The sequence below is a fragment of the Hakea prostrata genome, chromosome 1 (assembly GCF_041222555.1).
Source record: "Hakea prostrata isolate BN-2017 chromosome 1, UWA_Hpros_2, whole genome shotgun sequence".
In the NCBI taxonomy this organism is placed as follows: Eukaryota; Viridiplantae; Streptophyta; class Magnoliopsida; order Proteales; family Proteaceae; genus Hakea; species Hakea prostrata.
Window position 1 is genome coordinate 2,324,131 of NC_142600.1, and position 139,547 is coordinate 2,463,677.

Below are 139,547 nucleotides of genomic sequence, written 5' to 3' on the forward strand. Positions count from 1 at the left end.
TAAACTTTGACCAAAACTGAATTCTTTTATTTGTTTTTTTACATAGACAAAATAGAGAATAAAAATTAATATTTTAAAAAATTAAAAAGTCCTATTCCTCTCATGTGTTCATGCACATGCATCTCACTTGAAATCTTTTACACCAAGGTTTCAAGGCATAAAATGAGGCACGCTACCTTCTTTTAATATAGTGGACTCGCAGATCAAAGTCTTTCTTCTTCTTCAAAATAATATAAATCGTGTTACTCGTGTTGTGTAGGATCTTTAAACAGGAAAAATTAGGCCCCAAAAAAAAAAAATTCCGATCGTGTTGATGGCAAATTGATAACTAGACTTGCAATCAAAACCGTGGGAGTGAGTCAGCACAGGCTATCATTAGTCATTAGTCGTTAGTGGTAATAACTAATAATAAGGTAATTAAGAAGCATCTTCAGCTTCAATTCCAGAAAAAGAAACAAGTAGGTGAACCTGCAATTTCTTGTTTATCTATCCTTGTTTCAATCTCGTCTTTCTTTCTTGCAGTGCTGATCGGGAAATGGCAGAAACCCCAGTTCGATTCGGCATTCTGGGCTGTGCATGGATAGCGGAGAAGCTATCGAAAGCCATATCCCTCTCTCCCAACTCCACCCTCTACGCCGTCGGCAGCCGTTCCTTGGAAAAAGCCAAGAAATTTGCTGCTGAGAATGGATTTCCACCATCGGCGAAGATCTATGGAAGCTACGAAGCCGTCCTCGACGACCCAGACGTTGATGTGGTGTATTTGCCACTTCCCACTAGCCTGCATTTGCAGTGGGCTGTGTTAGCTGCGAAGAAGAAGAAACACCTGCTGCTGGAGAAGCCCGTGGCCTTGAACGCTTCTGAGTTCGATCAGATTGTGGAAGCTTGCCAGGCTAATGGCGTGCAGTTCATGGATGGAACTATGTGGATGCACCACCCTCGCACTGCCAAGATGACCGAGTTCCTCTCCGATTCCCAGCGTTTCGGTGATCTTAAAACGGCAAGTAGTCTTTCTTGATTTCCTCCTTTATAAGACTTTACCATGCCAGTTTTAGTATAAGTTAAAGGAAGGGAATTTTGATGACTGACCCCTCATGTGATGGCTGCAGATCCGCAGCTACTTTTCATATGCTGTTGATGACAATTTTCTCAAGAATAATATTAGGGTAAAACCAGGTCTTGATGGTCTTGGAGCACTGGGTGATGTTGGGTGGTACTGTATCAGATCAATACTATGGGCTACCAAATATGAACTACCCAAGACAGTGATTGCCCACCATGGCCCTGTGATCAATGAAGCAGGAGTGATCTTGGCCTGTGGGAGCTTCTTTACAGTGGGAAGATGGCAAGAGAGCATCTTTTGATTGTTCTTTCTTTGCCAATTTGACAATGGATATGACTGTAGTTGGAAACAAAGGAACTCTACATGTTCACGATTTTGCTATCCCTTTTGAGGAGAAATCTGCTTCATTTTCTACCACTTCTCAGATGCAATTTGCTGAGGGTGCGTTGCCTTGTCAACATGTGATAACAACTGATCTTCCTCAGGAGACCTGCATGGTAACGGAGTTTTCAAGGTTGGTTAAAAGTATAAAAGAAGGTGGTTCTCAACCAGAAAGCAAGTGGCCCAGCATCAGCAGGAAGACCCAACTGGTTCTTGATGCAGTCAAGGCATCCATTGACAAAGGTTTCGAGCTCGTTCAGGTGGGGGCTTAAGCCTTAAGGGGAACTATATATGTATCTATCTTCCTAAAATGTTATTCAAGTTTTTTTAATTTTCGACGAAGTTCATCTTACAAGATTCTTCATCCTTGTGTTGTTCATTTGCTATCCCCAACCCACCCAACCCTCATCCCATCCCAATAGTGGCCCCGGATGATCGACCAGGTGGAATTGGGATTGTGTGATTCTGTATTGAATCGATTTATAACTTCACTCGTTACCGATCCACGGATTCCGATTCCTGTAGCCAAAGGTCTCAGCTTTAGTCTCGATTTAGTGTAGTATCTTCCCTTCTCTCTCTGCCCACCTTGGTGAGCAATCTGCAAGAAAATTAGATTCCTATCAGAAACACCCAATTATTCAAACGACAACAAAACCTGGGTTGGATTAATGGAATTGAAACGTAATGTGGAGTTATGTTGGATCAGTTGAAACACTTCATTAATTTAGTTGGAATAAATCATTATTGCCCTCCCCAATTAATCGCGTCCAAATTTTGGATGAGTATTACTATTGAATCGAACTGAAATAAAAATTATATAGTCTAATGCGAGACACATCCGAAATACACATTTCAATTAATCATGTATCTCCTTATACCTTCCTGCTTTGATGGAACTTTTTTATCAATTTATTTTCTTTCACCGAACTGGATTATCAATATTGTTAATTAATAATGCATGATTTCATACGTTACATAATAATGATATGTCCTGGGGGTGTTTTCTCTCCATACGATTGAGGGTTTTTTTATTCCTCCCTCTGGATGAATCTGTACGTTTCTCAACAATATAAGATTTCACAATAAAAAAATGTTAATAATGATGTAAAAACTAAAAGTCAATTGTGAAATCAACACTTAATTACTATTCTATAAGTATTGAGTAAAGTCGTAAAGATGTGATTTATCCATATAAAACTTTCATAAGTAGTATAAATGTAATTGAAATAACTCAAGACCTTTAGATATATGATTTGCAAACTTCAAGGATTTATATACATAATTTATTATAGTTTTTCCATAACGTAATTTACTAAAATAATTAAAAATAAAGTTTATTACGTGCACCACCTTCGAAGGTAAACTATATCCTATGCAACTTACCATATGATGGTTATAATTAAAAAAATTAAAAAAATATATATAATTTTTTGGTCCCATTGTTTCAATTATTAGTAGCTTCTCATGTTGTATTGGTCTTCCTTTGATCTAAGGATCAGTCCAAATATAAGAGGGTCTCTTTCCCTTCCTTCAATAGAATCTGAGTATTTGGCCTGAGTAATCACGTGTCTTTAATGTGCATCGGAGAGTATAAGAACAAATATTTGGTTGTTCCATACTCCATATAGATCCATTATCTTTGAATCATCTATGTTTAATAAAATTCGGCCAGCACCTATTAGTGTTGGTTGCTAGTGTCCAAATTAACATGCTTCATTAAGAAATGCCTGGTTCCACCCACTCCCTTAATCTTTTGAGATCCGAGTCCACCTTCTATCTTGGAGCAGCAGATTTAATTTGAATTGGGTGACCTTTAATGCCACATGGCACAATTGTAGTAGGAAATTGCAGGAATTAGAGAGACCATGTGGATCAACAAATGACTTTTGATGAAATGATTTGATTTTTAAAATTTTGCCGAGCAAAATAAGAAAAGACGACTTGAAAAGTCTAATCCTCATCATGGATTAGAAAAAGACGACTTGGAAGGCAAGCCCTCAGTCTCCTGATCTTAACCTGGAACTAATGGCCTATGGATCGATCAGCCGTTGGATGGTATGGCCTTACTCCGTTTCCTGGGCTCCTTCGAACTTGTATAAAGGATCGACGCCTCCCCTCGACTTCTTATGCTTAATTAAAATTCATCAGGCACTCGCTCATCTTCCTGTCTTTGCGATGATCAGCTCCAAGGTTCAAGACAGGCACGGGGAAGAGAGGTTTAATGATAATCGTACTCGCATGGAGAAACCCTTTCTAAGGTAACAAAAATCCATGTTTTCCCTCGTTTTCATCTCTCTAAATCTCTTTGCTTAATTTTTTAATTTCCTTCTTCTCACCGATCCAGGGGAGCAGCAGCAAGGATGGGATTAACAAAGTCCAGTTCAAACGTGATCGTTCCTCAAGTTCTTAGAAAAGATAATTACCAAGAGTGGAGGATTTTTATGAAGAGCTATCTATTAGGTCAAGGCTTATGGGACTTAGTGGTGGGAAATGAAACTGCTGAATCTACTAAACCTAAGGCCAAGAAATGGGCACAAAGAAATGCAAAGGCTCTACACGCCATTCTAATTTCATGTGGAGAAGAAGTGTTCTCTCGCATTAGGGACACGGACTCAGCCAAAGAAGCTTGGGATCTTTTGGCTTCTCAATTCCCACAAGACAACACTGATGAGGCGGCAGACAATAAGTATCCTTCAGAAGCAGAAACAAATTTTCGCCGAGATCAGTCTAGAAGGATGGACGAATTTCCTTCAAGCAGTTTTCGTCGGCGTAGAGGTGAATTTTCTTCAAGACCAGGGAGTCCTTTTTCAATTTCAGAAGGTATATATATATACTCTTAATAATTCTTCATTCTTGCATGTAAAACAACTATATATAAATGATTCATCAGTTCCCTCCTCTTCTTATCTTATGTATGCTAAATTTAGCAGAAGAAGAAGAGCCGGCGGCCGAGACAGACTTCACTAGAAGGACCATATATCAGGCGTTGCTGTTGGATGACCTGGACAAAATGGGAGATGAGTTATGGAAGAAACATGTGATGAGTACTGACATCGTTACTCCAAACGTTGGAACAATTCTTCATGTTGCAGTTTCAACTGGGAATTTGGAACTCGTGCAGGACTTGCTGGAGTCGATGAGCTCAGATGTCATAAACAGAAACACCAACACATTTCCTAATACTGCCCTTAATTTAGCCGCCATTAATGGACTGACCGAGATTGCAGAGGAACTGGTGAAGAAAAGTGGAGATTCTTTGTATATCTCCGACGAGTTTGGCTACATACCAGTCACTTCGGCGAGCTGCTATGGTCACAAGGACACCACCCGCTACCTCTATCGAGTAACCAGGAAGGAAGTCTTAATACAGGACGACAAACGGAGTGGTGCTACGCTTCTTAATACTGCAATCATGTATGATATGTATGGTACGTTACGTTACGTACGTACGTATACAAGATTACAAGCACAAGAAAAATACTACTTTTTTTTTTTTTTTTTTCCATATGTTAAAAGATGTCTGTTTGGTTTGCAGATATTGCTATTGATTTGCTGAGTCGATGCGGAGAGTTAGCTATAACTTATGATGGAACCGGTTCGACGACGATTCAAGTGTTGGCAACAAAACCAGATGCATTTCCAAGCGGACTGGACTGTAAATGGCAGCGGTGGATATACTCATGTTAAGTAACCTTTCTTCTTATTTCTAGATTAATTAATAGATGATATATGAATACATTATTAGTTTATTTTAAACATAAATAATAAATTAGAGTATAACTTGTTCATGGTTGCAACCAGCTGTGCCCTACTTTGTTTATTTATTTTGTTATTTTTTTTTTACGGGTATCTTGATGATAGTGTAGCTCTTGATCCAAGACTTCAATTATTTAATAGATAAGTTGTACATTGTATTCATGTATATATTTTTAGGAATTTTAATGTAATTGCAGATCTCTTAGTCAAGAACACCATTTTGGTTTTGAGCTCGAAAGAAAACTAATTTCTATTGAGTGGTTGGTAGAACTACGTTCTCCTCACCTACCAACCTATTTGAATCACTTTGTTGTTTATCTAAAAAAAATTAATACTTTACGGGGATTGAATTAAAATACTGTTTTTCAATTTAAGTCTTCATTGGATTTTGTATTAAATTTTTTAAATTTTGTTAAGGTCATATTTTACCGCTGCCCATTTATCAAAGTCGTTCACGCGTAGACAAGGACAAACTAGTAAAGAGTATAGACACAGCATGTTACCCAGTAGCAGCGTGACAACCAAATTAAATGCTAATTTCTTTTTATTATTATTTGTATCACCAGTCCACTGCCAACGGCTTGGGGTTCATTAATTGGGAGAGGGAAAATATGTATAATGGAGAAAACTTGAACTTGAACCCAGTTTAGCTTTAATTAATATGCAGCCCTAGGTCATCTCAGATTTAAGGTGGTGTTCGAGATTTAAACTCGACCAGTAGTTTTGTCTTTTTTTTGTTTGTTTTTGGTTCTGTAGTTCTAAGAATAGACAAGAAAAGAAAAGAAAATCAAAACGGATGAATCTTAATCACCATAATTGATTTGGATCATAAGCAACTTAATGCACGTGCACACAGGGGCGGAGCCAGGATTGAAAATGGAGGGGGGCCGAATGTATGTGGGCCAATGTGGGACCCACTGGAGGTCCCATCTCAGAATATATTATTATATTTTAATGTATAGTCTCCATTAAAAATTAGGTAAATTAATAGAAAATTCGTTAGTGTGAGAGAGAGAAAGGAATAATTTGAGAAAGAGAGTGAATACGTGATGTGGAGAAGATTTAGGAAAATTCCAAAGTTTGCTAACTACTTCAATATTTTGTGAGACGTGTGAGAAAAAAAAGAAAAAAAATAGGAATAAAAGAGGAGATTCATGAGAAAATAAATAGAAATTAAAATAAGAGAGAATATATAAGGAGAAATTCAGGGATCGTGAGTTAGTTTTTAATTAGAATTTAACCTTTTATTCCTTAAAACTAGGGATTTAATGATAACCATTAGATAGAGACTATGAATGACATTTGTACCCATCATTTTTATCTTAAATTGTTATTTTTAATTTTTGGAGGGGGGCCAAATAGTGGTATTTCACATTTAAAGATAGAGAAATAAGGAAAAAAACAAGGATAGTTACAATTTCAAAAAATCCGGGGGGGGCCATGGCCCCCTCCGGTCCCAACGTGGCTCCGCCACTGCGTGCACAACACTAAAGCACAACTCCTTGAAACCTCTTTGACTTTACTATTTTACATAAAAGTTGTTCTTACCATGGTTCCTCGTGTCGTTGGGGGGTGTCGTGCACACCCCCCAATGACACGACTTATACACTAAGTCGACGAAATATCACTCTGTGTCGGCTTTATATCGCCGACAAGTCGATATATCGCCGAAAAATCGGCGATATATCGTTAAATTTGCCATATATAACAGCATTTCCTTTGTTTTTCGTTCGCTTTTTGCCAAGGTGACATAGGGCCTCTAAAAGCTCCGGGGGCGCTACCTCCATACCCTTGCTGGGGTGGCCTCCTCGGACCCCGCCCGCTCATCGGGGAGCGGGACCCAGTGTCCATCGGCAACAATATGTGAAGCATGAGCCATACTCAACATAATTGTATAATGAATTGTAAACTTTAGTACATCTCTTTACTACTTTTGTTTTTGTGTTCTCCTTGCATATTTACATTAGTTTATATGAATTTTCTAAACTTCCAATTTTGCCCGCATATGGCTGGACATGTGCCAATTATAAACTTTAGGTTAAGTGATGTTTTAGGTCAAAATAACACTCCCGTGTTTATTGGCCTCAAATTAGGTTACATGTCAAATTTCAAGTCAAAATGACTTGAAATATATATCCTTTGAAACAAGGATTCGATTTTTCATCAAACCCTTGCTAAAAGTTGGGCGACTTTTGAAGACATGTCGCCCGCGTCGCCGTGTCACCAGGGTCCGACATGGCAACATGAGTCGACATGTCGAACCTTGTTCCTACTGTGCAAAGATTACAATTATAAAAGTAATGTTAAAATCTAATGTGAATTTCAACTCTCTTCGTTCTAAAAACCAAAAAAATCTGTTGACAGGTCCGGACCTCATCTCCCACATTCACTGGTGTCGGCAACTGCCTGTCAACACATGGGCACACGGTTTGGTGTCATACTATTTATTTCTCCTTAAATAAGAAAATAAACACATGGGCACATGGGTTGGTGGCATAGTATTTATTTCTCCTTAAATAAGAAAATAAAAAATATAATCTGTTGTAGTTAATAGGTTTTAATCAACACAAAAAATGTTTTCTTTTTTTTCTTTCTAAGTTGAGGTTCATGTAAACCGGCTTGCGGGCACTTTGATTACATCCTTAGCAAAGAGACGTTGAGAGGGTCAAACCTATGATATCTCCACTGATAAGCATGGATCTTTACCACTATATCTTGATCAACACACATTTACCAAGTAAAAATACTAAATCACAAGTCATCCCACCCACAAAGAAGAAAAAAAAGAAGAAAATAGTTGAATTATCTGTGGTTTTGTATTTAAAATTCAAATTTAATTATTTGTCTTTTTTTTTTTTTAGGTAACCGATCTAATTATTTGTGTTTATGCACATGCATCTCACTTGAAAATTTTTACTAGCCTTTTTTTTTTGTTTTACTTGCCTTACTGTACAATTAAAGAGTTGATTTGTTAAAATGACCAATGATTTAGCAAAGAAGTCGGGATTTAATTCTTCATGGTGATATAGGTAATTTATATATAAAAATTATCTGGATATAGTCAATTTATGCCTAAGCTAGCCTAAATGAACCTCATATCAATGCTAGACTTACGGATCAAACACTTACTTCTTCAAATAAAATAATATTTGATAAAAAATTTAAAAATTAAAAAGTTTATAGAGTTAACGTTGTAATTATTGTTTGATTCACAGGTATTCCAATTTACAATCAAAGAGTTATAAACAGTGGTGATGTGGCGGGTGATACATATATGGATCAGAAGCATCATATTGTTGATTATGGTGTGTTTCTTTTTCTCTCTCTAAATTATATAAGAGGAACGAATAAATAGGAGGTGTCAAAAAAATCATTTAAAATGGAGAAAAGAAATAAATACATGAGGTGCTGACATAACTATCTCCGGCTATTTTCATGGTTTAATTATAGTCCCAGGTATCAGAAGTTTGTACAACAAGAAGAGAATCCATTGCCAAGCCCTTGAAGTACTCAAACGTGTTTGTTCCCAACTTTCAAGTTTGAATGAATCAGACCTTCAAGCATTCGGAGTGGAGAAGAGCATTTTTTGTGCCACCAAGTTGGGGATTGTTGAGATCGTAGCAGAGCTTATAAAGATTGAACCCAACTTATTATTCGCTTTGGATGAGGAAAATCGAAACATATTTTTTGTTGCTGTCAAATGCCGACAAGAAAAAATCTTTAATCTCATCTGTGGGATAAGGGGATCACTGGCTTTGGTTTCGACTTGTCAAGATAAATACAAGAACACTCTATTGCATTTGGCTGGAATTTGTCCACCTTTTTTCCGGCGAGGTAAGATGCCAGGTGATGCTTTGCAAATGCAACGGGAGCTCCAATGGTATCAGGTAATTAATTAATTGGTCATCTTGCTTAATTTCTCCATCTCCCTCTCTAAAATTAACAAGCTACTTAAGTTGATATGTTTACACCATTGTGTACAGGAGGTGGAGAAAATAACGCCATCACCAGCGAGAGAACATGAAAATTTAGATGGCTGGAGAGCCAGAAGATTGTTTACAGAGACCCACAAGAAATTAGTAAAAGATGGGGAGACATGGATGATAAATACTGCGCAATCATGCATGGTGCTTGCCACCTTAATTGCAACCATAACATTTGCAGCAGCCTTTACCGTTCCAGGAGGAAGCAACCAAGACTCAGGTTTTCCCATTTTCTTGAGGCGCAAGTTGTTCTTATTTTTTGTGGTATCAGATGCTCTATCACTATTCTCCTCTGCCACTTCACTGTTGGCATTTCTATCCATCTACACATCACATTATCCAGAAGAAGATTTCCTTGAGTCTTTGCCGAAACGACTGGTAATTGGTCTAACTAGCCTATTCTTCTCTATAGCCACCATGGTGGTGGCTTTCTGTGCAACTCTGTTTCTTGTACTGAGTAGACGACATATTTGGGTTGCCATACCCATCACTTTCCTTGCTGCTTGCCCAGTTATGTTGTTTATTAAGTTGCAGTTCCCCCTCTTTCTTGACATGGTTATTTCCACATATGGACCTGGGTTATTCAAAAAACCAAAAAGGGCCCTTGCATATTAATTTGTCCACTCTTTATTGACCACTCGATCGGGATCATTTATAATAAAGTTACATGCTTGCAAAAGTAATTCTTGTAAGAAAGTTGATATGCCGGCTGGCAGTATTAGCTAAATTGTTTTACTGTTGTTTTCTTTATTATAGAAAAGATACTATATATATATTGTCATAAACTTAAGACAAATTAATATGAAGAATTCATGCATGGTAGCATCGAGGAGGTTCTTTCTGTTTGAGATTTTCTTTTTGTTTTCTTGGTTCTTATTCTTCAGTACAGGGTTTCATCGCCATGACTTCTGCATCCTCTGATTTTTCGAATATTTCTGCTGCTTCTCCATCGTCGTCTTCCTTATCCTTTTCCAACATTCATCATTTCTTATCCATCAAACGTTCTTCTTCCAATTAAACTATTTTAAGAGATTAGAGGAAACCAAGAAATAACTAAACTATTTAGTAAAAGAAGGGCACACATAGATGAATACTACTGCAAATTCTTGTACGGTGGTGCCACGCTAATTGCAACGGTAACATTTGCAGTAGAGTTTACTCTTTCAAGAAGACTCATGCATGCTTTCCCATTTTCTTGAGGCTCAAATTATTCTCTTGTTGTTTGTACTATCAAATGCTCCATCATTATTTTCCTCTGCCACTTCACTGTTGGTATTTCTATCCATTTACACTTTACACATTACATTATCCAGAAGAAGATATCCTTGAGTCTTTGCCAAGGGACTGATATACAGTATTGCTAGCTTGTTCTTCTCTATAGTGATGATGGAAGTGATTTTATGTGTAATCTTGTTTATTATACTAAATAAACATCGCATTTGAGTTGCCATACCCATCACTTTCCTTGCTACTTACCCAATTATGTTGTTCACTAAGTTGCACTTGTTCCTCTTTCTTGACATGTTTCTTTCCACATATGAACCTGGGTTATCCGAAAAACCCAAAAAGCCCTCGCAGACTAATTATTGCACATGTTCAGTCTTAACTTAATTGGCAACAAATGACAAAAGAAATGACAAATGGTCACTCAAAAATCATTTATAGTAAGGTTAATTGCATGATATCGTTGTTAAAATCCGAGATTTCTCATTAAATACATTGCAACTTTTTATGCGGCCCAATATAATCATCAAACTAACCCACAAGTGGGGTGTTGAACTTGAACCCTTCGGCCTTGGAAGGGGGTAAGGGAGCACCACAAGCAAAGCAAGCAATACCCAAATAAACAAATCCAATATCAAGGAAAACAGTCCAAACTCCAGAACCTCCATCTTATCATATATTGCCAGCAGCTTATAATCTCATCACTTGTCAGTTTGTACAGTAGTCTGTGTCTCTTGTCCCTTCTCAATTCTTTATGTCATTTCTTCATCAATCTTATCGTATAACTAGTCTATGGATGAAAGAGTCCTGTAAAAGAATATTTTAAGTGTAATTTGGTCGGTTACAATAGCATTATAACTCAGTTCTTGTTTTTTTTTGTTTTTTTTTTTTTTTTTTGGGTGAAGCATTATTACTCAATTCTAAAAGCAAATTCTCAACTTCAAAAGTATAAACTTGTGGTAGAGAATAACATAAAAAAGCAATCCGTGGGGTTCATATCTGATAAATGGTCTTGGTTGCATGCCAGAAAAGAATCGATTACATTTGATTTTTGATTGCAGATTCACTTTGTAATTCAAAGTGGGATCCAAACCTTACAACCAAACAACTTTAGTAATTCTTTCTCTTCTCAAGCAAAACCATCCCTTATTACTTCCTCTTTTCTGTCACCAATCCCAAGCAACATTCCTACTCCACAAGGGTTTTATTAAAAAATCATTCAACTGAGGATCAGTCACCACTCACCACTCTCCAGTATTTATTTAGACAAAATCATACATGTCTGAGGATGATTCTGCTTCTGTGGATTGTTTTGAACTAAAAAAGTTTATTATTTGAAGAAAATTTAGGATAGAATGACACACATGCTGGAAAAATTTTACATAGCCAGCTAGCTTCCCATAAATGGAGCACAGGAATGCCACAAAAAGAAGTTAAAAAATACCAATTAACATTTTGGCCCATGGAATGAAGACGATAGGTTAGACTTTGGAAATATTTTTAACCAGTTGGTTACAACCCAGAACAACTGTTCAGCAATTCAAATTACTGTGTGAAACAAATCAGACAAACAAACCGCAAATTTCATTCTCAGTTAGTTTCAATAAGCTCGAGCGTCTGACAGACATGGCTGAAACGCCAATCCGATTTGGTATTCTGAGTTGCGAAGGCGTATCGCTGAAGCTGACGAAGAAGCTATCCAGAGCCATATGCCTCTCTCCCAACTCCACCCTTCACGCCGTTGGCAGCAATACCATCGACGAGGCCAAGAAAATCGCGGAAGAGAATGGATTTCCTCCGTCCGTGAAGATCTACGGCACCTACGAAGGTGTCCTTGATGATCCCGACGTAGATGCAGTGTACCTGCCACTTCCGCCAGGTCTGCATGCGCAGTGGGCGGTGCTGGCTGCGGAGAAGAAGAAACACCTGTTGCTGGAGAAGCCCGTGGCCTTGAACGTAGCTGAGTTCGATCAGATCGTCGAGGCTTGCGAAGCCAATGGCGTTCAATTCATGGACGGAACCTTGTGGATGCACCACCCACGGACTTCCAAAATGAAGGAATTTCTCTCTGATCCGCAGCTTTTCGGTCTCCTCAGAACGGCAAGTTTCTTTGATCTATATCTATAGTTTATCCATGAATCTATTATATTAGCTAGCAAAAAGGGTAAATGATGGGTTCTTCGATCGGGTTATAAAAGAATAAAGGTTTTGGGAGTTTGGGATTTGGGATTTGGGAATGGGAATTCTAAATCTAGTGTTTGTTCAACTCTAGTCTTTAGGCTGCAGCATCCATTTTGACAGTCCCTAGAAGGAATTGGGTTGATTAAAAATAACCACCAACTCTGAGGGAGAAAGAGAGAGATTAATCACGGAGCTAACGAGATATTTTCAGGAATTTCCACTCTGTTTTCATGTTAGCTTATATTTCATACGAAAGAAGAAAAAAATTACTTCTGGAGCATTGGTGAAGTGTTGTTGAAATATGTTCTTGGGGACATTGGTGCTGTGGCAGGTTCAGAGCTGCTTTTCGGTTGCTGTGAGTGATGATTTTCTCAAGAATGACATTCGGGTAAACTCAGAACTTGATGGTCTTGGGGCCCTGGGTGATGCTGGGTGGTATTGCATCAGGTCGATATTATGGACTTGTGACTATGAACTGCCCAAGACAGTGATTGCCCTTCCTGGGTCTGTACTGAATGAAGCTGGAGTGATCTTGGCTTGTGGAGCTTCTTTGCAGTGGGAGGATGGGAAAACTGCAACTTTCCATTGTTCATATATAGCCAATCTGACCATGGATATTACTGCAATTGGAAGTAAAGGGACTCTACGAGTTAATGATTTTATCATCCCTTACGAAGAGAAATCTGCTGCATTTTCAGTGGCTTCTGAAACTAGATTCACAGAGCAGGTCACTGGTCATGGTCCATTGCCTTTTCAGCAAGTGATCACAACAGATTTCCCTCAGGAGATATACATGGTAAGGGAGTTCTCAAAGTTGGCCAAAAGTATTAAGGAGGCCGGTTCTAAACCAGATGGTAAGTGGCTCAGCATTAGCAGGAAGACACAACTGGTTTTGGATGCAGTCAAGGCATCTATCGAGAAAGGTTTTGAGTCCATCCAATTAGTTGCAGGGTAAGGTGGGATCCTTTGGGGCTGCAGTCCTTTGTTCATCTTTGTTCCAATAAAATGAAATGTTGATTGAGGGTTATCCTCATAAACTTTCAAAATTTATGTTTCTCCATGGGAATATATAGCTTAATAAGATGAATCATTCCAGAGAGACAAAACCGCAATGAACATGCATGCAGATCAATTTGTTTGAGATTTATCATAACTGAACCGCGCGCGGCAGAGAAAATTTGCAGCCCTTGGAAATTGGGATCACCAATATCTCATGCGACCAAACAATTGAACCCCACAAACCTCCAAAATCTTCCTTGCGAACCTCAATTAATTTCAGCACAGTATAATCCCTTCTGATTATCGTCGGCTCTCTGTTCCCACAGCAAACACAATCTCCCCCCAAAATTCACCATCTTACTAAACCATAAGAATTTTGGTACATATATCATTCTGCACCCATTTCAATTTCTTCCTTAATCCTTCCTTGAGGTTGAAACCCATGATTTTCCTCCCCAAATTAAAGCAATACATAATCCCATCAACCAAACAAACTGCCCTTCCCCTGTGGTATTCCCAAACCTTGTTGAAGCCTAGTCGGCATTACCCCCCAGAGGAAGCCTCACAAGGATCAAATTAACACAAACCCATTTTGTTGAGCCACGGCCTAAATTTTGTCCTCCATCACGGCACTTCTATACAACCATTTCTCCCTAACCTGAATAGGACTGGGAAAAGGAGACCAAAACCCAAGCTCAGGTCGAATACTTCGGCCCAATTAGAAGAACCCATAGAGCAACTGCCAATGACATAAAATTTTCCATTCACAATAGTGGCCTAAGGTCGGGATTTTGACTATTTCACATTTCAGGTTTCTTTAAAATTGAGAAATCAACAAGTTTGATCTGCGAGAGAAAAATGCTAGGTTTGCTGGCTTGAATTGGTCTACCCATCAATGGTGCCTTGCTGATTTGGGTTGGGATCCTGTTACATGTCTAGTTCGTGATTCCATTCAGATTGATTAAAGAAAAACATCTCTATCGTAGTTCTCTCCAGTCCAAGAGAGTGTTTTGACTATACTTCTTCTCAATGTTGAAATGATCATGTGGAGTATTCTCCCATTTAAGTGAAAGAAATCATGGATGAACCCAAGTTGAATCGAACCCCTTATATTGAATCAAGAACTGTTGCTGAATCGAACCACTTGTATATACATATATAGTTAGGTTCTTGTTCAAAAAAAAAAATATATAGTTAGGTTCTGAAAATAAGTTGTAAAAATAAAATTCAAATGTATATTAAGCATTATATGGCTTTACAGAAAAAAAGTTGGAGTGGGTCTTTTGCAGAGCTTCATCTTAATCTCTCGAAAAGATAAACTTAGACATATCTCTGCAAGGTGGTCCTTTGTCTGCAACTAAGTTGGCAAATAAAGTGAAAATCCACCACTATATGCTTAGTGCGGACTTTGCTTGGGTCCTGAGCATTTAATGCTCATGACCGCCAAGCTAGCCGTTGGATCAGAATTTCGGTCGAAATTTCGATCTCAATCAATGAAATTCAACGGGTGAGATTCAATTTCGACAGAAATTTCGGATCCAACAGCCCGAATTCTCGACTTGAAGGTTAATGTGCATGACCGAAGCAAAATTAGCTTAGTGCTGTGCGTGAAACAATGGATTGAGACTTAAATATGTCGCCCATTGTCATGCAGAACCCACTGGCGGTGGTTGAGCCAGGTCTGACTTTGAATTGGGTTTTCAAAACCAGGCCCATGAATTTGGCCCAGTTTGGTGAAAAAATGGGGCTTGGTTTTGATGGGCCTGATAAGATTTGAAAATAATTAAGAATAAAAGGCTATATTTGGGTTCCTTGTTCCCACTTTCTTCGCGGCCCAATCCATGTGGTTATGGGCTTTGGCTTGGTCTTATCCCCACTGATTAACATGGAAAATCTTTTGCATGGCACCAATTATATTGTGAAATACCATTATAATTATTGAGAGATCCATTGTTACAATATAAGATTATGTCGCCGGGGTGGTCTAATGGTTCCAAGCTCACTCTCAAGCGGTTTAGTAGCCCTAATGTCCAGATTTGAATTTGGTTTTCTATTTCTCACAATATAAGATTATGTCACAATTGTGTGCTTTTTGACATGGGCATGAGGTGCGCAACATCGTCACTATTGCATCCTTAATTTCTTTGAAAAAAATAAAAATAAATGAAACCAAACTAGCTAGACACGGTCAGCTTATGAATTTTCTTCCAATAATAACTTAATTATAACTTGTGATATTTTATTAATACATTTCCTTTTTGGTCATTAAAAACTAAGTTCAGATTCAATGAATCTGTTGGGGATCTTAGGTGATTCTCCCACTAATTTTCTATTTTCTTTTCAATAATGTAAGAGAACATCATGTGGACACGTAGTGTTATACAATAAATTAATTATAAGGACTACTACATTTAATTTAAGAACCGTTTGGTGCTCGAAATTCCATGCTTCTAATCAATCTAGGAAACAAAAAGCTTCAGATGAACAAGTAACTGTTTGGCTTTCAAGGTCCAATCACTTTAGAGTGAATTTAATTAATTTTAAAGAACATGTGGGAATAGAGTACTTGGGATGGTAGGGTCCGAGACAGGTGGGTGGGTCACCCACCCGTATCTTTTCTCCATTTCTTCCCTCTGAAATGAAATTACCGGGTCTAAAGGCTTATGTTTTGTTTCTTTATCCTTATCCAGCAACAAACATACCCCATGAGTTTAATTGAATTGAAAATAGAAGTTTTTTAAAAAGAAATTATAAATCAACCACAACAAGCAATTAATGAATAAAATAAAGCTTTAAATTTTATTTTCTTTCTTCTTCCTCTATTTATCATTTTATAAGATATAGAATAATACAATTAAGGGTATATCCATCATTTCTTCTAGTCAATTAATGAATCTAACAGAGAGGGACAAGTACCAATCTAGCATAGTTTTATAGTGTTCTTAAAACTTTCTCATTAATTTTTTTCTAATAAAAAAATTAATTTGAAATTTTTTTTCATTGAACGGCCAACAGCCGACCAAGACACCAGATGGGGTTTCCTTTTTGGGTCTCCATCGTTAGTTAGGGTGGAAAACTAGTTAGACACAGCTTGCTTTGGGAACAGTTGGTTTGACTACAAGATCTCCATAATTAAATGCGTAATTAGTCATCTAATCTGAGTATTACTATAAACAATTGATGCTTAATACCTTATGCTTTTCCTCCTTTGATTTTAATAATAAAATGTATATGTGTTTTTTTCATATCCAATTCCAAATTGTGGCTTTAAAATTACTAACAAGGTTTGAACTCGTGATTCTTGGAACTTGTTATAGAAATCTCATGGACACAAGTAATCTAAGCGATACATTGCGTTGGGTCTGGATCTTAGAGATTGAATTTGTATGAAGAGAAAACTCCGGGTGGGGAGTTGACTTCGTCAATAAATTCTAATCATCTATCTTACTAATATTTAAAATCCAATAATCTATCCAATCAATATTTTAATTAAGCTTAAAGGGTTTTAATAACAAGAGGTAATCTTAGTGGCCCATTGGTGTTTTAATTTTTTCGGTTGAAGTGGGCTATTGTTTTTTGAGTGTACATATTTCAGATATTGGGTCGCGTGAATCAATGAAGAATATCCCTGATGGGTTAGTTGGTTTATTAATCTTTCTTTAGTAGTCTAATTACTTAATTAATGGGTAAGTGTCCTTAATCTTTAATAATCTATTTATCATTGTTCAATGATCGATAGATGAATAATGGGATTCAGTTTGGTTGTTTCAGTCTGAACATCAATTTTCAATAGGGAGGTATAGTCCTGACTCCTGATCCATATCCAGAATAATTTTCCATACGCGATTTAGTTCATTGAATCAAGAATTCAAATTGACGAGGATATATATATATATAGAAGAAACATGAAAGTGCAATCTATGATATGATGTAAGAAGGCAAAACAATCACACAATTGCATCAGGAAGATTTACAAGATTTAGTAAGATTGCCTAAGTTGACTAACATTGAAGAATATTGTGAGATCCCTCCTTGGAAGTTGGAACCATCATTCTATTTCTATTTGTTGAAATCTAATAATCAATCACAATCGTAGTCAGATGAAATCTACATATACCTTAGATTTTTGGAAGAAAATCGATCAGAAAGATCATCCAGGCTGAGTATTTCAATTTTCAACCCATGGAATTTGAATTTTGATTTGATCTGATTTGATTTGATTGTTAGATCTCATTGTACATTTTTTAATTGAGAAAAAGAAATGGGAACTATTACATACACCGTCAAGAAGAATGGAATCTTAACATCTTCATTGAGAGGTCTCAGTCAAGTTCGAATCACCTCCCTTGACGAGGAATACAATGCATGTGCTCCTCGGATGCTTTATGACCACAATAATTGGGGGAGGGATGGGGGGCAACATGGGCACACTGTGGGTCCCGCCTCTAATATTTTATTTTATAATTTTTTACGTTCATGCATGATTTCCATACCAAAGTTGGCATGGTTGATATATGATATCAGTGCATGCAAGTGTTAATTATAGGACCTTGATTGTGAATTACGGATTGGTTGAAATTGGAACCGTTTAGATTGATAACTATGGTGCTAGTATCTAAAGCAGTAAACCAGATACCCAATCATAGGCCAAGTAGTCACGAAGAAATGTAAAGAACAAGAATTGTTGAAACTAGCATATTAGGAGAACAATCAGCTAAACTAACCATGAACATCTTAGATATTATAGGTTTCATTAGCAGATTCATTTTCAATGGTTTCCTTGATCAAACTTGAAGTTAGTAAAGAACCATGCATAACACTAAACAGCAAACCACCAACTCCACCAACTACACTTAACATGTAAAATGGATGCCTAGGGATGTTGTGCTCAGTTTGGAATACAATCATAATGTCGAAAGTATCAAAAATTCTTAAGCACTATCATTAAAAGAGTTGTTTTTGATCGTGTGGATTCCCTTATTTTTATGGTCACAAAGTGTCATCTTCCCGCCAGGAAAGGTGATCTAAAGTCGCCTTAGTCATTGTCAAGTGAGGCAATGTTTGATGGTAATCTTGTTGGATGTAATTTTTATGATTTAATTTTACAGAAATCCAAGCTGGTAGGGTCAAGGTCAAATAGATTAAGTTGACCTGGCCAGGCCACCTGAAGCTACAACATTATATATATACTCAATGGCCGCGTAGATACACGAGGGGCCTGGTGGCCGGTGAGGGAGAAGTAGGAAGAGTTGGATAATGGGTCGCAATCTCGTGGACTGAGGACTTCATGTCTCTTAATTTGCATTCATTCATATATATATATATAAATTTTTTATTCTCAATTCCCGAATTCATATATTATTCATCACCATCACCATCATCATAATAAAACCCTTAATTAGGTTGAGTGCTTGACTCGGTTTCAATCTTTCTCAAGTCCATCTTTCTTTCCTGTATAAATAATAAAAGAATTCTCTGCTGCAACTTTGGTTAGATACAATTAAGTGGTTCACAAAGCAAGCAGCTGATCATGGCATTTGAAGCAAATCCATTGAATTAGAATACCTTCCAGCCAGGTATGGATCAACATTATCCATTATTTTATATTCTCTCATCACATGACCAATCTATCGATCTATATATAGGATTTATTTATTTATTTATTTTTAAAAGAATTATTATTATTATTATTTCTTTTTAAATGACCATTAGAACATGATATTTTAACAAAGCTATGTGACCCTTCAATTAACATACAAGGGTGATGATGTTAGAGCCTTGCAATTTTGGTTATTTCACATGTTCACACAAAGACGATGACCATACTACAAACATGATTTAATTTCACTTAAATAGTTTTAAGAGCAGATGATGAAATCAAAGGGTAGATTTTTCTTGTCCAATTCGCACCATCAGAGTGAATGGCAGCACAAGTAGCGCAATACGCTTAAATTGTTTGATTAGAAAGACATGCTTGAGTAGATCATTGATGCTAAGAAAAAGGTTAGGTCGCACTTTCTTATTCGTCATTTTAGTGCCACTAACCTTGAAACTGAGGAAGAAAAATAAATAAAATTTAAAATCTATATTAAGTTTAAAAATTAGTTGTTACATTTTTTTTATTTTTTTTTATTTTAGTTATTTTGTTAGTGTGTGAGACCTAAGAGGTAAGAGTGATAATGAGGCACCCATGAGGAAAGGAGGCCCTTCATGACTTTGGTTATGAGGCTTTTCATGACATTAGTCATTGGTTTTAAAGGTCTTGATCATGGTGATGAGATGAACTTACTTGTAAGAATTGTTGACTTTCAATTCTTATTTCAACTTCATGACCATTCATGGCCATTACTATGAGTGGAATTAAAGTTATTGAATATATTAAATTCAATTCATACAAAATAGGTGAATATGAGAGTTAATTCTTTAAATAGTGGGGATGTTAGGTCTAGGTGGTTTATTATCATTAGTGGAGAAGGGACAAGCCCATTGATTTTTCATTAGTAGAGAATTGATTCTTCACCTTATGAGAAGGTGAGTCATTGTGATTCAATGACCCAATTCATTGCCTTGAGAATCTCAAGGGATGTAAAGTATGGTTTGAGTTTATATAAACTCATGCAATCCTTCCTTGCATGTGGTGTGTAATAGAGATACTCCTCACACTTACATTATTTGCTACTTATTTTAAATATTTCTTCATTTGAGTTTGTCTAAGTGTTGTGTTTTAGTTTTCGACTTTTTGAAGGGATTAAAAGAATCACCTCATCTTCTAGTTGAAGGTTGCTTTATCTTAGAGGTAGTGGTGCGAACCAACGGGGGTTGGTCCAAGTGGTAAGCAGCTTGGTTCGCTTAAGCAAGGTTCCAGTATCGAATCCTTGTGGATGTAAAAAATTCCCGCAAGAAGACTCACCCACCACAGTCAAGTGTGTGACGCGGGTCGAACCACCGGTTTATAAACTAGGGTAAACAAACCAAATTGATATGAATAATAAATTGCTCTTAATTTCTAATCCTCCTCAGTTATTCTTCCACATGACCAATTATAATAATTTATGAGTTGGTCTGCAACAAAATTCTTAGCTAGTCAAGGAGAAAAAAGAAACACGTCTACTCTCAATAAATAATTATGGATAATTTATTTTAAAATCGACGGTAGGTCATCTCAATCTCAGGCAAAACCGGCAAAATAGGTGGTGATGCAGAATGAAGGGAGACACAAAACGGTTGGCAATCTTGTGAAAAGATGCCTCAGCTGGACTGCTGAGCAACAAAGAAGCAAGAAATATAATTAAATATATGAAAAACAAATAGTGTGAAAACTGTGATTTCGCAATCTTATGATAATTAATTCCTCCTATGCACTAAAAAAACAAATTTTGAAAGTCATCCATTAATTCCTCCCCCAGCCTCTCCCAGAATTAGAGAAACCCACGAGTTTCTATAACAGACCTTTTATAAATCTGAATCGAATTAATATTTTTTGTTTCAGAAAAATATTAAAAATAGTTAGAATGTCTCTTCATGATGTTAAAATGAATTATTAGAAATTTTGATCAGACAATCTATGGTGCAACTCTTGCATTCTTCATACATTATTATGAGTCATATTATTATTATCATCATTATTGGATCAAAAGATTGTCATCCAATGCGTGGTCACGTGTTTGTGCAAATCAATGAAAGTGTGATCAAAGATATTAAATAGATTTTTTATTTTTATTTTTATTTTTATTTAAAGAGGTAATCTTATTTACTCTTATGATTAGAGCTATGATACACATACAAATGTTCGATTTCTCATTATTTTCATTACATCATCGAGTTCCATATAAAGTTTCAATTGTACGAGTATTGTTTCATGTTTTCTTTTTTAGTATTTTTTCATTATTATTAAACTCATAAACTCTAGAAGAATTTTCATTTGAGACTCCATAGAAATTGACTGAATTAGTCAAATTTTTGTTAGACATATTTTTCAGACGATCATGCTATTTTTAAAAATAACTTATTATTAGAGGTACTTTAAATAAAGAACAATTTTTTTTGTGTGTGGATACAACCAGATCAAAGTCATCTCCAAAAATCAACACTATTAGGAAATTCAAATACAAAATCACTACAAGATAATATGGTGAAGAATAAAGCTTGGAACAATCATCTTTATTCTGCATTTATTATTGAAACTTTATGCAAACATTTTATTTTCATAAACAACAAATACATAGGACTTCCAATAACACTGGCATGGAGTCCTTAATTACATAATTTGCATCTTTTATTGTTGGACATCTATACTTCTTATCCAACTATACTTACACTATTTCATACATATAAATCACCAATTTGATGATTAGAAGAGTCTAAATAAACTATTTTAGCTTCAAATACGGTTACATGATGACATGTGTCGATCTTATTTTATAGATTTTTTTTTATATGCTATGATAAATACATGTCATCACCTAACTATATATATATGAAGGAAGGGTGTATGACGACGACCTAGGTCAAGATAAATAAAAGGTGAAACCCACCCCTTAACTCAAGGACCAAAAAAAAAGGAAAAAAAATTTATTTACTTAGATACGTACAGACCAATCGCTAGACCCAAGGATAATGGACTCTTGCTTCAAGCTAGCTCTGTGAGTTGAAATTGAGTGTAGCTTAAACAGCAAGGAAGGAATGTTGTAAAGCCCTAGAATGAAGAAGGGCTTGGTGGCACAACATTCCTAGGAACAGCCACCACAGAGAGAGGGTTCTTCATCTCGCAAGACAACTTCAACACTTCACTCAAGTCAACTGGCTCGTCGGTGTGGGCGACCCAGTTGAAATTCTGAACCAGCTTCGCCACCCAAAGGCTCACCGTCACCAGACCCAGGTTCTTTCCCGGGCACACCCGACGACCCGCCCCAAATGGAGCAAGCCTGAGATCATTTCCCCTGACGTCAACATTCTCACCACCGGCTTTCTCCATGAACCTCTCCGGTTTGAAGACTGTGGGATCCTTCCATACTGTCGGGTCGTGGGTTATAGCCCACATGTTGACCATAGCCGTGGTGTGTGCAGGGATGAGCATTCCATTGCTTAGCTGGACATCTGATGTGGACAGCCTGGCCCACGAAAGGAGTGGGCCAGGTGGGTGGATTCGCAGAGTTTCTTTCAGCACTGACTGCAGATATGGTAGACTCATCAGGTCAGCATCCGTTAAACCCTTATTATTATTATTAATATTCTTGTCTCCGACCAGTACTCGGTCCAGCTCTTCTTGAAGCTTGGTTTGAACATCCGGGTTCAAAACCAACTCCGCCATTACCCACTCCGTCAGCAGTGCCGTAGTGTCGGTTCCTCGGAAGATCATTTCCTGCGACACAAGAAGAATGTTAGCATAACGTACCCTGCATTAAGGAAATAGAGTTCGATCCATAATTCTAAAGGGAGTATATATATATATAGATGTAGAAATTAATTAAGAAAGATCTAGAGTTTGGATATATCTATACGAACCCATAAGACTGCAACCATGTCATCCTCTTGAAGCTTTTCTTCACCATCGAGAGAGAGCAAGACATCGACGAAGTCTGCATTGTCGGATAGTTTGTCGCAGTGGCTGGGTCGGTGTTCTTCAATGATCCCGGAAACGAATCTCCTCACACGAGGAACAAGAGCGGCGCATCGTTGATTGATGTGGAAAGGGTCGTAAAAGTAACTCAGCCATGGAAGGTAATCCGACCAGTTGAATGCACCGAGAAGCTCGAACCCTTCTTTAACCATCTCTCGGAGTTCCTTCAATTCTTGGCTTTCTTCAGAACCCACTTGGTATCTCTTACCAAAAACGCTGCCCATGATGTTATTGAGCGAAGCTGCCTGAAGGTGTTTCCTCAAGACCACAAACCCAACGTTGGACTGTTCTTCGGCGATGGCACACAGCATGGTTGTGCAGTCTAGTTGACGACCGTGTTCGTGGGCTGCTATGCGCTTGGGGGCAAAAAGGTGAGAGGAAGCAATCCTCCTGAGGAGTCTCCAGTAAGTGCCGTTTGGGGCGAACCCAATGGCTCGCTGGAACATGAGCATTTTGGCTGAGTGTTTGACCGGACGATCAGCGAAATGAGGAGAGGTTAGAATCTCCCTGGCTGTGTGTGGGTCGGAAGAGATTACCACAGGTGTGGAGCCAAGGCTGATGGCCATGAGTTGCGGGGCACCATTAATGGCGGAAGCCATGGAGGCCAGGGTTCGGTGGGCCAACCCAAGACTGAGGCTGAACAAGCTACCAAACACAGGGAGACCACGAGGGCCTGGGATGGGAACAACACCCCTGTGGTTCCTGCCGTGCTTCCAAGCTAGCCCACCAGCAGTGAAAGCCCAGGTGAGAAGGCCAACCACTATGAAGGTGACAAGAATCGAAAACAGAATCCATTGGTCGAATAGATTTCTGGTCCCCAGAAGTGCTGGCAGTGTCAATACCCACCAGCTTGAATCCTTGCAAGGCACTCCCAAATCCATACTCGTTACTGTTTAATTGCTTATGCCTTTGAGAGTACTCACTGTATTTCGCAGAGAGAAACAGAGAGAGAGAGAAAGGTTAAGGGGGGGGGAAAGGGAGATCGAGAGAGCAAGCGAAGAGAGGAGAGCAAGGGACTAAGGGAGTAGAGAGTAGTGAGGATACGGGAGACAAGCTGGGTTTAAATAGGCAAGGGCGCGAAGGAAGAGTGTGTTATAAGAAGGAGAAACAGGAGACACAGAGAGAGAGAGAGAGAGAGAGGCGTTTCCGTGTAAAAAAATAAGGAAATTTAGGGAAGAAAAGGAGGTGGATCACGTTTGATGTGAATCTTGATTTTTCTAACTTTTTAAATTGATAGATTTGCAAAGTTCATACGCTGATTTTGAAAGCTTCTCAGAGATGAACAGTGAAGCCTATTATTATTATTATTATTATTATTATTTTGTAAAAAAAACTCCTTCAGAGAAAGCTTGTTCTTCAAGAAAGGCGCTGAGAAGTGTGACAGTATTTTGAAAGAAAGAAGAGAGAGAGAGAGAGAGAGAAATTTTAAATTTAAGGTTGAAAGGGCAACCTGAAAATATTGTAGAAAAAAAATCAATGTAAAGTACCTGAAGGCTGGAGTGGTGGAGGTTGGATTGGATGACTCAACCGCAACAAGTGGAGGTTTTCTAGTTTTCCTTTTTCATAATAATAATAATAGAAATTGTATCTTTATTTGAAATAAAAAAAATTGAAAAAAAAGAAAAAAAAAGAAAAGCTAAGGTTATGCAATGTGCTAACAAGCCCAAAGAAGACTCGGTATTTCAACATTTTGCTTGACCGTTGATCGATCCCTGGGTATAACAAATTAAAAGCATTTTCAAATAATTTTAACTTATATATTTTTTCTCCCAATTGATATTATATTAAATATGTGTGTATGTTCTTTTTTTTTTGGTAAAATATGTGTGTATGTTCACACGATATGAACAAGGGGTCAACCTGTGTAACAATTTTTAATTTTGAATGGTCAACCCTAAAATCTTGAGCGTGTTCATACCGTGTATCATCATTATCATCATACTAATTTTTTCTTCTTGTATAGAATCTTCAACATATTAATTACAGGAATCTATCTCAATGTAGTGATGCTTACTTATTTGAGATTCCCTTTCTAGAACTATTTCTATTTTCATACAAACAGATAAAAGTTATGAACGATAGCTAACTTAATCTTTACATGTATGAAAATTTTGAAACTTCATTTTGATGTGATTATAATTGATTTTTTTAATTATCACCTACCTTAACCATATAGTTTATCAAAGGTCACAACAAGTTTATTCCATCAAATTTTTTATAATTTCAAAATCAAACTTGAATATTGAAAATGTGTTCAAACTTGTTTCAATATTAAAGAAAAACAAAACCAATTCATTTCTAGCCCTAATCATAAGAAAGCCAATTAACATTGGCCCTGGCTAATTAGTCCTAATTATATAAAGGGAAGAGATATATAATGGTTGAGCTACGATGGGGTGAAAAGAATGCCTCGCCCAATGACCTTGTTTGACCTTGACTCAAGACCAAACAAACCGAACCATAACTCGATCAATTCTAATCCATCACAGGACCTTAGTCTTCTAGTCCATGCCATACTAATGCTTATGACAAACAAATTTATCACATCCGTACTTACCGAGCTGTTCAATATCTCTACTCATCGATTAACTTTTTGTGCATGTTTGAACACTGACCATCAAAATATCTAGAAGAAAGATATATATATATTTAAAATTTTTTTATATAAATAAATACATATAAAAAATTATTTAAAAACAAGTGGTATTAAAACTTTAAAAGTAGAATTGTAATAATGCGTAGGGAAATTGGGAGTGTATGTCCAAGCTCCTTTGTCAACAACTTGACTTAGTGATCCCTACCCAAGGCTCTACTCTTAATAAATGCATGAATCTTGCATTTCAATTAATGTCATTCAAATTAATTAAAGTCTTACAGTTCACATTAGTGATAATTATGGATACTATAATTATTATTATCATGGTTAGCCAACTAAATTGATGGTTTGTAGTTCTTCATGCACGTGAAGCTTCTTTTGCTTAGCCCTTGTGTTCACATTACGTGAGTTTAAATTTGAGCATTTGACCCGTATATGCCTAGACAATTATATAGTACAGACACATAATTCACTTATCAATTTGCATGAATTATGAGTTTTGACTCCAATTATGGCATCAAGCTTGATCTGAAGTTTAGTTCATCAGTCAAGATTTGATTAACTTCAGACCCAACGAGTGAATTTGACCTTACTTAATTGATATTTTGTTGGAGGTTAATTAAAAGTTGAGATGGTTGAACTATAATTTGAATTAAGAAAATCAATTAAATATACGTGTTGTTTCTGAATCACACAATAAGGGTGAGATTCATTCACGTATAATACATTTGGGTCCATCTTTGATCTAGTTTGTCGGTATTTCAGAGACAGATTCCATTCCTATTGTGTGATTGAGAAATGCTAATTAGGGGAACACATTGTTCTTCTTTGTGGGGGAGGCGTTCCAAACTCTTGGTGGTTGGAACTTGGGATGAGGGAGGTGATAACTTACTTAGGCATGGAGCTTATGCATAATTGCATATGATATAGTGTGGCACATATGCATCCTCAGTGGTTACAGGCTTGAAATCCTCCTAGATAGTTTAACTTTAGTTGATTAGATATTTGATTAGGGATATAAATTATTTTCTTATCAGTTAAAGAATCTCACTAATCCAGATGTTTATCCCTTCCAGCTAGCTAGGGTTATGAGGTCATGGATGATAGCAGAATTGAAGATGGCAGGTGCTTAATTGCGTGTGTCGTTGTACCTGTGTTAGGGTGGAAAGCGAGGTTGGATCACAATTCACACGGCCCAATTTTTGAGAGTATAATGTATGGTTGGTTGTCTTCTATGCACGCGATTACTGATCCCTTAATCCATTTGGATTAGTTGTTCTTAATATAAATTAGTGGTTGGGTATGCCATTTTAACCACCCACGTAATGAGTGATCTCACACGAATTCTTAACGGAAGCAGGGCGGCAGAACAAGATCGAGGCCGCATGAACGTGCAATCTCGAGTATTGGAGAGTTGAAAGAGTAGATCGAGCTTGAATTACATTTGAAGTCGAAGATATCTTCTTAACTCTTCAAAGTAATTAATTAATTAATTAAACTTGCATCAAGATTTCTACGCCTCCATGGGCCATGAGATGTCTCTGATGTTGAAATTGACAAATGTGTTATGGATTTTCGTAATACATCGATCTTTTGTGTTTACTGTCTATATCCGAGGTTCTTCGGGTGTTCACGTGAGATATCTCGAATGTAATTACAAACTCTCTGAGCTTGTATTAAGGCTTAAGCAAGTCTGATTATTACCCAAAACCAAAGCTAGCTGTCTACCTACTTTCCTTGCTCTAGCGGGAATAACAGCTCCTCCACCTAAACCTACCTATCTGCCTGAGAGAGTGAGTGAGAAATGTTAAAACCCCTAGGAGTGAATCTGTAGGTCGCTTTGGGTCGAACGGACAGGCGAAAAGCTCTCACCCTAGGAGATTGTTATTTCCTCATCCCTATTTCTCTCACTCCAACGAGGGTTTGAATCCCAAGTATTAAATCCTATCTTTTAAGGGTTATATAGATACAGAATTTTATGGTTTCAAGAAGAAACAACTCATTTCATCACAGGTGATGTTTCACACTTGGGTCTTTCTTTGGATGGGGATGAGCTGGGGCTGCGGGACAGCCCATTTGCACACTGTACATGTTGGCTATGACACTCACTTCTTTACACACACACACACACACTCTCTCTCTCTCTCTCTCTCTCTCTCTTCGATAATATCTCCGGCCCTCTAATCCCTAACTCAAGAAAAGAGAAGGGGAAAGATGACTTCGGTTTGCAGCTTTGTTTGATTCACACGGGGGCTTTAGTAAAATGGAATTGCATGTACCATAAGATATCCATCATTGCTTTACCTTCTCGTAAGGGAGTGACCTTTTTTTTCCCCCTAGACTTAGACTTGGCTTGACACTGTTAGCTAGCTAGGGTTACGATTACGATGACATGTATTACTATTACATTGATGTGTTATTCGGAAGGCTTCTTAAGAGGTCATAAGGGTTGAAGGTTTCGAGGCCTTGGGATAGTTTTCCTAGGGTTACTTCATGCAATTCCATGCAATTACGGTGTGCAATTGTGACATGTGTCGTCTAATTATTCAGCCATCATAATTAAATGTAAAACATTGATCACCACATCCTCTACAACTCATCTCTCTCCAATTTCCTGCAATTAGGGTTAGGATTGTGATATGTGACATCTACCTATCCAACAATCATAATTAAAACCTACTATTAGGAAACATTGATCTTCTCCTACAGTTTCTCGCCCATTTACTCTCCTAATTTTCACTGTTACTTCTCTTTCCACAATGTCTTTCCTCTTTTTTTTCAATTCAATTAGTATATTCTTATACATGCTCTCCATTCTCTTTTCATTCTCTCTCTTCAATTCAATTAATAATGTGAGTGATCTTGTCTTAACCTGTAAAAATGGAGTTTGTCATTAATAATGCAAATGACCTTGTCTTAAGATTTGTGAAAATGAGGATTTTGCTTTAAAGTGGCAGTTGCTCTTGTAGCCAACGGTTGGATGGGCGCCTTGTGGGCACCTTAAATATGAATCATTGGTTGTCAACAGCTTAGTTTAAAGTTTTTCTTCATTGTGCCCAACTAGCTGCTAGCTGCAAGATAAATAAACTTGTTGGTAATTAAATAAACCTGTTATACTAATAAAAATAGTTGATGGTAGTTTAACATTAGCAAGTTTATTTATGTTAATCTTGCTTAAAAAAATGATTGTGTTTTTTTAAATTGACACTTGGCAACCATCTACCCATATGGATTGGAATTAATTCCAATCCATGTGAGTGGAGGATCCAAGCTCAAGAGAATGAGGGAGAAATTGTGGGAGAAGATCAATATTTTCTTAATATTGGGTTTTATTTATGATAGTTGGATAATTAGATGCCATGTGTCACATCGGTCCCGCAATTCCCCCGCCCAGGGAGGCCAGGGGATTTAAGTAATCCAATGGTTATCCAATTTAAATTAAATTTGTATTTTATTTAAACTCACCCATAAATTTGAATTTTATTTAAACTCTAGTTTGTTGGGTAACCTTGGATCTTAATGCATGCCATCCTATGAGGGAATTGCTGGGAATTACCGGGAAATGAATTACCGAGGATGTGGATCCGTCACAATCCTAATCCTAATTACTGGGAATGTCACAAAGACGAATTGTAGGGTTTGTGGACCTGTATAAGTGGTTATTTATTTATTCACATAATTCTGTAAGGGATGGAAATAGGTGTGAAATGAGCGATTTTAACTCTATTATTCATTTATATTGATTTAAACCTTATCTCACTATAGCCGTACTAAATATTATTAATCCATTTGGGCATTGTGTGACATTCTTTTCTACAATATTTTTGGTTCTTTATACAGCCAACATTTCAATGATCCTTGCTTGGTATGGGCCAACTAAACTTAAAAATCAGAGTGAAGTACGGGAAAGAAAAAGAAGAAAAGAACAAACTATATGGTTGTACAGCAGGGGCGGACCTGCATTGGGGCCAGGGGGCATGGCCCCCCCTGGATTTTTTAAAATTTGTTATAAATTCCTTAATTTTTTGGTTTTTATGCTAATTCCTTTATTTTTCTTCAGCTTTTTCTCTTTCTACATGTGAAATGTCACTATTTGGCCCCCCCCAATATTGATAACCATTTTTAAAGGTAATATAATGGATATAAATGTCATTCCAAATTAAAAACTAGTTCCTCAATCCCTATTTATTCTCCTCTTTCTTCTCTCTCATGTTTTCTTTTTATTTATTCTCTTATCTTTTTATAAACGTGGGTTAAGGAAAGTTTTTGAAAAAAATCTTATTAGGTATTCAAAATTTCATTCCTAATTAAAAATTAACTCCTCAATCCGTATTTATTCTCTCCTCTCTCATATTCTCTTTCTATTTATTCTCTTCCCTTTCTATAAGTATGGGTTAAGGAAAAATTGGAAAAATTGGAAAAAAAATCTTCTCCACAATTAGGTATTCTTCTCTTTCTCAATTTATTGATCGTTTCTATTTTTATTTTTATTTGATTTTATACTATTTGTTTCTTTATTTCTTTTACAATTTTGTTATTTGATTTTATACGTGAATAAAATGTCTATAGTTAGTAAGGTAAAACTACCATTGGTTTGCATCTACTAACAAAGAAAATTTTGGTTGCGTATGACTTTCAGGGTTGAATTCATGTTTTTTTTGGGCTTTAATTTATCTATATTTGTCAAAAAAAAATTATTATCAATAATGGACCCTACAAAATAAGCATTAGTGCTTCCCGACGGGAAGGTTATCTGGATTTTTATTCTTCGCCCCACCCCCCACTTTTGAATCCTGGGTCCGCCCTTGGTTGTACATCATGTGCGGCTCTCACCCTGAAACAAAGTTGGTTCTTGGTTGTATGTCTAAGTATGGGAGACATTCTATTTCATCTTCATTTTAAGGAATTGTATTGCTATCAGGTTCGATTTTAAGTTACTCTTGTCATAGCTCAATTCAATTTCAACAATAGATACTAAGAAATCAAGTATTTCCAATATAAGGAGAAATGAAAATCTTATGCTAAGAAATTCTCTTTTGCACCCGAATTTTGAAGGAAATTCTCATCTGGAAAAATTCTTCAGCTTCAACAATCGGGCAAATCATCTGGAGGTGGAAGCATGCGAGCCTTAGGGCTCCGACCATCTTTCACTAAGAAAACTGTATCCATTCCCCACATTTGATGATTCTCTAAATGACAATGCATGAACCATATACCTGCAACAACCCAATTATTTAAAATGTTAACTTGCTATACCTGATGGTTAGGTATAAAACATGATTATAGTAAGACCCAAGTTGTAAAGCAAAAATAGAAGTATAAAGCTTACCAGGATTATCAGCTCTGAATCTAATGGCTACCCATCCATTCTGGGGAACTCCAACCGTGGTCTCCTTAGGTGGGTCAACGAGATTATACCTTAAAGGATCCTTGAGAGGATCGAAGTTACCAAAACCCCATCCCACAACATAAAAGCTATACCCATGTAGATGCATGGGATGATTATCACTGGCTGCTACATTGGTTCCCTGCAAAATGAGCTCAACACTAGAGTTGTAGTCCAAAACCTTCACCTTAGTGCCAAATTCTGGAGTCAAAAAATTCTCAGGCAAGTGATCTGCTGTGTAATTGAATCTCTCTGACGGCTCACTGGGAAAATCTTTTCTGAAAACGCCATGGATTTTGTAGTAGTAAGCTCGAAGCAGATCAATAGAAGGTGTTACAAAACTCATATTGTTCACACTGGCTGCGAATCTCTTGCCAAAGGGTCCCTTACAAGGTGTATTAGTACAATTCAGCAGGTTAACAGATATAGTGTAAAACAATCGAGTGTCTATATCCTTTGGGACATCAATTGGATGATCTTTACTTGCGAGGCTCCTTAGCTGCTTAGTGAAATTGGTAACTGCTTCTGTTTGATTGTGTGGTGGGAGATACGGTAAATCAGCACCAATTGGCGGATGCTTTGATGAACCATGGTATTTGAGAATAGCAGTAGTAGTAGTGTTATCGAAACCAGCCCCAAAAGCACTTGAATATGATCTAGCAGCCATGAAATAGTGACTAGCGAGTTGATCTGCTTTTATTAGGACATCCATGGTTTGGCCAGGTGTGATCATGATGTTGTCTGTTGTTACTGGTTTTGTGTAGTGTCCATCTGTTCCTACTAATGTCATCTGGTGTTTGGCAATAGCGAAGAAGAGTTCCTCGTTCATCACCGCGTTGATTATCCGAAGAAGATATGTTCTACCATGTTCGACCATCATTGTAAAGGTTCCTATAAAGAAATTACCGAGAAAAAAAAAAAAAATGCTCAACATTGTAACAAGCAAATATATGAAGGCATACAAGGTCTTAGCTAGGCTCTTGGCACTTTTTAATGTGAGATAGAAGCTAAACTAGATAGTTTCTACCTTGCTTTGAGCATGGATATAAGTACCCCGGTTGTCCATTTATGGTGTATGCATCTGAGAGTCTTGGTTCTCCTCCAGTTGCATTTGCTTCTTCCATTATCTTTGATAGATCTTGCGTCCACCACTCACCTATATATAATTTAGGTACAAAATCATTTTTTTATATTTATTTCTTAATATCATATACATACTAACATACATACAAATAGTTAAATGAAACGACTAAACAATTAATTCATCTTGTAATGTGCATATATAATAGATTCATCAGAGAAAGGAGAAAGGGAAAAAAAATGTACTTCAAAGAGAGTAAAGAGAAGGTGTAAGTTACCCAAAATGATAGGGATCTCTCCATGAGGCTTGGGAAAGGGATAGTGTGTGCCTTGTTTGGGATAAACAATAATTGCTCCATGAACTGTTCCTCTAGCCCAGCTACTATGTGCATGCCACCATACTGTCCCTTCCTCAACAGGGAACTCAAGCTTGTAAATAAATTTCTTCCCTGTTCTAATGGGACACTGTGTGATATATGCAGGGCCATCTGACCAGGGGTTCTTTAGTTGCCTTAATCCATGCCTGGGAAAGACAAGTCCATTCATGCATCACCACACATTTAAATAAATATGTATTCTTTTCTGGTAACAGTATATATTTTGTATACATACATAGTTTACGATGTACATGTAACCCCATCTACAAAAATATATTTATACATGACGACTTCACTTTTAATGTATTGGGTAAAGTGAAGACAGCTATTTACCAATGAAGTGTGATATTGTCCTTTGCCTTGTTAATAACTTCAATGATGGCCTTGTCGCCCTTATGAACATACAAGTTTGGCCCCGGAAATTGCCCATTTACTGTTAAGATTTTTTTTCTGCTACATAGTAGGGTGTAATGAGATGATTTTACCTGTGATTAACATGAATAAAAATAAAAGTTACGAGCCAATTAATACTGTAACTTAAATGAAACAATTAACCTCAGATAATTAAACCTATGTCCGAAAGTAGAATCCACATAAATGGGATCGATTATAGTGTGTGCTATATGTTTTTTTCACACGTTAAACCCTGACCAAATGCATTAACCGACTGGAATTCTTTATCCAAGTTTGACATAGGAAGCAAACCTAAACATGACTCCAAAATATAAAAATTAATGTATGAATAAAAACAATAAAACAATGCACAAAACTCTTTGTCATTGTGGAATATATATGTCATAACCTATGTAAGTATTAACTTGCTTTTGGCCACTGTATGCGATACAAAAAGATTAAAAAACAGTTTGTTAAAGAGGAGAAGAGCCAGAAAACTTACCACAAATTTATGATGGTGAATCCTCCCATTAACATTCTGAACCAAGAATAATACAATAAAGACAAGAATCACTAATACAGGAGTTTTGAAGCATATCTTCTCCATGAGGAGATGGATTTTTCTTCTTTCACTGCTTGCAGCCGCTTTTCTTCTGATTGCAGCCATTTTTGTCCACATTATAACATTAGTTCTCATCAGATATTTGGTGTATATCTTATATATTCACCGACAAAATAATTCTTGTATATTAATTTCACAAATAAATTTGATTTCTAAAAGGGATTTCGTATCTTAGATTAATTATCAAAATCTGCGACGATTCTTTTTCTTTCCTTTTTAATCCATTTTGAGTAGGAGAAAAAGTAAATACTTGACAAATGTGTGAAGGCATTTATGGATATTGAATCAATCAAGGCCCAAGGGGTAGTATTTTTCTTTTTTCGGCTTGGGCTGTGCGCTGGCGCAAGTTGGTAGAAGACAGGTGTATTCCTTTTTCCCTTTCATATTCTTTTCTAAAATATTGAATATTTGGTTCATTATATTAATACCACTCTTTCAAGATATACATTTACAACACCAATCATGTTACTCATCCATTTTTTCTTTATTTTCTTCTTCTTCTTCTTCTTCTTTATTTGTTTATTTATCATTGGGATACTTTTAGGTTTTAGCCATGCTTTAAAGACTAGCAAAACCCATCCGTTCTGAACCCACCCAATTAACAAACAGATGGATTGCTAACATGTTAAGCCCATATCCGTATTACCCAGCCCACTTGAACCCACGTTACGTGCAGTTGGGTCTGTCAAGGAAATAGAGGTGCTGAGATTGTGGGAAGCGTACCAAAAAAGGAATGATTCTGAGAATGATTGGTCGATAAGATTGCTTAGTAAAAATATCGTCAATACAGGATTGGAATAGTGGTAAGATCCATACTTCTCAGTGGAGAAGTCATAGGTTCGAAATGCATGCAAGCTGGCCTGGATGAACCTCAGATAAAAAAAAAATAATAAATAAATAAATAGACAAAACTATCCTTCCAAAATAAGGTGAAAAACTCATTTACGAAAAGAAAACTGAATGTGGACTTGGGCCTTTAAGAGCCCTTAACTATGTTCAGTGAGGGGTGGGGTCGTATGGAAGTGAACCTTGTAAGGGCTCCGGATGGGCTTGGGCTTTTCGCTGGGTTTGTCTAAGAATAATCCTTGTAAAGACTGCGGATACACGAAAGGTGTCAGTCAACTCATCATATTACGTGGTTGGGTGAAAAATTCTCTCCCCCATGAAGGTGGGTGACTGGGTGCATGGGGAAATCCTTCCGATTGGGTGGTTCTGTTTTGGATTAGCTGAACTGAAATCGAAATTTGTCGTAATTAGAAAGATGATATGAGCTTGTATAAATTAATGTCTGTAACCAATTTGATAATGAAAGTGTGTGTAAACAAAACATTCCCTCATATCCTACAAGATTCTCTTTGATTTAGAAAGGAGTTCTCTCATTTGCTTCAAACTACACTTCTCCGGTGTAACAACTCTCTGATCATGTTAACGGAAACCCACAGCTTTCCAACTTCTTCGTTGATTCGTTCAAAAAATCTTATAAATTCCACCACGATAGATCAGCCTTCTTCTCAGTGTATCTGGCCAGCACTGTCTTTCCTCTAGCTAAGCTATCTTCAGCTAGCTCTTCGTTCTTGAATTGTTTTGATCAGACGCGCGTCAATGGATCTTCTTCGTCTCATTGTTGGTTTACTTTCGGTAAGATCGATCCCATTCAAAATAGATAGATAGATAAATAGATCTATTATTAATTTCTGTCTTGTCATCTTAATATATATATTTTTTGACTAGCTAGCTACCATGCAGCGGATGATTGACAACTTAATTTCTGGATGCAGTTGGCCCTGGTAGGGATGACCAGCTCTGCAACTCTTAGTTTAGAAGACTACTGGCGATCAGTATTGCCAAACACGCAAATTCCGAAAGCAATCCAAGCAATACTTTTTCCACCAAAGTCTGTGGTGACCGGAGACACCATATTGCACCCAGACAATGACGTTACTCAAGAGTGGTGTACATCTAATGATCAGATCCTTTATAACCCAAATGTGACTTCATTCTTCCTCAAGGATGAGTTGCACCCTGGCAACACCGTGAAGCTCAACTTCACAATGACAAATCCTGCAGGGATAAGCAGCTTCTTGCCACGCAAGGAGGCAGAGACCATACCCTTCTCCTCTGACAGCTTTTCTAATGTCATGAAGCGATTCTCAGTCCTGCCTGGATCAGGTAATGAGCAGGTGATGAAGAAAACCATCGGAGATTGCGAGAGGCCAGCTTTGATTTTCGAGGAGAAGTATTGTGCTACTTCGTTGGAATCCATGATCGACTACAGTGTTTCACAGCTTGGGACTAATGTTCAGGCTTTGTCGACGGAGGTGGACAAGGAGGAGAAAGAGATTAATATTCATAAGGAGACACCATTACAGAAGATAATAATGGAGTAGTACACCATTACAGGAAATCCAGAGAAGATTGGAAGTGATGATGCTATTCTATGCCATAATTAAGAAGCCCTATTTGTATGCTGTATTCTACTGTCATGCAGCAATTGGTGGAACAAGTGTTTACAGGGTTCCATTGGTTGGTACTGATGGAATAAGAAAGGCTCTCGCTATTGCTGTTTGTCACATTGACACTTCCAAGTGGGAACCCAAATACTTTGGCCTCCTAGCGGTAAAGAAGACTAAGCCTGGGACTACTCCGATCTGTCACTTCGTCATGGAGGGTCATGTTACATGGGTTCGTACTTAATTCGTAACATGGAGGGCTAGCTGATCTAGTGATCTCCATAAGGACCATAACCCTAACCCCTTTTTCAGTTATGGGGCCGGATCGGAGTTGTCACACTTAGCTAAAAATAGACAAATAAAGCAATGTTGAATTTCCTATATTGTATGTAATATATAAATAAAAGAATGGGATTCCACCTTGGATATTTTTTTTAATCTTTCATGGCTGAGACAGAATCTTAGAGGGTATCTTCTGGCAATCTCACGTCCATGTATGGATGCACCACTAAGATTGTATCAGCTGGGATTCAAATAATCACACTAGAATGAAACACGTGCAGATTGAGAGATAACTTAAGTGAAATGAACCCTCTTAACTCGATCCAAATTGAACCATTACCGACTTATCTTGAACCAAATCAATTAAATTCATTCAAAAATCTTATAATGAAATTCTCTGCAACTTAGTTGGGAAAATTGCTAGTGTAAAAATAAACAAAGGGATGAGGGTAAAATTTGTATTGCAAGAAATACTTGAAAAAAGAAGAATAAAATTAATATTTCAAATATTTAGTTAGTGATACATTATCATCTCAACGGTAGAAGTGCATTTGTAATATATTTATTTTCAGGGTTAATAGATATTATTAATTGCAACTCAGGGGTAGGATACCGGTAGAACTGTCTTAATTTCCGTGTATTGATCAAAGTCTGACATATATGTATTTGATTGAAGGTTGATTTAATTTGTTGATTAATCAATTTGATTTTCATAGTATCTTTTTTATTTAAAAAATAATCACCATAAGTTTCTATCCTATCAATAGATAAATTATATACTTATCATGAACACATCCAGCCCAATCGGTGTATCATGTATGCATGTAACGTAGAGGAAGAGCGATAAACTTGTAGCACAGGCGAGAGAGTACCTTTCAAATAACGCAACACTCGCCTCGGTGCAAGCCAATGGGCCTCAGTTAGGGAGGATAAAAGTTGACAAAGATTGTTTACACTCAATCATATGGGCCCGCTGGAGAATATAAAATATGTATTTAGACATGAGAAGCCCATAGGGCGTTAAGTCAATACGCAAAAATGTATTGAGAAGAGAGAGAGATAGCTAGTATAGCTGGTTGCCTGGTTCAGAAGGACCAACCGACCAAGGACCAGAATGTCATCCATGTAAATGAGCAGAAAAATTGGGCTTTGTGCATCAGGGAGATAAAAGAATGGGCTTTGTGCATCTGTGTTGGACCATGAAAACCCAAGGTGTGGAGATGAGAACTCAATACAAGGCAAGCTTGGATGGATTTGATTGGGCCCCATACATTAGGGCTGGAAAAAAAATAAAACGGGCTAAAGTGTAGCGGACGTGTGAATATGTTAGATAAATAGCTGTTTGTTAAATTAAATTTGAATCGGCCAATAAAATACCAATTTTCCTCTCATTATTTATGGGTTGGTTTGGTTTAACCTAATATCACCGGTTGTGGATTCTTGTCGGCGGTAACGTCTTTTTTTTTTTCTTCCTCTGTTCATTCTTTATCTGCTTTACTAAAACCCTATGGTTTCAGAACTTCTTTTAGTGTCGTCTCAAAGAAATTTTTTTTTTTTGTTCCTCTGTTCATTCTCTATCTGCTTTACTAAAAACCCTATGGTTTCAGAACTTCTTTTGTTGTCGTCTCAAAGAAGTGAAAAAGAAATCCTGTTTCACAGGTACTTCCTTTTCTCTCATCTCACTCACAAACTATGTTTTTCACAACAATGATCGTTAGTTACTTTCCTGCTTGAGATTCTCAACTATCTTTGCTAAATTATTTCTCCATTATCACGCATCCATTATTCTCAAGAGAATTTTTTAAGTATTTTTCTATTCTTTTTTTTTTTCCTTCCCCATTTCTGGTTTTCTACGCTGAGGAAATGTGTTGTGAAAGAAATGTGTGGTGAAAAATATCTCATGTGAAGGAATTCTGATCTAGAGCCTTCTAGTGTGAAATTTGTAATTTTGTTATTTCGTATATACATATTAGATGTTTATACAATCAATTAGGAGAGTTGTTTCACTCGTTATAAGGAACAGAGGAAGAAGGAGACACGTTATTCTACCAACGTTTTTCTTCTTTTCTTTTTTAAATTTAACAAGTGATAATTAACGAGAGAGAAAATATGAATTTTATTGGACGATTCGGATTTAGTTAATAGATCTAATGGTAAATATTTAGAATTGTTTAGTTAACATATTCACACATACATTTAGCTACCACCATTCTAATAAAAAAAATAAATATTTATTATTATAAAATTATAAAATTATAAAATTAAAAATTAAAAAACACACACAAAAATTAGGATTAACATCCTCTGCGGCGCTCTAAGTAGCGGCCATCCAGCAGCCGCTACCCAATGAGCGCCACGTGGTCATCAATCAATCCTGATCATTAATTTTCAAGTATATGTTTTTAATTTGAACTGATAAAAATAAGGTGGTTCACCGGACCAACCCCCAACCACGATTAAAAAAAAACCTAATCGATTCTCTCTTCCCACGACGTCGCCGCCATTGTGATCACCGGCCGATGAAGATGTCGGAGATGAACTTGCCTATCTTGTTTTCCTTGGGAAGAGGAAGAAAAAAAATCTTGAACTTGACTCAGCCTCAAACAAGAGATGTTACACGGAAGATCCAAAGCTTGATTGTGAAAGTGCTCTCCTACTCCCACATCTTTGTTTACACATTAAGATTCTCCATTTTCAATTTATTTAACAAAGAAAGCTATTAATTTGAAGCGTCGAAGAGGATACAACATTCCAAACAAGGAAACAAAGAAACAATGTCCTACTCACGTTGCCTCTCTCTCGGCCGAGAACCTTGCGCATTTAATCTACATATAAATTAAGCCCGCAATGAAAAGACGGGTTAATTGTTTTAGAGGTTGGGATTTCAAATGGAATCTAACATGAACACGGCAACCGGGAATTGATCGATTCCTTCCTCAAAATTCAGGTCCCAAAAAGAAAAGAAAAAATGTTATATATTTGGATGATTCTTGAGTATCCCAGCGTGTTCAAAATCAAGAAGAACGGCACCCAAACATGCGCCCGCTCCCCTCTCTCAAGTCGATTCATCGTAAAATTTGGATGATTCAGCATTTCAAAACCAAATTGAAGCAGATAAGGCAATTGGAACTACAAGAGTATGTGGACCAAAGAGAGCAGAATCGATAAGGAGGAAGGAAATGGATTAGTAGGAAGCGAAGGTAGTAAAAAGGAAACAACCCGACGACGAAAGAGAGGGTATAGACGAGAGGCATATTGGGTTTCTTTTGATTTTTTTGAGTCATGATTCGGGGTTGGTGTGAACCGGCTTATTTTTATCAGTTTACAATTAAAAACATATATTTAAAAATTAATGATCAGGATCTATTGATGACCACGTGGCGCTCATTGGGTAGCGGCCGCTGGATGGCCGCCACTTAGAGCGCCGCAGAGGATGTTAACCCCAAAAGTTAGGGCTTATACATATATATAAGCAAATATTATTGGAGATGGCAAGGAACTCAAAATTAACACAAATACAAACTCCATTATACTAAGTCGTAAGGAATCACTGTTTCAGTCTTACCAAAAAAAAAAAACAGAAAAAAGAAAAGGAAATCACCGGTTCAATCACGCAAACAAAAATTTATATAAACTTAATAGACTAACGAGCCTTGTGTCCAACACCAACGTACGTCTAGCTACTGCTGCCACTAAAATGATAAAGAATCTCAGCAGGGAGGCATATGTCGAGGTTTCTTTCTCATACTCGTTTCTGTTGTGTTACCATTCTTCACTATCAGTACTGTGTCCATACCCCAGCTTGCATGCCGCTCCAGATGACAGTGCATGAACCACACTCCTGACAAGGTTAATTAATTAACTCGATCATCAGATTAGCAAAGAAATTAAGAATCCCGGCCACTAGACTTTGACAAATTAAGTTAAATAAATCAAACTTACCAGGATTGTCTGCTCGGAATCTGACAGCAGCCCACCCTTTCTTTGGGACTCCAACTGTGTTGATTTCAGGTGGATCAACCAAGTTATATGTTTTGGGATCCGAGGTCTTGTTGAAGTTTCCAAATCCCGATCCGACCCAGTAAAAGCTATACCCATGAAGATGCATTGGATGGTTTTCTCCTGTATTCAAGTTTGTCCCTTGGTATACAATCTCCACAGTTGAGTTGAAGTCTATCATCCTCACCCTAGTATCCACCGTGGGTGTTGAAAGATTAGACGGTATCTCATCTGCTGTGAAGTTGAAATAATAAGGTGGGTCATCAGGAAAAGTTGTATTATAAACATTCTCAATCTTCTTATAATAAGCCAGAAGTATGTTAATCGATGGTTCTCTGAAACTGATGTTGTTCATGCTACTAGAGAGTCTTGACCCATCAGGTCCATCACAGGAGTTATTGGCACAAGGCAATGTTTTAACAGATATGGTTGTGTATATTCTGACATCGAAAGATTGAGGAACATCAACTGGGTGCTTTTCACTGGCTAAGCTTCTGAGAAGTTTAGTGTAGTTGGTTGCTGCATCAGTGTCATTATTATACTCAGGAAGGGTTGGGAAGAAGGGAGTTGATGGAGGGGTATAGGTGCCATTGTACTGTATGATTGCTGTGGTGGAGGTGTTATCCTTAACAAGCTCGGCATAAGGTTTGGCTGCCATGTAATAGTGACTAAGCGTTTGGTTAGCTTCCAAGAGGCAATCCATGGTTTGACCTGGGGTTATCATCATATAATCTACTGTTACTGGTTTAAGGTAGCTTCCATCTGATCCAACCACCGTGAGAGAATGGTTAGCAACAGCGAAGAACATATTTTCATTCATCCCTGCATTTATTATGCGAAGAAGATAGGTTTTGCCTTTCTGCACCAGCATCTTAAAAGTTCCTGCAACCAAAATACAATGATTAAAGGTTATTAACATCATATTACATATTGCTTTGGGCCTCTTTTATCCTGTTTTCAAATATTAAAATTTTATTTTTACTCAGTAGACATGTACTCAAATCTACTTTAATTATGTGCTTTTCTTTTCTATCATTTTAAGATAGATTTTTTGGGTTCTTGAGTAAAATAAATAAATAAGTAAACATGTTCGCTTGAACCATACAATATGAGAATGACTCTTCCTAATATGTGGTGGAGAGGTCTAAGAGAAACTGATGCCAACTCTAGGTTAATTTTCTCCCCTTTCATCCACGATTTTAGAAGGTTATGTGTGGTTTAGCTTTTAATCTCCTAATTTTAAATTTATTCCATAAAATAATAACATGTGACTTGTGTCTAGAAGGAATTATATTCAGTTCACGAGACTCCTAATAAAGATAATGTGCAAGACAAGCTAAGAGGTTGAGGAGTATGATAATGTATAGTCTTACTTTCACTTTAAAATGAAGAATTTTTAAATAGTATTAAATTCCTACCGAAAGCAAATACTTAAATGGGTAAACGGGAATTTGTTCATCCATGCTGAATTATTTAGCATTCTTCGTTGACATAAGAGTGCGAAATCTCGTTTGATTTCGCCGGTTCGGTACTTGACAAACCAGGCAAACCGGTGAAATCTCGCCAAGATTTCACCAAATCACTATAATACAAAATGTCATTTGAATTTTGAAATGTTATATATGCAAGAGGTATGTAAAGGCTATAAAACGTCAATAGTCAATTCATGTACGTGCAGGTTGCAAAACGTCGATAGAAATATAAAAAAATAATAATAAAATAGAGAAAAGTAGCGAAAAATCGTCGAAAAATTGGTGATATCTCGCATACGTTGGTTTCGGGGTGGGATTCGTTTCGCTACTTGTCAATAGTACCAAAATTGGGCTATATTTCGCCAATAAGCTGTTCCTTGTATTTGTATATAAATCAAACATAACCTAACCTTTTTTTTTTTTGGTAAAAAACATAACCTAACCTTAGTTACTTCATTCATTCCACATTACCCGAAAAAGAAATTAGTTTGTTCATTCACATCCCCAATAATTCATATTTTCCTATTCTGGGTTTGAGTACAGACAGTCTTAATAGTTTGGGTCTTAACAGTTTGGGTTTTAATCTTTAGTCCATATGAATCCGTTTCAATAATGATAAATTTGGTTATATAGATTTTGGTTTGATCACCAGAGAAAATTCCTTGCCCAGTGTTTTTCTCATTGGAATCTCAGCACAGCCAAATATGCCACTATTGAAATATTGCAAAAGCCAAAGTTAGTTTGAAAAATGTCTCAAAACTCCGGCACGGTAAATTGTGAGTTACCTTGTTGACCAAAAAAAATTGTGAGTTACCTGCTTCGGAGGCTGTGTAGAGATCTCCTGGTTGTCCATTAATGGTATAAGCATCTGATGCGTTTGGTTCTCCTCCACCTGCAAGGGCTTCTTCAATGATCTCCATCACGTCCCCTTTGTACCAGTTTCCTGTAGATTTACCAGAAAATTAAAGGTATAATCAAGCTAGTCAGACATAATTAATTGGTCTTATTCTCGAGTACTGCATGTTTGTTCTTTAAATAATGACCATACCAAGAATAATGGGGACTTCAGAGTCCGGCTTGGTGAAAGGGTAGGAATCTCCAAGCTTGGGGTAAATGATAATAGGGCCATGGACTGTGGCTCTTGACCAGTCGCTGTGGGCGTGCCACCAAAGGGTTCCTTCTTCTGTGGTGAAGTTGATCTCATATGTGTAGTTCGCCCCAGCTTGGATTGGGCACTGTGTTATGTAATTTGGACCATCCGACCATGGATTCCTCGGCTGTTTCACTCCATGCCTGCCATGATCAGCCCAGCAATGTTAACCACCCATATATGTATAAGAAGCTGATAGGCATTAATTCTGATAATAATAAGCAAATTAAGAGTGAGAGCAGAGAAAGAGAAACATTACCAGTGAAGAGTGATATTATAGGTTTCGTGGTTGTTAACATTGATGTAAACTCTATCTCCTCTGTGAACATAAATAGCTGGTCCCGGAAATAGCCCATTCACGGTTAAAATCCTCTTGGTGCTGTTCAATCTGGTGTATGACGCATTAGTGATCTGTCACCATATCAAACACAAAACAAACATATGAACTTCGAGATCTTGGATTATAAACCTCAAAGGAAAACCACAAAAATCGTTCATGTTTAGTCTTCTTTTGTGTGTGTGAGAGAGAGAGAGAGAGAGAGAGAGAGAGTGGCTAGAAGCCTAAAACAGCATGCATGCATGAACCAGGGAGCCTGAGGATTAGAAGCTGAGATGAGCAATCATGAACTTACGTTCCAGTTGAAGTGGTAGGTTTCTCCCAGAGTCAGGGAGAAGAGTGCGAGCAACACAAGCCCCAAAAGCTCCAACATTAGACCCTTGTTTTTTGGTAGATCCATTTTGATCAGAAACTGAAGCTGCAGGCAAGAGCTAGCTCTCCTTTTTGGCTTTCCACCTCTGCTTTCTGAATCATCTTGTAGAATGGGATTTTATAGAGTTCTTCTCTTGGGTGACCGACGATTGCATTCCTACATGTGGAAAATGAAAAGCAATAATAAACCAACGTATAGATTTACAAAGAAAATAATAAAACCCAATTAGTTCTTGTCATTTTCACAAAGAGTGAAGCTTAAATGAACATTTAAATTCCATATTTTTCGCAATGTCTCTATGGCTTTCTTTTTTATGGTAAACATTTTCCATAGCTCCCAAAGCTGGTTGCTTATGGACTTAAGGCTCTCAATGACCATAAAAGTTTTCTTCAACGGGGATAACAAGTTGGTGATCCAGATCTTTTATCTGTAAGATGCTTTTTATATATTCTTTTATTAATGTTTGGTTAAAGGTGGATCATCGTGATGAAAGAATATGAAAGGAGTACAATTTTCCACCCTCGCGGAGAGAGCCTCCCAACTCCAACTCTTAATATTTTTTGAATTTTTATCAAAAAAAGATTGAATCATCTTTGAAGGTTCTTTTAATTAAACATTCATGTGTGAACTAAGATTGTCTCACTGTCGCCAACCATTGATTGCTTGAGTAGAAGCAAACTTTGACTAATGAACTAGTTTTGAAAAAAAATGAAGATTTCAAATCAAGCTCATTTAGATTTTTTGTTTGGGCAAAATCATCCGTGGTTACAGAAGAACAAAGATCCTACAACCAAAAAGAGGAAATATGACAAACAATAAAATCCGAAATAGACTATGATTTCTGAGGCTAAGAAACCTACTAGTGTATAAATATATCAATGACATCCTTGTTTCTTTATTTCATAATCAAATTAAATTATTTGCTTCATAAAATACTTTAACTTATGATAAAACTAACACCACCGATAGTCTAATATAATTTCACTTGATGTGGTGTGATCTACTACTATTGATCAGTTAACAGTTTACCTCAATTTTTTCCCCCAACAACAGAAATTAATTGAATTTTTCCCCCCCCAACAACAACAGAAATGAATTGATGGCCGATGCAAATAGAATGACAGATTGGAAAACATGCTTTTTCATCTACCAATCGGTAAACTTTCATCAAACATACAATTTCTTGCAAACTTGTATAATATTTTTGGCCAGGTCCAGTTCATCTGCCTTCGAACCATTCATCAATTCCTTCATGAATTTATTTATTTATTTTTTGATTGATTGATTCTAAAAGGATAAAAACCATTGGCATTCCTCCAAAAATCATATTAAAAAATATTATCAATAAGGAATTTTCATCACTTTGAGACAAAACACAAAAGAGAGAAAGAGTTTGTCGGTTACTTGAGGTGACACTACTAGACCCCACACACCACAATAATGGAAAATTTTGGGTAGCTGTTTCTGTATGACTTCACAGCTTTAATGTGAAGCCGCTTTATAAAAAACCCAACGTTTTAAACACGCACGAAAATCACTTAATTTACTGTACGTTAAGATCATTTGATGATTTTGAATGGAGATCGAAACAGATTAAATAACCAAAAGCACTGCAACTTTTTGGTTTTCAGTTTTAGTTTTTTCTTCTTTAACATGCAGCATGTGTAGAGGACTGAGTTTTTAGCTTTTTCTCATTAAATTAAACTATCTACGGTGCATGTTTTTGCTTTTGTTTTTTTTTTTTTTTTGTTTATGCAATATATATTATTTTTTTTAATTTTTTATGTAACATATTATTCAATTGCTTAGTAAGCAAAGCCGGAAGTTAAGGTTAAATAATTTTTTCCAATGATAAAATGGACCGAAACTTTTCCTCCCTGTTTTTCAAACGCTTTCGTTTGAAAAATTTTAAACCAAGATTTCAAACTGATCATTTCAACGGAAAATTTCAACCAAAAATTAAGCTACAACATATGTTTTACAATTAATAAAATTTGCATGTGCAAGACAGCAAGCAGAGGTGTTCTGGTCATGATGAAGCCTACGATTCATTTTTCTGGTAGGGACTAGACTAGTGGCTAGTAGCCACTGCAACACACTTTTCTTGACAAAATTGTACAATTATTAGAGTTTGCATGTGCAAGCACGACTGTTGAATTTTAATGGTTAAAGTGTTTTTTTTATTTTTATTTTTTTACCATAAAAAAAAAAATGGTTAAAGTGTTTTGTTTGATAGTACTACGGATAAAATGCCCAGAACTAAACCAAGGTCCCTGAACCAGTTGTTTTTCATGTTTTTAATTTAGAGAGGTCTTCTTATAAGTATTTTATGAATACAACATAAAATCTGACAGATTTTAACTTATTAGGATCCAATCAAAGACATTTTGGCATGGGTTTGTTCATTTGCAAACCGACATGTCATGGATAATAGTATTTTTTTCTATACTATTAATGGAATTGTTTTGTTTTGTTCCTGCTTAAAAGTTCGGCAAGTGATAACGGTAAGAAAAATACCACCAAACTTTTAAGTCCTCTCAAATGCGCAATTCATGTGCCTAAGGATAAGACCACGTGGAATTACTTCAATGAAGTGAAATATGATACTCAAGCAATCATGCAGTACATACTACTAATAAAAGCAACAGTAGACTCTGAACCGGTGCTATGCAACTCAGTGGTGGAAGGGGAAACTCTAGCTATGAGAGTTGGATTGATATTTGTTCTTTCAGAAGACTGTAATCATCTTCTGATAGAGTCTGATTGTAAAATACTGGTCCAATACATAAACAATGCTTTTAGCTCTCCTCCCATATGCTTAGCTCCTCTGGTGGAGAATATTAGGGAGTTAAGTTCATCTTTCCTCTCATGTTCCTTTTGTTTTATTCCAAAAGCGATAAACGCATTTGCGGATGCTTTTGCAAGGAAGGCCCTGTCGATCCCGTGTACGGCGTTTTAGGCTATTTCCATTCCTTGGCTTCAGGAGTTATACTCTCCAGTTGCCTAGGCTGTTTTGCGGGTTGTTTTTTCTTTCTTTCAATTAATAAAAATTTCTTACCAAAAAAATAATAATAATAATAATAAAAGCAACAGCAACATCAAGTGGAGAGGGATTCTCGCCTATAAAATAATAATGAAGAAGCAATATTATTACCAATAAAATCTATAATATGAACTACTCCCCAAACTAGTTAGTCACGTGAGATTCAGAAAGTTGCTCTCGAAATTTGCATGTCATATTATTTGCTTAAAAAAAAATTGGAAAAATCTTCCAATGGCATTTCACAACCTATTTTACTACCTTCAAGAAAACATTGAAAATTTATTTTAAAACCTATAAATTTTGCATTTGAAGTAATATTAATTCATAGATTGAGATAAGTGGAACCGACTTCAAAATTTTCATTTGATTCAAATGTACCTAATCACCTTATTCACTTTTTGCAAAAACAAACCAATATGAGTAGTTGGGTCAAGTGGATGAAGCAATTGGAATTCTGTAATTTAACAAACAAAGAATATGAAAGACAAAATTTGAAGGGAATGAAGAAGAATTCTTTTTTCTTATTTGGCTTGATAATTGACTCAAGTATACAGAAAATTGGAAAACCAAAGAAGCCTGATCATCTTCCTCTATACACAAAATTCCCAGTTCTTTCCAAAACTTGGGCTTGTGGAGAGGGCTCACTGTGCTAACTGTTTCTTTTTCTGTGTTCGTAAGATGGATATGTTCAGTAATTTTATCATTCATGGTCTTACACCCCAAAAAAAGAAATAATAATAATCTTTCATGGCTGAGACAGAATCTTAGAGGGTATCTTCTGGTGATCTCACCAAGGCTGGTGTGTCCTACATGGTGGATGCACTGTTAAGATTGCATCAGTGAGGATTCAAATAATTGTATTCCTTAGAATGAAACATGTGCAGATTGAGTAAAAGGAACCCGCTTAACTCGATCCAAACCGAACCATTACCGGCTTATCTTGAACCAAATCAATCAAATTCATTCAAAAACCTTGTAATGAAATTATCTGCAACTTAATTAGTAGGGAAAATTGGTACTCTAAAATAAAACAGGGTAAAATTTGTATGGTAAGAACTACCTGAAGAAAGAAGAATAAAATTAGTATTTCAAATATTTGTTTAGTTATACATTATCATCTTAACAGTAGAAGTACATTTGTAATAGATTTATTTTCAAGGATAATAGATATTATTAATTGCAATTCAGGAGTCTATATGTAATTTGCTCTAGATTTTTAACCACCATTCCAAATGTCCCACAAAAAGGATATATACCGGTAGAAACGGATGGACAAAGCCTTGTGTCCATCTCAACAGGGAGGCACATAGCGAGGTTTCCTTCGCATACTTGTTAGTCTTGTTTTACCATTCTTCACTATTAGTACCGTGTTCATACCCCAGCTTGTATGTCTTTCCAAATGACAGTGGATGAACCACACTCCTGAAAAGATTAACTCATCGAATTAGCACAAAAGTGAATGAATCACACTAGCTAGCTAGATTTAAGTCAATGGTGACAGAGTTATATAAATCAAACTTCAATTAATTAATTACCAGGGTTGTCTGCTAGGAATCTGATGGCAGCCCATCCATTCTTAGGAACTCCAACAGTATTGATTTCTGGGGGATTAACCAAGTTGTACGTTTTGGGATCCGTGGTCTTGTTAAAGTTTCCAAATCCCGATCCAACCCAATAGAAGCTATACCCATGAAGGTGCATTGGATGATTCTCTCCTGAATACAAGTTTGTCCCTTGGAACACAATCTCCACTGTTGAGTTGAACTTTACTACCTTCACCTTGGTACCCACCATGGGGGTTGAAAGATTAGATGGAAACTGGTCTGCTGTGAAGTTGTAATAGTTTGGTGGTTCATTAGGAAAATTAGTTTTATAAACACCTTTGATCCTCTTATAATACGCCTGAAGTATGTCGATGGATGGGTTTCTAAAACTGATGTTGTTCATGCTTGAAGAGAGTCGTGCCCCATTAGGTCCATCACAAGAGTTGTTGACACAAGGCAATGTGTTCATAGAGATGGTTGTGTAAACTCTGATATCATAAGATTTTGGGACATCAACTGGGTGGTCTTTACTGGCTAAGCTTCTAAGGCGACTTGTGTAGTTAGTTGCTGCATTAGTATCCTTAACATCAGGAAGATTTGGGGAGAAGGGGGTTGATGGAGGGTTGTAGGTGCCATTGTATTGTATGATTGCTGTGGCTGTGGAGTTATCATAGCCGACAAAATCTCCGCCAGAGTATGCCTTGGCGCCCATGTAATAATGACTAGGGATTTGGTCAGCTTTCAAGAGGCAATCCATGGTTTGGCCTGGGGTTATCATGATGTAGTCTGTTGTTATGGGCTTTAGATAACTTCCATCGGATCCAACCACTGTTAGCGAATGGTTAGCTACGCCAAAGAACATATCCTCATTCATCCCGGCATTGATTATGCGAAGAAGATAGGTTTTGCCTTTCTTCACCAGTATCTTGAAAGTTCCTGCAACCACCTCAGTTCCATCAATGATTTATTAAAAAGTGCGTGTGAATGTGTTCCCAATATTAAATAAGGGGGAAAATAAATTTGTTGGGTTAGTTGTTTTGGATGTGATGGAATAAAAATTATGGGTTTGTTTTTAATCCATTCCCAACGAGATAATATTTATATTGGCCACAGGAATACCGAATACATGGCCTGTGAACAGATTTGACTACATGGGTTTCCGAATTTTCATGGTTTATAAATTTATATATAATTTCTAGTGTGTATATATAAAGTTACCTGCTTTGGAGCTTGGCAGGAGATCTCCTGGTTGACCATTAATGGTATGAGCATCTGATTGATTTGGTTCTCCTCCAAGCAGAAGGGCTGTTTTAATTATCTCCATCACGTCCCCTTTGTACCAGTTTCCTGTAAATTTTCCCAACAGGCCAGCAACAGATATATAGGGTATTAAACTTGAACATTCGCGTCAAAGATATATATAATCATCTTATTCTAGTAATCTCTGTGTGTGCTCGATCTGAACATACCAAGAATAATGGGGACTTGAGAGTAGGGTTTGGTGAAAGGGTACGAAGCTCCACGCTTGGGATATATGAAGATGGCACCATGGACTGTTGCTCTTGACCAGTCGCTGTGGGCGTGCCACCAAAGGGTTCCTTCCTCGGTGGTGAAGTTTATCTCATATGTGAAGTTCGCCCCTACTTGAATTGGGCACTGCGTTACGTACTCTGGACCATCGGACCATGGATTCCTCGGCTGTTTCACTCCATGCCTGTCTTGCCATTCATTTCATGTTACTATTCCCATTTGGCATGTGAGACATGAATACAAATTTCTTCCAAATTAAGCAGAAGAGAGAGAGAGAGAGAGAGAGAAGCGTATATACCAATGTAGGGTGATGTTGTAGTTCCCATGGTTGACAACGTCTATGAACACTCTATCTCCTTTGCAGACATGCAAAGCTGGTCCTGGAAATAGGCCATTCACCGTCAATATTTCCTTTGAAGCATTCAGTCTGGTGTAGGAAGCTAAAGTGATCTACGACAACCACAACAATAGAGAAACAAAATGTAAGTTAATTAATACCTTAGAATAGCATATTAGGAACTGACAGCTTTAGCCTATTCAGATAATAGAATCTAACATGAGAACTGATAAACTTTTTTCTTCTTTTTTCTTTTCTAAGTTGAGAGAACTGATAAACTTACATTCCACTTATAATGGTAGGTTTCCCCTAGACACGGGCACAGGAGTTCCAACAACACAACCCCAAAAAGCTCCAAGATCAGACCCACCTTTCTTAGCTCCATATTGATCGAGCAATGAAGCATGCAAGGGATCTTGATCTTTGTTAGGGTTTTATAAGAGTGTAAGGTTAATCTAATCATTTGAAGCTAGCAACATTGAATATTGCAGGATCACTTGAGTCAAGTAGAAGGCCTATTATGTTGAAAAATATTCATATTGCAAATCATGTATATCAAGCCAAGCTACAACATGAATAATTGATGTGCCACCCTTGCTTGCTAGAAAGGTTTTCTAGCTATGACTTCAAATAATAGAAATAGTCGTTTATCCAAAAAAATAATAATAATAATAATAATAATAATAGAAATAGTATAAAATTTTTCAAAAGAAACAACTCTGATCGAATTCTCTTCCTTGCGTGCAAAAAATGATAATATAACTCAAATTATTAGAATTTTAAAGTACTTCAATTTGCATTTGATAGATACCCATTTTCGCAATTTCCAATGAATTGTTAGCAAATTGTTTTTTTTTAAATGCATGAAGCGTCTAATGTATAAATTTGACTCTCATGATTGTGTCACTGAAAATGTCTTAAATGGTTTTAAATGATAAAAAAAGAAGATAAAGATACAAAAACAATACCACCATAAAAACCGGAATTCTTTTTTTCTGTTCCTTTGGCGTAAATGAATGAGATAGCTAGAAAGTTTTGTTTATAAACAAGAAAAATGATTGACAAGCTGTCAGATTATGATTTTCATTTTATATATGTGTTTTTTTTTTTTTCCATTTAATTAAGCTGTGTGTTCTAAATGGTAGACTTTTATTAATTTTCCCTCATATTATAGTTTTATCACTAATCAAATTTCGTTCTTTGTGAAATTATTACTTGCCCCCTCACTTCTATCCATCCTAAGCAGCTGTTAAGATTGAATTTGTAATATCTATATTGTCCTCACTTATGAAATTAACATGTTATCAAAAACATGAAAGAACCATAATATCTTTATCTTAAAATAAGAAAAAAAGTACAATTCTACCCGCATATTCAATTTTCAAACAACTATACCACTGATTGAAGGAATTTCCCCTTCACCCTTCTTCCATCACATTGCTAGAAATCACTTACTGACTTACTGTCAGCAACCAAGAAAAACCACCAAAAAAAAAAAAAAAACCGTCGTACAAGACATTTATGTAAGCTTAATACATGAGCTTAAACATGATTGAACATTTAATGAGTATAAAAAGTAATTAGAATCACATCCTTATATAGTCAATGTCAGTTCTGTAAATTGTTCAAAACCAGGGTGAAGCTAAACCAGAGTGAAATAGAGGCGATGCTCTTAAGGGATATTGTTTTCCCATATAGGATTGGCAATTGATTAGCCTTTGCCAACTTCAAAAATCTAATCCTCGAGACATGATTTAATGTTGCAGTCGGTCAGGATTCATTATAACCCTGGAGGCCTGGAGATTTTGAATGAACTAATCAACTCTCAAGCCTTTCACATATAAGTTGGACCTGCATGGCTAGCTAGGCCTGATTTTGCTTGCGGACCTAAAGAAGAAAACCTGACACAATCTTTGGGAAAATAATGAAAATTCTTCTCCATTTTTATTTTGCACTAGATTCCACACCTTCGTCGATATATTGTTTTATTTTTATTTTTTTGTCAAGTGGTGGGTGGTTTTACGAGTGGGAGTGTGAGCGGTGGGTGATTTCTGTCAAGGAGTGGGAGTAAAATTATAATTTCAGATTTAGTGTTCAACTTTGAAAATAGAGTTTAAATTAAAGGATATTTCAGCCATCTTAATAAATAGGCAGTAATTATAAATCTTTTGAGAAAAATGGATTTAAGACTAATTTTTTTCTTCCCTATAGTTAACTAAGGGTAGTACTGTAATTGGATAATAGGATAAATAAGTAGAAAGACACTCTAGGAATATTTTAGGATTTTTTAAAAAAATTAAAGATTCCATGCCATGAATTATCTAACAAAACGGTGGGGGGAGGAATTTGTAATTATAGAAAAAATAAAAATTTTAATTAATAACTTTTAAAAATTATATTTAAACTATTATACAATAAAGCAGTAGTAATTATTTTTTTTTTCTAAAAAATATTACTACTGAATTACGTAGCTTCATTTCTATGCCAATGATTAACGGATAGAGACACATAATTTTCTAAGTAATAATAGAATATGACCAAAATTTCTAATGGCTTTTGTCTGTTTGCACATAATAATATATCACATAGAGGTAGTTGTGGTGGATGAAGTGTATCTCTCAATATATACTTATAGAGATATAGATCAAAGTTATTGATCGTGACAGGCTCTAGAACTGTCTTAATTTCCATCTATTGATCAAAGTCTGACATATGCGTATTTGATTGAACGTTGATTAATTTGTTTCTTAAATAATTGATTTTCGAAGTATTTTTTTATTTATAAAATAATCACCATGAGTTCTATCCGATCAATAGATAAATTATATACTTATCATGAACACACCAGCGACAAACTTGTAGCCCATGCGAGAGAGTACCTTTCAAATAAAGCCAATACTCGCGTCAGTGCAAGCCAATGGGCCTGAGTTAGGGAGGATAAAAATTGACAAAGCTTGTTTACACTCAGTCATATGGGCCCGCTGGAGAATATAAAAAATGTATTCAGACATGAGAAGCCCATTGGGCGTTAAGTCAATACCCAAAAATGTATTGAGAAGAGAGAGAGAGAGAGAGCTTGTATAGCTGGTGCAGAAGGACCAAGGACCAGAATGTCATCCATGTAGATGAGCAGAAAAATTGGGCTTTGTGCATCTGGGCGATAAAAGAGGGATGTATCTGTGTTGGCCGGACCCATGAAAGCCCAAGGTGTGGAGATGAGAACCCAATACATGGCAAGCTTGGATGGATTTGATTGGGCCCATTACATTAGGGTTGGAAAAAAATAAAAAAAATGCTAAAGTGTAGCTGAACGAACGTGTAAATAGGTTAGATGAACAACTCTAAATATTTACTGTCAGATTTGTAAAACTAAATTTAAATCCTTCAATAAAATATCATCCCCATATTTAGGGTAGTAGGAACCAATACCGGGGGAGGTAGAACGATTTCTTCTTCCTCGCCTTCTTTGGCTCTGAAAACCCTTTCACCTATGTTCATCAAGCTAGGAGATCACTGAAAACCCTATAATTCCAATACTTCTTTTTGTTGTCGTCTCGAAGAAGTGACAGGTACTTCCTTTTCTATCGTCTCATTCACAAACCCTCTCGATCATCCCATTATTCTAAAAGAGAATTCTTTAGGTATTTCTATGTTCTCTTATTTACTTCTTCTTTTTTTTTTTTTTTTTTTTTTTTCATTTCTGATTTTCTTTGGTGAGGGAATGTATGGTGAAAATATCTCAGTTGAAGAAATTATTATCTAGAGCCTTTTAGTGTGAAATTTGTGATTTCATTATTTCATATATTCATATTAGATGTTTATATGGTCAATTAAGAGAGTTTGTTTCACTCTATTATAAGGAATAGAGGGAGAAGAAAAGATGTTACTTAACAAGTGATAGAAGGTTAACTTAACTAACCCATAAATAATGAAAAAGAAAAATATGAATTTTATTGGACGATTCAAATTTTGTTAATAAATCTAATGGCATATATTTAGAACCGTTTAGTTAACATATTCACACGTCCATTCAGCTATCACATTTCCAATAAAAAAAATAAACACTTATCATTATAAAATTAAAAAACTTAAAAATAAAAAAACACACAAAAATTAGGACTTCTACATTTAAGCAAATATTTTTGGAGATGGCAAGAAACTCAAAATTAACACAAATACAAACTCCATTATACTAAGTTGTAAGGAATCACTGTTTCAATCTTACCGAAAAAAAAAAAAAAAAGAAAAGAAAGGGAATCACTGGTTCAATTAACCATTATCTGGCATGTCACGCAAACAAAAATTTATATGAACTTAATAGATTAACGAGCCTTGTGTCCAACACCGACGTACGTCTAGCTGCTGCTGCCACTAAAACGATAAAGAATCTCAGCAAGGAGGCATATGTCGAGGTTTCCTTCTCATACTCGTTAGTCTTGTTTTACCATTCTTCACTATCAGTACTGTGTTCATACCCCAGCTTGCATGCCGCTCCAAATGACAGTGCATGAACCACACTCCTGACAAGGTTAATTAATTAACTCGATCATCAGATTAGCAAAGAAATTAAGAATCCCGGCCACTAGACTTTGACAAATTAAGTTAAATAAATCAAACTTACCAGGATTGTCTGCTCGGAATCTGACAGCAGCCCACCCTTTTGTTGGAACTCCAACTGTGTTAATTTCAGGTGGATCAACCAAGTTATATGTTTTGGGATCCGAGGTCTTGTTGAAGTTTCCAAATCCCGATCCGACCCAATAAAAGCTATACCCATGAAGATGCATTGGATGGTTTTCTCCTGTATTCAAGTTTGTCCCTTGGAATACAATCTCAACAGTTGAGTTGAAGTCTATCATCTTCACCCTAGTACCCACCTTGGGTGTTGAAAGATTAGACGGTATCTCATCTGCTGTGAAGTTGAAATAGTAAGGTGGGTCATCAGGAAAAGTTGTATTATAAACATTCTCAATCTTTTTATAATAAGCCAGAAGTATGTTAATCGATGGTTCTCTGAAACTGATGTTGTTCATGCTACTAGAAAGTCTTGACCCATCAGGTCCATCACAGGAGTTATTGGCACAAGGCAATGTGTTAACAGATATGGTTGTGTATATTCTGACATCGAAAGATTGAGGAACATCAACTGGGTGCTTTTTACTTGCTAAGCTTCTGAGAAGTTTAGTGTAGTTGGTTGCTGCATCAGTGTCATTATTATATTCAGGAAGGATTGGGAAGAAGGGAGTTGATGGAGGGGTATAGGTGCCATTGTACTGTATGATTGCTGTGGTGGTGGTGTTATCATAACCAAGCTCGGCATAAGGTTTGGCTGCCATGTAATAGTGACTAAGCGTTTGGTTAGCTTTCAAGAGGCAATCCATGGTTTGACCTGGGGTTATCATCATATAATCTACTGTTACTGGTTTAAGGTAGCTTCCATCTGATCCAACCACTGTTAGAGAATGGTTAGCAACAGCGAAGAACATATCTTGATTCATCCCAGCATTTATTATACGAAGAAGATAGGTCTTGCCTTTCTGCACCAGCATCTTAAAAGTTCCTGCAACCACAATACAATGATTAAAGGTTATGAACACCATATTACATATTGCTTTGGGCCTCTTTTATCCTGTTTTCAAATATTAAAATTTTATTTTTAACCACTAAGCATGTACTCGAATCTACTTTAATTATATGTTTTTTCTTTCTATCATTTTAAGATAGATTTTTTGCCACTACACTTTATGGGTTTTTGAGTAAAATAAATGAATAAGTAATATGCCCCTTATGGTTTTGAATCACATAACAGTAAAACGGACTCTTCCTAATGTGTGGTAGAGAGGTACAAGAAAAGCAGATACCTCTACCTGATGCCAAACTCTAGATTAGTTTTTCCCCTTTCATCCACGATTTTAGAAGATTATGTTTGATTTAGCTTTTAATCTCCTCATTTTAAATTTATTCCATAAAATAACATGCTGTGGGGGCCTGTGGCTAGTGTCTAAAAAGAATTATATTCAGTTCACGAGACTCCTAATAAATATAAATTAAGTGCAAGACCACCTAAGAGGTTGAGGAGTATTATAATGTATGGTCTTACTTCCACTTTAAAATGAAGAATTTTTAAATAGTATTAAATTCCTAACTAAAGCAAATACTTAAATGGGTAAACAGGAATTTGTTCATCCATGCGGAATTATTGAGCTTTCTTCGTTGATGTATGAATCAAACAAAACCTAACCTTAATTAGTTTATTCATTTCACATTACCCGAAAAAGAAATTAGTTTATTCATTCCCATCCCCAATAATTCATATTTTCTTATTCTGGGTTTTGAGTTAAGACAGTCTTAACAGTTTGGGTTTTAGTCTTTAGTCCATATAAATCCGTTTCAATAATGATAAATTTGGTTATATAGATTTTGGTTTGATCACAAGAGAAAATTCCTTGCCCAGTGTTTTTCTCATTGGAATCTCTGCACAACCAAATATGCCACTATTGAAATATGGCAAAAGCCAAAGTTAGTTTTAAAAATATCTCTAAACTCCGGCACAGTTAATTGTGAGTTACCTGCTTCGGAGGCTGTGTAGAGATCTCCTGGTTGTCCATTAATGGTATAAGCATCTGATGCGTTTGGTTCTCCTCCGCCTGCAAGGGCTTCTTCAATTATCTCCATCACATCTCCTTTGTACCAGTTTCCTATTGATTTGCCAGAAAAAGATATAAACCAATTAAGCTACTAGTTAAGTCAGACATGATTAATTTGGTTTTATTCTCGTCTGTGTGTGTTTGTTCTTCAAATAATGAACATACCAAGAATAATGGGGACTTCAGAGTAAGGCTTGGTGAAAGGGTAGGAATCTCCACGCTTGGGGTAGATGAAAATAGGGCCATGGACTGTGGCTCTTGACCAGTCGCTGTGGGCGTGCCACCAAAGGGTTCCTTCTTCTGTGGTGAAGTTGATCTCATATGTGTAGTTCGCCCCAGCTTGGATTGGGCACTGTGTTATGTAATTTGGACCATCCGACCATGGATTCCTCGGCTGTTTCACTCCATGCCTGCCATGATCAGCCCAGCAATGTTAACCACCCATATATGTATAAGAAGCTGATAGGCAATTCTGATAATAATAATAAGCAAATTAAGAGTGAGTTAGCAGAGAAAGAGAAACATTACCAGTGAAGAGTGATATTATAGGTTTCGTGGTTGGCAACATTGATGTAAACTCTATCTCCTCTGCGAACATGAATAGCCGGGCCCGGAAATAGCCCATTCACGGTTAAAATCTTCTTTGTGCTGTTCAATCTGGTGTATGATGCATTAGTGATCTGTCACCATGTCAAACACAAAACAAACATATGAACTTTGAGATCTTGGATTATAAACCTCAAAGGAAAACCACAAAAATCGTTCATGTTTAGTCTTCTTTGTGTGTGTATGAGAGAGAGAGAGAGAGAGAGAGAGAGTGGCTAGAAGCCTAAAACAGCATGCATGCATGAACCAGGGAGCCTGAGGATTAGAAGCTGAGATGAGCAATCACGAACTTACGTTCCAGTTGAAGTGGTAGGTTTCTCCCAGAGTCAGGGAGAACAGTGCGAGCAACACAAGCCCCAAAAGCTCCAACATTAGACCCTTGTTTTTTGGTAGATCCATTTTGATCTGAAACTGAAGCTGCAGGCAAGAGCTAGCTCTCCTTTTTGGCTTTCCACCTATGCTTTCTGAATCAACTTGTAGAATGGGATTTTATAGAGTTCTTCTCTTGGGTGACCGACGTTTGCATTCTACATGTGGTAAGTGAGAAGCAATGATAAACCAACGTTTAGATTTACAAAGAAAATAATAAAACCTAATTAGTGCTTGTCCTTTTCAGAAAGAGTGAAACTTGAATGAACATTTAAATTCCATACTTTTCGCATTAATGTCTGTATGGCTATCTTTTTTGTGGTAAACATTTTCTATAGCTCCCAAAGCTGGTTGCTTATGGACTCAAGACTCTAAATGACCATAGAAGTTTTCTTTCAAGGCGATAACAAGTTGGTGATCTAGATCCCCTATTTGCAAAATACTTTTTATATATTCTTTTATTACACATTAACGAGGAGGTTTGTGTTTAAATGTTTGGTTTGAGGTAGATCACCTTCATAAATATGTGATGAAAGAATATGAAAGGAGTACTATCCTCCACCCTCGCGGGGAGAGTCTCCCAACTCTAGCTCTTAACGTTTTTTGAATTTTTATCAAAAAAAATTGAATCATCTTTGAAGGTTCTTTTAAATTAAACATTCATGTGTGAACTAAGATTGTCTCACTGTTGCCAGCCATTGATTGCGTGAGTAGAGACAAACTTTGACTAGTGAACCAGTTTTGACAAAAATGAAGATTTAAAATGAACTAATTCAGAATTTTTTTTAAGCAAAACCAGCCGAGGTTACAAAAGCGCAAATATCCTACAACCAGAGAGAGGAAATATGACAAACAATCAAATCCGAAATAGACTTTGCTTTCCGATCGAGGCTAAGAAATCTACTACTGCCTTAGACTTCCCAGACAAAATTGCAAGATATCAAACAGTAAGACTTCAAATCGACTTCTCTAACCCCCCCCCCCCCCCAAGCCATAAAAAAACCTTTAAATCGACTTCACTCAGTAAATTGCGTCTTTATCATCTCCTAAAATTTCCAAATCTTAAACTCACATGTAGACGATCAAATGAGGCTCAAATTTTGTACACATGCAGAAGACTAAAGCATGGAAACTAAGAAATACAGCTCTAGTCGAATAGGATTGATTTGAATGAATCTGATTCTGGACTTTTTCTAGGGTCTCAAGTGATTTGATTTCTCTTTTTTTCTTTCCCCCTCAAACAATGGCAAACAATGGCCTTAAGCCCTATTGACATCTCGAAGTTTCAACCCTTCGATGGTTCTTTGTTGCAAAATTCTTGAGCATTGAAAATTTGATTCATATTATTTTTCACATATCAAAGATAGTGAGAGAGCATGTAAAGGTGCCAGGATTCAATATTGGAGGGACCGAAGAATAGAAGTCTAGATTGGATAAGCACAAATGCTTTTTTGCCACATATATTGTGTGGGCCCTTATAAGATCCATTGGGGGTCCCACCTATGAACTATTTTATTATATTAATGAATAAGTCACATATATTTTGTGGGGCCTACACATATTTGATAAAAAAAAGATAAATTATTGATAATGATATTTTTTCCAACAAGATATATGTAAATTAAAACATCAGTACCACAAAAAAAACACATGACTTCAACCCTAAAAGTCAGATGCAAACCAAAAATTTTTTAGATAAGAGATGCAAACCAATGGTACTAAGTTACCTTATTAATTGTGGATGTTTTATTTACAATATAAAATCAAATAACAAAAATTGTAGAAGAAATAAAGAATGTAAAATCAAATAACGAATAATAAAAAAAAAATTTGAGAAAGAGAATAAGTACCTATTTGTGAAGAAGATTTTTTTCCCAAGTTTTCCTTAACCTGTGTTATAGAAAGGGAAGCATAAAAAGGAAGAAAGAAATGGAAGAGAATAAACAAGAAGATGAGAGGAGAGAGGAGAGATATGAGAGAATAAATAGAGATTGAAGAGTTAGTTTTTAATTAGAAATGACATTTTGAATATCTAATAAGATTTTTTTTTAAAAATTCCTTTAATCATTTTGAATATCTAATAAGAGTTTTATTTTTTTTTAATTTCCTTTAACCCACGTGGGCCACGTCTATAGAAAAAGAAGAGAATAAATAGAAATAAAAGATAAGAGAGAGAAGAGAAATGACATTTTGAATATCTAATAAGATTTTAACTAAGGATGACATTTATATCCATTATTTTACTTTTTAAAATTATTTTCAATATTGAGGAGGGCCAAAATAGTGATATTTCACATGTGAGAAGAGAAAAAAAAAATGAGAAAAACGATATAAAGTAATATAAAAAGTGAAAAATTAAAGGAATTATAAAAAAAAAATTTTAATTCGGGGGCCATGGCCTCCCGCCCCTTAGTGGGTCTGCTTGTAATATCAAAATCCCATAGACTCTCCCACAAAAAATATATATAAATGCATGCAACGTATGAGGTCAAAATTTCTACTATTAATATTAAAAAAATATTAAATATTAATTCAAAATTTACATTATTTTATTATAAAAATAAGATAAAATAAAAAGATCTTTCTTTTTCTTTTTTTCGGTTGCCAACCCCGGTTTTAAGGCTTTGCCCTAACTAATCCGGTGTTCGACCTCGGTCGCACACCTGACTATGGTGGGTAAGTCTCCCAGCGAGAATTTTTGCATCCACAAGGTTTCAATACCAAAACTTTGCTTAAACGAACCAAGTTGCTTACCACTTGGACCAATCCCTGTTGGTTAAATACAATGATTTTTCTATCTATTGCATTTGTTATTAAAAAAAAAATTCCAATGAGAAGTGGTAAGTGCTGGCATCTTACACATGAAAAGAGTGTTAAAAAAGTTTCTCTAGGAAAATTTAAAAATTTGGAAGAGTGTCATGCCTCCCTGAACCTAGGGAAGCCCGCGCTCACATGCGCCAACAGACAGTAAGCAATGACCTTGCTTTCCGAATTGAAAAGAGGAGCTTATGGGGATTTCTCACTCTAGCTATAAATATATGAATGACATCCTTGTTTCTTTATTTCATAATCAAATTAAATTATTTGCTTCATATGCAACTCTTTAGACTTATGATAAAACAACACCACCGATAGTTTAATATAATTTCACTTGATGTGGTGTTGTCATCTACTACTATTCAGTTAACAGTTTACCTTAATTTTTTTCCCAACAACAGAAATTAATTGAATTTTTTCCCCCCCCCCCAACAACAACAGAAATGAATTGATGGATGCAAATGGAATGACAGATTGGAAAACATGCTTTTTCATCTACCAATCGGTAAACTTTCATCAAACATACAATTGCTTGCAAACTTGTAAAATATTATTGGCCAAGCCCAGTTCATCTGCCTTCGAGCCATTCATCAATTCCTTCATGAATTTATTTATTTATTTATTTATTTATTTTGATTGATTGATTCTAAAAGCCATTGGCATTCCTCCAAAAATTCTGATCAGTAAAGAAATTTCATCACTTTGAGACAAAAGAGAGAGAAAGAGTTGGTGGGTTAGTTGAGGTGACACTGTGAGAAGTGAGAACCCAATTCACACCACAATAATCCAAACTTTGGCTAGCTGTATTATTCACTGCTTTAATGCGAAGCCGCATTAAAAAAAAAAACCCAATGTTTTAAACACGCACCAAAATCACTTAATTTACTGTACGTTAAGATCATTTTAGTGATTTTGAATGGAGATCGAAACAGATTAGATAACGAAAAGCACTGCAACTTTTTTGTTCTTTCACATGCATCCAGCATGTGTTGAGGACTGAATTCATAGCTTTTTCTCATTAAATTAAACTATCTTACAGTGCATGTTTTTGGTTTTGGTTTTTTTTTTTTATGCAATATATATTATTCAATTGCTTAGCAAGGAAAGCCGGATGTTAAGGTTAAATAATATTTTTCAAACGATAAAATGGACCCAACCTTCCCTCCCTCCCTCCCTTTCCAAACGCTTTCCTTTGAAAAATTATTGTATAACAACAACATTTCATCATCATTTGAACCAAAAATTAAGCTACACCATATGTTATGTTGTAAAGTCAATAAGGTTTGAATGTCCAAGCAGCTAGGGAATTAACTAACTGGACTAGTAGCCGCCAGTGCATGCAAGCTAGAGACTCTCATCTTAAAAATCTTAAACTAGTTAGTTGTTTTTCATGTTAGAGAGGACTTCTCATAGTTGTTTTATGAATACAACTTAAAATCTGGCGGATTTTGATTCATTCATTAGGATCAAATCAAAGACTTTCTGGCATGATATTTTTTGTTCCTTTGCAAACCGACATGTTGTGGACTTTAATGCAATTCTTTTATTTCGTTTCTGCTTACAAGTTACAAGTTCAACAATAACACATGGATCGAAGTGATAACGGTACTGAAGAAAACATATCACAAAAAACCTTTTAAGTCCTCTCATCAAATCCATTTAATGCGCAACTGATGTGGCTAAGGATAAGATAAGAATAAGACCGTGTGAAAGTACTATTGCTCGGCCTTCCTTCAATGAAGTAAACTATTACTTACCCAAGCAATTGCATTACCTACTAATTAATAAAAGCAACATAACTAGCTAGAGAGTGACATCTTGCATGCCTATAAAATAATAATAATGAATAAGCGCGCATTAATTACCTATCAAATCTATATATAATTTTCATGCTCACCATCATGGTCAAGTGCCTAGCTAGACATCCTTTTAAATATGAACTAGCTACTCCAGTCCCAAACTTACTTGCAAATCATATTTATTATTTGCTTATTAAAGGAAAAACATCGAAACAAAAAAAAAAAAAAACTTCCAATGACATTTCACAACTTATTTTACTACCTTCAAGAAAAACATTGAAAATTTATTTTAAAACTTAAAAATTTGCATTTGAAGTAATATTTCATAGATTGAGATTAGTGGAACCTACTTCAAAATTTTCATTTTATTTAAATGAAATCACCTTATTCACGTTTTGCAAAACAAACCAATATATGAGTACGTAATTGGGTCAAGTGGATGAAGCAATTGGAATGTTGATGAAAAAAAATAATAAATAAATAAGAAATCCCAATAAAACACTAAGATTTTGGGATTATTTTTTTCTCGGTAATAGCAATGGGATCATTCTTATCCCAAGTTGGTGTAGGAGATGTAAACTAATCTAGGGCTTATTAGTTTTTTATGCTTACTTGACTCACATTTAAATTTCATGTACCACATTGTTCTTGTGTCAGCAAAAACCAAGTTTAATTATGATTGGAAATACAGATGCTATAATTCTTAACACATACAACTTTCTAGTAATTAAAGAAAATATAATTTGAGTTACTTTTTGTCATCAACATCCAAGTTAGGTATGGATGTTTTACGTGGTCCAAAACAACGTTCTTAAACGGAAAATTCGGATGGACGTTCGTAGCATGTCTTTCTCAACAACACGTGGAAATTGGAAAAGATACATTGTGATTGATTATCAATATAATCATGATTCCTCAAAGATTTGGGAGAGAATAATCTCTAGCTTCTTTCTCCTTTTCTCTCTCTACCCATTTTTCAAATAATTTCTCGCAAATATGTTTTACGTTTGTTCCCCAGTACTTTTGGGCTTGGTAACAAGCCTAAGCATGCTTTTGTTTGTCTCCCAAGATTCTTGGGCATCTGTGAAGCGTAGGCCCATTAAACTCCCTTCGCTTTGTGCAGGCCATAGATGAAATTAGATTTAGTAGATCATATGAATCATGACGAGATCAAATGATCCACGATCTTCCGATTGGAATCATATGTTATTGTGATTCGTTTTTTGGTGAAGTTCTTTGGAAAAATTAAATGATTATCTGTTTTTAGGTTTTCCTTTAAAAAGTAGCCATTCAGCACGCCTTTGGTAACGTTTTCATTCCAAGAGACCAATTCTTATGCAATACCATTTTTTAGTGTTTCTGTGCTAAAATATTGTTCTTTGGTTGGAAAATGGGTGTTTGATAAACTCATTATAAAAATATTTATCAAAACACTATTAGAATAAATTGGTGTTTGTTAAACTCGTTTTAAGGTTTTAATGGGGACCAATTTTATCACTTTTGTTTTTGTTCTTTGGTAAAAATATATTTTTTATGTCCTGCAAAAGGTGTTCTTTATACCACTTTTCAAACCGGTCCGGTCTTAAAGAACAAAATAACAAACCATTTTAACAAATGTCTTTAACATGTTCTTCCCTTCCAAAGAACAGAAGAATGCTGAAAACTCTTTCTACAAAAGGTTAACAAATGCGCCTTCAATGTTTTACTTGACAAAACTAACTAAAATTGAGTTTGCATTTACAATACTAACAAAAAAATAGTGTTCAAGTTTCAACTCTTTTGGACATTTTTTACCCCCAAAACCAATCACATCGAACAGAAAGATCATTGTTTTGTTACTGTTTAACTTACATATAAAACAACAAAAGAGTTATGACATGAGATTCAAAACTTTGCTCTTCAAACTATTCGCTTCCCTAAAAAACTAAAGTTAAAAAAAAATGGAATGTCCTCCAAACAACATTTTTTAAAACGTATACTCTACTGACTTCAAGTAAACATTAAAAATTTATTTTGAAACGTAAAAGTTTTCACTTGAAGTTTAACATCTAATATTTTATACATGGAGATAAATGGAAGATGGAACCTACTTTAAAAATATTAAAAAAATCATCTAAATCATCTTTTCACTTTTTTGGAAAAACAAATTAATATGGAGCAGTTGGGCCAAGTGGATGAAGGAATTGGAATTCTGATGTCAAAAGAAATTTGGACCAATGGAATATTAAGCTTCAGGATCTCTTTTTATCCCAAGTTGGTGTTGGTGTGAGAGATATCGACTTGTCTAGTAGGTCTGATTAGTGTTTTTATGCCCACTTGACTCACATCCAGATTTCGTGTGCCACATTGTTATTAAGTTAATTAACATATCATGTTTGATTATCCCTAAAGATACATAAGCTATAGTTTTAAGACCCACCACTTCCCAGTAATTTAAATATAATATGAATAATTAGATACCCTTTTATCACCAACACTCAACTTAGGTACAAGGGTTAATGTATTCTGAAATACTATACGATAGTTCTCAATACGTATCCATATTTGACCCAACCGATATGATACATCTCGATACGTCTCTATATTAAATTACACTAAAATACATTAGCTAGAGCGATTTAATATTCGATATAGGACAATTAAAAAATACATCTCTTAAAATCAATGATCGATACGATACTCGATACCGATACTCTAAACCTTGCTTAGGTATGCATGTACTTGCATGTTCTTAAACATTAAGATAAATCCACCATGTAACAAGAAACAACATGAAAATTAGTTTATCCTTTTTCACATGGAAAAGGAATTCTATTGCTGTTTCTTTCATTTTTCATTGCTTATGGGGTTTATTGAATAAGCCTCTTTAAGAGGCATGTATGAATGTCTTTCTTTCTAGTAATCTATAAATGATATGAAATTAGAAAATATAAATGTAATTATTAATATAATCATAATTAGTGAAAGATTTGGGGGAGAATAATTGAGTCCAAATCGTCTCACCCGACAGACAGTTGTCAACCACTAATTACAGGGGTCTATAGGATTAGGATGATAGGGTTTTTTTTAATATTTTATAATTTTTACTTGTAGACCCCACATAATTGTGACTGTAATGTTGTCAAGAGAGCACAAGTCAGGGGAGATGATCCACACTCCGAATAATCTCTTCTTTCTCATTTCTTCTCTTTGTCCATTTCAAATAATTTGTCCTAAATAAGTTTTAGGTTTGTCCCCCAATTCTTTTGGGCTTGGTAAAGCTTAAGCATGTTTTCTTGGGCTTCTATGAAGCCTAGGCCCATTGAACTCTCTTCGCTTTGGGCAGCCCATAGATGAAATTGGATTTAGTAGATCATATTGCTAGTGACTAATCATGACGAGATCCAATGATCGATGATCATCCGATTGGAATAATCCGTTCTCATTGTCTTTTTTTTTTTCTTGGGTAAAATTCTTATGATCTTGATATTATATATGCCAATCTAACGGTTGACGACAAACAAGTGGCCTGTGAGTTTCGAGGGTTGACCTTATCGTCAATGTAACACTCACAAAAATCCACGCGACGCATTAGCGCCATAAAATCTGTAGGTGAACGTTATCTCTTTTCACCATTTGAAGGATTCATCATTCAAGTGAGCTACCTACTTGAGACTGCGAGAAACGCAGCAATGTCTGTTTCTGCTCTCTCCCTCGTCTCTCCAATAATAAGGGGTGGTGGTCTTTTCGCTAACAAATGTCATTGGAAGACCTCCACCAGCCAGAGAAAATGGCAAATTAAAGCCTCTTCTGCTGCTCCTGGAGTTGATCTTAAGAGTCTTGAAGCTGCAATTGCCAAGGTTCTGCTCTACCCTCTTGTCTCTCTTTTTCTTGGGTCCTCTTTCTTTTTCTCGATTCTACTGGGATGATGATATTGTTGTTGATTTTCATGAGAGAGAACAAATTTTGTTTTGAGTGTTCGGAGTATTTGTGATGGGGAAGAAATGAACAAATCAAACCACAATATAGACAATAACAGCGGAAACAATTTAATCTATCCTTCTGGAACAAATCTGTTAGATCTTTCTAAGTAAAACTAAAGGGAAACATGATTACCTTGCTAGCCTCAAATCATACGTATGTTTGCCATATATTGGATTGAATACCTGAAACTCTTACACTGCAGCTGATAATTCGCATGAGCTCTGCAATTGTTAATGAAATATTTCTCTGATGTGGTTTTTCTGGGTTGGTACCAGAATGATAGTGATGCTGTCAAAGTGGTGCTTGATCAGCTGAATGAAGTTGGTTGGGCCAAAAAGTGGAAATCTCAACCTTATGTATCACGCCGTATGGTCAGTCCTCCATTACAAGTGTGAAGTTCTCAGTTCTGGGCAAGTGCTACTCAAACATAAACACATCCATAAACTCATGCCCGTACATCAAAGACGTTTATCTGTTAACAACATTCACAATTTATTAGTTGTTTCATAGGTTTGCAGTAATATCATATGTTAAGAGTTGCAAACCATCAATGCAGACATCATTGCGGGAGCTTACTACTCTTGGAATAAAAAATGCAGAGAACCTTGCAATTCCAAGTGTTAGAAATGATGTAAGTAATATTAGAAACTTTGAAATATTTTGTGTCTTGCATTTGATTTGTTCTTGTTTAATTTTCCAATGATTAGATAACTAGTTTTCATGAATGAACTAGCCTCTGTTTGGTGTGAGTTTCTTCTCTGTGGAGACTACCGTGTCACTGGGTTGGTTTTTGGACCAACTGTTCACCAATTTGATATGTTCCAGTAATGCAGGCAGCTTTCCTATTCACAGTGGTGGGGACAACGGGATTCCTGGGTGTTCTCACCAGCCAACTTCCTGGGGTAATCTATTTTTCTCTTTTTTGTTTGTTTTACATTTCCTCATGTTCTATTCTCTTCTTTTTCCTTTTTTTTTTTTTTTTTTTTTTTTTTTTTTTTTTTTTGGGGGGGGGGGGATAAATAAAGAATTCTTTAACCAAAAGAGAGAAGGGGAGGAAGGGAGGATGGGGAGACATTAAAAAAGCAATTGGGCCAGAGCCCTACAAAGAATTCATTTCCTTATGTTCTAGTCTTTGTTGAAGATATTATCCAAAAAACAAATCCTTTGTTGAAGAAGTTTCTCCAATGACTTTACAGAGAATATTCTTGTGGAAAATCTTCTTTCTGATTATTTTCAGGGAGTTACATATTGTTTTCTGGGACTAAACTTGCATATTCCATATATTCTATCATTTTGTCCAACTTTGTATATCTTCCTTGTAAACCTGAAAGAGCTAGACCAAATAAAAGCTACATATTTCTCTTGTCTTTGTTCCTAAGGTGATAGCTTAATTTTCTTTATCAGCTAATGGTCCATAATCACCACTGAGCTTTGAATACTTTTATTTTCTCTCCTCTATTTGAGCTGTGGAAATAGTGCATCCCTGGTATTGTCTAATCACATTTTAAATCATTGCAGGACTGGGGATTTTTTGTGCCATATTTGATTGGGAGCATCTCTTTGATAGTTTTGGCTGTTGGCAGTATCAGTCCTGGGTATGTTTCAAAGTACAGTTTAGCCATTCTGATTCTCAAAATCTGCAGCCTAGAATGGGAGGGCGGGGAAGTAGTCATTACTTCCCTCTTTTTAGTACCTCAACTAGCCTGATGAATAGATGGGGAACCTGTCTGCAGAGGACCTTCTGATCTATCAAGTCCTTTAAGTCTGCTTGCACTTATAAATCAAGAATGTAGATGAAGCTACCTATAAATCTTAGAGACAAAATAATCTTATTCTTCTGCTTCCACCAATGATTTAAGGATTGATATTGGAGTATGAATCAACAGAAATCCATGGGCATGCAGCACCCAACTCAGCATTTTGAATCCAAAGTAGAAATTTCTATTGGGTACCCTGTGTCTGCCCTTTTCGCTGCCACTCCATTGAATCAATTGCTTGATTTACTGTTGTAGGCTTCTTCAGGCTGCCATCGGTGGGTTCTCGTCAGTTTTCCCCGACTACCAGGACAGAATTGCTACACATGAGGCAGCTCATTTTTTAGGTAATCAGCTGGTATGAAGACTATGATGCTGTACGATATATGATAAGTCACTCAGTTTGCAAATGTGAATCTGCATGAGATGTGCATGCATGGTGATATGACTTGAAAGATGGTTGAGGCCTAAGGATTGGAAGAAACATGTAACCAAGAGTTCTTATTTGAGAGATCAGAACCGTGCATGCATTAACGCATCCTGGTGCATCCAAGACATCTGTCTCAAAACAAAGGACCTTCTCCAGTCCTTGATAGCCTTGTTCAACTTAGTTGCCTTCAATAGTTCCTTCCTAATTAACTACCAAATTACCAAACCAGAAGGTTTAAGCATGTAGATTTCTTTCTTAACTATCTACAAAATATGCCCCATTATACATCAAAATGTTTGACTACTCATTTGAGTTCATCTCTCTAATCCATTCAACATATTATGCTGCCAGTCAATCAAATGTCTAAAGATTTTGGAATCAACAAAACTGATCCTTATCTTTTTCCTGCTTGGTTTTACCTAAGAATCGCAATGGTGGGACTCATTAGATAGTGGGTCCAACTTGAATGCATCTAGGACCATATACCAGTATGCCAAGCTAATAGTACAGTTAATGTACATGGGAGTGTACACGGTAATCTAATGAAATACAGTTATCGTCGAGTACCAGTTCAATTTTTCTGTCTGTTGTACTAAAATAATCTAATGAAATTTAGCTTTCCTCGAGTTTCAGTTGCTTACTTGCTTGGCCTCCCAATTCTGGGGTATTCGTTGGATATTGGAAAAGAGCATGTCAATTTGATTGATAAAAAGCTTGAAAAGCTCATATACAGTGGTCAACTTGATGCAAAGGAATTAGACAGGTATTTGCCTTATAGTTATACTTTATTTTTGAGTTCTCCCTTTTAAAATGCTAGAAAATGACCTCAACAGTAACATGTTTCTACCCAAAATTCTGAATGGCTTAGTAACTATGAAAGTGAACTACAAACAGCGGACATGATTTTCTCTTTTCCAGAATGAGATATGACCATTGTTGCTAACTAGAAGTTCTAAAGAAAATAAGAGTTCCTATATGCTATTTGTTGTACGCATTGGATAAATTTGTGGCTCATCCAAATCAAGGAATTAACTTCATCACCCTAGCCATATTTTGAGTCCAAGCTCTTCAATAAATCTGAAGCAGCATTTGGTTGGATTTGAACCTTCTATGGTTTACAGCATTGGGTGTTGTATTTGGCAAATTGTTCTAGTCTCTGCTATAGGTAGGACTGGCAAAAAACTTTTAGGAATGTTTCTCAGGTCAATAAAGTGAAATAGTCTACAATTGCCAATCCCATTAATTCATTGGGCAGGAACCCTGTTGAATTTTGGTGAGGAAGCAGAAGATGGCTTACCTTATAGTAGGAAACTTTACATTGGAAACATTTTGCATCTTCAGGTTGGCAGTGGTATCAATGGCTGGGTTGGCAGCCGAGGGTTTGAAATATGATAAAGTAATTGGTCAATCGGCTGATCTGTTCACTCTTCAGGTTTGTTAACTTTTCAAAGGCATCCTATATATGCTGTGAGGTGACCATGATCTCAGATAATTTTTGTCCTGATCTTTTCAGAGATTTATTAACAGAAGCAAGCCACAAATCAGCAAAGAACAGCAACAGAATCTCACTAGATGGGCTGTAAGTTCTTCATCGATCTCGTATATATAGCTACTCATTTGTATGATCAAAGTTGAATACTCATTAGTCAACTGACTTTTCTTGTTGCAAGAAGTCAATGATGGTGCTTTATATTAATACCTCAAGTACTTCTGGTAGTTCTTTACCAAATAAGGATCAGTTTTTAGAGTTCAAACTGATGCATCATTTACTCCTGGTTTTCCAGGCCATGAGTCAGTGTCCATGTTCTCTAGCTATGGTTTCTGTCCTCGGCTATCTATTCATTAAGTGTTCTCATAACATGACCTAGGAATGTTCCTATAAATGCTGACCATTGAAAATATAATGCAGGTTTTGTTTGCTGGATCCCTCTTAAAAAATAACAAGGCTACTCATGAAGCCCTAATATCAGCAATGTCGAAGAAGGCAACAGTATTAGAGTGCATTGAAGCAATCGAGAATGGTGTATAATCAAAATGTCTCTGTGGAGCACATTCAGAAAAATGCACCCTTACCATTCATTTGGATGGTCAAGAACAAGAATCATTCAAATATGGTTTCAAAATGTTGTGGTGAGTAGCACTTGAATCAGATGGTTCGAGAATCAACTGATCATTCTGATTTTTATTTGTATATTCTTTAAGATGTAACCTACTCATTTATAGGTCCCTGTTTTTACAAACATGAAGACAATTGATTTGGTTGTCAGAGTAAATACAAATGTGTAAGAACATTGATTATTTCCTATCAAAACAGGGCTGGTTTTCAGTTTTATTATATATTCACTCGGTAAGAAAACCAGCAGTTGACATCCTCAGTTGCTGCAGAAGTTCATCCATCATAGTGCAGACCTCTGCCATGCCTGGTTGTAATTACTAATTAGTATCCCACTTCGAAGTTGTGAATGACTTCATTCAAGTGAGGAAGACTAAAACCAGGAATATCTTTTAGCCGGCCTCTCTCTGTTAAATTACCAGTTCCTTCACCTTGGCAGCATCTTCCCACATGACCAGATGCAGCATGCAAGTTCAACAACAAGCAATATAGACATCGATTATAAAATGAGGCTTTACTTCAGCCAACTATTTTACAATGCTCTCCCATATGCACATCTCCTTGGAACCAACATATCCAAGCAACCCACTCAACATCAATGAATCTAGAGAATCCTCTCCATTGTTTTCTACTGGGATGGTGCACAATTTCTTCAGCCTCAATAAATATGTCAAATGCTAAAATAGAGATGAGCGATGCACCAGTAGCATGCAAAATTCTGTTTTATTCTATATACTTGGTCATGTTGTGGAGTAAGTCCCCCCCCCCCCCTCTGACAACAATCCAACATAAGCACATTAGATACCAACATAAGTAGCCTCATTTGGCATAACTCTTATGTCCTTCCATCCATGGTTCTTTGTCTCAATAGATTCACTTTGCTCGTCTTCTAAGTCCAACCTTAACACAATGCATGTCTACAAACAAATTCAGTCCTTCTTATGGACATCCATGAATGCAAAGTCCCAAGATCATAGCACTCCAGCAAACTAAATTCCTTCCCCCAGCATACATTCCATCGAACAATTTTCATGCATATTAATTCTACCTTTTGAAGTTTATAGTTCATAACTTCATATCAAAGCTGTGCCAGGAATCAAGCTCAATCCAAGTAAATTTCTGACGAGAAACCCATAAACAGACTTGCCTTCCTTCAACCTAAGAGCCCTGCCACTTGTAAGAACACTAACCATTGCTGTATCACTACCTCTCAATCCAATTTTCATGTTCTCCCTAAACAACTTTAAGCCATTTCCTGATTTCCCAGAATCCAAAAATCCAGATATGATAATGTTCCAAGAAACCACATTCCTCTCATAAATTTACACCAAACAGAACCTGGGCAGGGAGTGTAATGGTGTTTATTTGGTTAACATACTGCCCTGGTCGCTGGTGGTGTTCGACTGCAGCCTTAAAAACAGAATGTATCAGGCGAACTAATATGTCTAAAAATCACCATCGTATAATCGATATCCCCACAATGCGCAAAGAATTTCAGAACATCCATGGCAGCGAATGAGTCTCAGAAAAAGGACATAGGTGACAAACGGGCTTTGATTTGGTAGAGTTGCCTCATGTACTACAGTACTAGCAATCTTGAAAAGATTCAGGAATTCGGTTTCGTGCACTGGAAGATGCTGATGCTGATGCCGATGCCGATGATCAAAATGGAAACATTAAATACAGAGAGGACAGAGGGTGGAAGTTAAAACAACGTCTGACAATGTTGATCGAATAAAATCTCTGACGTTGGAGGCTCTGGCCACAATTCTATTTCAGCATCTCTGATCTTAGCAACCAAAACTAGCTTATTTGTATCGTTGCAAAACAATTCATTCACATTCTGTAACCTTTGAGAAGGCAATTGATTGCAAGTTTATACAAATCCATGAAATCTCTAGTGTTTTTTTTTTTTTTTTTTTGGTAATATGAAATCTCTAGTGTAAGTATCCATATTCTCTATTATTTGTGCAAAATTGTACATTTCGCAGATTATAGAGAGGAAAAACATAGACGAATAAAAACAACCCAAAAAGTATAGAGAAGTAAACAATTAAAAGAAATATATATATTCTTCGTTGTCTTCATTTGATACACCTAATTGAATACCTTAAGCCAGCCACCAACCACTTTTACAGTCTATTCTTTCTTCCCAAGAACACCTACGCTTTCTCTTTCGCTTAAGTAACCAATTAACACTGCTCTTTGGTCCTTTGATTCTTCTGCGAGAAATATCTTTCATGCATGCATGCATGATAATAATATCAACTCGACTTGAACTGGAATCCTCTACCCATATGGGTGCCACCCCATGCACATAGTGAGAACTAGCCCACCAAACAAATCAGCACCTATTTTATCACAGAAAGGATCAGAGAGGAATACACAGATTTGATATTTACAAAATATGCATGGCTTGGCACTCATATCCTGACGAAGAATATGCTGAGTTCAGGACTATTATCCCCTCCAGGACTCAACATGTAAAGGGTCTCTGCGTCCTTAGATCCCACAACACGTTCGAAATGGGCTCTCATATAAGCCAATTCACCATCAGGACCCTCAACCTCTGCGTTTCCTGGTAAAACACCAGCACCCATGGATACAGCCTTAAGGAGCTCCATTACGTTTAGATCTTCATCCGTGGCTTCTCTCTTTATCCCGTAGCCGCTCTTCTTGCCGTTGCAGTACATGGACCACATGGCTTCATCAATAATACTAGCTTTGTCCTTGTCTGATCTCTTGTCGCATTCCAGAGCAATCCTTACCATTCCTGAACTCATCTCCTTCTGTAACGCATTAGTTTGAATGGCTAGCTCCAGCACTAACGTGGGTAGACACTTAGGGTTTTCCTGCATGGAGAAGCTTACCCGGCCTTTACGGTATCCAAACATCGTACCGGTGATGCGAGTGGTAGAGGAAGGGCGAGTGCTATAATCTGGTAAGGCACCGGGGAGGGTAGGGAACTTGCAGACAGCAGGAGTCCAAATTGGGAAAGAACGAAAGACAGAACGAAAGACACGAACAACCTTGGTGGGCTTGTGTTTCTTCTTCTCCGAGGGTTTCACCAGAGACACCGGAGGACGAGGCGGTGGTGGAGGCTTTGGCACCTTTGCTTCTGGTTCGTTGCCGTTAGCTTTGGTAGAAGCATTTGGCTCCCCCATGAATGGGTCTTTGAGACCCAGAAATGGTGAGGTAGGCAAGAGTGGGAGAAAACAATTACTTGGTCACGACTCATGTTAGGTATAGCTTTGGGTGCGGCTGCTCTTTCGGACCCTTGAATCGTGGGTCCTTAATTTCATGGCGTCTCCAACATATTCATGAGATAATTGCTTTAACAGAACACCCTGGTATTTGATTAATTCATACGGTCCAGGTTTCAGCTCGCATTTTAGGCATTTAAAGCAAGAGATCCAGAGGGATTTTGATCCTTCCTTTGCTGTCTTACATTCTTTCTGTTTTGTTGTCCATCGTTGAAATGCTGTCATGATCCAACCTTCACCTGAACTTTATGAATCTGCGGATGCAACTTGAATTTAAAAACTAGGGTTGAGAATTTTATGCATTGATCAAAAATAGAAGATGCCGAAGAAGAGGTGGATCAAACCTTCCAGCGAAGCTTTCTGTTGGAAGACCGACGCCTAATTCCTAGCGTCTGTTGGGAAGAAGAACAATGCTCAGTTAATTACATATATTTTCAGAAAGAGAAAAGAAAAAAAAAATTTTATTTAACCGGTCTATAAAAAGGATGAGGACGGTTGGCTGGTATTGGCGACGGGCATCAGCGACTTGAGTTGCAGCGGCTGTGAACCACCCGAAGCCCAGGCAACTCCTTCAAGAGATGGCTTTCTATCATGTTGGTTGGTTCGATCGGGATAATTTTATCATCTTTTGGTTCACAAATATTCTCTTACGACACATATGATTGGGACAGCAAGACTCGAGTTTTGTCACTTATGTCTTTTGCCCATCGGCAGACAAATTAAGGGATAATGGTTTTGGAAATTTTCACCGCAACCAGCTGAGTTACCTCCAAAAATGTTATTAGGCTGACCTCTGGCTAACCTCCTCCCTCCCGAGTTATTCAATTTATCAGACAGACCGGATGTTCAAGCTGAATAGTTATGTTTCTCTTATGAGTGAAATTATTTACAGCCCATTCTAATACATATTGAATACAAGTTTTTGATCTATCTTGTCATGAGCATAACCTTGACTTTATGTGAGAAATTTATGACGATTTAGCAACTTTAACCAAAATGTTGGTGGAGATACAATCTATAAACAGATCAGATTCTGAAGTAAGATAATGGTAAAATACAATATTAGAATCTTAAATAATTATCAATAAGAATTTGAATACATATCTTTATCATAGTTTTCAGACTGAATCTGTGGATTCGAATGATAATATAATAATTATTTTGTTAGGTAGATTTTTCTAAATAGGCATGAATACAAGTTTGGACTACTCGTTGACATACCATTTTATTGTGGGGCTAGGTTTGAAATTTCAAACTTTAACCATAATTTTAGTAGAAAATCTAGAAAAATAGTCACATTTCTAAAGTAAAAAATTATTAAAATAAGAAAAATAAATCAAAATAAGTAACTTAATCGAATAATTTTATCGGACAGATAATAATCGGTAAGAAAGAGGCATATCATATCCACATCCTATTAGTAATGAGATAGATTCAAATATTGTTAAATGGATGAGGATGCGAATTTGAAGCAAATTTTGATTATCCATTTTACACCCCAAGGTGGAGAGGATCTAGATCCTCTTCCGTGAGCATTGCTTTGGAATAAATTGCTTTCGTACCCAAAAAAAAAATGTTAATCTCCAAGTGAATCAGAGATCTGCTAAAAACACATGTATCTTCCTATAAATTAGTGGAAGTAACTATAGCAACTTTTCTAGAGTTTCTAGTCCAGTAGATATAGATAGGTGGATACAAAAATGGCAAGAGTCCCATGGCTAGGAACAACAAGGTAGATGACACACGGTTTGTTAAAGAAAGAAAGTGATGCATTCCTGACGCCAAATCAACCACTGTAGAGATCCTATATTGGTGGGCTGAGATTTGAATATTACGCAGCACCGGCTGCCAAAGACTAAGACTAAGATTGAAATCTTAACTGTTGATAGCATAGAGCTGCACAACCAGTAATGAAGTTGATATTGGTGAGGATAGATAATTAGTTGTGTAGTTTACCTTAAAAATAATAATAATTAATTAGTGTGGTAGAAAGATATGAAGGCAACATAATCTTCTTCTAGCAGGTAGGTAGTCGACTTTTTTGTGGTCCTCCATTGATTGTTAACTTATTTTAAGTTCAGCACAGTAATGGGACCAGTGTTAGATCGAGGTAGACGTGCGTGACCCTTATTGCCCATGAAGGCAACACGGTAGGGTAGGGTTGGGTTTACATTTTGATTAAACCCTAAATCACTTCATGATCATATATATTCCACCGACGATTTTATCATGAAAATCTCATGTGATGCTAAAACCTGAAACCTAAAACCCTAAATACGAGAGGTTGGTAGCAGAAAGCCAATAGAGCCTTAACAGTTCACATGCATGTACACCATCACCCTAAAATGTTATAAAGCCAACCAACTGTGTTGGGCTCTCTCACTCCAGCTCAAGAAATCTTCTTCATTCTTAGTTTCACAGCACCCCCTGCCATGGCCCAAACCCCTCCTTACAAAACATGCTTTGTAGCCAAGAGCAGAAAAGAAGAAGAAGAAGAAGATGATGAGAAGATCTACAAGAGATACAGTGAAATTCTTGCAACACTTCCTACTTCAACACAAGGTTGGTCGGGCAAACCAATTTATCAGTACCAAGGCTTCTGGTACAACTCTGAAATGGTTGGTGTTGGACCTTTGATGGTTCAAGATTACTTCAGAGCACGACCCAGTGACATTCTTGTTGCCAGCATCCCCAAGTGTGGCACAACTTGGCTAAAATCTCTAACCTTTGCCGTCATCAATCGCAAATGTCACCCTCCTTCAGCTCCACAAGACCATCCTCTGAACCTGTTCAACTCCCATGATCTTGTTCCATTCTTGGAGATGTCACTGTATAACAGCTTCTACAATGGAAACCGGATTCCTGATCTCGATATTCTTCCGTCTCCCAGATTATTTGGTACACACATGCCTTACACATCATTACCACAATCTGTAATTCATTCAAGCTCTCGGATTCTCTATATTAGCAGGAACGCCAAGGATAATCTGATATCTTGGTGGCACTTTATCAACAAGCTAAGATCAAGAAATTTCTTAGAGCCCATGAAATTGGAAGAAACCTTCGATAGATTCTGTAAAGGGGTTACATCATTTGGGCCATTCTGGGAACATGTGTTGGGTTATTGGAAAGCCAGCTTAGAAAGGCCTCAAAATGTTCTCTTTCTCAACTACGATGAGGTGTTAGCTGAACCAGTTCTTCACTTGAGAAAGATTGCAGAGTTCATGGGGTGTCCCTTCTCCTCCATTGAAGAGAAGGAAGGTGTTGTTGGTCAAATCGTAAAACTCTGCAGTTTCGAGAATCTAAACAATTTGGCAGTGAATACAACAGAAAAAGTTAATGATCTTGGAATTCCCACGACTGCTTACTTTAGAAAAGGTAAAGTTGGAGATTCTGCTAATTACCTCTCACCAGAGATGATCGAGCAACTTGACCGCATCTCAGAGCAAAAGTTTCATGGCTTTGGTTTAAAACTCTAATTTTGATTATTATTATTATTATTATTATTGTTGTTTCTTCTTCGTTGGGCACTTGGGACTGCTGGGACTGGTAAAGTTTTCAGTTTTAGTTGAGTGTATCAACGTTGTTCCTCACTTTTATTTGGATTTATAAATAAAATTCAGGTTTAAATAAAATGTTTTTCTTGTTTTTCAACACGAAAGATATTTTAAATTTATGCAACCAAAATAATTTCGCTTTTTAAGTTAAACTTATTTATTAATTGATTTAAAATTAATATAAAATTGAGGTAGAAATCCGACAAAATCAAGCCTTAAATACACAAACATTCAAATCATATAAGCTAGGACTTGGCAATTCAATGATTATTCATGTATACTTGATACCTCTTTCTATTGAATTTTCATTTTATGCCATGAACACCTTTTTCAACTTAAATTTAGATTACTTGTATAAAAAAAATAAGGATAGTTCAAATTCCAAATTATGAAGTGAGAATAAAAATGAGGAATCTGGCTGAATTTAAATCTCTCCACTTTACAAACCCTTCATTCCCTTAATTGATCTTTTTTTTTTTTTCCTTTATAAGTTAAGAAATTACAATTGAACTTGTTAAACCATTAGATATTGAAATTTCATAAAATTGGAGGGTGGATGCAAATGAATAACAGGATAATCATATCTATAATGCCTTAGTGTACTCAAAAATAGGGAATATTAGACATTTTCAAGCAAAATTATGAGAATTTTTATCATTCTCCACAAAATAATATCATAAGACTTCATAAAATCTTCTTCAAGGAAGTTAATTTGTTTAACACACTGCTCGATATGTGTGGATTTTGAGTGAAAAATATACCTCAGTATTCGTGAGAAAAACTTAGTTGCTACATGAATATTGGGACATTTCCTACCACTAAGGCACACGAAAGAGCTAGATAAAAAAAAAAAACAAATATATATATACATACGAAATAGTATATATATATATACTATACATATATATGTATATAAGTTAGAAAATTTTCCAAAACACGTCACTTTATGTTGTTTTAAGACCTGTTTGGTTGCATGAATCCAGAGATTTCAAATCTCTGGATTCATGAATGCGAGATTTAATACCCATTTGGTTATGAAAATCTTTAGATTCATGAAATCTAGAGATTCATCTTTCTACACTAAAAACATAAATCTGTAGATTTATGGGTATAGGGTGAAATCTAGAGATTTCATCCCTATTATAAAAATGTTAAATATTTGCGCATTCACAAAAATCACAAATGAATCCACATATTTCATTCCATATATTTGGTTAACCAAACAGTTAACTTTATAAATTATGACTCCATAGATTTAAAATCTATAGATTTGAAATCTCTAGATGTTTGAAATCTTTAGACTCATGTAACCAAACAGGCCCTTAGGAAATCCTACAAGAGGAACTGACTTTTTTTTTTTGGTGGAAGGTGATTTTATTCAAAAGAGGGAAATGGAGGAACAACAGGGCCCGATTCAAGAGCAATCAAGTCTTGTAACCAGGGAGCGTTCACAGGGCCGAAACACCTGGAACCAAGTGAAATGCCACGATGGGCTAAACAGTCCGCTACAACATTGGAAGAGCGGGGAATATAAGAAAAGGCGATGCAGGCTGAAGATACAAGCTCTAAAATGTCATCCACCACAGGGGAGGCAGCCAAAGGAACAACAGCTTCAGCAGTAAGAGCTTGAACAGCAGTCAGACAATCTGATTCAAGAATAATTCTCTGAAAGCCAGCCTCTAGAGCCCACTTTAATCCTGCTTTGATTGCTTCTAGCTCTCCAAATAAACATGAATTCATCAGAATTTCCTCTGAGAACACAAAAGTAATGTCTCTGTTACTTAATCTTCCAATAATGCCAATGCCACCACAAGATTCAGATACTAAAAAAGCAAGCATCGAATTTATCTTCAGCCATCCCTCTTCAGGCGGAAACCACTCTGTAGTGGGTGAAGGTGTAGCCGGGAAGGAATTGGATCTCCACACCATTACGTATTCAGAGTAAGCATTGAAGGCTTTATCAATGATCTCTTGAGGAGTATTGTCCATGCCATTAAATATGAGACCATTTCGGGCTATCCAAATAGACCAAAGTAGGAATGAAGCTCGGCTAAAGAGATCAGCAGCAAGTCTTTTATCCTTCCTTTTGAGATCACCCCAAACATTAAGCCAATCTGCTAGATAAGAATCTGTGTTGGGATTCATCAGTGGCGATAAATGAGATCCGAACCAGATTGCCTTAGCATAAGAACATTGAAAGAATAGGTGATCTATTGATTCAGCAGCATTACCACATCTTGGACAGGTTCTATCAATTGGGATTTGTCTACGATGCAATGCAGTGAGTGTAGGAACACCATTAGCACACATTCGCCACATAAGGAATTTTATCTTTGGTAGTGTACTTGAATTCCATATCATTTTCCATATGGCAGCAGAAAACCTTTGATGAGAGTAATGGGCTGAAGTTGATGGCCTAGAGCTTAGCTGAATCTGCTGTTCTTTATGGAGCAGTTGGTACGTGCTTTTGACTGAATGAAATCCAGATGAAGATGGCCCCCAAATTTGAATATCATTACCTCTTCTTCTTGAAGGACGAATCGACGAATAGAGTGTACATCTCGTGCATTGAACAGCCCTTGAAGAAGAGGTATGTTCCATGTACCATCAGAACAGAGCAGCTGCTGCACCAAATTTATATTGCAGTCAGTTGGCTTTTCAGATGTAATACGGTATAATGGATTATCAGGAATCCAAGCATCGTCCCAGATTTGAATAGAAGCTCCGTCCCCCACATTCCATAATAAGCCTTTAGTCAACACTTCTCGACCAGCTAAAATACTCCTCCATATATGGGAAGGTTGATGCCCTATTACAGCATGAAGAAAAGATGATCTAGGGAAGTAAACTGCTTTCAGGATTTGCACCCACCACAATTCAGGTTCAGCCCATATTTTCCAGGCTAATTTTGATAAGAGGGCCTTGTTTTGAAGAGAAGATTCTTTAAACCCCAGACCACCATGGAACTTTGATTGACATAATCTCATCCAGGAAATCCATTGTATGTGGTTGCCAAGTTGATTAGAATCCCAGAAAAAATTTGCGGAAGCTTTCCGTACTTCTTGATGGTGCTTTTGGGGCAGCAGAAAGTGTAATCCAGCATAGTTAGAAATCGTGGATGTCACCGAGTTGATGAGAACCGCTTTTCCAGCATGATTAAGAAGCTTTCCTTTCCACCCTGCAATCCGTGAATGTACTCTATCCTGCATCTCTGCTATGAATTCATTTTTTTGTGATGCATAATCCATTGGAAGGCCGAGATACTTCTTTGGAATTGGACCCAGCTGCATTTTTAAAATTCTGGTAAACCATCTCCTCCATCTACTAGGTGTACTAGGACTGAAATAAAGGGATGATTTGGATCTATTGATTTGTTGTCCTGAGCCTTTGCAAAACAAATCTAGACATTCCTTCAATCCATGAATCGCCTGGATAGAAATTTCAGAGAAGAGAACTATGTCATCGGCAAACAATAAGTAAGAGAGTCTTGGTGCTCTATGTTTAATACTAATTCCCCGAAGCAACCCTTCACTGGAAGCTTTGTCAAATAAATGACATAAGGCCATCGAGCATAGTGAAAATATTGCTGGTGAGAGTGGATCCCCCTGCCTAATGCCTCTTGAGGGGCAAATACTTCCTTGAATAGTGCCATTAATAAGAAGAGAAAAGGAGACGGATCTTATACTTGCCATTATTAGATCCACCCAATTAGAATGGAAGCCTAAGCGAAGTAGCACCTGCTGAATAAATTGCCATTCTAGTCTGTCGTAGGCCTTCTTGATATCCACCTTGGCTGCCATGAAATGAGATTTACCTTTTCTCCTTTTTTTAATGTAATGATACATCTCATTAGCCACTATAATATTTTCAGATATTGATCTTCCTGAAGTAAATGCTGTTTGATGCGGATCAATAATAAAAGGAAGAATCTGAGCAAGTCTAAGTGCAATTACCTTGGAGAACACTTTGGAAGCAACCCCACATAGGCTGATTGGCCTAAACTCATCCATCGATTGAGGATTGTTGCTTTTGGGAATGAGACAAATGAATGTCTTATTGAAGTGTTTGGGGAAGGATCTGGATATAAAGATATCACTAACAAAGGCAAACAGATCATCCTTAATAATTTCCCAGAAACGTTGAAAGAATGCCGGAGGTAACCCATCCCAACCGGGAGATTTGTTTGGTTCCATGGCGAATAATGCAGCCTTAATTTCGTCCATAGATGGTAAAATGAGTAAGCGGTCATTCATCTCTTGGGAAACCACAGGCCGAATACAACTGAGCAGGTAATCAAAAGAATTAGGATCCATACCTTCAGTAGTATATCCTCTTTGGAAGAAAGATACAGCTTCCTTAATAATGTCGGCTGGAGAGTTGATCCAAGAACCATCTTGTTTCTTCAGTTTAAGGATTCGATTATTGCGCCTTCGCTGAAGCGTCGTTGCATGGAAGAAAGAGGTATTCAGGTCTCCACATTGCAACCACTGCAATCTAGACTTTTGTTGCCAGAATATTTCCTCTTTAGCAATTTCTTCTTCCAATTTTATTGAGAGAAGATTCATCCTTTCCTGAGAGTATACTGTGATGGATTCATTCATAAGTATAGCCATTTCTTCCTTTAGAGACTTAATATTGTCCTGAACTCTGCCAAAGACATCTTTGTTCCATTTTTGAAATACCACCTTGATGTTCCTCTGCTTTTTCTTGAGTTGGCTGCCAGCATTACCAGTTGCATTAATTGACCAAGCTTGATTTGCAATCTGTTGAACATCTGGATGCCTAAGCCACATGTTTTCAAAGCGAAATGGTCGAGGTCCTCTCATTTTGCTTCCATCAGTATCGATTAAAATCGGATAATGATCTGATGATTGATGAGGAGATACAAGAGTTGCTGAATCAGGGAATTGAGTTTGCCATATATGATTAATGAAAGCTCTGTCTAAGCGCACCCTTAGATTGTTAACTCCCATTCTGCGGTTAGTCCAGGTAAATCGAGGTCCTTGGAATCCCAGATCAAGAAGCGAGCAAGCATCAATAAGACTGCGGAAGCCTACTGAGTCATGCGAAGTCATTCTGGATCCCCCCAACCGCTCTCTCCAATGTAAGGTTGAATTAAAATCGCCCACCACCAGCCAATTATCCAACTTGTTAGGAACTAATTCCCTTAATTCAGCCCATACCGAACCTCTGTTTTCAGCTCTTGGAGCTCCATAGAACCCAGTGATATTGTACGTAATGTGGTTAGATGTCTTACATGTAAAGTCCAGCAAATTTTGGGAAGCTTTAAGAACATCAACTGAGAAGCCATTTGTCCACAATAATGCCAGCCCTCCTGCAGCACCTACCGCATCCACATTGAAATGACCTTCCATTCTAAGCCTTTGAGCCAAATTCCTGATTCGATTAGTATTGCATTTGCATTCCATAAGAAAGATAAGATCAGGCTTTAGCTTTCTGAGGAGGTTTTTCAGAGCTCGGAACTTAGAGGGTCCTCCCAAACCTCTAATGTTCCAACTAATTATCTTCATGGCTCCCCATGGGGCTGAGCTCCAGCACCCATGGGGTTGTTTGATAAAAAAGGAGGCTTGATGAGAGCAGTAGCAGGGTTTGCTGGATATGGTCGCATCCTTCTAGCCTTTTTATGATCAGGATAAGCATTGGTTACAGAGAGGGGAGGACCAGGCCTAGGACGAGGGGACTTGTTGGGTATGTGTGGGTGTGAGCTATCAGAATGAAGTGGGAGAGATGATTCTTGATTGGTTGGATTGAAATGAAGTTGAAGGTCGGGGCTCGGATAAGGGCCTTGAAGGAGAGAAGATTTGGTATTCATCCTTGTTAATGGGCCTGGAAGGAGAGAAGATTTGGTATTCATACTGAGGAATGGGCCTGCATGTATTGGGTCCAAGATAGATGCAAGTGGCAAGTGATTGGGAAAAGGTTCCTGAGTGGGCCAGGTTAAATGGTTGTGAAGAGGGTTAATGGTAATTTTTTTCATTGATGGAACCAATGCTGTGAAAGTGTTTGAATCGTGGGTTGTGGGATTTTCTTGTGTGGATTGAAGAGCCAATGAATGGTTGGGGTCAGAAGGCCAGGGGGATGTACCAGATGTTGCAGGCCGGAAAGCCATTGCGTGTTTCGTAGGGGGCACTACCTGCAATGGGACAGAGGTAGATATCTGCATATCAGAGTCCGTTATGGAGAGAGTATGAGGATGGAAGGAGAGGGACGGGTTAGGAGTGATGATTTCAGTGTCAGTCTGTTGTCGGGTAGTGGGGGTCGGATCAGTATGGTGCAGAACAGCATTACCTGTGTCAGTGACAGGAGTACGGATGGTCTGTTCGGGTGGTTGTGAAAAAGGAACCGCTTCATCTTCCTCATCTCCGGGGAACTGAGATTCCGGTGAGACATTGCTATTGGGGCTCGGATGACAGGTAAAGATATCATGAAAAGGATGAGGAGCATAGATGTGCATACCTTTACGAGCAACTTCTACCAAGCGATTAGGGGGTGGGAAGACTCGAATATCAATTGGGAGGGCCTGCCGAGATTGTGTAGCAGAAGTTGCAGGGGCAGATGGGCATCGAGCTTCTTCATGACCCAAAAATCCACATTGAAGGCATACCAAAGGCAATCGCTCATATCGCACCTGAAATATATTGACTGCACCACTTCTGCGGCTTACTTTAATGGATGATTTCAGTCGTTTATCAGCTTCCAGAATCACTCTTCCTCTCAAGAAATGATAATGACGACCGCCAGCAGAACCGTTTATGAGCATTACATGTTGGACTTTTCCAAGCTTCTTAAAAAACTGTTCACCCAATTTAACGTCTAGTAGCTCAAGATTGGAAGTGAATAGCTGAATCCAGATTGAGAAACGGTTAAAACTCCAGTGCTGGTTTTCGCTCCAAGGTTCAAGTAGAAGGAGATTTCCATTAACTGACCATGGCTCCTCCGTCAGAACATTAACCAAGTCTCTCTGGTTCTCAAATTTGAAAAGGTATCTGTGCTCTTCAAGTTGTGTAATCTGCACATCATCGCGTGGGTTCCAAGCTTGCTTTAGAGCAGTAGAAACCGCTTGGTTGCGGTATCGCCTTCCCACCAACACTCGACCAACCAGAGCCGCAGCCCACGCAGACGCCAGTCGATCTTCAGATGCTTCATCCAGGCAAACTATTTCATCACTATCAGAAGAATCATAAGCTGGAGAGTGAATGGGATCCGGTGTGAGAGTGGGGGGGTTCTCTGTGTGTGTAAGGAGTAAAGGTGGTTCCATTGAGCTTGAGAGAGACGAGGTTCAGGAGGGAGAGAGCGTTCACAGTTTGAGACTGGAGGTAGTACTGGTGAAGAAATCACAGCAGGAGCTGGAGGTTCATGTCAATCCTTGTTTTTTGGAGCTGACGGAAAGGCAAAAAAAAGAAGAGAGCAAAGAACAGAGGTAATTTTACGTAGTAGAATTACACTTCAAGAGGAACTGACTTATAATTTGATCAATGTTATTTGAGTCTTGCTTTCATTTTTTGGGTCTTTGACCCTATTTTAGTAGAGAGAGAAAGAGAGAAAGAGAGAGTGTTAATGATGAAGACTAATATTATTATCATTCTAATATAATCTTCAACCCTAACAAATGGGATCGTTCGATTTTTCAACTTCTCTATCTATGGTGACTAAAGTTTCTCTTCATCTTTTTCTATCTCTATTGAAACCATACCACCTATCATTGTGAAAGGGATCCTTGTTCGTTATCTTCTCTATCTCTGATTACTATGATAAAACACATGTAAATACTATTTATGCTTCTAGTTGGAAGAACAAGATCAACTAAAAATTCAAAGAAAAAGATAGAGAAGATAACGAACTAATAGAATTTAAAAGGAAAAGAAAAAGAAAGTGATAAAAAAAAAAAAAAAACTAATAGAAAAAATATTCAGGTGGATTTCTTGGGTGCCACGAAAAGGAAAACCTCATGCAAGGGATGTTGATGAGGATTTATAAATTAAAAATCTCAAAAAAATTTTATTTTCTTATTTTTAAACTCTTTCCAACCATGTAAAATGAAAAGTTTCTTAAATTATTTCCTTGCTTTCCTCCTTTCCTTAATTATAAATAGATTTTTAATTATGTTTGCTAGATATTTTAAATGAAAATGGAAATTATCGAGAGAGGGTTCAAATTTAGGAGAAGGTTTTCTTTGTGCTTCTTTTTTAATGTTAAATTTTAATAGTATACCTTGTTATTAGTAACCAAAATGTCAAAAATATTCAATACAAAATAAGAAGAAAAAAAAATAATAGAGAATAGAAAAGTAAAAGCATTTTAAGAAATAATAAAGATAAGAAAAGATTTGCTGCAAAAAGAGTACATTCTTTTATATAATAGTGTGATATATATATTTTTTTTAATTTTGCGTAAGAAAATGTATATTTTTTAACATACAAAAATCTTAGTGGACACTTTTGAACCCAAAAGTAAAAATAAAATTATACCATTTGATTGGCTGTTAGGAGAGGCAATGGAAATATTCGTGCTACCGAGGTAGTTTCAAATTCTTTCAAAGATAGATGTCTTCAAAGCTTACCTGCTCATTTACCCCCCAAAAAAAGAAAAAGGGTAAATGAGAAAAATGAAATGGACCAGGCCGCCTTTGGCTCCCTTTCCAAACGCTTTCCTTTGAAAAATTGTAATCAAACTAATCATTTCAATCGAAAATTAAGCTACCTACAGCATATATATGTTGTAAAGTTAACAAGGTTTGAATGTCCAAGCAGCGGTCGATTCATTTTTCTAGACTAGTAGCTAGTTAGCCAAAGCCAGTGCAAGAGACTCTTCTTAAACTAGTTGTTTTTCATGTTTTTCATGTTTTTCATGTTAGAGAGGTCTTCTCGATCATAGGTATTTTATAAATACAACTTTAATTTCATGTATCACATTGTTCTTCTGTTAGCAAACCAATTTTTATTATGCTTAGAGATACAGATGCTATAATTCTGACACATACCACTTCCCAGTAATTAAAGAAAATATAATTTGAAGAATGAGTATGTTATTAAACAAAAGATGGTCCAAAACAACACGGAAAAGAAATTCTAGTGTTATCTCTTGAATTCATTTTTCATTGCTTGATGAGTTCATTGAAATAAGCCTCTTAATGAGACGTGTATGAATATCTTTCTTCCTAAATGATAGGAAATTGGAAAAGATACATGTTATTATCAATATAATCATGATTCGTCAAAGATTTGGGAGAGAATAATCTCTTAAATTCTTTCTCCTTTTCTCTCTCTACCCATATTTCAAATAATTTGTAGCAAATTAGTTTTACGTCTGTTCCCCAGTACTTTTGGGCTTGGTAACAAGCCTAAGCATGCTTTCGTTTGTTTCCTAAGATTCTTGGGCATGTCTGAAGCGTAGGCCCATTAAACTCCCTTCGCTTTGTGCAGGCCATAGATGAAATTAGATTTAGTAGATCATATGAATGGGCCATGACGAGATCCAATGATCCACGATCTTCCAATTGGAATCATCCGTTTTTGGTGAAGTACTTTGGAAAAATTACATGATTATTTGTTTTTTAGGTTTTCCTTTACAAAAGTGGTCACTCTACATGCATTTGGAAACGTTTCCATTCCAAGAGAGCAATTCTTATGCAAAAATATTTGAGAGTCTCCTTGTACACAACTTCACATTGATTTGTTGTGCATATTATCTTAAGTCCTCTGGATTCATCCTTAGATGTAGGTCACTTGATTAAACCAAGTAAAATTATTGTCACTTGTCTTTGTTTTTATGCTTGATTTCACTGCGCTTATGAGATTATTGGTAACATATTGGCATCAAAGCTTCGGTTGTTTGTCACGGTTGTTGGTTGTTTGTTAACTATAAGCACTTGTTTTTCTCAATCATTTATTTCTTTGTTAATTTCTTGAATAATATGTCATTATTACAACAACAACAATATGCCTTGTCCCAACTAAATGGGGTCAGCTACATGGATTCTTACTTTCAAATTAAATTCTGTTTGAGACCATGCTAGATATAAGGCCTAACTATGCATATCCTTTCTCACCACTTCTCTTAAGGTTATTTTAGATCTAACCCTAACTCTTTTAGTTCCTTCAATATGAATTATATCACTTCTTCGTACAGGGGAATTTATGTCTCTGTTGAACATGGTTGTGCCACCTTAAACGACTTTTTCGAAGATTATCACTTATGGGAGCAACTCCCAGACCAACTCTAATATAATCATTCATTATCTTTTCCTTTCTAGTTTTGCCACTCATCCATCTTAGCATCCTCATTTCTTACACTGAGTTTATCTATGTGATTCTTTTTGACATCCCAACACTCTGCATCGTACATCATAGCTGGTTGGCCGATGGTCCTATAGAATTTTCCTTTAAGCTTTAATGGAATACGTCGATCGCACAAAACCCCAGACACGCCTCTCCACTTCATCCACCCTATTTTAATTCTTTGGGAAACATCACTTCTATATCACCTTTTTTGTTTATGATTGAGCATAGGCACCTAAAAGAATCACTCTGAGGAATCTCCTTATCGTCAAGTGTCACAACCTCATCGTCTACCCGATCATGACTAAAGTTACAAACTAGATATTCTATCTTCATTTTACTTAATTTAAAGCTTCTTGATTCCAAAATGAAGTGGCTAAGGGCCGGTTTGGTTACATGAATCCAGAGATTTGAAATACTTGGAGATTTCAAATTTATAGAGTTATAATCTATAAAATTAAATGTTTGGTTGTGGAATGAAATCTATAGATTCATCCTAAAAAATTATTTGACTGATGTGATTTTTGTGAATGTGCAAATGTATTGCTTTTTTGAAATCTTTGGATTTCAGCCCTTACCTATAAATCTACAGATTCACGTTTTTTGTCTAAAAAGGTGAATCTCTAGATTTCATGAATCTAGAGATTTTTACAACCAAACAAGTATAATTCTCAGATTCATGAATCCAGAGATTTGAAATCTCTGGATTCATGTAACCAAACAGGCCCTAAGAGAATGAATATGACTATCATGGATAGGATTAGGTGCATGCTCATTGAGTTTAGCCTATGTAAGAAATTTTGGGTTGAAGCTGTTAGTATAGCTTGTTATGTTATTAATAGGTCCCTTGTTCTTCTATAGACTTTGAAACTCTTGAAAGTTCGTAGTCTAAGGCTGAATGTGATTATGGTGTTCTAAAACATTTTAGTTGTGTTGCCTATATCCACCAAAGTATGGATAAGTTGGAGCATAGGGATAGAAAGTATTTGTTCTTTAGGGTATCCTTTAGATGTTAAAGGTTATAGGTTGTGGTGTCTTGAGGATAAGAAAGTGATTGTGAGTAGATGTTAGGTTTAATGAACTAGAATTTGTTAAGTCTAGGTCCTTAAGTAGAAATCATATCATCTATCATTATGAAAATGATCCCTGTTCTTTATCTTCTCTATCTTCGACTACTGCGATAAAACACATGCAAATACTATTTATGCTTCTAGTTGGAAGAACAAAATCAACTGAAATCTGAAAATACAAATATCTATATACTAACACTAGTACCTTAAACAACCCTATGATCCATTTATTACTTTATGTTTAATCAATTTATTTTAATAAGAAACAGGGTCATAAATATACATATTTATCTTCATATGACAAATAAAGATATTTTAAATTATATAAAAAAATTTTTAAAAAGCAGTTGTTATTTAATTGATTCTTTAATAATGAATTTTAATTAACTATAAATCCTTTTCTTTTTCTTCAGGATTAAAAATGGATTTTGAATTTTGGTAATTGATGAGACACAATTTGAGAGACGGTGAAGATTTTGGGAAAAAAATCATTTGCTATGCATATCTCTTTGCTGTGCACAGCAGTGCGGCACCATAGTATGGCTCAGATAAAAAAACTGAATCTTAAACGAAAAATACCCACGTTTATGACCTGTTTTAGCCAACTTCACTTGTTTCTAAAAAAGGGAAAATTGACCTGAAAATTACTTTCCTATGTAATTGTGGTCGTATTTTTCATTGCTTTTGTCTTTCCTCCTTCACCGTCAAATGGCCTCGGTTTCAGCCATCAACTCTTATCGTCAGCTACGAATCTAGTACTGTTATGTGGAATCCTCTCACGCAACTCTTCCCAGAATTAACCAAAATTGGATAGAAACCAAAATGTAAAAAATATGCAATACAAAATAAATAGATAAATAATAGACAATAAAAAAAGTAAAGGTATTTTAAGAATAAAATAATAATAATAATAATAAAATACAAAAATAAAAAGAAAAGAAAGAAAGAAGAAGGATAGAAAGCGTATATAGTAGTATGATAAAAAAAAGAAAAAGCCAATTGGGTAGGTAGAAAGGGCTCGAATTTTTTTTTTTTTTTTGGGTCAAAGAAATAGGTCGAATTAATTGCACATTAACTGAACTCGACTTCTTTCTACCTACCCAATTTGCTTTTTCTTTTTTATCCTGCCAAGTGCTTCCCATGCACACCCCCTGGTAGAAAATATAACAGAGCTCTTCAACAGCTCTGAGCTATCTGTATATCTCACCGGCTTATGAAAACTTTCTTCAGTCTCCTCAGATTCTCGATCAGTCATGGCCCAAAACCCTCCTTACAAAATGTGTTTTGTACCCAAGAGCAGAGCGGAGGAAGAAGAAGATGAAAAGATCTGTAAAAGATACAATGAAATCTGTGCAATGCTTCCCGCCTCAACTGAAGATAGTTGGACTCCGAAACCTATTTACCAGTACCAAGGCTTCTGGTACCACTCAGAAGTCACTGGTGTTGGACCAATGGTATTTCAAGATCACTTCAAGGCAAGACCCAGTGATGTTCTTGTTGCTAGCGTGCCCAAGTGTGGCACGACTTGGCTGAAATCGCTAACCTTTGCTGTCATGAATCGCAAATCTCACCCTCCTTCAGCTGTGCAAGACCATCCTCTGAACCTATTCAACTCCCATGATCTTGTTCCAATCATGGAGACTTCACTGTATAACACTCGAATCAATGGCAATCGAATTCCTGATCTTGATATCCTTCCAGCTCCTAGACTGCTCGGTACCCACATGCCTTACACATCTTTGCCGCAATCTATACTACTTTCAGGCTCTCGGATTGTTTATATTTGCAGGAACGCCAAGGATAATCTAGTATCATGGTGGCATTTTGTCAACAAGATAAGATCCAGCATTTCCCTAGAGCCACTGACGCTTGAAGAAACCTTCCACAAGTTCTGCAAAGGGACGACTTTCTATGGGCCGTTTTGGGAGCATGTGGTGGGTTATTGGAAAGCCAGCATAGAAAGGCCTCAAAACGTTCTCTTCCTCAAGTACGACGACATGATGGCTGAACCAGCTCTTCACTTGAGAAGGATTGCAGAGTTTATGGGGTGTCCTTTCTCGTCAATGGAAGAGAAGGAAGGTGTGGTTGATCAAATCATTGAGCTCTGTAGTTTCGAGACTTTGAGCTGCATGCCAGTGAATGTAACTGGAAAGGTTGATACTGGAATTCCCTTCGCGGCACTCTTCAGGCAAGGTAAAGTTGGAGATTCTGCAAATTACCTCTCGCCGGAGATGATGGAGCAGCTTGACCGCATCACAAAGCAGAAATTCGATGGTTTGGGTTTAATGCTCTGAATTTGATTACAATGAAATAAGCCGGGATAGGATAGGATAGGATAGGCACCGTGTTTTTCTTTTCTTTTCTTGCATGTTCGATCGGCTCCATGCAGTCTTTTGCTGGCATGATCTTTTAAATATTTTTATGCTAGTATTTGGTACAGTTTATGCAGCTTGTTACGCAGTGGACCATTTGACTCTTTTCTGTTGTTTGTTATCTTCTGGAATCCATGCTACTATACAAGATGTACACTACCTTAAATCAATATATATATATATATATATATGGACATTTTGGATTCCACTTTCATCATGATGTCAGGTTCTTGAGATTGGGCCTCTGCCCATTATGATCCTGGCCTTTTGTGCTCATGGCCTCTGTGCCGCCTTCGTCTTCTTTCTCTTCCTCACTGTTGGATGAGGAAAGCAATGGCAGAAGAGTTCAATGCTCTTCTCCAAAATGGTATCTCGATCTTGGTTCGATCTTGCCACTACTCCACAAAATATAGTTGGTTGTAAGTGGGTGGTCCGACTCAAACGACACTCTGATGGATCTATTGGATCTCAGTATAAAGCTCGCTTGTTGCTAAGGGTTATCATCGAGATATGAGTTTGGAGACAAAGATGCCATTAATTGGATTATTTTGTCTATTGCCATTTTTAACAAATGGCATATTCATCAGGTTGATGTGTCTAATGCTTTCTTGCATGGCAACTTAGATGTGACTGTTTATATGGAGCAACTCTCAAAGAGTTGTTGACCCAGCCTATCCTAATGGTTAATACGCACGCAGGCAGGCGCCTAGAGGTTGGTAAACTCGCTTGACCAATTTTATTATCTCTCATGGTTTTGTTGGGAGCAAGATTGATATTTATTTATACTTGTCCAAAATAGTATTTGTGATCATCTATTTCCTCATTTATGTTGATGATATTTTGGTGACTAGAAATATTCTAGAGGCATTCTCGTATTTACTCAAGTCTTTGGCCGCAGAATTTGCTATTAAAGACTTGGACGATCTTCATTATTTTCTTGGACTCGAGGTCACTCGATCATCTCAGGGGTTATTTTTGTCTCAAACAAAATACATTATTGATTTACTTGCACACAACAAATGGGGGATGGCCAAGCCAATTTCTACTCCATTTGCTTACGAGGTTAAGTCTTTCTATTTCAGATGGTACTCCACTTTCTCATGGGACCAAGTATCGTCACGCTGCTGGGGCCTAGCAAATACTAAACTCGATAATGGGTTTGCAATAACAGGGTTGCTCAGTTTATGCATGCCCCTTCTGATGTTCACTAGAGTGCACTTCAACAGATTCTTCGATATCTTTGGGGGCACTTCCTGTAGGATTGTATTTCTCTTGCACATCTTCAATGACTTTGACCGCATATTGTGATGCTGACTGGGGTAAGTGTCTTGATGATCAACGTTCCATTGCAAGTTTTTCTGCTTTCCTCAGGTGTGTATTTCATGGTCGTCTCCAAAATAGGTCTCGAGTTTTTCTTAGTAAGGCAGAACATCGCGCTATCGTGCTTAATCGTCCTTAATTGGGAGTAAACTGGAGCTTTTCTACCTACTACACCAGACAGACCTCACATCTGGTGCGACAAAAATGGTGCGACCTACATGCAGCAAATCCGATTTTCACGCGAGAATCATACATGTTGGGATTAATTTTCACTTATACATGACTTTCTGGCTTCTCCTCAGGTAGTTATTGGTTCACCACATTTCGACTCAAGATTGGAAACCATACCAAGGGCCCATCACGAGCTCGCTTCTCTTTCTTACGTGACAAGCTCATGGTCACGGACACGGACACGGACACGTTCCTTCCGCTTGTGGAAGGATGCTGAGGAGATATCGAGTCAGCTGCCAGCTCAGCATTTCACTTGTTGCTTACTTGATCATTTGACTCCCTCCTTTTGTAGTTTGTTATTTTCTAGAATTCCGTGCATCAACGATCCAACCCTTTTACACCTCCATGCATTCACCAAGCGCTCCACACTTGAACGTCTTTAAGAACCAAATCAGCAATAGTAGACAAACAACCAAAATTTAATCCTAGATGCATTTCCAGGCAATGAAAAGCTTTTTCCAAATATTGTAAAGATAAATAAAGCACAGAAGTGGTAGTTTTTGAGCTTGCTTCCGAAAGCAGTACTCATCAACTATGCATCGAATGGATCTGTCCAAAATCCAACCTTTCAGATTCCAACAACAGGTCTATACATACCGGGAGTTCTAACCAAGAAAAACATAAACCAAAAATTCTCTGAACCAGATTCAGATCAACCAGCCCCTCCACTTCTGTTCAATAACAAAATGTGTCAAATTCACAGAGGGACGACTGATTCGACACCTGAGCCTCGCCCAAATGTATGAGAAAATTGCAGAGCCAGAGGGCCTTTAAAACTCGCTTCTTCTATTTCAACAAATACTACTCTGACGGAAATAAGGAAAGGGATGATCTTCATTTCCTGGTTTTGTCAAGCACTTCTATGTATCTCTTTGGGATGCCGTAGTGTTCCACTAGGTGTCTTGCGAGATCATCAATAACACCCCCTTGGACCAGCACCTCATATCCCTTCTTGCCTGAAAAATAATTCTTCTAAATTAATATTTTTTTCCTGCAAAAAGCTTACATAGGAATAACACTAGTAGCACAAACCAATGTAGACAAGCATTACATAAGATTTTTGAAGCATAATCTACAAGTCAAGCATATACATGACTAGAATTCACTTGTGCGACCCCAAAGTCTAAATGATGTAGCTGACCCCACAAGCCACCTCCACAAAATATTGACCCATATAATCATCCTTCAATCGGAGAACTTCAGTCTTGATATCAACGAAGTGACTTCACCGTCACTACAAAACCAATACCAAGTAATAGAATTGTTTAACATAAGAAAAAAAAAGCGCTCAGATGCCAACCACAAGGATCACAGAACATATCTTTGGGAGAAGAATGGGGAGGTCTGAAGCATGTCAAAACCAAGCCATTTGATGGGGCTGGAATCCAAGTTCGGGGACACCATCGAGTAGAGAGACCTCTAAAAGTGGTTTCAACCCAACTGGTTCTGGAGTTATACTACTAACTAGAAGATATGAACTTTCTTTTGCCACCAAACCCCAACCCCCCCCCCCCCCCACCCCCAAAAAAAATGTAATAAAAAAATAAATAAATAATAAATAATAAAAGAAAAGAAAAGAAAAGAAAAGAGAAGAAGATAAATTTCCAAAACAGACTTAGAACCATGTAGGGAGTAGTATCCTACATCAAAATTTCAGCAGAGTCAAAACCCAGCAGAAACGGTATTTAGGTAGAAAATAGGCTAACCAGAAAATTGGAGTTTAATTATTTAGTAACCAGGTAGAATCCAGGCAGCAGGTATGAAAGAATAAGTGCAGAACTGTGGAATCAGTGATCAGCATATAGCCATATACAACCAGAATCATAAATTAAACCTACGAATAATATAGTGAAACAGAAAGTGTGAATAGGAATAGAGAAACTTGACTAGCATAGAAGGATATAGACAAGTCTGTCTAGTCCTCCACCTAGAACTTGACTACCATCTCGCTAGTCCAGAGGGGAAGCTGCCATCTGGTAAGCAGCCTGTATATTTGAAGGGATACTTGATATGTAGTAGGAGAAGGTTATAGGAATTAGAATAATAGAGTAGGATAAACTCGCGGGAAAAAAACCTAAAGGACAAAACAAACAACCAGAAAAGGAAGTGACAGTTAGGAAAATCAAGGAAAAAAAAGCACCAAGGAATTTTGTCATAGGGGAAAAGGAGTTGTTTTCAACCTCATGAAAGCAAAGGTGGCAAAACCAGTGGCATCCAGTTCCCATTTCCAATAAGAAATGGTAGCTACCATTTAGATTCCCATAAAACTGAGACTTCAGAGGAATGTCACTCTTAAAAACTCATTGATTACACAAGGTAGACAACAAAATCGATCCAAGGAAAGACAAAAAGAAGTCTCAAAAGAGAGAACAGAGTATTCCAGCAGGTTTTGAGTTTGAATTATGCACACAGACACATCCAGTAGCATAAAAGCATTAAATTGAAATAATGATATAAACTTTGGGTTTACAAAAGATCCCATCAAATTGAAAATATCCTACGCAACCCTCTTGAACCATAAACCAGGTTTCAACCAGGCCCACCTTACACCCCCCAAGGCTGAGTCAAAATGGTCCAACCATGGATGCTCACCTGCATCAAAACATAGAAGCTACTCCAGAATTTCACCAAATAGAAACTAACGGCCAGAAAGGAGGACATCCATCCAGCCTCCTAGTACCACTACTATGTTCAAAAAATATAACCTACTACAATAGAAACTAACACTTATGAACAACCTATTAAATCCCTAACATGTCGAATGATATAAATATCTAGCCACAACAATAAACACCAAGAATATTAATCTCATGGTACATCAAACCAATTCAACACCCATTCTTGGTCCAGTTTGATGGTTTTTTTTTTTTTTTTTTTTTGATCGAACCAGTTTGATGGTTTTGTTGCCCTTTTCTTACCCCCTAGCCATATTTTCTTTCAAACTGCAGCAAAAGATCTATATGAAACAAAATTTGAAACAACCATAGGTCCATAACTACTTTGGCAAAGACCATCAAAAGATGTTTCAAGTATGATAAATGAACAAGAAGCTAAGTATCGGGAATTGGGGATCATTTCCTAAGCTAGCTATATTTCTGCACCATGGACATGAAGATTTGGATATAGCCATTAGATAGTTGAGGAATCTCCAGAACAGGATGCATGTAAAAAAAATGTCCATGTTAACCATAAAACACCACATGGATCCCCCCACGCCCTTTCTCTCGTGTTCCTCCGAAAATTCCCCTTGTTCACAGGGTCCTGATTTACAAGTGACTCGTAAACAATTTTCAAGCAGAAGAGAGGTCAGATAGGCCTGAAATTTGCCCAACTAGATGACATGAACATCCACACATTAAGGTACTTAACTGCCCAATGGCAGGCATAGTATGCCCCCAATCAATACTTTATTCTCAATTAGGAAAGAAGCTAGTAACAAGACATACCTGGCAGTTCAGATACTGATGTGCTACAAGCGAACTTCTTCTGCAGTTCCGAAGCCAATGTCTCAGCATCCACCAAGAATGATTCTAGCCCAGAGACTCTAGTAACTTTCTTGTTCCCTTGCCTACGTTCTGTCAGCATCTGTACAGTTTTCAGGGCACCTTTCCTGACAACTGACTCATTTCCCCTTGTCACTCGGTGGTGGGATTGCATCCTGTTTATGAATGTAGCACCTAAGTCCTTCTTATGTATCTCAGTTGGGTAACTAGACCCCTTTTTAATTGCTCCCTTGTAGAGTGCATCACATAGTGTGGCATCCAAAACAATAATGGCCTTGTCCATTGGCTTCACCAACTTCTCATTCTCAATATACCTGAACACAACTTCAGTGGCTTCTGACATGCTATAAAGTTTCCCAGTGTCAGCCCCCACCGCACTGAATATGGGATTGACATGTACACTTGGCTTGTAGATCTCTACCACTTCTAACTGTGACTTTTGTGCACGATTTTCACTAGCTGTAGTATCATTACTTTGATCAACTACCTGTAATTGACGCTTCTCTGGCTTGAAGGATGTATATTCTGCATGGCTTCGGTTGACAGCTAATAAAACAATCTCCTTCTTATGTTTATCTTCCTTTACCGAAATCTGTCCACAAAACAAGGAAAACAGTGTTACTTTTGAACAAAATAATACATGCTGCAAAGAAATTGAGGACTTTAGAGCTCAAATATTCAATATTCCAAAGAAGATCTATCCTTTGGTAGACTTCCATAGAAAGCCTCTCTCTTAAAGTTATGGAGAAGAATAGAGAGCATGCGGTGGCTGAATGTCTAGGTACCTAAAATGACAATTGTTAAGTGTAAATAAGATTTTTTGGCCTTGTAGTCCTGGTTTAAAAGAAGACTTCTATGCTATTACATTAAACTTCCTGTAAAACAATAAAATTTAAGTTTTATACATTTTCAAAGCTTTTGCATTGCCTTGAGTTCAACAATTCCAACACTCAAGCAGCTCCAACTCTTCAATTCCACATTGATCAACCCCAGCTTCATTGCCACTGCCCTCACCTCAACTTTCAGGTATTCTTTTCCTCTTCTTCATCTTTCTCTTCTCCATTTCCTCCCAGTAGATGCAACAACATTGGTAGATGGTAAGGATATAAATGGATTATCCAAAATCCAAATTCTATTTGCATTCTTAAATGTACTGGTTCAAATAATAGGATTCAGTTACAAAATTCCAATAATCAGAATTTAATGGGATACTAATTCAAATATGCCCATCCAATCCGTTTAAATATCAGCAAATTAAATTTATAATTAACCAATCATGGTTGTCAAGATGGCGCCTAAGGCAGATTTTAGAAGCCCAGGCAGTAGGTGCTTTGTTGGTATTGAGTGCTTGGCCCTTATGCCTAAATACTATTAAAGTAAATCACCCCCCCCCCCCCCAAAAAAAAAAACCCAAAAATGAATGTATATATGTATGAGAGTGTGTGTGTATAGGAGTCTAGAACAAAAACTAGACTTCTGGCAAAAGGAAAAATTCCAGCTATCAAAGCTCCCTAATCGCTTGTACAAGAATAGTATAAGCCAAATGTGAAAATTAGGTATGTCAAGACAATGACCACTCCAAGAACAGTATGAACCAACTGTGGGTTTTAATTGTAATTGCTTCAGACTTCCAATACATGTTTCTTCAGTACTACTATCCTCTAGTTCTATGTTCATTTTTTATAACAATGTGGCTTAATATTCATTTTGTATGGCTCGATGTCACCTAATATCGATTTCTGCTGCCTTGATGTCTCCTAATATTGATTTTTTATGATAAAAGATGTTATGTGTGACCTGAATTCTTGTACTCGACTTTGAAGATTGACCCGAACTAACATATTTGGTGGCAACCTGAATGACCTGTTTACTAAGATCTGTGATGGAAAAGAGGGCTTGGGCAAACCCATTTACCTGATTAGAACTATGTATCATGTGTTCTCTTATGGAATCATTGTGAGATTTTGGGTTTTCCATAGGATTTCTAGGCGAGAGTTTTGTAATGTCATTCTAGTGATTGGTGAGAGATCTCCATTATAATCTTCTTCCAATATAATGAAAGTTCTTCTCGCCGTGGATGTAGCACATCATGTTGGTGTATATATTATGTTGAATAACTACATTCTCTCGATTTGCCTCCTTTTATGTTCCTGATTATATATTGTATCATACTAAGTAATTTTTTTTTAAAAAATTCTTCACATGAACACCCCCAACTTTGCTATGAAACTTGTGACACCCCGATCTACCAAAAACTACAAATAGGTCCACTAATCTAGTCATTGTTTAGAATTTTTATTGAAATTATAAAAAATAAAAAAAAATAAAAAATAAAAAAAAGGGGTTCAAATATGACCAAATATCCCTTATATATTAAAGAGGCTCAAATGCCCCTTCAACTTAAACCCAATTTTCAAAGTTGAACCTTATACATAGATATGGGTGAAGGGATATGAGAGTATCTATTGGAATATCTCTCTCTTAGTAGAGGCATATTAGTCACTCTCCGTTCAAGTGGTTTACTTGTAGTTTATGTTCTTTTAGAAGGGCATTTCATATCTTCCTAGTGCTGTATATTTAAACCCCTTTTTGGGTTTAGGGTTTTAAGTAAGTCATTTGTATTCTGCATTGGGCTTTAAGTTGCAATTCCTCTCTAGTTTGAAGCTTGGTGGTTGGTTTCCTTTGTGATTCAATGGTGTTCTAGCCTTCGGTGTTGGCTTCATGTTGTGCGTGGATGTGTTGCTGCTGTGCATTTTCCAAATGAGATCATTTTGTGGTATTCGGTTGTAATGCAATGTCTTCTTGGTTGATCTCTTGCAAGTTCCTTCTGTAAAGAGGTTGTGTATGCTATTTGAGAGTCTCCTTGTACACAACTTTACATTGATTAGTTGTGCATATTATCTTGAGTCCTCTTGACTCATCCTTGGATGTAGGTCAATTGACTGAACCAAGTAAAATTGTTATCTTTTGTCTTTGTTTATATGCTTAATTCCACTGTGCATATGAGATTATTCCTAACATATCCGCATCCAAGTAAAATTGTTGTCTCTTGTCTTTGTTAACTATATGCACTTGTTTCTCTCAATCATTTATTTCTTTGTTAATTTCTTAAATAATATGTCATTATTACAACAACAAGAAGAAGAAGCCTTGTCCCAACTAAATGGTGTCGGCTACATGGATCCTTGCCTTCTAATCAATTCTGTTTGAGGTCATGCTAGATACAAGGCCTAACTATGCATATCATTTCTCACCAGTTCTCTTAAGGTTATCTCAGGTCTGCCCCTAGCTCTTATAGTTCCTTCAATCTGGATTATATCACTTCTCTGAACAGGAGAATTTATAGGTCTCCGTTGAACATGGTTGTGCCACCTCAAATGACTTTTTCGAAGCTTATCACTTATGAGAGCAACTCCCAGACCAACTCTAATATGATCATTCATTATCTTATCCTTCCAAGTTTTGCCACTCATCCATCTTAGCATCCTTATTTCTACTACACTAAGTTTATCTATATGATTCTTTTTAACAACCCAACACATTGCACTGTACATCATAGTTGGTTGACCGATAGTCCAATAGAATTTCCCTTTAAGCTTCAATGGAATACGTCGATCACACAAGACCCCATACACACCTCTCCCCTTCATCCACTCTATTATAATTCTTTGGGAAACATCACTTCTATATCAACTCTTTTGTTTATGATTGAACATAGGTACCTAAAAGAATCACTCTGAGGAATCTCCTTATAGTCAAGTTTCACCACTTCATCGTCTGCCCGATCATGACTAAAGTTACAAACTAGATATTCTATCTTCATTCTACTTATTTTAAAGCTTATTGATTCCAAAGCTGCTCTCCATGATTCAAACTTGATATTAATCCCCACTTGAGTCTCATCTATCAACACAATATCATCAACAAAAAGCACATACCAAGGGACCTTATCTTGAATGTCTTTGGTTAATTCATCCATTACAAGTGCAAATAAATATGCCATTATTATGCTCCATATTTCTTGTTTGATTCTTGTTTCTCAAAACCCCCAATTCTTTGTTACCCGATTCGGTTGGGGTTTGTTAAATTGATGTTGAAGTTTAGGTTTTGACAACAAAACCTTGTTAATAAAGCTTCTATTGCTTGTTTACTGCATCAATTTTATTCTTCCTGGTTTGAACCCGATCAAACCTATTCGTTCTTGAGGTTTCTCATATTAGGTTACCTAGAATTATTTAAAAATTTAAGGCTTTTGCTTTTACCTAATTCTATTTATAAATTTAGGTGTTTCATGCTAGTTTACATTTGATTCTGATATTGTGTTTGTCTTGTTGTCAACCTAAAATTGTACCTGTGTTAATATAACTTCCAGATCGTTATTCTTGTATTATTTTGGTACATCTAAATTATTATACTTGCTCTGTCATTGTCTGAAATTGTATTCTCATTTCTTTTATTTTATTTCTTTGCCATGGCTCCTACTCAATATAAGCTTGAGAAATTTGAAGGCAAAGGTGACTTTACAGAGTGGTTTGTGAACTTTAAGCCCATTAAGGGTAACAAGGTCCTTATGGGAAATGACCAAGCTTGTGAAATTGAGGGTATTGCTTCTATTAGACTTAGGTTGGACGATGGGAAAGTGAGGGACTTAGAACAAGTTAGACATGTCCCTGGTTTGAGAAGAAATTTGTTGTCTTTGAGTCAATTTGATTCAAAGGTGTTTCATTATTGTTCTAAAGATGGTTGCCTTAGGGTTATAAGGGGAAATGATGTGGTTTTGACTGCTAAATTGAGAAAGGGGCTTCATTTTCTTAATGGGAATGTGATTCTTGGAGCTGCCTCCACTGCTAGTAAAGAGCTAAGTGATGTTTGAGTTACAGTATAGATAAATAGCAAAGGCCTAGGTTATTTGTGTAGAAATGATCACTTGAAACTAAATAAATTTGAAACTTTAAAGTTTTGTGACATATGTGCTTATAGGAAAGTTCATAAAGCTAAGTTTTCACATTATACTTATTAGATTTCACACATGCTTGAATATATATATATATATACACATTTTGATTTGTGGGGCTCTCCCAATGTTTCCCCATCCCTCTCAGGTGCTCAATATTTTCTTGTTCATTATACATGATTATTCTAAGAAAGTTGGTTAGATTTTCTTAAAGATAAATCTATTGTATTTGATAAGTTTTTTAAGTGGAAAGTGATGATTAAAAATCAAACTGATAAGAAAATAAAGAAACTTACGATTGATAATGAACTTGAGTTTTGTAATGATTAGTTTCTTGAATTTTGTAAGGAATATGGCATTCCTTAGCATAGGACTTGCACCTAAACTCCCCAACAAAATGAAGTGGCTAAAAGAATGAATAGGACTATCATGGATAGGATTAGCTGCATGCTCACTGAGTATAGCCTAAGTAAGAGATTTTGGGTTGAAGCTGCTAGTATAGCTTGTTATATTATTAATAGGTCACCTTGTTCTTCTATAGGCTTTGAAACTCTTGAAAGTAGGTGGTCTAAGGCTGAATGTGATTATGGTGTTCTAAAACATTTTGGGTGTGTTGCCTATATCCACCAAAGTAAGGGTAACTTGGAGCATAGGGGTAGAAAGTATATGTTCTTTAGGGTATCCTCTAAATGTTAAAGGTTATAGGTTGTGGTGTCTTGAGGATAAGAAAGTGATTGTGAGCAGAGATGTTAGGTTTAATGAACTAGAATTTGTTAAGTCTAGGTCCCCAAGTAGGGAGCCTATTACCCAAGACCTTGATGGTAGTCTGATAGAGGTGGAGTTTACGCCTATTGTTGAGCTTAATACCCATGATCCTATTGATTTGGTGTCACCTAATGGTACTTTACGTGTTAAAACAAGAGGTTGATGAAGAAGGACCCTTAGATAATTATCTCTTTGCTACAGATAGGGCTATAAGAGAGATTATGAAGCTTTTTAGGTTTGTTAATGTGAGTGAAAGTGTGGTTTCAGGTTCAGACTTGGTTTATTTTGCCTTTAGTGTCGCTAAACAAATAGAAGCTAATGAGCCTAGAACCTTTAAAGAAGCCCTACATAGCCATGAGATTGGTGAGTAGTTAGCTGCTATAAAGGAAGAAATGGATTATTTGGTTAAGAATGAGACTTGGAAGCTTCTAGATAACCTCAAGAATAAGAAAGTTATAGGTTCTAAGTGGGTTGATAAGCTTAAGTCTAGGATTCCTAGAGTAGAAAGACCTAGGTTTAAGGCTAGGTTAGTGGCTAAGCATTACTCTCAAACTGAATGTGTTGATTATAATGAGGTGTTTCACCTATAGTAAAGCACACCTCTATTCAAGCTCTCTTGTCTCTTGTTGCTATATATGATCTTGAGTTTGAACAAATGGATGTCAAGACTGCCTTTTTGAATGGCAGACTTGAGGAGCAAATTTTCATGAACCAACCTGAGGGTCTATAAGAAAAAGTGATAAAAGTGAGGTTTGTTTGCTGTTGAGATCCTTGTATGGGTTAAAACAGTCCCCTAGACAATGGTACATAATATTTGATGAATTCATGCTTAAGAATAGGTTCAAAAGAAACTATTATGATCATTGTGTGTACTATAATACTATTGTAAATTTAAACCTCATACTTTCATTTATCTCTTGTTATATGTTGATGATATGCTTATTGCATGCAAAGATGTGTTTCAAACTTGTAGGTTAAAAATATTCTTAAATCTGAATTTGAAATGAAGGATCTAGGGGCTGCAAGAAAGATTCTTGGTGTTGACATATTTAAAGATAGATCTAATGGTTTTCTTACCTTGTCTCAAGTAGGTACTTGCACAAATTGATTGATAACTTTGGAAATGTCAATTGTAGATTTGTTGATACTCCTTTAGGTGCTCATTTTAAGTTAAAATCATGTTGTGATGTTGTTGTAACCGAAATGCCCTATCAAACTTATGTAGATTCAATTATGTATGCTATGGTCTGTTCTAGACCTAATTTAGCCGATGTTGTTGGGTTGGTTTGTAGGTTCATGAGTAAGCCCAGTGATGTTCATTGGACTACTATTTTGTGGATTTTTAGATATTTGCAAGGTTCAGTTAGTTGCAAATTGGTATATGATAACGCTTGTCCTAAAAAGCTGAATATTGTTGGATATTGTGACTGATTTTTGCTATTGATCTTGATAAGAGAAGGTCTTTATCTGGTTATATGTTTGCCATTGGTGGTAATTAGGGGTGTCAATGGTTCGGGTTGGGCCGATTTCGGGCTGAAAAACACTCAGCCCAAACACGGCCTATTAAGAAAATAACTGTTTCGGGCCGATGCAGTTTGGGTTCAAGCTGACTAACGGTTTGGGCTAACGATTTAGAATTGGGTTTACTAACGGTTTGGGTTCGGGTTTACTAGCAGTATGTTTTGAGTACTTTATTAATGTGTGAAATTTATCAAGAGCATGTAAACACATATAAGCATTAAGTTCTCTTCAAGTCTCTTGTGTTGGGTGTTCAAAACCAAAAACTTTTTTCTACAAAGAAGTAAAAATTGTAAAACTAACATACAAAAGAAAGTTGGCATCTTGATGAATTTTAATGGGTTGTCTCTGCTTATTCTCCTCCCCCTTCTTGATACTTGTAAAAATAAAATCAAAATCAAAATAAAGCATTAAAAGATTTTCCAATGATAATACACTAGCTAAATATTTATTAAGCCCATCTTCCAAATGGTGAAGGCTTTGACAGGCTTGTTGTTTGCATATTCCAAAGCAAAACAATTAAGGAAAACAAATATATACTTGGGGGTTTTCCTGTCTTTTACATTTAAATTTATTTTATTTTATTTATTTATAACGGGTTTAACGGGCTAGTTCGGGTTCGGGCTGATTTCGAGCCAAACGGTTCGAGCTAGCGAGCCACACACGGGCTGGCCCGGCCATGGTTATCAAAGCGTCCGCCTAGGAGGCAAAGCGGTTTTTGAACCGCTTAAATTGCTGCAACTTAACTAACGGGCTGATTTCTTGCCCTTTTTTTGCTTAGGCACTACCGTTTTGCCGCCTTTTGAGCCATATTACCGCCTAAATGCTAAAGTAACCGCTTTTTTTACATTTTGTAATTTATGCATATTATTTTTCCTTTTTCGTTTTTAAATCATAATTTATTCTACAATGCCGTATATAAATTTAAATATGTGAGCCACTTCAGAATTGAGACCCAATTTGCAAATGAACTTCGAGGCCCAAAGTGCCTTCGGAAACCAGAATGTGAAGCATGAGCCATATTCAACATTGATAATCAATGAATCATTAAATAAACAATGACTTGGCAATCGGAATAATGAGATCTATTAATTCATCATGTCGACATTATTTGGTTAAAAAAAGGGAAAAATGGATGCATCAATTCTGATTACTGATCTATGCACAAGAGTACAAGACACTTATTTAGCGTCACACTATCATAAAAGTAAATAAGAATGTAAAATTACTACTTTCATTTTCATTTTTCACATTGATTACTGATATAGTACATACTACGTAATTATTGTTATGAATCTTATGATGTTTGATGAGATGAAGTTATGTTTTTAATCTTTTTTGGGATAATTTTTCATAATTATGATTCTTGAATGTTTTTTTACTTTTATTTTTATGAATGTGATTGTTGAATGTTTGTTTAGTACTTTAGTTTATTATAAAAAGTATTTATACTAAAAAGTAGTTTAAAAGCAGTTATATTAAAAATATTGACTAAACCGCTTTGGTCGCTTTATTGCCGCTTAGTCGCCTAAACACCAAGACGGAGCCCCAATCGCTTTGGTCGCTTTGCCACTTTAATAACCTTGGGCCCGGCCCAGCTTGATCCATTACGGGCTGAGGTTGTTCAGCCCAAACACAGCCCATTAAGCTTTGGTTCGGGCGGTACGGGCTATAATGGGCCTGTTCGATTCGGTTTTAAGGGTTCGAGTTAGATTTTGACACCCTTAGTGGTAATTTAGTAAGTACAAAGTTCCCTCTTCAACATGTGGATGCTCTCTCAACCACTGAGACTGAGTGTATTGCCTTGTGAGGCTGTTAAGAAAGCCTTTTGGCTAAAGGGTATCCTGAACTTGGTTTTGGTAATACGTGATATACTATACATTGTGATTCTCAAAGTGCTATTTGTCTCTTTAAGAATAACATGTTTTGATTCTGGTGATATGTGATCTACTATACATTGTGATTCTCAAAGTGCTATTTGTCTCTCTAAGAATAACATGTTTCATGAACATACTAAACACGTGGATGTGAGATTGCACTTTCTTAAAGACATTCTCTCCAAAGCTTGAGTCAAGGATCAAAAGATTGATACATCTATCAATCCTACTGATATTATAACTACGATAGTACCTATTAACATTTGTTTTTTGTTCTGATGAGTTTGTTGTGATTCAGGTAATTATGCACAGCCAAATCAGTGTCAAGGTGGAGGATGTTGGAATATCTCCCTCTTAGCAGGGGCATATTAATCATTCTCTATTCAAATGGTTTATTTGTGGTTTACGTTCTTTTAGAGGGGCATTTCAGTCCTTTATAGTGTTCTACATTTAAACCCCTTTTTAGGTTTAGGGTTTTAAGTAAGTCATTTGTATTCTGCATTGGGTTCTCTCTTTCTCTCTGAGTTGTGATTCCTCTCTGGTTTGAAACTTGGTGGCTGGTGTCCTCTATGATTCGATGGTGTTCTAGCCTTTGGTTTTGGCTTCGTGTTGTGCGTGGATGTGCTACTGCTACTCATGTTCCAGGTGAGATCGTTCTGTGGTATTTGGTTGTGATGTCATGTCTTCTTGGTTGATCTCATAAGGGTTCCTTTTGTAGAGACCTTGTATATGCTATTTGAGAGTTTCCTTGTATCCAACTTTACATTGAATAGTTGTGCATATTTTGAGTCCTTTGGACTCATCCTTGGATATAGGTCACTTAACCGAACCAAGTAAAATAGTTGTATCTTGTCTTTCTTTTTATGCTTGATTCCGCAACGCATATGAGGTTATTCCTAACGATATCCCTTCACCCATCTTCTTCATTGGTTAAGTTGAGCCCACATAAACCACCAACCACCAAGATATTACTTGAAAAGGATTGGCTTGTGACGGTTTTTTCACTCCTTTCAGATTTTGCAATGAAGCTTACTTGCGCTCGGGATGCATTTTATGCAACCATCATTGCTTGCGTATATGGGTTTTTGCCCCCCTTATTTATAGATATCTTTGGATTTTCTGGCGATTTTATTGAATATAGGTCAGGATTCATTTAGGGCCTGTTTGGTTACTTGAGTCTAGAGATTTCAAATCTATGGAGTCATGGTTCATAAAATTAACTGTTTGATTAGCCTAAATCTTTGAAATGAAATCTGAAGATTTATCTTGAAAAAATATCTATGGAATCATGGTTCAAATGTTTAGCATTTTTATAGTAGGAGTGAAATCTCTGGATTTCACCTCATACCCATAAATCTACAGATTCACGTTTATAGTGTAAAAAGGTGAATCCCTAGATTTCATTCATCCAAAGATTCACACAACCAAAAGGGTATAAATTTCCCATTTGTGAATCCAGAGATTTCAAATCTCTAGATTCATGTAACCAAACATGTCCTTAATTTATTTGCTTTCCATCTTTATCTGTATGGTGATGTGACCAAGGTTGACCACTCCTGTAAACGGCCCAAAACCTAAGCCCAAAAGACCCAATCCAAAGCTGGGTGAATACCCCAGGGGTATATTCATCATTTTTCCAGCCCTTTTAGGGCTCAAGATGGGTCTAGTTGGAATCCCCTCAATCCAAGGGTTATGGATCTAACTCTATCTTTTTTTATTCGGGAGAGTCCCAATCTAGCTTAATCTCAAGTTGAGTTGGGTTTGAATAGGTCTTAGGCGTTTGTTTTTATGTGGAAGTCGTTTTGTGAGTCCTTAGATATCTTAAATTAGGCATATGAGTTTCAATTAAAAAAGAATTCAACATGAGCTTATTTAATTTAGAATATAATTAGCATGTGTCTTCTAGTAAATCCCAAATCAAGAGTTGAGGTCTTTAAGTAATTAGATTTGAATTCAAGAGTTTTGGTCAAGTGGTTGGATCCTTGTCTATTAAGGATTCCCACACAAGTTAGAGTCTTTTGTAGGCTATAAATAGCCAAGTATCCTATGTAATTTTTCAGTTTTGATGAATAATAAAAATTTTGAGTTTGGGATCAAGGTTTCTTAGTTTGAGGGGGGCCTAGCTGAGTAGAAATTGTTCAAGTTCAAGCACCTTCTCCATTCCAGCAGTCTACAAGCAATCAGCAGCAGCCATTATTAAATTCCAGCATCTTCTTTAAGCCTCCATCATCTTCTTCAACCCTGACAGCAGTCTACATTTAACTGCAAGTAAGTAAACAGCAACCCCAGCCCTTCCTAACCTCCACCCTCTTCTTCTAGACCACCCGCAAGCTTCTTCTCACCTCCCCAGCCCTAAAGTTTATTTTCTAGCATTTTTCTGGAATTTTCGGACTTTTTCTGAGACCCTAAATTCAATGTCAGATCTACGGAAATCTAACCGTTACATCTGTTACAAACTTTAGGAACACCATCCCCCTAACCGTAGTGACCCTCCATCCTAATTTCAACCCAAATGGACCAAGCCCTAGCCCTAACCAAGAGTCCTAAGCTGAGTAAGAAACCTAGTTTGAACCATAGCCTTAAAGAATTAATTCTAAAATTGTAGACCAACAAAATCAGAGTTAGTTCTAGCCTATCCAAACCCCTGAATCATTGAAACTCAGTCCTGAAATTGCAGAAACAGCAAGGACAGAACCTATCCTACCCTAGCCGAACTCCCCCCCCCCCAAAAAAAAAACCCTAGTTTCAGACTTTTGTTAAAATCAGATCTGTGTTCAAACTACAGCAGAGTTTGAGAGTGATAAAAACATCCTATAAACCCTAGGATACCCTTAACCCTAAATCTGGGTTTACATCATATCATTTTCATGCGCAGGTCTTGGGTATCCGTAGAAATGCATTCAATATCAAACCAAATATGTGCAACCTAGAAAAGCAACAACAACGGAGGTTTTCATCAACCAGAGCAAAGATGATCAAGTTTGGATCAAGAAATGGGTTTTGCAGAACTTTCATTTTGGGTTTCCTTCTCTTCAACTTTAACTGAATTCAAAGTTACATATGAAGAAGAAGAACTTGGAGATTCACTCTTCATGGCTGGGTGGGATTTCTGCACCAAGCCCTGGAACAGAGTCTTAGAAGTGGGATTGGAGGTGAAGCTCCTGCATATTATAGGATTAGAGAGGGCAAAGGGGAGAATAACAGAGTGTGGTTTGATTCCCCATTTTTCATTTCAGGGGTAAATCGAAGAACTGAAAAGAACCGAATTTATATTTTGTAAGAAACCGGCTCTCCACTGTGAATGCCTCTTATTTCATTAGAGAAGAAGAAATCAGAAATCCAACCAGATCCCCTTGTCCCTTCTCTGCTTTGTCTTGCTTCTTCTTTCTTTCCCCCTTTTTTTTTGTGGTGGGTGGTTTCCAACAGGGGCGGTGATAGGTGATTCCCGGCAAGGTAAAGGAAGAAGATACATAAAGGCGGAATGGTTCTTTGAGAATAGGGTATGGAAGGTATAATTGAAATTCTCAATGATATGGGTAAGGGTACAATTGTAATTTTATTTTCCTTTTATTTTACTTGAGGGTATAATGGTCATTTCTCATCAATAGTTAACACCCTTGGAACAGTGTTAACTTTTTGGCCCCATCCGTCATTTTTGGCAGACTAGGAAAGTCACAAGTTTCATGGCCAAGTTGGGGGTGTGCATGTCAAGCACTCCTTTAAAAAGGAAGAGAAATTTCGCAATTTTAAAAAATATATATATATAATAATATAAGAACAAATATAAGCAAAAAGCTTTTTGGGCACTATGATTGCTTAGGTAATACCTAGGAGGGAACCTAATCGCCTAAGCACTTAGACACCTCTCCACCTTCTTGTGTCACTTTGGTGGCTTGACAACTATACAACCAATCTAAGGCAAAAATAGTATCTTTATCAACCTAATAAATAACCGATCAGAAATGGAAAAGAATGGAAGAGGAGAATTGGTTACTTGATGCTTCGGTGACAGCTAAAGACTAGAGTCGTCAGAATGGAAGAGATGTGGAAAGAAGGAAAAACAAAGAAATGAGAACACAAGATAGGAGACTGCAAGAGAGGGAAGATTGATTCCTTTCCCAATATTATTTCTAATTCAGAGAGTCAAAAGGACATATTTACACCAGTATTACTAAAATATTTCCTCATAAGACAAGTTCATCCCTCAGACATACCCTTCAGCCTTGCATGGTATTCCAACAAGAACAACCAGTGACCTGATTTGTCTAGTCAAGGAAAGGCCACCTTAACAATGATAATCTATTACCAAGAATAAGTAAGCTTTCATTTCCCCTAAAAATTAATAAATAGCCTTTTCTACGTTAAAGCAATTGTACCTCAGACACTGACCAATACTTCAGATATATCAAAATATTCATCGACATCAACAGCACCTCATCAGGATTTAACTACCTCAGGCATATAGCATTCAAGATTCTTCATTAATTCCTAGACACCACTTGCTACCACACTACATCTGTAATGCTGGAAATGTTAAGAAGAATTAGTTCCAATATCATTGAGTTCATTTAAAAGATGGACAAAAGAAAAGTAAAAGAAGACAGACCAATCCCGAGGTGGATTTTGACTGTAACCATTTCGAGAGCTTCTTGTGTGACGACTTTTTTATGTCCAAGTTGACACCTGAAGGTCTGCAAGGCAGTATGTGGCTTGACCTAGACAATCATCACAAAAGAATAGCACCAGTTGTTAGAAACTAAGGAATATGTGCAAAAACAACAGATAATACCCAGTATATAGTCAAAATTTAGATATAACCCAGATCCACCATCTAAGAAATCAAGGGTAAAATATATGCATTACCATAATATGCTTCCAGGAATTGGAAAATCTTTATCTTTAACGGTTGTATGCAAGGCTTGTAAAAGGCATTTGTCCAGGAGAGCGTCAATTTCTTTTGTGGATAGAATATTCTGATCTTTTTCACCATTTTCTTCAATGGAAGTATTTTCTGTGAGCTTTAAACTACAAATATCTGCAGTTATCTCTTCTGGAACACCTTCCCTAAGACAAACTTCAGTTGAGCTAGCAAGATCCTGCTCTGAATGTGTACTGGCAGCATCCACCAATTCTCCATGTTTCTGGTTGTCAACTCCATCATGTTGATCACTAGATGTTTTATTAAACTCCTCATAGGATTCAGATGCTCCACTAACTGATGATATCGAAGGATCCTCAAAGACCACATCTTCTAAAAAACCTGCATTTGGGACATAATGACCATCCACTGATTCCCTGTAAGAAAGATAAGCAGCAATCAAGTCTGTCAGGGGAATTCCATAAAACTGACGTCAAACTATTGATGCCACTTTGCCTCCTATACTTGCCAAAGTGTGTCCCAGTAGTAGTGCATGATGCGCAAAGCCTTTCCTCTCAAACCAGCTTTTAATGCTTCCTTACTACTCATAGTAGTTGTTCCCACCTGCATGATGTTCAATAAATCTTTGAGGTGTGAACTAAACAAAAATGTACTTGCCAGACATTGGATATTAATACAGGAAATCTTGCCTTAGAGACGCGAAAGAATGATCTAAATAGGCTTACCGCAATAGGAGACGGATTGCCAGGGACTTTTACTGCCCAGGGTTCCCCAGCTGAAAATGAAGAGAGACCTTCTACAGGTATGCTGATACCAGGGAACATCAAATCTGCACCCCCGATAACATAACGTGATACTTCACCCCCCTTGAGCATGAAAGATGGCAACAGTCCAGTAACTTTCCATAGAGCAAAAACTGCATTTGTGAACAACACAACCTCAGCTCTGACAGGTAACAACTACAGGCAAGACAACCATAGAGAAGAAGGATCCACATTAAGGATACATCACCACTGAAACATTACATTGGTAAGAAGTATTTTGTTGATGAGTCAGAACAGTCAATCCTTCTATATTTGGAGGGATATATCATATTCAATAAACACATTTTGACACCCAATTACCGAGATAATAGAAAGACAATGGGATATGCAGATTAAACAATCCAATCCATGCATTGTAATAAGATGTTTCACCTGCATCTGAAATTATCTGCATAATACTACCGGAGAAGACTTACACAGTTACACACCATAAAGGTGCTCCCATAAAGAAAAAAATAGAAAGTGGAGTGGGGAAATGATAAGAATTATCCCCGTGAAATCAACGTAATTGAAGAATTGAACTGACTAGCAGGATAGAATCACCGACACATCGTAAACAGAACTGCTTAAGGAGAATTTTAATTACTTCAAATAATTTTCTGTCAGGTGTACCTCTGCTGGTAGATTGTCTCCACAAAACATTACACTAATAGGAGTTTTCAATTCAGCCACATGTAACTGATTAATGACCCCTAGGGCTGAAAGAGGAATGGAACAGCAGAACTAGAACCAAATTCAGCAATTATTCCGAAATTCAGAGATCAACTAACCAGGAAATTGAGTACTAAATTTTATGGTTTCTGCACCTAGAAGATATCCAGAGAAAAGAAAGAGAGAAGGAGAGACCAGAGAGAAGAGATTGCATGACAGATGAAGCACTGACTCTTGCCTATAGTAGTTGCATTTATATAAAAGGAGAATGAGAAAACTTGTACACGATGCTTAAAACTGCTAAGTGACACAAGGACATAAAAGTAAAGCCCAAACATAATAACATGCACCCTACAGTACATGTGCTCATCAAGAACAGTCAACAAATTTGATGCAAATATATATGATTTTAGAGAAACACGGTTACAGCAACATTGCCAGCATAAAAGGAAAACCTCAAGCAACCAAGGGTGTGGCAACTATTTAAAATTCGGGAAAGAGCAACTGCAGATAAGAAAAATGAAATAGAGGTATAGCAAAAACAGAACAGCCATAGATCCACCTGAAACCCTCATAGAATGCGCCAAGTTGACCCTGAGAATCCACTCAGAAGCCAAGTTAGAAATGTCAGTCAGAAACACTTCAATTTCAAGGATCATTTCTGTTTCTGTGAATGCTCAAAAGGTAAGTGGGTGCTACTCAAAAGGAAAGTAAGGTTTCAACCAAACTTTTGGCATTTTGATAAGAAATTTGTCCTCGACTGAGTTTCAGTACAAAAAAAGTGCATAATCAGAAGGGTCAAGATTTTGACCCATTCGTGAGTTTCAGGTAGTTTGACGGACTAGAGGCAAAACTCCCTCTCAACAAAATAAAATTTAATAATAATAAATTTGGAAGGAAAAAAAAACACAAAAACCTAAACTTAGTGTTTCTGACAGACTTGGTGGAACAAAGTGTTAGGGACAATTGAGATGCATTACTATTTGCCAAAGTTGAGCAAGATTTGGTGAGATTCAAACTTAGAGAACTATACAGGTCCCCCCCCCCCCCCCCCCAAAAAACCAAAAAATACGTTGCACCAAAGATATTTATAGAATTGGTGAAAAACTTCCTTGCTTGGGATACATGCATTTCCAAACCCAAGTTAGTTTGTTTTGACTGGCTTGAGCGGTGGTGTTGCTTTCTTTTATTTATTATGTTTGACGTTCTGTCCTCTCAAGGATCTGTACAGCTGAGCCATTCAGTTGGGATAAGGCCGAGTTGTAGTTTCTGTACATAATTAATTACTGATTATAGCTTATGTACTGGGAGTTCCGACCTCTGCTACTAGGATTACCCTCTATTTGCTGGTCCAGCTAGTAACTAATCTCTAAATTTTACCAATTATTTCAACATAATACCAATCTAGATTAGTCCACCATCAGATTCAACAATATCTGAATTACTTCCTTTATTAAAAACTTGTTCATTTCGCCACACAAAAGTTTGCCTTGCTTCTGTTTTTTTACCTTTGGTGTTTGTTCTGGAAAAAATAATAATTTGAACTTCTGTTTAAGTTCCACCCCATATGGAGACATTAAATATATAAGTCCACAGACAAACATACCTGTAGGAAATATTTCAGTGCCTCTCCCATCAACATCGAAAAGCATAGGATGGCCTCCTTCTATACCATATACGAGGGCTCGATTAGGGAATTTTGCAACAGTTATTTCCGCCTAGCAAAGTGATTACAATAGAAATAATTAAAGTGGATACATAACCAACATTATTGTTTTTTCATGAAAGACACGAAAAATTAGTTACCACGGCACTAGAGGTTAAAATTTTCTCTCTGAGCATGTAAAAGAAAATTTAAATGCCAAGAGATAAAAGATGACAGTAAGTACACTCAAAGCAATATAATGTTCAAGTTAACTGTCATCCCAACATCAGCAAAATTAAACTACACCTTAATATATGAATGTCAGAAATCAGCAAACTTCATACATATATGAAGTGGTGAGGCAGCATAGTCAAGGCCTAGTCTCAAGTATGATATCAAATAGAGCTGAAAGGAGGGTCAGGGTCGAAGTGGCTGACCACAAGTAGAGCATATAAGACTAACTGTAGCTTTTGACTTGTTGTGTTCCTTTCCTTTTCTTTTTCTTTTTTTTTTTTCCTTTTTCTTTTTTCTTTTATTTTAAGTTCAATTACTATTACTTCATGCATGCAAGGATCCACATGGCCAACCCCATTTAGTTGATAAGGCTGACCACATCGATCCAAAATGACATGATAGTAGCATGCAGTCATATAATATAAGTAAATGACAAGTACAAAGATGTGTGTGTGTGCGTGCGTGTGTGTGTCTGTGTGTGTGTATATACATTTTTTATTTACTTGTATAAATGAACACTTCAACAAACACATATACACAAAGGTTCGAAGATAAGTAAATGCATATATGTTGATTATTTTTCTTCTCCTTTCTTTAGTTTTAATTTTTTTTTCCTCACTTTCTTTTGAGGGGAAAGGTTTCAATATATTTACAATTAACAAATCTAATTAGAATTGCATGTATACTCAGCTTAGAAGCTAGAACCTTTACCTTGGGAGGAAGTATGACATCAATATCGGCATCCGATGCCTGTGGAAACCTTTCCTTTATGGTCCTCCTCAACTTCTTCCGATCAGCCCCAGACAAGCGTTGTAGCGACTTTGCCTCAATTGACTTTTTGAACATGATTTGAAGCCTTCACGATAACAATAGTTCTCAGTCAGACATTTATATTTGAACAAAAGAAAAAAATTTACACTCACAACCATGTCCATTAAATAATGGGCACAAAAAGGAGAAGAGAATGCATCATGCAACTCTCATTTTGTACAAACCTGAAATAATACCCAGTATGTCACTCTATTGCAGCTACTCTTCCTATTTTACCTCAACTACACACAGAACTTTCTCCTAATTTATCACCCACATATTATACAACTGTTATTGAAGGAGAATTCTGTGGAGATGATTGTGGTGATGCTAAAATGGATGGAAATGGCTAGAGAACCAACAGTGAGTAGAATTTATGGGGTTGAGTGTTGATAAAACACAACAATAAAGCCAATGGTTGTTTTGTCATCAAAAGATGATTCATAAGTCTATAAAAGAGGCAATGCTGGGCAAAGGCAATGATCAACATCATGGCTATAGTATAATGGATTGGCTAATTGTGAGGTTGCTGAAGAGAAAATATTTATGATTAATGATAGTAATAACATATTGTTTGATGGAGTTTAAGTGATGTTGATCAGGGCAACCATGAATTTTTTTTTTTTTTTTGGGTGTGGGATGAATGAATTCATGAGGAGAACAAGGAAGACCATGGAACAGGAGGGGTGGGGGAGAAAGAGTGATGGCAAGTGTGGATGGCTAAGAAGATGGGGGGGCTGCCATCACTCAGCTACATCCTCTCACTTTAGGCTGGTAGTTTTCTGAAAGTTTTCTTCTCACAACCATAAATATTATTCTACAATAACATCTAACTGTGGCCTACTACCCCAACCATCTGGGTCAAAAACAGATTATACATGTATAAAATCTATGCAATTGGTGGGTCAAGCCTCTAGCAGTACACTAAGTAGTAAAGGCTTTCTTTTGGGTAGCTTTCACACATTAAAATATGTGAAGTTATTGTATTTCTACTGCCTTATTAAATCCATACTAATTATTGTTGCTAAATCCCCATTTTCCTAATTTTGGTAAATTTTTGAATTATAATTCAGCACTAGAAGTTCCTTCAGATTAATTTGAATGATTCTAAACTTGTACCTAATTCTTCTAAATGCAACTGAGAGTAATGATATGTTGACTATCTTTTGCAACTTTATGTTTGGTTGATTATATGAAAGTGAGAATCAAACAGTGAACGCTTCCACCTCAAGAACCGACCTATACTTTTGGATGGGGATAGGTCTATAATTAGGTCTTGGATCTCCCAATGTAGGCATACTCTCACTGCAAACCCACTTTTTGAACTACATTGGTATCTTAAACACATTGGCTGTTTAGATGAATTAAAATTCCACCAACATCGATTTTATGCAAATAACTCATTCCAAATGCTTTAATGACAACTGGATGAATTAAACTTCAACTTTTACAAACTTTGGCTTTTCCCTTCCCTATGGTCTCTTTTTAAGGGAAGTTAAATCTCAAAGCTTTTGGTAAATGCTAAAAACGCAAAGAGAAGGGAAAAATATTGCAGGTGATATTCTAACAGCAACAAAGTCGACCTTTTAGCTCATTTGCTCAATTCTGAAGTTACAGAGACTATTCAAGGCCATGAGGAACCAGATATAACCTTTTTAGCCTCCTGAATAAACACTAAGTCAACATTCTTTTCCAGTAGCTTAATAAATACATCTTCTACTTCATTGATATCCAGATAAATAAGAACATAAAATAAAAAATGGATTCACCTTCAAGAAAACATAGTAAATCAGTGAGGCCATTGATGCAATTAAGATTAACAAAGGTATAAGCATTCACTAACAATAAGGTTAGTGATTTGAATGACTAGCAAATGACATTCCACAATATCCAATGTCATCCTTTCCAGTAGAAAAACAAGCAACGACTATGCTCTCCTACTCCTCTACGTGTCTTTCCGTCCCCCATCAATCATCACATCACCCAACCCCCTCTATTTTGTCTCACTCTTCCCCTCTTACCTTGGCCAACGATCTGCAGGCCTCTTTCCCTATCCCCTCTCTTCTGAGCCTGGCCAATCTACTATTTGACATTTCTTGCCACGAAAGGCCAGGCCTGGTCCAAGCTTTGTCTCAATCTCCACCCTCTATCTTCTCCCATCCCCCCCCCCCAACAGGATTTCCAATCTATCTCCCCTGATGCCCAACCTTCTTTCCCCTCCCATTACCAGTCTACACTCCCTTTACGAGCCCATGCAGATTTCCACCTTACCTCTACCAACAATCTCCACTCTCTCTTGCAGGTCAATCCAACCCACTTTCATATTGACCCCGACCTCTTCCCCTCTTAGTCTCCTCAAACCAGCCCTCTCATTCCCCCCCTAGGCCCATTGCCACACACCCCTCCTTGCTCAACCCACCTCCCCCCTCGAACGAAGCTCTTTCACCCCCCAGGGAAAAAAACCCCAAACTGTGGTACCTTGGACTCCGACCTTCACGCATTGGGAAGGTCGTGGAGGAAGCTAACAAAACTGAAACCCCCTACCCCAATTGGTTTCTCCAACAAAGAGGGCTGAAGACATAGCTGCTGTGTCCCAAAGGGGCGTTCCCAAACTGATGGTGATTTCCTAGCTGATTTCAAAAGCCATGGAAGAAGAAGGGGGGGGAAATAATTGGGTGAAGAACTAGGGGGGGAAATTAATTTTGCTGCTTGTCTTTGTTGTAAGGCTTGGCGCCTCCTATTGTTACCTGCTTCTTCTTTGGGCTGGCCTCCAGCCTATGCTCCATTTGTATTCTCCCCAAACCCCCCCCCCCACACACACACGCACAACAGGAAAATTCTTCAAACCCTTTTCAAGTAACTCTGCATTTAATCCAATATATCCCAAACAATTTGAACTCTAAGGCCCTACAGTTTCTAAACAATCCCACGCAATACATCCCAAGGTACCATTGGAAAACAGAAAGCGAGACAGACAGACAGAAGGAGAAACATAACCGTAGTATGCAGGCAGTGATCCCACAATACTACCATCAAACATACCATCACATTCAACTACACCCTCAGCAAATTGCTCGCGATTAAATAGGCTTTTGGGAACTCTCTACTCATTAAAATCATCACATTTTATACTTCTACAGTTACGAATCACTTTTTTCAACTTCTAAGAAATAAGCAATGACCTAACAATCAGATATTCAGATGAGCAAGTTTTGTTCGCTTCTCCACTCATTTACTCACCGTTTCAGTATCTATAATCAGAATCCGCACTCTCATCTTTAGCTTTACTTGTTAGCTTATATACATGTATATAAAGAACAAAGCGAATAGAAAACGAAGATTACACAAGCAGAAGAACGTGGAGTAATGAAACAAGAATAACAAGTGGAGACTTTAGAAATCAAAAGGCACCAGAGATGATAGTAACTATAGATCAAACCTTAGCCTGAACCGAGCAAATCAAAACTTCGACTATCTTCAATCGAATGAATTGTTCGAGCAAAATCCACAAACGTATGTGGTTCTCGAATTCGCGGGGTTTTGCGGGACCGTATGGCTGTTAATCTATATCACAAGGTCACGGCTTCGGCAGCTAACAATGGGAAATGCTAAACGTACCAGCTACGCTTTATTTAATTGGAAAGAATGTGAAGGTTCTGGAGTCATATGGGGTTTTTTGGCGGTGAAATGACAATGGCGATCAGTAACCCCTTGGATCTCCAAACCAGGTGCCATCAGGAGCTTGGAAAGGCTATTAACGGGTTCATGGGGCGGACCTTGGTCTTGGTGCCCCGAATTGAAGTTTGATCTTTTGTGATCGAAGGGTCAGCCTAACACAAGACTCTTCGGAAACCTGCGTGAAGGTTTGTTATTTGCTGTGGAGGAAGGTTTTGGCAATGTCCTGCTAGACCCATTATTCGGGGGGGGGGGGTGGAGTTGCTTCTGGACACTTCAAAACTTAGTGTGGGATGTGGTAACTCTTGCATCTCAGCTCCAAAATGTTTCTTTTGGTTTTGTTAAAAGGGAGTGTAATGTTGTGGTTGAGTTCGGACCTTTGGCCTCTTTTATCTGATGCCACGTGAATATATAGACCTACTCCTACCAAAAAAAAACATATTGTTTGAAGTTCATGTAGACTTTTGATCGTATTTTATAATATTCATACGATCAAACCCCACACAATATGTATTGTGTGAAAAAAGTAAAAAGCAATAAAAATAATTGGATTTGCCAACTAGATTGAAAAAAAAAAAAAAAAAAAGCTTAAAATACTTTTACCATAAATAAAAAATTAAGTGGTGAAACGCGTTGGGATTTTATTTTATTTTTATTTTTTCTGTTCTGACAGGTTACTGTTTCCTCTTGTTGGCCATTAAATGGTCTAACACATGTTATATTCTGATCTTATAGTTGATATTTTTTCAAATGCTTTAACCATTTCAACCTAACTTTTCTCCCTCTTTTTCAGCTCTTACTCTACCTCTTCTCTTTTCAACCCTAAGAACACAACTCACCACCGGGCAGTACCCGCAGCCCTAAGAACACCAACTCACCACCAGCAGTGTCCGCACCTCTGCAACAACAATCAACTCCAAGCAAACAACAATATAAGAAGAAAAATTATTCACGAACAGAATATCTAGAACTTTGCCACATTCTCAGGTAGAGTAGAACCTTAAGAAGATCCCATCTCAACCGTCTCTTTGCTGAACTACACAAAAGAGTCGCCAAATTTCCTCAAAGACAAATCGATATTAAAAGAAGAATCTGAGTTAACAAGCCTGCTATAAAGCTAACCCCTTATCCCACTGGTCTCTTGGTAGACAAAGGGAAAATGTTTTCTGTTGAAATGGCAGAGATAATATAATGAAGATGCCAAATATCCAAGTGGGTATTACTATTATCGATCTTTCCTTGTTCCTCAAAAATCCAGTTGATTTCCACCTTTGTGAAGATATAATCCAGTTGATTTCCACCTTTGTGAAGATATCAAATATTTCATGGCTAATATGTCTTAGATTTCAAAATCTTTCTCATTCAACCATGGGAACTTCATCAAAGATTTCCTATGGTTTTCCCTGAGAAAAATAGAATATTCGGTTATTTTTTATTCCCAAAAATTTTTATTATCGTCTGGTCCTCTTTCGGAGAAGACCAAATGGTGGTGCCGTGGTCAGTCGGTATTGCCGGAGACAAAGGAGAGACTAGTATGAGCTGAAAAAGAGGGAGAAAAGTTAGGTTGAAATGGTAAAGAGGGAGAAAAGTTATGTTGAAATGGTTAAGTGTTCAAAAAAATCTCAGCCATAAGATCAGAATATGACTATGTGTTTACCATCTAATGGCCAATAGGAGGAAACAGTAACCTATCAGAACAGCAGGCAATAAAAATCTGCTGGACCTACAACTAGAATCATGTCGGGCCACACAGCCCACACCAGAGTTGAGGACTTAACTTGAGTTCAAGGCATTGTAAGTCAACCATGTTTTCTTCTTCTCTATCTCATTTTAATCTAACCTTCGCATTGGTTTGGCCTGAATCTTGCGTCTAACTTGTCTCTCTCTCATGGTCAAAACTCAAAACTCAATCAAATTTGCCTGATTTGATTAACAACATGTTAAGATTTGAATTTTTAATACATGAGTGATTTCCAGCTAGACTTGTGTTCAAATAAAGGAACTCAAGTTTGGTTAATGTTTCACGAAGCTTCCTACAGCCCAACCTTATTCTAACTCTAGCCTCTCAGGAGCATTAATTCTAGCCAATAAGCACGTATGATTAAAGTTCCTTAATCTCATGTGATTGGTGGGTGGTTTGTGTTATCAAGGGGGGGGGGAAGTACAATAGACCTCCCCACCATGAGAATCAAAGCAATAAAAAGTGGCATTCATGAAGACAGTAACCAGGAAAGCTCATAACGAATTTAGAAACTGAAAACATTCATAAACTCAAAACTTATATGCAACCACAATTCACTTTAGAGCTTTAGGACCAAAGGGGATATCTCCACTAGTAACTGCAAAATGAAATTAGTTCATTTTAATCTTTCTTCATTGACAACATAAATGAGAAAAGGCCTCTGTAGTCACTGCTACCCTTAGTAGTACAAGTACTTGCTTAACATGTAAAATACAACCCTCTTATTAAACAACCCACTTCCAAAACGATAAGAGAAATTATTTATATGGATCCGTAAACACAGAATCAAATGTATTCATAATCCTACAGCTTTGAAGCTGCCCCCTTGTCCAGAAACCAAGCTAGCTCCCCTTCTGGTGAAACCATTTGAACAGGCAGCATATCAGAACTTTGGTTATCACCACTGAGCGCTCTATGAACAGGGTCAGCTTTACCAGATCCAGCTACCACAAGTGCTACATTGGCAGATGAATTGATTACTGGAAGAGTGAAAGTGATCCTCTCTGGTGGTGGTTTCGGCGAGTCCTTCACGAAAGTAACCCAACGCTTGTTCTCACTTAAAAGAGGATGCCCGGGGAATAAAGAAGCCACATGACCATCTGGACCCATTCCCAACAGCATGAGATCAAATTTTGGAAATCCAGTAGCTGCTGATAAATCAACTATCTTGTTCTTTACCAACTGGTTAAGACAAGTTTCATAATCATCAGCAGCTCCTTCAGCAGAAAGTGCATCGTTGATAGCATAGACATGACCAGTAGGAATAGGAACCTGCCATGAAACATTATAATCCATAATGTATTTTCAAAATAAAGGACATCAAAATTTATTTGTTGCTGATAAACAAAGTCATCTTGATCGAACACACTTTTCTTAGCATATGCAGCATAAGACAGCAAAAATTGGACTTTTGATAAGTTACGGAACCTTCAGTCTGCATATATAGCGACGCCTTGAAAGCTGAAGAGAAATTTGCTCATACTTTGGGAAGCAAACCACACACACAAACTTCAGGAGATTTGGGGGCTTCTCCCCCATTAGTAGTGAGTAGCATGTGTATTTTATTACACTTATCAAGGATAACCTCCATCTACAGCCTCTTTGGCAGAGATGTTATGTACTTGCATTACTGCTTATAATGCAGTTGCATTAGACAGTAATCCAATATGAAGGCCTAGTCAAGAAGGCCAACAAGAGGGAGGTGACATTTCAAAGGGATGAAAACAAGGATATGCAACCTTGTTGCCTATTTGCATAAAAGACAGTTCTCAAACCATGCACCAACAGTTAATTGAATCAATTCTATTCAATCGGTCAGAGAATGGTTAAAACACCAGCAATTCTATACGGAATGGAATGTTAAGAAAGCAATGGAGAAGAAAGCAAAACTTTAAACGCAGAATCTGTCACTGAGATCAGAAGTTCAAATAAATGAGTAGAGCAAGAATAGCAGACAATAATAATACTTTAATGAAGGATGGTAACAGAACTTTGGTCAAATACCAGATTTGTAAACAAAAGCTAAATAAATAAGGACAAAAAGATAATAGAAGACATCACAACTCGGATCATTAAGCAATAAAAAATTGAAGTTACTGGTGAAGCAACGCATTAAAACTCGGAAGATTTTAAAAGAAAAAAAAATTACATTCATCATAAAAATCTAAGATAAATGTAGCCCACAGTGTGAGCGATGGATACAGCAAGAGTTGATGGCATTCAAAGGACAAGTCAACAACCAAATTTCACTTGAATGGAGGTAAAGGGGAAAAGCCATATTACTTGGCTTGAGATAATGGAGAAGGAAACAGAGTGCTTATAAGACATCAACCTACATGGTTGTTGCATTTGAAATCTGGACTCATATCAGGTCCATTTCCTTGTCAGAAATGGACCATCCATTTCCTTGTAGATGTGTGACATGCATTCCAACATCACATCAAATTGTTGAAATCCATTTATAAGTCACATCAATCACTCATTTGATGTGATTTATAAATGATTTTCAATCATTTGATGTGAAGTTGGGAAACATGGCACACATATGTAAGGAAATGGATCAGAAATGGACCAGATAAATTTCCATTAAAATCTCTAACGTATTTCAAAAAGTGTACAGAAAGATCAACAGGTGACGAGTCTAGGATGCAAAAGGAGCTCATTCCATAATCACAATATCAGGTTAAATTATCAGGCCCCAATCTGAATTTTCACCGGACAAAACCATAAAGTTTATTATTTCAAAGTTAACATTGCAATGAATCCATGGTGGCCGAGGCATTGCAGTTCGCAAAGTTTTTCAGTGGGCACAGCAGTTTCAACTCTCACACATAATTCTGTAAACGGATAAACAAGCGCTGGCGACATTTCTAACATCACAATCCCATCCTTCTTGGAAGGTTACTTCCCTTGTGAAGAATATTTCCACCTTGCCGCTGCCTTCACAGAATGTCAGTTTCACGATACCCTTAGAGAGGCTAACTTTTCTGCCGATGTTCTCGCCAAAACTACCGCTAAATCACAGGACTGGTTCTTCCATCTTAACTCCCCTCCCCCCTTCTTATCTTGGGTCTTACTTTATGATAACCTTAGATGTAAAATCCCCAGAGGCTTTGATGTTAGTACATAAATTTTTTTTCTGACCAAAAAAAAAAAAAAAAAGAATCTAGGTCTCTGTATTAATTCCTACCAAAGGTCTAGAAACATGTTGATCTTTGTCATGGTTCAGAAAGGCCAAGTGTCAGCTGCAAAAATGGAAACTTTGATTAAGTAGTGAAGCAATCATACCTTGCACAGGAATTCATCATAAGCGAGTTTGTAATTACTGTCAGAATGATCTTTGGGAACAACCCTCTCATCCACCCAAAAGAAATGCCATCTCGCCCAGTCGATCGAATCAACGTAAGGAGGTTCAGTTAATTTCCTGAAATCCCATTTTCAGAAAGTCAACAAAAAGGCATAAAACAGAAGAACATAACAATATGCGAAGACAAGTTACTTGTTTACTGACCTAATGCTTTTAATGAGAGAACCCCCGGATACAACTACAGAGAAAGTCCCTTTCTCTCTCACGAATTTCTCAGACAAATCTGAGGTATACTTGGCGAGAGAGACCGAGAGATCTTCCTCTGTGTCAAATACCTGCACCGCCGCTTTACCTTTCGCAATCGCCATTTCTGCCTTGACAGATGACTGCACTTTCGTATTCGAAAGGTTCGGATTTGAGGTTGTCGAGGAAACCGTAATCGATCTGAAGGAGCAAGGAAAAGTTCTCGCCGGAATCAACCTCGGGACTGAGAGAAGGTCAACTGTAGGTCGACGAAAGCGCGAAAACGGAGTGGAAAACGCACGAAGGGAAGATGAACTAATGGACTCCATACATGGAAACCCTTATATAGCCACCACTTCCTTTGTGGTGTCTTCCTCAGTTCAGTCTTCCAGGTTCGCCACGGTATGTTGTTACGGATAAAAATCGAAAGTCCGTGTTGTGACTTGTTAGTTGTTACCTTCTTCTTCTTCTTGCTTTTCTGAAAGTCAGACTGTTGGCGACGTGTCAAATTCATGATCCCACCACTATTTAAAACTCAAGGGTAACTATGTAATTTCATATTTTGGGTGGAATCTAGAGTAGAATTTGACTTCTAGGTTTTCCATCAGAACCATCACCAAGACTGACTGTAATACCATTTATGCCCTTCTTGCAAAATAAACGGCTTACGTTCCGTTCCGTAGTGTACGAAAAGACCTAACTAATCCACGATTATAAGGACCGACTTCTCGTCTGTCCATGACTCCATGGTTTCTTGGTGAAGCACAGATTCCTTGATTTTATGCACTAGCACTGAAGAGATAGACCTGCGTGCACTGAAATTCGTCTTTGTGATTCTGAAAAATGATCAGCGTACGAGATTCTAAGACGCTGTTATCCCTGCTAAACGCGGATCAACGGTCGATTGAACAAATCATCTCAGATTTCGGCTCTGAATTTCCGATAGAAATGCATTTCGGAATCTGCTGTTCGCTGGCCTTTCTCTTGGAGGCAAGATATATTCATCTTCTATCTGTTCGGGCGTAACTTCTTAATTTTTGAACTTTTATACGTATTTGGTATGCTGAAGTGCAATGTGAACTGCTGGATTGTTGGTCAGGTTTTGGGGCATGAATTTTGGGTTCAGATCACTGAGTTAGGTTCTTCAATCTTTTTGCGCTTGATACTTTTCGAAATAAATTATCTCTGGTAGTGCATCCTGTCTGAAGCTGAACGATTAAATAGAATCAAGAATTTAGTTAACTCATATACAAGTGTTAAGTTCTCAATTCTTTTCAACAAAAAGAATAAAGAAGGTTCTGAAGTCTCTGAGAGAGAGACATTTTACTTTACCCTAAAAGATAGAGAGGCATCTTACGGTTGTATATGACTCGGTGATGGAGTTATGGGAAGAATATGCATGAGGAAGGTGGTATAGTAGTGAGATAAATTGAATCTTGTAGTCAAGAACCAAGTCCATTCTTTGTCAAATATGATTACATTTTGATTTTCTGTGATGACGATGCGAATGGCAACAATTGCTAACGGTTCAGATTTTTACCCCCAGGAGAAAAAGATGCTAAAGCCAACTCAGCGTTTGATAGCATTTGCTATTCTTTCTTCATTGCCAGGTTCAACAATTCCATTCGTTTCTTTTCTTATTAATGTGAGTATGCTTTGGTACTTGAAGAATTTCTTGATATTTGTGGTAATTATTTCTTATGACTTAAAAAAACTGTGCCTTTGTTGCCTGAGATCCATTGATGTATTTTTGGAGTATTTGATACTGATTAAAGTGTTGATTCCGGTTTCATTTATATTTTTTTCCTTCCCTGCCATGGGAATTATCCATTTTCGGTTAGATCATAAGTTCTTGTTTTAAATCACCAGATTCTTTCTCCCTGTGTAGTATGACTCCCATACCTTGTATGACTTAATAGCTCTGTCCATGTATGTGGAGAGAGTATGAGTTACTGCCTTGTTAATCATATCAGATATTTTCTAAATCAGTAAACCTCCATCTTAGGATATTCTAACTTTGACTTTTGATGTGAGCATTGTGCAGCGTATGAAGGCATGCCCTTGGGCAATTCTTAAGAGACATGCCCCCGGCACCTGGCATTATGTCACCGAGGAGCATGCCTGTTCATCTGTGTGATGAGAGTTAACTATTTAAGCAAACAGAGCATATTACCGTTTTTGTTCAAAAAGTGCAGCCCTAGTGGCAGTTCAAACTAATTAACTAATGCGTACTCTATAAATTGCTAATTGTTTAGAATCCTGTATTAGGCTTTGGAATGCACATATGCTTATGTGCTAAAGGACTTCTCAACCCAGGCCTTTTAATCTGTTGCATTATTTAATGTAATTGTCACCAATTAATTTTTGAGTTCATATTGTTGTGCGATTTTTTCTGTGTGTGTGTTTATTTATTTATTTATTATTTTATTTTTGGGGGGGGGGGGGGGGTTCATTTATGTCAATTATGATATACTTTTAAGTGTTTCTTTTTAGTTGCACCTCGAATTAATTAGGCAGGTTCCTTTTCTTGTGCTTTCATATGCTTTGTGCTTTCATAGTTCTAATTTGTAGAATACATTGATATGTGGAGATGTATAACTATTACTATTTTGGCAAGCAGAATTTTAGAGTTGTCAGATGCATACTGATGTAGATTCACCACAATAGACTTGTTTATTAGAATAAATCTAGGATTGGTTCTATACACGTTGGGCTTTTGGTCCATTAGGTTTTTAATGTAATAGATCACTTTTATGGACCTAAAACCTGGGAGTATGATTTTATACAGGATTTCCTTTATTAGGACTTAGTACTTATTTTTGGCCTATTTCTAAGTTGGTTTGGTTTGTTCAACTGACCTGGTTCTATGTAGTTCAATTTAAGTTGCAAGCAATTGTTATTGGGTGTTTTAGTTGGGCTGGATTTTGATTTACATTTGCAGTCCTGTTTTGAGTCTCTTCCTATGTTGCTACAATTCATTTTATTGGACATAGGTTTTGACTTTGACAAATTGATGCTTCCATATTTCCACTGGATTCATTTTCTTACTTGTGCCCATTATACAAGAAGCATGGCTTCTTTGTTTTCGAAGCTATTCTGTCTTCAGCAATAGAAATTGCATGTTCATGGATTTATTCTGTCTTCAGCGATAGAAATTGCATGTTTATGGATTTACTCTTATCTCTTTGCAGGCGGCATGTGATGATGCGGCTGAGAAAATGGAAAGGGCTTTTATTCTCCAGTTGTTGGGGTCTGCTTGTGCCGGCAACTACAAGGAGGCTTATAATTGCACATATTTTATATTTTTCCTTGAAACACTCTTCTTGCATGAAAAAATGTGTGCTGTTAGACATATGTTGCACATTCTGATTCAGACACTGGTGGACTTACTTATTTTAGGGACTTAAAAATGGATGTGGTCAAATTTTAGGTTCTTATGAAAACACATATCAGTTTTCTATGAAGATCTTTTTGTCAAATGGCTTGGTTATTGAACATTGTCTTTGTCTCCTCTAGTCCTCTGGGAGACAGAATTGCCAGAGTGATTACCTGACACCCCTGCTGCTTTGCTGCCTATGACTCAAATGGTGCCATGTGTTCCAAGGAACAATCCAATAGTCACTTATTTTGATAGTCAAAATTGACCTGCAAATTCTTAGACTATTGGATTGTTTTTTGTAAAGATCGGACTTTACTAATCCTGAAAGAAAATGTTGAAGTTTACCTGTTTAAGTCAGGAAGTGGGAATTGTCTGTGTTTTCTGTCAGATCTTGATTTGACATGTTGGTATTATCTTGAACCTATCTTTTCTGGTCTCTGTACTTTTTGATGGGTACCTGTTTCACAGTAATGTTTTGAACTTGTACTCCCTTTCAATATTGGAATACATTGAGAAGGCCTTTGTTAAGAGTTGTTGCCTGGTGTACTTGTGGTTTAATTTGTCTTCCATTTATCTCTAAAGAATTCTTCCTGGACCTTGACCTGGAATCCCTTCCAATAACCCATAGTGATTATGAATCTTGGGGTTTGGTGTGTCTTTGCTCTTTGGTTTTGTTTCACATACATCCATTGTTACATATGTTTGTTAACATCTCTTTTAGACTGCCTTCTTGTTTACCAATTTATGTTCTTAGTAGGGAATTTTTTGTGATGCAGGTTCTTAATAAGTCAGCAGTAGATTATATCAAAGGATTTGATCCTTCATCACATGTGAGTACTATATCTTTCAGTGATAATTGATGTCGAGTCCGAGCTTTGAAAATGATGTACACTAAGCTTGCCATTTAGCTTGACCCAGTCTGTTGAATTAATTTTTGTTTCTGGTTGGTTATGTTCCTTGTGTGAATAGCTGTTCAATTCTTTTCTATGGGGTTCCAGGTTCTCCCTCAATGTGAACAACTGCAGAAGCAATATTGTGACAAAGAACCGCGAGAACGTTATACTAGCTTATTCATGAGTGCTGCTGTGAAAAATGTAGTTTCAGATCCTGACGTACCTCGTGGTTGTGATCCGGATTTACCAGAGTATGGCCCTTAACTGTTAACGGTTATTTATGTGATGTCTTTATTATTATTGAAAATAAAAGGAAGTATATGCATGAGCCCCTGTAATTATTACTAATTTTGATTTAACCCCTACTTATTTTATTTGATCCTTTTATGTTCTTGATAGATGTTGATTTCTGTCAGTGATTCAACTAATGTTGGTGTTTTCTCTCATTAATTTCTCTCATTAATTTCTCTCAAGTGTTTGACATGTATGCATTTTAGGCTTCAATATACAGAACCTGGCTCTATACCAAGAGTTGGATCTGGAGACAGGGATGAGACAATAACCGGATTGTTGCATTTGTCCTTGGAACGATTAGATCCTCAATGGATTCGACCTCTTCCACCGCGACTCCCAATACAAGATGGAGAGGCAAGATTCCTACATGATAAGTTAGAACTTAATCACTCCTCTGCTTTGCCTTTCTTATTGGGCTTAGTGCTTCGTAATCTTCTGCAGATTGAGTGGCTCAACCCTGACAATAACCATGAGCTATTATGGGACTATGGTATGTGTGCTGACACTATCAGAGGATCTGCAGTTAGGGATCTGATTGCAAAAGCCTTGAAGGGACCACTTGTGCCTGCCCAACAGAAGGTGTCTATTTTTGGAAAAATAGTAGATTTCTATAGAGTATAGATTTTTATCTATTTGAAAAAAAGAAAAGAAAAGAAAAACTAAAGATGTTGAAATACCATGGATTCTGTTTCAAATGATTGGATTACCATATCTGTAAGAGAGGAGTGTTGCTTCAACTTCCTTATCAATTTCTTGAAAATTTGTAGGCTCCTGCATCTTTATTGTCTATACTTTATTATTTTATTTTCAGCAAGTCTTGGTGGAGTTGGCAAATGACCCGAAGCCTGTGTACCACTGTGGACTGACACCGCAAAAATTACCTGTATGCACTTGCATTGTTACAGAGTTTTGTTCTTTGTTGTTATCATAGGCCTCTCTTATTTTGATATTAAAGACGTCCTTTTTCTTGTTTTCAGGAGCTGGTGAAACACAATCCACTTATTGCCATTGCGGTTCTTACAAAGTTGATGAATTCTGCTGAAATTTCAGAGTATTTTGTTATTAATACTTGTTAATTAGCTTTCTCTTTTTCAGTTCCCTGAATTATATGTAGCTCTATATAACCCACTTCTTTTTTTCTCATGGGTGTGTCATGCAGATACTTTACGGTTCTTGTGAATATGGATATGAGCCTACATTCCATAGAAGTTGTAAATAGGTTAACAGAAGAAGTTGATCTTCCTACAGAATTTGTGCACATGTATATCAGAAATTGTTTATCATCCTGTAAAAACATCAAGGTACTTTACCCTTTTGTTTTCTTGCTAGTTTTATTTTTTCTATGGGAATCAAGGGTTGTATCCTACTAATTCCCTTGTTATTTTTCCCTGCTTTATCTCTTTCTGTTTACTGTAACAACTTATCTAATAGTGATAAAACCATGCTCCTTACGAATATGAAGGTCATGTACAACCTGACTGCCAATCTGACCAAAAAAATGGCAAACTGTGTGGGTTTTCACTTGAGTGACTATAATATAAAACATTGGCACAACACAACTGGATTTTAAGTGGGTCATGTTTGGGTTGAGGGTCACTTTGTCACTCAACCTGTTTGGCCAGTGACTTTTAAATTGCAGAAATAAATTATATACTTAAAATAGGTGTTTATGCTGGTGGTTAAGTTATGTTTAGCATTGTTGGAGTCAGAAGTTCATAACTTTTCTATGGTCGTTAGTGCATTTCTTCTCAATTCCATTAGCCTGAAACATGGCAGAAATCCACGCCCATGAAAACACTAGCTGCAGTAGGTTGACTGAACACAGCATTTGTTCGTACATAAGATGAGGTTTTTATGGATTGATGGAATTACTAAATATGTTGTGTTCAGTTTGGTCCAACCAATAGGTTGTGTTCAGTTTGGTCCAACCAAACTTGACATAATCCATTGTCCTTACTCACTCTTATTGAGAAGTAAGCTCTTCACTTGCATCGAGGCACTAGTTTTCTGTATTGAAATTTTAGACCTGTGGCAAGACAACCCTTGGCATTGGAACCCTCTTCAACAAACTCCTAGCCCTCTAGTGTTGATCCTCCTAGCTTAGTTCTTTATTTACACCCAGCCTACAGGAATCTCGGGCTTTGATCAACTAAGATATATTTAAGGTTCAAGAGTTTGGTTTTGACTGGTATTGACCATGGTGAAATCGAAGATATACCACAGAACTGTTCAAAGTATACTTCTAGAATTGCTGAAATACCCCTCAATATGGTCAAAAATATACTTTTGAACTATTTTTATGCCATAAAAGTTATGGTATTTGCCTGGGGCAGTTGTGGATTGGCTGGAGACCAACTGGAAGTCAAAATCCAGGATCTGCCATGATCAGGTAAATTCAGCTAGGTCAGAATTCAGGGTTTTGTCAGTTTTAAGGTTAGGGTTTGATGTGTGGGCTTTGTTAAGTGGATAGGAGAATCTATTAGTGAAGGTATTGTTTCTGGGTTTTGGGAAAGAGAGGATTTAAGGGTTGACAAATGGGGCAGCAGTCTGAATCGAATTTCCTAGATGGTGTGACAAACATTTGGTCCAAAAATAGGCAGTTGGAACCCCAATCACAATTACTGTGATAACTCAGAACAAGTCACTCCCAATAGTTGAACACAGAGAGTGACTTTCCTTTGTCCGCTTCCCCCTTGACAATGGGAAATGCTCTAAACCTGCATGAAGGCTACCAGCTGTATTTGCCGCTGTCATCCATCACTCAATAGGAAAAATGTAAACCTGTTTTAAAAGCGTTCTAGGTCTTGTTTCTTGATTTCCAAGTTATTGGGTCAGGTCACCTTATAGAGTTAGTCTAAACCATGAACAGAGGGTGAATGTAAGACCAACTGGCCGGCCTGTAAAGGAGGAAGAGAATTGTCAAACTTAATTAGTGCTACGCTTGTCGTCTCTCTCGCACACTAGCATCTAATTCCTGTCTTGACTTTAGCATCTGTTAAGCAACCCTCTGACGTATCCATATTCTATTTGCCAATATTTTGTGAGCACTTCGTGTCTGTCTCAACTAGATTTTTGTTAGTTACTCCTGCCAAATTGTGAATACAATCTCTTAATGTTGTTTTTATATTATTTCTCAGGGTAAGTATATGCAGTACAGACTTGTCAGACTTGTATGTGTTTTCTTAGAAAGCTTAATCCGAAATAAGATTTTCAACGGTGAGGACATCCCTGTTAGAATGTGTTTCCTTCTTATTTGTTGTGATTTTTGTGTGCTCTTTCTTTTAGTGGATTTGAGTACATGCATAAGTGAACACATAATTCTTGGAAGGCATTGTATGTATAAATAGATCATTTCATCTGTTTTTTTTCCGGATGTAGGATATTCACTTTCATATATGGGATAATGGCTGTGGCTAAAGTTGCAAAAGAGCTTGAATTAAAATAAAAGAATTGGAAACGACTTAAAACAAAGGCTTACCTAGTGCACAAGGCTCCCAGCACTAGGGGGTCTGGGAGGTTCAAAATGCACACAGCCTTGCCTCCTTGTGGGGAGAGGCTGTTTCCAGACTTAGACACTGGATCACTAGATCACAACAGAGATAACTTTGCAGTGCAAGTTATGAAGCGTTGGGGAAAGTTTCAGCCTCATCTATCCTGTTCTTTTATCTATTCATTTATCAGTAAACAAAAGCTATTTCTTTTGTGGTCTCCCGTTATTTGTTGCGCATCTATCAGCGTAAGATGGTGAAGAACTATAGTCATTGTCATGTGTCATCAGAACAGAATTGCACTAATAATGGAGATAATTGTTACTGTTGGGAGGTTCCATTACCACTTTACCGTGATTCTGTCATAATCCTTAATTAAGGTCCAAAGAACTGATGCATCCACAGGATCAGGAGGGTCTCCTGCATTTTTAGTTTCAGCACAAAAATTCCCTGTAGTTTTTTGGCCATGGAACTAGATCAATTATCAGCCAACATTTTTCCTAGTTTTCATTTATTATAGGAATCTTGGTAGACTTCTTAAAGGCTGACGGTAAGTGAAGAGAAATAAGATTTCAGATTTTCGAAAGCATGATTTGTTGTCTTTCTCTTCCTTAGAGACACCCAGAAAACTCGACTATTTTTGGGACACCCAGAATGACAGGATGAATACTGACTAGGCCGATTGGCCCTATTCTTATCAATATGAACGGTTGTGTTGGTTTGGGAAAGGCTATTGGATCAAAGCCCTCTACTCAAGAGAAAATTGATGGAAGTTGATGCCTAAACCTTTTGTTTGAATAGCTCTCGGTGGCAATTCTAAAGCTAAACATTTTCAATTTTAACCGAAGTAGATCAATTTAAAAGTCAAGGTAGAAACCAAACATACTAAGAACAAAAAACGAATCAATATGTACTTTGCTTTTTGTGGTATATATCAGAGAGTTATAGTGCTGATCTTCTTTATACAAGCTCTGGATACAATGGATACTTTATTTCTTGTAATCCATATGGTTAGATGTGAATTAATGAATTCATAGTGTGTGTGTTCCTGATGGTTGCTATACTTCATTGTCTATATTTCGCATGGTTAAATTTGGGTGAATGAATTCACTGTGTTCGTGTTCATGGTATTGCAGTTCAAGATATGTTCATTGAGATCCAGGCCTTCTGTACTGATTTCTCAAGGAGCAGGGAAGCAGCGGTGTTGTTTAGGCTGCTGAAAACCGTGGAATGAAAATTTTCAAATTTCAGTTTCCCCGCGATATCTTAATTATTATTGGCTTCATAATTTACACATTCTGGATATCCATCACCAGTCACTCGTTGCTAACAACACAATCTATATGGAAATGGCATCACGGACAAAATAGTCTAATCTTGTAGTGGAAGACACGGTCGCGTTCCAGAATTTAGTCTCAGGATAATAGATGCAGAATGTTTAAAAATCAGTCAATTGCCAATTTCGATCTGGTCTTGCTGATTCCAAATTTCCAATTCAGTGAGGATCAGAATCAGCGAGGATCAGCCAGAATTGGTACCTGAAAATCGCTAAGTAGTCTTTTTGGTTAGTTTTTAGCCACCAAATTTCATTTTACTTTGCTTTCATTTTCCCTTTGATTTTAAAGAGTAGATAAAAATTACGTGTAAAAATCTATTATCGTTAATATGATATGAAGTTTATATAGTTTATGTAATCACATTGGGTTATGATATATATATATATATATATATATATATATATCCTTGCAACCAAACAAACTCTAGTGTTCACAAAATTAATTAAATCAAATCGTCTGAGCTGAATCAGAATAGGTGGAGATGAACGTCTGGTTTTCGTTTTCATCTAGGTTGGCCTCCTCTCCTGTCTCTTCAGATCTAGATGAACAAAAAGAGACAAGTCCCAAACTCCCAATGTGGCAATTACAAAAGTATTCGGTTGCTGCTTTCTGGGCAATGAGAGCTGCAAAAGTGGAGCAGAGTTTTCGGGGAGGGAGTGTTTCCTCACCTCGGCTCCGCTGGTGCAACCATGAGCTTCAAATACCACCCTTCTGCAGAAAGCATATTCATATGGGCACCTTCAGCTGACCTCCAGTTAACCAACCTGCAGAGAATTATGAGCATCTTCAACAATTACGCCACCTCTTGCCTGAAAAACAACATTGTGATAAGATTTCATGTGCTATTCCGGAATCAGCAATTGGTTGGGATCAAACTTCAAAAGTCTTCCAGAACAACTTGTTTATTCAAGTTTGAACTTCGGCAATCCAACCTGCTGCTTGTAAACTCCAAATCTCTTTCTTTTTCATGTTTCCTTTTCTCCCTACTTCATTTGTGTCCCTATCTCACTTATGCTTTATTCTTCCTCATTATAGCCATAAGGCCCATAACCAACCATATGTCCATCTCAACAAAGTACAAAACATGGATTTCCTGCATATGGATAAGCTCCAGAATTAGGTGGTAATTCTAGCAAATATTCAAGGTTACAACTTAAAAATCAAGAATTGCCTAGTATTGAACATAAAAAAGAAAAAAGGGTACCAATGCAGTAGGACCCCGCCATTGTAGGGTCTGGGAAGTGTCATATGCAATGCAGCCTTAACCCTGCTCAAGCCTGTGACCAGTTGCAGAAGAGCAACCTTACTTGCACTAAAGCTTGCCCTCTAACAGGTAAAATAACCACAATAATCATCATGTGGCAGAGCCTCTGCATGAATTTTTAAGAAATAAAAATTAAATGCTGAAGAGACATCCTGGAAATGTGTCAGAGAAATGTTGGATATACTGGTTCTGGACAAAGTATATATATACACACTTTATATATATATAGTATCATGTTAAAACACATCTTTAATAATATGCAGCTCCTAAAAGGAAAGTGTTGAGGGAAAAACAGAAAATTATCTACTATTTTGCTCCCAAAGCTATTAAGATCTTCCAAATCTACCTACATATGCAATTTTTTTTTCAATTTTCATATCGGTTGAAAGACTAAAACAACCCAAAAAAAACCCTATGTATGTAATGATCTTAATATTCTTAAACAATGTATACAGGTTGAAAAGATCGTGAATGACTAAACATTAAAAATTCATGCAAGTTATAAGAAACTATTGAATGACTTTATTATTTAATAAATTATAGATGATTTGAATACCAAAAAAGATTACCCAAACTAAATATTATACATTAGGACAAAAAAGAATCCTATAATTAGTGAAAACATGAAGCAGAACATCTTAAGATCCCATGAAACTTGGAAATGATCGGCTAAATAATAGAAAAACACACACACATACACAAACAGAGTACCTCTACAGAAGTTTCTAGAACCCTAAAGCTGACTTCTGCACTGAAGCTTCACTGCCTTGGAGCACTTACGACCGGTGATATCTAATTGAATACATAGATCAGCTCTAGACAGATATATGGATGACAAACCCTTTTTTTTTTTTTTTTTTTTTTTAAAGCAAGCTCATTTGGTTACTTTATGTGAATAAACTGAAATGCATGAATGCTAGAAAAAAGAGCAAATACCGACAAAATATAGGAAGGGGGCAGGGAAGAACCTCCATCTCTCAGGCGCCTCCTGGAATCAATGTGGCAAATTTTCAGTATAGCCTTTGAGCTTCATCTTTTCAACAACCACAGGGACCAGAAGGATAACTAGTTCTAACTGGTACATCCAACTGCAAAAAGAACCCAGCAGCCAATGTGTTTTATGGTTTTAAGGTTCCAAGGCTTGAGTACATTCTTGAAATTAAACCCTGTATATCAAATAAAAATTAATTCAATTAGCCACAGATTCTGATTTCTATTTTCTAAGAAAATTTTAAATAGAAAAAAAGATATAATGCTATGTTCCAGTACCGTTGATTTCTGATCAAATAAACATATAAATCAAGTTATAATCCAAATAGGGGGGGGGGGGGAGTTGATGGAATGAAGAAAATATGCAGTAACAAAATAATAAGTTTAGTCAAGAAGCATATACCATGAGAAAGCAGACCCCCAATAAGGTGTACTTGATGCATCTGCAAAACAAACTAAAAGGAAAATTAAGGTAATTGAAACTCATATTCGGATCTGCAGCTGCTTTCATCGGAATTGGCTTGGGATCTGCAGCTGCTTCATCAGAATTGGCTGACACTAATCCTCGATCAGTTCTCAAGAAGATCCCATGGAACATTAACTAGTGAAGATTTGATGGGAAAGGGCGTTGCTCTGACTTGGAAGAGTCAAGAAGCATGCCATCAGCTTCGATGAAGCTACAACCAGCAGCCTTATACACATCGCTATCCTTCATCAATTCTCTCATATTCATGGAATCATCCCACCTATTTGCTCCTGCATATGTATTAGATAAGAGAACATAGTTGCCACTGTTATCAGGATCCAATTCAATAAGTTTCTTTGTGATAACCTCAGCCAGCGAAACATTTCCCTGAAGCTTGCAAGCACTCAGCAATATCCTCCACACAATGGCATCAGGGTCTACTGGCATTTTCTGAATGAAGTCAAATGCCCTGTCCAGATTGCCAGAGCGGCTCAGGAGATCAACCATACATCCATAGTGCTTCATCGTTGGTTCCATGCGATAAAACTTGGTCATGCTTTCAAAATATTCAAATCCTTTTTCCACCAATCCTGTGTGAGAGCAGGCTAGCAAAACAGCAACAAAGGTTGCTTCACTTGGCTGAATATTTTCTTTCAACATTTGTGAAAATAAGTCAATAGCATCATGAGCATAACCATTCACTGCAAGTCCTGATATGATTGCAGTCCATGAAACAGTATCTCTGTCCATCATCTCTTTGAAAACTTCCAATGCATTCTCAATGCAGCCACACTTGCAATACATATCTATCAAAGAATTTCCCACATAAACATCAGATTTAATATTGCTCAAGCGAATATAATTATGAATTGACTTCCCAATATCAAGTATGCCCAGATGAGCACAAGCTGAAAGCACACTAGCTACTGTAATTTCATCTGGTTTTACATTTGCCGCCATCATATCCTGGAAAGCACCAAAGCGTCAGAAAATCGTTTTGTCTGACAGTAACCTGTGATCATAGATGTCCAAGAGATCACATCCCTGGATGGCATATGATCAAAAAGTTCTCGTGCAGCAACCACATCACCAACTTTGACATATCCCATGATCATCGTATTCCATGAGACTGTATTTCTTTGAGGCAATTGATCGAACATCTTTCGTCCCAACTCCACAGACCCATGTCTTCCATAGAAATCCATTAGAGTATTTCCCAAGTAAACGTCTATCTTTATATGACTCTCCACAATATACTTAACCACGGAATCAGCAAATTCTAAATAACCCAAATAGCTACAGGCTAAAAGTACTTTGAGCATTGTCACTGCATCAGCCTTCACCTTCTCCGCCTGCATTGCCTCAAAAAGAAGTAATACGTCTTTAAATCTATTGCTTTGACTGTACCCGCAAATCAAAGAGTTCCAAGAAATTAAATCTCTTAAGAGCATCCCATCAAACACTTTGTGGGCTAAATTCAATTCACCACAGGAAGCATACATGTTAATCAAACTATTGGAGACAAAAGGACAAGAATCAAACCCAAGCTTAAGGCAATGGACATGGATCTTCCTGCCATACAAGATATCTGATACACGAGCACATGCCTTGAAGAAGAATGTAAACGTAAGTTTGTTTTCCTTCACACCTATAAACCTCATTCTTTCATACATACAAATTGCTTCACTGGGTCGATCGCTTAAGGAGAACCCACGTATCATCCAATTCCAAATTGACAATGTGGGGTTTTCAATCCGATTAAAAACAAGATAGGCTTTTTGTGAATGTGAAGGAGAGAGAGCGTACACCCGGAGAACATCCATCATCGCAACTGGGTCAGTGTGCAATCCGTTTCTGATGAGGCGTGCATGGAGCTTCTTCGCAACTTCCATTGTAATCCAATCAACCGGTGAGTGGAAATTTTCAAATGATACCAACAAGAGAAGCAAAATTTTCACATTTTGTATGGCATGTTGGTCCACTGTAAAATCAAGATTAGCATATGCTCCAATTGGGCTTTATTATAGGTTTTTATAATAGACTTTTGCAACCTTCTCAAATTTTCCTATCACAATTTTACTTTCTACATTTTCCTCTCCATTCAAAGTTCAAACGTTGAGAAAATGAATCCCAATACCATATTTGAAAGTGTTAGTTTTTCTTATAAGCCGTAAGTGTCCGTGCATTTTGATCTTTGTTAAATTTTCTGAGGGTCACTCTATTTCTTTATCCTTTTACAAAACAAAGTTAACTTTATTATGCATTCAAATCTCAAAAATTCATACCTATTCATTTGAATCAACAACTTCGATACTAAATTATTCATTATTAGATGTTCCAAGAAAGAAGATGATGTATTTAAAGACTTCAAACGATTTTCAGCCTTCATTGATTTAGTGAAGACATTTATCATCAAAAGGAGACTGTTTTCAACTCTCTTTGCTAAATTATACCAAATAATAAGTTAAATATAAACAGACTAAGGAAAATAAAGAGGTATAACCTAGTATTAGTAAGTAAATAGGTTAATCTCAATTAAGGTGCATTTTAGTCTGACTGGTTTGGCACCAAATGGGCCTGAAGTGTGGACTAGGATTACAGTGTCAACGGTAGGATTGTCTATATCGATTACCTAGTGGTAATGTGAAGATTCAAACAAATTTAATGTAAAATCATAAAATGGATTATAACGGATTGTGGTTTGGTTTCAGGCTGGTACGGGCTCTATCACCCCCAATTCAAACACAGCCTAGTAAGGTACGATTTGGGTCAGTTCAGACTATAACCAACTAGTGTTGTTCAGGCTGCAAATTGTCACCCCTAATGAGGACTGATAGTTTGGTAAACTAGCCAAGCTAAACCTGACATGTTTAATAAATAGTTGGGCTAGTCTGGATTTATATAGGCTTTGCCCAAGTGCCAATAGAATAGATAATTAATAATTATATTATTTTATATTTAAAACATTGCAAGATGGGGTGGTGGCGCAGTTGGCTAGCGCGTAGGTCTCATAGCTAAGAGTTATCCTGAGGTCGAGAGTTCGAGCCTCTCTCACCCCATTATTTTGCATTTTGGTTGGGTGCTCCCAAGTCCCAACATGATCCATTTATTATTTACCAAGTTAACCTATGAGTTAAAAACAATAAGGTGGGTCAGGCTGGGCCAGCTTTGGCTTGGACTGGGCATAAGCCCAATCATCTCAAGCCCGGCTCAGCTCTGCTCAATTGCTTATTAATTAATTAAAGAGTTTTCTAGCCTCTCCCCCATGTGATTGAGTATTTGGATATATAAGATAAAATAAGCTTAATTAATAAAATAATATAAAATATTCTTGCAAAACGTCAATCAGTTAGTGTAAAGTATGAAAAAAAATAATAAAACTACATTCAAGAGAAAAATCTCTCTCTTTGTAACTCTCTCTCTCCTACTCATTGACCTTATACCTTGCATGGTTCTGCATATTGATTATCCCCTCTTGACGTCAAGATCCCTCTAACATGGTAGCTAGGAAGGACTGCACAATGGTTGGTCTGCTCAGAGCATCATTTGAAAGGTTATGGCACTAGAAGATCCTTAGGGCTGAGTTTCTTGGGCCTCGAATATGATCATGGTGAAGTGGGTCGACCCAGGGTGGATCCATAATTGGTAATAACAATTAGGTTTTTGGTACAAATTTTTATTGGGTCGCTGCCACTTACTTTTGAAAAAGAGAAATTGAAGAAAATAGTTCAGTTGCATGGCATCTATCTGATTTCACCCAAGAAGCGAAAGTTTGCTGGGTATCGCCAGTTTGCTACCCAACGACCACGGACGATATGGCAAAATCTCGGCGATACTTGTATGATAAATTTTGTCACCTAAAATAAAATATTAAAAATAATTGAAAAAAATTCACCAAATTACTCTAATAAAATGAATAAATCAATACCAGTATAAATGTAAAGCATAAAAAAAATAATAACCAACTAAAACATCCCTGCAAAATCAACATACTTGTAAAGTATGAAAAAAGATTAAAACTACATTC

The 139,547-nt window shown here is 36.9% G+C and overlaps 13 protein-coding genes, 1 long non-coding RNA gene, 1 other non-coding gene and 5 pseudogenes across 22 annotated transcripts; 9 read left to right on the top strand and 11 right to left on the bottom strand.

Moving 5' to 3' along the window:
* Positions 1-382: 382 nt before the first annotated feature.
* LOC149026596 (putative oxidoreductase At4g09670) lies at positions 383-2,082 on the top strand (annotated as a pseudogene). Its single transcript, XR_016173317.1, has 2 exons — positions 383-997; positions 1,107-2,082. The product of XR_016173317.1 is annotated as a putative oxidoreductase At4g09670 (transcript).
* Positions 2,083-3,420: 1,338 nt separating this feature from the next.
* LOC149026597 (uncharacterized) lies at positions 3,421-9,883 on the top strand. The gene is made up of 7 exons (XM_089153343.1): positions 3,421-3,699; positions 3,786-4,261; positions 4,369-4,869; positions 4,977-5,123; positions 8,413-8,502; positions 8,603-9,084; positions 9,181-9,883. Exons 1-7 carry the CDS (start codon positions 3,467-3,469, stop codon positions 9,793-9,795), a joined length of 2,544 nt encoding a protein of 847 aa, XP_089009469.1. The 5' UTR covers positions 3,421-3,466; the 3' UTR covers positions 9,796-9,883.
* Positions 9,884-11,744: 1,861 nt separating this feature from the next.
* On the top strand, positions 11,745-13,697 carry LOC149026598 (putative oxidoreductase At4g09670). The gene is made up of 2 exons (XM_089145359.1): positions 11,745-12,504; positions 12,917-13,697. The coding sequence occupies exons 1-2, from the start codon at positions 12,031-12,033 to the stop codon at positions 13,538-13,540; spliced, it is 1,098 nt and encodes a 365-aa protein (XP_089001485.1). The 5' UTR covers positions 11,745-12,030; the 3' UTR covers positions 13,541-13,697.
* An 8,388-nt stretch (positions 13,698-22,085) lies between these two features.
* Positions 22,086-24,211, bottom strand: LOC149026599 (cytochrome P450 78A7-like). The gene is made up of 2 exons (XM_089145369.1): positions 23,089-24,211; positions 22,086-22,945 (listed from the first exon to the last, which is right to left on the bottom strand). Exons 1-2 carry the CDS (start codon positions 24,082-24,084, stop codon positions 22,280-22,282), a joined length of 1,662 nt encoding a protein of 553 aa, XP_089001495.1. The 5' UTR covers positions 24,085-24,211; the 3' UTR covers positions 22,086-22,279.
* A 6,673-nt stretch (positions 24,212-30,884) lies between these two features.
* LAC14 (laccase 14) lies at positions 30,885-33,642 on the bottom strand. The gene is made up of 6 exons (XM_089154516.1): positions 33,538-33,642; positions 32,976-33,127; positions 32,544-32,788; positions 32,213-32,341; positions 31,129-32,076; positions 30,885-31,015 (listed from the first exon to the last, which is right to left on the bottom strand). Exons 1-6 carry the CDS (start codon positions 33,640-33,642, stop codon positions 30,885-30,887), a joined length of 1,710 nt encoding a protein of 569 aa, XP_089010642.1.
* A 1,617-nt stretch (positions 33,643-35,259) lies between these two features.
* LOC149026601 (BURP domain protein RD22-like) lies at positions 35,260-36,351 on the top strand (annotated as a pseudogene).
* A 3,507-nt stretch (positions 36,352-39,858) lies between these two features.
* On the bottom strand, positions 39,859-43,822 carry LOC149026602 (laccase-14-like). The gene is made up of 6 exons (XM_089154515.1): positions 43,643-43,822; positions 43,270-43,421; positions 42,909-43,153; positions 42,675-42,803; positions 40,332-41,270; positions 39,859-40,230 (listed from the first exon to the last, which is right to left on the bottom strand). Exons 1-6 carry the CDS (start codon positions 43,745-43,747, stop codon positions 40,100-40,102), a joined length of 1,701 nt encoding a protein of 566 aa, XP_089010641.1. The 5' UTR covers positions 43,748-43,822; the 3' UTR covers positions 39,859-40,099.
* A 3,549-nt stretch (positions 43,823-47,371) lies between these two features.
* Positions 47,372-50,716, bottom strand: LOC149026603 (laccase-14-like). The gene is made up of 6 exons (XM_089154517.1): positions 50,458-50,716; positions 50,136-50,287; positions 49,777-50,021; positions 49,526-49,654; positions 48,299-49,243; positions 47,372-48,185 (listed from the first exon to the last, which is right to left on the bottom strand). The coding sequence occupies exons 1-6, from the start codon at positions 50,635-50,637 to the stop codon at positions 48,055-48,057; spliced, it is 1,782 nt and encodes a 593-aa protein (XP_089010643.1). The 5' UTR covers positions 50,638-50,716; the 3' UTR covers positions 47,372-48,054.
* A 3,578-nt stretch (positions 50,717-54,294) lies between these two features.
* Positions 54,295-57,931, bottom strand: LOC149026604 (laccase-14-like). Its single transcript, XM_089154518.1, has 6 exons — positions 57,722-57,931; positions 57,350-57,501; positions 56,987-57,231; positions 56,744-56,872; positions 54,796-55,734; positions 54,295-54,694 (listed from the first exon to the last, which is right to left on the bottom strand). The coding sequence occupies exons 1-6, from the start codon at positions 57,824-57,826 to the stop codon at positions 54,564-54,566; spliced, it is 1,701 nt and encodes a 566-aa protein (XP_089010644.1). The 5' UTR covers positions 57,827-57,931; the 3' UTR covers positions 54,295-54,563.
* An 8,086-nt stretch (positions 57,932-66,017) lies between these two features.
* On the top strand, positions 66,018-71,255 carry LOC149026605 (uncharacterized). Of its 2 annotated transcripts, XM_089154519.1 has the most exons (10): positions 66,019-66,251; positions 66,651-66,746; positions 66,932-67,006; positions 67,209-67,277; positions 67,894-67,970; positions 68,388-68,476; positions 69,193-69,322; positions 69,901-69,991; positions 70,073-70,138; positions 70,469-71,242. In XM_089154519.1, exons 1-10 carry the CDS (start codon positions 66,084-66,086, stop codon positions 70,586-70,588), a joined length of 981 nt encoding a protein of 326 aa, XP_089010645.1. In that variant the 5' UTR covers positions 66,019-66,083; the 3' UTR covers positions 70,589-71,242. The 2 variants fall into 2 exon arrangements, with proteins under 2 accessions (XP_089010646.1, XP_089010645.1); XM_089154520.1 differs by lacking the exon at positions 68,388-68,476 and having other exon boundaries at positions 66,018-66,251; positions 69,176-69,322; positions 70,469-71,255.
* A 1,840-nt stretch (positions 71,256-73,095) lies between these two features.
* Positions 73,096-73,836, bottom strand: LOC149026606 (protein MIZU-KUSSEI 1-like). Its single transcript, XM_089153364.1, has one exon. It carries the CDS (start codon positions 73,834-73,836, stop codon positions 73,096-73,098), a length of 741 nt encoding a protein of 246 aa, XP_089009490.1.
* Positions 73,837-76,367: 2,531 nt separating this feature from the next.
* Positions 76,368-77,414, top strand: LOC149026607 (cytosolic sulfotransferase 5 pseudogene; annotated as a pseudogene).
* Positions 77,415-78,866: 1,452 nt separating this feature from the next.
* On the bottom strand, positions 78,867-79,802 carry LOC149026608 (uncharacterized). Its single transcript, XM_089153377.1, has one exon. The coding sequence runs from the start codon at positions 79,800-79,802 to the stop codon at positions 78,867-78,869; it is 936 nt and encodes a 311-aa protein (XP_089009503.1).
* A 10,288-nt stretch (positions 79,803-90,090) lies between these two features.
* Positions 90,091-91,154, top strand: LOC149026609 (cytosolic sulfotransferase 5 pseudogene; annotated as a pseudogene).
* A 1,804-nt stretch (positions 91,155-92,958) lies between these two features.
* Positions 92,959-118,210, bottom strand: LOC149026610 (eukaryotic translation initiation factor SUI1 family protein). The gene is made up of 9 exons (XM_089154521.1): positions 117,883-118,210; positions 114,345-114,489; positions 113,361-113,472; positions 111,005-111,195; positions 110,788-110,882; positions 110,264-110,695; positions 110,007-110,115; positions 96,230-96,878; positions 92,959-93,739 (listed from the first exon to the last, which is right to left on the bottom strand). Exons 2-9 carry the CDS (start codon positions 114,477-114,479, stop codon positions 93,618-93,620), a joined length of 1,845 nt encoding a protein of 614 aa, XP_089010647.1. The 5' UTR covers positions 114,480-114,489; positions 117,883-118,210; the 3' UTR covers positions 92,959-93,617.
* A 2,260-nt stretch (positions 118,211-120,470) lies between these two features.
* Positions 120,471-123,876, bottom strand: LOC149026611 (putative 6-phosphogluconolactonase 4, chloroplastic). Its single transcript, XM_089154522.1, has 3 exons — positions 123,371-123,876; positions 123,148-123,283; positions 120,471-121,131 (listed from the first exon to the last, which is right to left on the bottom strand). The coding sequence occupies exons 1-3, from the start codon at positions 123,736-123,738 to the stop codon at positions 120,664-120,666; spliced, it is 972 nt and encodes a 323-aa protein (XP_089010648.1). The 5' UTR covers positions 123,739-123,876; the 3' UTR covers positions 120,471-120,663.
* Positions 123,877-124,131: 255 nt separating this feature from the next.
* Positions 124,132-133,098, top strand: LOC149026612 (uncharacterized). Of its 6 annotated transcripts, XM_089154536.1 has the most exons (12): positions 124,135-124,399; positions 124,956-125,054; positions 126,601-126,687; positions 127,565-127,618; positions 127,787-127,932; positions 128,179-128,329; positions 128,417-128,554; positions 128,787-128,858; positions 128,953-129,026; positions 129,135-129,276; positions 131,113-131,191; positions 132,600-133,098. In XM_089154536.1, exons 1-12 carry the CDS (start codon positions 124,253-124,255, stop codon positions 132,695-132,697), a joined length of 1,287 nt encoding a protein of 428 aa, XP_089010662.1. In that variant the 5' UTR covers positions 124,135-124,252; the 3' UTR covers positions 132,698-133,098. The 6 variants fall into 6 exon arrangements, with proteins under 6 accessions (XP_089010668.1, XP_089010655.1, XP_089010662.1 ...); XM_089154529.1 differs by lacking the exon at positions 132,600-133,098 and having other exon boundaries at positions 124,134-124,399; positions 131,113-132,585; XM_089154550.1 differs by lacking the exon at positions 131,113-131,191.
* A 131-nt stretch (positions 133,099-133,229) lies between these two features.
* LOC149026613 (uncharacterized) lies at positions 133,230-135,328 on the bottom strand. Its single transcript, XR_016173340.1, has 3 exons — positions 135,033-135,328; positions 134,005-134,170; positions 133,230-133,893 (listed from the first exon to the last, which is right to left on the bottom strand). It is a non-coding gene; the product is annotated as an uncharacterized LOC149026613 (long non-coding RNA).
* A 268-nt stretch (positions 135,329-135,596) lies between these two features.
* Positions 135,597-137,493, bottom strand: LOC149026614 (pentatricopeptide repeat-containing protein At2g22410, mitochondrial pseudogene; annotated as a pseudogene).
* A 1,002-nt stretch (positions 137,494-138,495) lies between these two features.
* TRNAM-CAU (transfer RNA methionine (anticodon CAU)) lies at positions 138,496-138,579 on the top strand. Its single transcript is given in 2 exon segments — positions 138,496-138,533; positions 138,544-138,579. It is a non-coding gene; the product is annotated as a tRNA-Met (tRNA).
* Positions 138,580-139,547: the final 968 nt, after the last annotated feature.

What these genes read in the sequence shown, in the direction of transcription:
- LOC149026597 (XM_089153343.1), top strand. Translation starts at nt 3,467, where the DNA reads ATGGCCTATGGATCGATCAGCCGTTGGATGGTATGGCCTTACTCCGTT. An exon ending in GCAGCGGTGGATATACTCAT is followed by an intron (nt 5,124 to 8,412) that starts GTTAAGTAACCT and finishes TTTGATTCACAG; the next exon opens with GTATTCCAATTTACAATCAA. An exon ending in GCATCATATTGTTGATTATG is followed by an intron (nt 8,503 to 8,602) that starts GTGTGTTTCTTT and finishes TAAATACATGAG; the next exon opens with GTGCTGACATAACTATCTCC.
- LOC149026598 (XM_089145359.1), top strand. Translation starts at nt 12,031, where the DNA reads ATGGCTGAAACGCCAATCCGATTTGGTATTCTGAGTTGCGAAGGCGTA. An exon ending in TTTTCGGTCTCCTCAGAACG is followed by an intron (nt 12,505 to 12,916) that starts GCAAGTTTCTTT and finishes GTGCTGTGGCAG; the next exon opens with GTTCAGAGCTGCTTTTCGGT.
- LOC149026599 (XM_089145369.1), bottom strand. Translation starts at nt 24,084, where the DNA reads ATGGATTTGGGAGTGCCTTGCAAGGATTCAAGCTGGTGGGTATTGACA. An exon ending in ACATGGTTGCAGTCTTATGG is followed by an intron (nt 22,946 to 23,088) that starts GTTCGTATAGAT and finishes CTTGTGTCGCAG; the next exon opens with GAAATGATCTTCCGAGGAAC.
- LAC14 (XM_089154516.1), bottom strand. Translation starts at nt 33,642, where the DNA reads ATGGAGAAGATATGCTTCAAAACTCCTGTATTAGTGATTCTTGTCTTT. An exon ending in TTCACCATCATAAATTTGTG is followed by an intron (nt 33,128 to 33,537) that starts GTAAGTTTTCTG and finishes TGTTAATCACAG; the next exon opens with GTAAAATCATCTCATTACAC. An exon ending in GACAATATCACACTTCATTG is followed by an intron (nt 32,789 to 32,975) that starts GTAAATAGCTGT and finishes TGTCTTTCCCAG; the next exon opens with GCATGGATTAAGGCAACTAA.
- LOC149026602 (XM_089154515.1), bottom strand. Translation starts at nt 43,747, where the DNA reads ATGGATCTACCAAAAAACAAGGGTCTAATGTTGGAGCTTTTGGGGCTT. An exon ending in TGAAGTCCCCATTATTCTTG is followed by an intron (nt 42,804 to 42,908) that starts GTATGGTCATTA and finishes GTAAATCTACAG; the next exon opens with GAAACTGGTACAAAGGGGAC. An exon ending in CTACACAGCCTCCGAAGCAG is followed by an intron (nt 41,271 to 42,674) that starts GTAACTCACAAT and finishes TTTTGGTTGCAG; the next exon opens with GAACTTTTAAGATGCTGGTG.
- LOC149026603 (XM_089154517.1), bottom strand. Translation starts at nt 50,637, where the DNA reads ATGATTAGATTAACCTTACACTCTTATAAAACCCTAACAAAGATCAAG. An exon ending in CCTACCATTATAAGTGGAAT is followed by an intron (nt 50,288 to 50,457) that starts GTAAGTTTATCA and finishes TGGTTGTCGTAG; the next exon opens with ATCACTTTAGCTTCCTACAC. An exon ending in ATTCCTAGCAGACAACCCTG is followed by an intron (nt 48,186 to 48,298) that starts GTAATTAATTAA and finishes TAATCTTTTCAG; the next exon opens with GAGTGTGGTTCATCCACTGT.
- LOC149026604 (XM_089154518.1), bottom strand. Translation starts at nt 57,826, where the DNA reads ATGGATCTACCAAAAAACAAGGGTCTAATGTTGGAGCTTTTGGGGCTT. An exon ending in CTACACAGCCTCCGAAGCAG is followed by an intron (nt 55,735 to 56,743) that starts GTAACTCACAAT and finishes TTGTGGTTGCAG; the next exon opens with GAACTTTTAAGATGCTGGTG. An exon ending in ATTCCGAGCAGACAATCCTG is followed by an intron (nt 54,695 to 54,795) that starts GTAAGTTTGATT and finishes TAACCTTGTCAG; the next exon opens with GAGTGTGGTTCATGCACTGT.
- LOC149026605 (XM_089154519.1), top strand. Translation starts at nt 66,084, where the DNA reads ATGTCTGTTTCTGCTCTCTCCCTCGTCTCTCCAATAATAAGGGGTGGT. An exon ending in TTCCAAGTGTTAGAAATGAT is followed by an intron (nt 67,007 to 67,208) that starts GTAAGTAATATT and finishes CCAGTAATGCAG; the next exon opens with GCAGCTTTCCTATTCACAGT. An exon ending in GATGCAAAGGAATTAGACAG is followed by an intron (nt 69,323 to 69,900) that starts GTATTTGCCTTA and finishes TTGCATCTTCAG; the next exon opens with GTTGGCAGTGGTATCAATGG.
- LOC149026606 (XM_089153364.1), bottom strand. Translation starts at nt 73,836, where the DNA reads ATGGGGGAGCCAAATGCTTCTACCAAAGCTAACGGCAACGAACCAGAA.
- LOC149026608 (XM_089153377.1), bottom strand. Translation starts at nt 79,802, where the DNA reads ATGTGTGCTAATGGTGTTCCTACACTCACTGCATTGCATCGTAGACAA.
- LOC149026610 (XM_089154521.1), bottom strand. Translation starts at nt 114,479, where the DNA reads ATGTTCAAAAAGTCAATTGAGGCAAAGTCGCTACAACGCTTGTCTGGG. An exon ending in ATGTCATACTTCCTCCCAAG is followed by an intron (nt 113,473 to 114,344) that starts GTAAAGGTTCTA and finishes TCACTTTGCTAG; the next exon opens with GCGGAAATAACTGTTGCAAA. An exon ending in ATCAGTATCTGAACTGCCAG is followed by an intron (nt 93,740 to 96,229) that starts GTATGTCTTGTT and finishes ATTATTTTTCAG; the next exon opens with GCAAGAAGGGATATGAGGTG.
- LOC149026611 (XM_089154522.1), bottom strand. Translation starts at nt 123,738, where the DNA reads ATGGAGTCCATTAGTTCATCTTCCCTTCGTGCGTTTTCCACTCCGTTT. An exon ending in TCTCTCATTAAAAGCATTAG is followed by an intron (nt 123,284 to 123,370) that starts GTCAGTAAACAA and finishes ATGGGATTTCAG; the next exon opens with GAAATTAACTGAACCTCCTT. An exon ending in ATGATGAATTCCTGTGCAAG is followed by an intron (nt 121,132 to 123,147) that starts GTATGATTGCTT and finishes GTTTCATGGCAG; the next exon opens with GTTCCTATTCCTACTGGTCA.
- LOC149026612 (XM_089154529.1), top strand. Translation starts at nt 124,253, where the DNA reads ATGATCAGCGTACGAGATTCTAAGACGCTGTTATCCCTGCTAAACGCG. An exon ending in GTGCCGGCAACTACAAGGAG is followed by an intron (nt 126,688 to 127,564) that starts GCTTATAATTGC and finishes TTTGTGATGCAG; the next exon opens with GTTCTTAATAAGTCAGCAGT. An exon ending in CATCCTGTAAAAACATCAAG is followed by an intron (nt 129,277 to 131,112) that starts GTACTTTACCCT and finishes ATTATTTCTCAG; the next exon opens with GGTAAGTATATGCAGTACAG.